This window comes from Schistocerca americana, chromosome 4 (assembly GCF_021461395.2).
Source record: "Schistocerca americana isolate TAMUIC-IGC-003095 chromosome 4, iqSchAmer2.1, whole genome shotgun sequence".
Classification (NCBI taxonomy): domain Eukaryota; kingdom Metazoa; phylum Arthropoda; class Insecta; order Orthoptera; family Acrididae; genus Schistocerca; species Schistocerca americana.
In genome coordinates this window covers 144,598,769-144,742,947 of record NC_060122.1, presented here as the reverse complement: position 1 = coordinate 144,742,947, position 144,179 = coordinate 144,598,769, and positions in this window count along the sequence as shown.

Sequence of the window (144,179 nt, the reverse complement as noted above, 5' to 3'; positions counted from 1 at the left end):
AGCACAGCTGAGTGCTACGCAACACTCGGGAAGTTTTCGCTAGTCAGGTTCACATGTTATGCGAACAGGGTCTTGAACACGTCATCACTGAGGCTTGCACGGAACATGCGACACGCACTGCGTTACGCGGCCGCAGCCACGCAAACCTCACTCATTCGTGAATCCCAGTAATTCCTTGTAAGCTGCGGTCTCGCAGCTTCCATTCTGAAGCCTGTAGTGTCCATGTCTTCTGCACCTACTCCGGAAGTCATTTTAAGATATGTGGTGCTGAGTTCATCTCGCAGGACAAAGAACGTACTCATTAATTTCCATTGTTTACTGTTTCCCGAACTGTGTAGTTTTGTACTCTCCTTAGTTGCAGTACTTAGGCAACAGTGTAGCAGTTTTTCTGTTGCACTCCACTTCTCAGATTTATTGCAAACTCGTCTTGACTATGCTGGTAAACATCAAGTCACTGTGTATACTAACACAACGGGTCTTCGGCGTTTTGGTGACACTGACAGCGCTGTTTCTACCTACAGGAAAGAGGGCTTTAGGGCTCCTCTACTTCGAGATTTTAGTCTTCGTCTGCTACTGAAGTCATTGGTCCACTTCATCAATAACTACAGACAGAAGTCCTGGAAGGGTGCTATCATCCGCAGACACTACTCCCCATTCTCCTATCACAACCTGTCTTCAAATCGGCGCTCCCATTAATTGTAAAAGGTTTACCGTTGACGACATTCTTACGCTGAATATAGTATCTAAGTCTGCAGTAATTGTGAAAACGTTCGCACTTAAAATTAATAGTGAAAAACTAAATTATGATAGGAAATAAATGATGACAAGAACACATAACGTCAAAATTAAAAGAAATAAAATACAAAGGAGTTGAGAAGTTGTATTATTTAGGAATCTTAATTACGGAGTACGGCAGATGCTGTACAGAAATCAAAAAAACGGTCATGACGGTTAAACGTGTTTTCAATAAATGACAAATCTCAGTGCACAAGTTTGTTTGGTACAAGTTCAATATGTTCTTTTCAAGACTGCTCCTATATGACTGTGAAATCAAGATACTGAAGAAGACATATCGAGACCACTTCGGTAAACCACAGAGGCTGGACAAAGACACGGTCACACCAAAATCACAAGACATTACCATACGTAATGTTACGCAGAAAACCTGTTACCCTTCAAAACAGCTTCCAGTCGTCTCGGAATGGATAAACACAGGTCCTGTATGGTTTTTAAGGAACTCTTATACTGTTCTTCCTGCAAAATAGTGGCATGTTCAAGGTAACGATGGCCGGCCGCTGTTGAAAAATGGCTCTGAGCACTATGAGACTTAACTTCTGAGGTCATCAGTTCCCTAGAACTTACAACTACTTAAACCTAACTAACCTAAGGACATCACACACACCCATGTCCGAGGCAGGATTCGAACCTGCGACCGTAGCGGTCGCGCGGTTCCAGACTGTAGCGTCTAGAACCGCTCGGCTGTGACTGAGCGGTTCTAGGCGCATCAGTCCGGAACCGTGCTGCTGCTACGGTCGCAGGTTCGAATCCTGCCTCGAGCATGGATGTGTGTGATGTCCTTAGGTTAGTTAGATTTAAGTAATTCTAAGTCTAGGGGACTGATGACCTCAGATGTTAAGTCCCATAGTGCTTAGAGGCACTTGAACCATTTTTGAACGTAACGATGATGGAGGAAAATAGCGATCACTCGTCCTCCGTCCCAAAGTAGACCGCAAAGCCTCAATTACTCAATTATATTGAGATCCAGTGATTGTGGTGGCTAGTGTAGATGCGATAAATTTATCCTCGTGCTCACAAAAAGAGTCCTGGATGACGCGAGCCGTGTGAACAGGGGCCCACTTGTCTTGAAACACAGCTTCAACATTGATGAACAAACATTGTACCATGGGGTGGACCTCATCAACCCAAAAAGTCACATAATCCTTGGCCGCAACGCGATCTTGCAGGGTAACCATGGCGCCCAGGGAATGCAACGATATGGTGCCCAAATCATCACCGAACCCACCTCAAGTTTCATTCTTGGGACGCAAACTCGGCCAGAAGTTGGAAACAGTGTCAAACAAGAGACTCATCCTACCAAATGACGTTCTTCCACTGCTCCAAAGTCCAGGTTTTATGGTTTCAGTACCATGTTTTCCTCTTATGGAAATTTGCGTTATTGACGAGTGCTTTCGGAATTCCCGCCGCTCTGCAGTTCCCCGCTTCTGGGGCTTTTTTCGTGTTATTTTGATGTTGACAGCGTTCGCGAGTACGACATTCAGTCTGCAGTATCTTTTGTAGCTTTCTTTCTCTTATGTTACGTCGCAATCTGACCGTCTGTCACTATCACTCAACTCACACTTTCGTCTGCATTGTGAGTTACCGGACGTTTATTCAGCTTTCCCTGTAACGGTATAAGTCTTCGATAAGGTGTCTCCTGAAATGCCAAAAACTTCGGTTCCTTTGGTTAAGGAAGCATCAACCATACTTGCACTAACAATTGCCCACGTGCTTATGCATTTAGCTCCGACACAACGCACTCTGAGCTACACAGAACCCTGTTCTGACTACGGCAGACACTTGCAACGTATTGAGGGCACTGCAGAGCTACCGTTCGTAGTCATGCACACAGCGCAACCTGCAGGCTTGGCTAGCACCTACATATACACTGAAGAGCCAGCGCGACGAGGCATGGACTCGACTAATGTCTGAAGTAGTGTTGGAGGGAACGGACTCCATGAAGCCTGCAGGGCTGTACATAAATCCGAGGGGGAGGAGATCTCTTCTGAACAGCACATTGCAACACATCCCAGATACAGTCAATAATGTTCATGTCTGGGGAGTTTGGTGGCCAGTGGAGATGTTTAGACTCAGAAGAGTGTTCCTGGAGCCACTCCGTAGCAATTCCGGACGTCTAGGATGACGCATTGTCCTGCTGAAATTGCCCAAGTCCGTCGGAACGCACAACGGACACGAGTGGATGCAGGTGATCGGACAGGATGCTTACCGCACGTGTCACCTGTCAGAGTCGTATCTAGACATATCAGGGGTCCCATATCACTCCAACTGCGCACGCCGCACACCATTACAGAGCCTCCACCAACTTGAACAGTCCCCTGCTGACATGCAGGGTCCATGGATTCATGACGTTGTCTCCATACCCGTAGACGTCCATACGCTTGATAAAATTTGAAACGAGACTCGTCCGACTAGGCAACATGTTTCCACTCATCAACAGTCCAATGTCGGTGTTGACGGGCCCAGACGAGGCGTAAAGCTTTGTGTCGTGCAGTCATCAAGGATACACGAGTGTCCTTCGGCTCCGAAAGCCCATATGGATAATGTTTCGATGAATGGTTCGCACGCTGACACTTGTTGATGGCCCAGCATTGAAATCAGCAGCAACTTGGGGAAGGATTCCACTTCTGCCATGCTGAACGAATGTCTTCAGTCGTTGTTGGTCCTAGTCTTGCAGGATTTTTTTCCGGCCGCAGCGGTGTCGGAGATTTGATGTTTCACCGGATTCCTAATATTCAAGGTACACTCGTCAAATGGTCAAACGGGAAAATCCCCACTTCATCGCTACCTCGGTGATGCTGTGTCCCATCGCTCGTCCGCCGACTGCAACTTCACATCCAAGCTCACTTGAATCTTAACCTGACGTCGTAGCAGCAGTAACCCATCAAACAACTGCGCCTGATACTTGTTATCTTACATAGGCGTTGCCGATCGCAGCGCCATATTCTGCCTGTTTACATATCTCTGTATTTAAATACAGTCTTTATTTAGACTTACTAACGTTGCATTAAATTTAAATGCCAAAATATGATTGGTAAAAGCACGACCGTAGATGTAGGTTCGCAAAGATATGCAAGAAACATAAAATATGTTCATGACGCTCACTGAAAACGTTAATATAACAGTTGAAAAGTACCTTATTATTAACATTTTGAAGCAAGATACGCAAATCGGAACAGATTTTACAAATACTGGGCTTATCTAGGAGCCAGGTTGAAATATATACGTTCTATAAATTCATCTCATTAAAGAAAAAAAGTAAGTGGTTTAGACTATCAGAAAGAGTTTATTTTTTTACTGAAAGATTTTTTTAAAAGACCTGAATGCGGTCTGAACTTATAATCAGTAAAGGAAAAAATCACTTTATATGTCAACTCTAGGCGCTCACATACACATATCGTTCTATAGATTTTCCATTACATAGGCCTGTCTGCTTTGTCAATGAAGTGAATAATTCCAGTTCCTCGTAATATTCTGAGAATGTGAGTAATGGTTCGCGCGCCTCTGAACTATACTTCTAGGAAGGACACCGGCGACACACCTTCACGAGGTTGCAGACCTTCATTTCGCAATCGCAAGACGATTTCCTGTACACTGTACCAGTGTGTTACAGGAAAGATTGACTTTATTCATGAAGTGGACATATTTGACACTAGTGTGCAGATGCTACAGGAAAATCACATAAAATATCTGAACGAACCATTTTGTTAGGAATAGATAAGTGGAAAAAGTATGGGTATTGTAAACCAGATTGACAAGTTTGTGCCTGGAAAGGTTGTGAGGAATGGGAAAATTTCCCCGTAGCGCAACAGATAGTGAAACGCAGCTTCTCCTCTTCTGCTTGCGAGATCGTGGAAGATTGTCTGCTGCTGTCGTAGCGATCCGCGGCGCACATGATTTTGTTATTCGCGGCACGTGCGCCTCTGCTAGTGCAGCAAACAGAACTCGCATGACGATCCCACCACTCGGCCGAGAACAACACAAGGCCGTCACAGTGCTTCCCAGCCAGTTCCTTTCAGCGTACACTGTATTTAATAAAACAAAAGTCTCAGAGTAACAGTTCGGAAAAGGGACTGAAAAAAAAAGGTCACTCAAAATCAAACACTTCAGTTCTACGAAAGGAAGAACGTATGCTTCCTCATTTTCAAATCACGACATACCATGTGCGTTTCTTCGACCATCACCTCTTCCCGCAAGCTATTGGCCCCAGAATTGAACACAAAACTGTCACCTTCGGCAGCTCGTACCTGCGATAACCACATCACTTTTGCCCCAGAAAACGGAACCACCGATACAACTCCACGCTCACGGAAAGTAACGTAAATACTGTTTCACGGTGACTACCAGCAAGTGAAAAGAAATTTTGCTGATTCTTATTGGATCAGCATTGCCATCATCAGCTTGAAAGACGGCATTAACATGATACTACTACTTGTTTTCACTTTTGCTCTCTACCATCTCTCCAGATTTGGTGCCGGAACAAAAATTTCCAGCTTGCCACGTTTTGCCACATGAGCAATAACTGAGACGTCTTATTTACTATTATCTGAAAGAACATCCCTGAAGTAGTTATCGCCATCCAACGGCATGACCACGATGAGGCGAATAGGAGTTTTATTTCTCTGGTGTTTACCATCCAGTACCTCGTTATGCTCACAACGGTTTTCATTAAAAATTTTAGTAGAATTTAAATTTTTTAATTATTAGTATCACGCTCTAGAGATAAATTGATCCCATCAGTTGTCTATAAGACAGGCGTTCTATTTTCACACCTTCCCCTGGAGATGGGCCTTTGTCATACGGACGGGAAACTTTTATTTGGCTTTGTAGTTTTCGTTTGCATACTATGAAGCGAGTCCCTGATGGCACAATATTAAGTTACTGCGGACATTCACCTGTACTTATACGGGGCCAGTGTTACTAATTTTACAGCTGTGGAATACGTGAACACTACTGCGGAGCAGCTGGGTCCCTTGCTGCCTGATGTCCTTTCCGACGGCAGTGCATTCACAGGGCCAGAAACGTGGTACAGGGGTTTAAGAAGCACGATGGCAGGTCGGTGGGGCCGTGCGTTATCATCCATGAGGAGGAAGGTGGGACCCACTTCACCCCTGAAAAGGAGGACATACTGGTGCAAAATGACGTCCCGATGCACCTGACCTGTTACAATCCCTCTGTCAAAGACATGCAGGGGTGTACGTGCACCAATCACAGTCCCACCCCACACCATCAAACCACGACCTCCATACAGGTCGCTTTCAACGACATTAAGGGGTTGGTATCTGGTTCCTGGTTCACGCCAGATGAAAACCCGGCGAGAATCACTGTTCAGACTACACATGGACTCGTCCGTGACCATAACCTGGGACCACTGTTCCAATGACCATGTACTGTGTTCTTGACGGCAGGATTTACGGACTCTCCTGTGACCAGGGGTCAGGGGAATGCACCTTGCAAGTCTCCGGGCGAAAAAACCATATCTGTTCAATCGGCTATAGACTGTGTGTCTGGAGACAAGCGTTCCAGTGGCTGCAGTAAGACGCGAGCAAGGCTACCTGCAGTACTCCGTGGTCGTCTGCGGGCGCTGATGGTGAGATATCGGTCTTCTAGTGGTGTTGTACACTGTGGACGTCCTGTACTGTAGTTCCTGGACACGTTTCCTGTCTGCTGGAATCGTTTCCATAATCTTGAGATCACCCTTTGTGGCACACGGAGGGCCTTTGCTACGACCTGCTGTGTTTGACCAGCCTCCACTCGCCCTAGTATTCTACCCCTCATAACTTCATCAATATGTGTTCGTTGAGCCTTTTTCAACAAACAGTCACCATTTGCACGTCAGAAAACGTCTGCACACTTACTCGCTGCACCGTACTCTGACATGCACCAACACACACCTCTGCATATGTGGATTGCTGCCAGCGCCACCGTGCGACGACCGCTGGTCAAATGCACCGCATGGTCATACCCCGAGGTGATTTAAACTCGCAAACCGCCCACCAGAGCGCTGTTACTCCATGTATTAGCATTATCCTTAATTTATGAGCATGAGTGTAGTTGGTCATAATGTTTTGGTTCATCAGTAAATGTTCCAAAACGAATAGGTACAGCTGCTGGATATGTGGCCACGAAAATCCGTGGTAACATTTAGATTACGTTTGTGACAGTCTAAAACTTAGTTTCCTTTATTCTTTAAATAATTATTTTTTTTCAATACCAAATCAATGCTATCTTATTTCCCATAAAGAATATGAATTTCTGCTACGAATCACATTCTGAGTGTTGTTTATGCGATATCTGAGTTAGAATCATGAATACACTTTTTCTATAAAGTGCTTGAAAGAGATTTGAAAATAATTTTGAACTTATTTCCAAATTTTCATCCAGTGCATTAGTTCCAAATTTTTCACGGGGCCAAAATTTTTCCAGTTGCTCTAAAATGTTTTATGTCTGGATGTCTGGTTAATGGATGAAGCGTATCGTGTGTGTGTGTGTGTGTGTGTGTGTTCATGTGTGTGTATTGCAGATTTTGTATGTCTTTGTGTTCCACACACCTGGTTGGAATATCTTACAGGGATGTTATGGACAGTATTATCCACGTATCATTATTTTTCAGTTGCAATTTCTTGGTTGTGCAGAAAACAGTTCTGATATTGTTTATATGTAAATTTCACCTATGTAAATATGAGCGTTTTCATGTTTTTCTTTAAATGTTTTAAGTTCAGGGACTGTGTTTTGACAAAGTGAATTACTCCAGCGCCAAACATCTGTCAGATTACTACCACAGTCTAATTGCATATTTTATAAAGTTATAAAAAAAGATATTAAATACAGCACCTCAGTCGTGAATAACGTACAACTACAGCATAATATAGAAAATAAGTAAAAACGAGCACCTGAAAACGAGAATATTTACTGTCGAAACGCATCGTTATCATCAAAATAAAACAACACTCATAAAGCAACGGGTAGCAAAAATTTAATTCCTCTGTGAGAAATAACCTTGTACACAAACATTCACAAACCAACGTATGAAGGTTAAAGTGAACACTCAGCGGTTTAATGTACACCGAAATGCAGGTATAGGTTAATCTTAATTTTAAACAGTTTAAGCTAACAGACTGAAGAGACTGATCAAGAATACTGAACACTTTTCTCGCAGGAAGTCGCACATCTGCATTACCTTAACGACCTTCAGCACCTTCTCAGTAAGTGGTTTCCAAATCAACCTCTCGATTGAGATGGATCCACTGTATATTCACATCGTTTTCCTGAATTGACATCTCTTGATTTTTGATTTTTAGGATTCCTCAAGGACATACTATTGAGATCGAACCCGACCGTCTATTTTGCCAAGGTTTCGAGCAAAAATGTACGTCACATTAGAAGTTCTACGTCTACGATAAGCTGCACTAGGCAGAACCAGAATTCATATAACTTTTAAGACCATGAAAATAACACTCATCCTTGAAACCTATCTGCTAAAAATATGACGTATTTCGTGAAGCTATAACTAGAGAAGTAATGATGCGCGTCGTCACAATACGTTTATGCACATCCAAAAAGTTGTGAAGTTTTTATTGAAGCACCGAGTAGAATAATCCCCAATTTCGCACTTAGGACCGTTGTCTTGCTGAGAATGACAAGATCAAACTCAAGCCCCGTTTTACTGAATTTGTTTCACACGGTACAAGTGAATACCCGGTCCTGATCAGTTGATTGGGAAATCCTGAGTACCCCTGGTAAGGCTTCCGTGCTGTAACGCACAGTAAAAAATTCTCTTCTATGATTTTTACCAAACTGCCGCCATGCAGCCCGTTGTCAACGCCAAAGGGAAAGACGAAAACTGTATTTTTATCGGTGATGTTGATCGGTCATCAGTCTCTCGTGTTTTTTAACGATGGCCCACCATGAGTGTCTTTCTGCTTACTCGGCTGTGAAAGTTGACGTCTCACCATGTCTTGCGAAAAATGTCGCAAGATATAGAATTTTCTCCTTCGCATGCAATGTGTGCTTGCATCAATTTTGTGGAACAGCTAGACAGTGATTTCCTGTTATCTGTAATACAGCATTCTCTGATCTTTCACATTAACATCAGGCTACGTACCCTTTGCGGTTTCTTGCACACTGACTGTTTGTACATACTTTTTTCAGCGATCTTCCACGTGGCGGAATGCATTCTCCCAACTAGCATACTTCTGAGAGAGGATTACGTAGTGTCGCTCTTTACGGCCGTGCGATACGGCGCAATAGTCAAGGCAACCCTGCAGATTTCACAGTGGTGTCGATGGTTGCTGATATTTAACCTGCCTTTCCTTTTTTCTTTTTAAAGAAAATGTAGAAAATCCAGAATATCAGACGGAAGAACACCTCGTTTATAGATAATACGACAGACTTCGATAAAATTAACCGCAGAAAATTGTAGGTAATTCTATGTTTACACCTTGGAAAAATAATAGAAATTTTGTACAAAGTTCCAGGAATATCCATCAGAAACAGGCACCAATAAAGATTTTAAAAAGGAAATAGATTTCAGTGTTCGACAATGAAAACCACTACCTTTACTGTTTATATAGATAGATTATGTTATGTCAATCAATGCAACTTACGTAATCTCGTGTTTAGAATGAAGTTCTATTTTCTCATGACCTAATAATACACTGCCTGACAAAACAAGTGAAGCACCCAAAGGACATGGTCGGATGTCAATGTAACTTTGTACACGTACGTACCACTGGCGGAAATGTAAGAGATTAGAGCTAGACTTCTCTGTGACAGGCAAAACAGCCACCACGGTGCCTCAGCGTTGTTCTTATACGAGGTGTGGCTAGAAAAAAACCGGACTAGTACTGGTGAAACAATAAAACGAATGCAATAAGGCTGAAAGTCGCGTGGCCTGTCACGTGACTCTCGCTCCGCCTACTGCTCGAGTTTCATCTGCCTCCTGCACTCAGTCTGCCCGTGGCGTCTGTTTTAAGTAGTTGACGTTTTGTCTGTCCGTCGGAAAATGTTGAGTGTACAGAAAGAACAGCGTGTTAACATCAAATTTTGTTTCAAACTAGGAAAATCTGCAAGTGAAACGTTTGTAATGTTACAACAAGTGTACGGCGATGATTGTTTATCGCGAACACAAGTGTTTGAATGGTTTAAACGATTTAAAGATGGCCGCGAAGACACCAGTGATGACACTCGCACTGGCAGACCATTGTCAGCAAAAACTGATGCAAACATTGAAAAAATCGGTAAACTTGTTCGACAAGATCGCCGTTTAACAATCAGAGCAGTGTCTGAGTTAACAGGAATTGACAAGGAAAATGTTAGGCAGATTCTTCATGAAAGTTTCAACGTGAACAAAGTGTGTTCAAAAATGGTTCCAAAGTGTCTCACAATTGAACAGAAGGAACGCCGAAGAATGATTTGTTCTGACATCCTGGAAAACATTGAAAGTGATCCCACCTTCTTACAAAATGTTATTACTTGCGATGAATCGTGGTTTTTTACTTACGATCCCGAAACTAAACGCCAATCGATGCATTGGAAAACTCCTGGTTCTCCACGACAAAAAGAAGCACGAATGTCAAAATCAAAATTCAAGGCAATGATGATTTTTTTTTTTTTTTTGACATCAAAGGGATTGTGCACGTTGGTTGGGTACCAGAGGGACAAACAGTGAATCAGCATTACTACATTAGCGTCCTGGCTACCCTACGTGAGCGAGTACGGAGAAAACGGAACGATTTGTGGAGAAAAAAGTCATGGATCCTTCACCAAGACAATGCCCCAGCTCACAGTGCGTTGTCAGTGAAGACGTTTTTGGCAAAACACAACATTCCCATCTTAGATCATCCACCCTACTCACCTGATTTGGCCCCCTGTGACTTTTTTCTTTTCCCTAAAGTCAAGTCAGCTTTGAAAGAAACTAAATTTGAGACTGTTGAAGCAGTAAAAGAAAAAGCGACGGAAGTAATGTATGGACTTACCGAAAATGATCTGCAGCATTGCTATGAACAGTGGAAAATTCGTATGGAGCGGTGTAGAGACCGAGGAGGAGAGTACATTGAAGGAGATAACATGAAATTGTAAATAATTGTAAATAAATGTTTTTTCCAGCATCAGTCCGGTTTTTTTCTAGCCGCACCTCCTATACTCGTAGTTTTGCTGCCAGGCCTAGTGCCGTACAAAACGGGCGCGAACAGCATCAGAAGTCGAGTGATCCCTGAAGGAGACGGAGTGCTGCATTCTCGTGTGGGACGACGTTGTCAACACCAAATAGTGTTTGAAAGGGGAGTCATTGTGGGTCCCCATTTGGCCGGCTGGTCGAATTGTGCAACTATCAGATTCGTGGCGCATTGGTATCTGGCAATGGCTCGATGTTAAACTGCATCGCAACGTGAGGACAGGTGTACTTGTCGACTAGCTTCCGGTAGACCACGTCCGACCACCACACGGGAGGATTCACCGCACTGTGTACCAGACATATCGTAACTCCTTCATATCTTTGCCTGCCATCCGAGAACAAGTAATGGACTGCCTGCGACGTCCTGCATCGTCCCATATCTTTGGACGGGGATTAGCAGGGAATCATCGTCCCATGCGTAGCCTGCTCTTAACACCTCAACACAAACAGCTGAGTTTGGAGTGATGTAGTGACTGGGAAGCATGGACTGCTGATGAACGGCGTCGCGCTGTGTTCAGCGATGAATTACACTCCTGCACTGTGCCGGATGAACATCGTCGACGTGTATGGTGGCGACCTGGCTGGGACTGCAAGTCTTCCAGTCTTTTAGAGAGGCACAGCGGTGTTATTCCTGGCATCGCGATATGGGGAGCCATCAGATATGACTTCAGGTGGTGGCTGGTAGTCGTTGAGTGAACTGTGATGGCTCAGTGGTACGTCTGGATCACGGGATCCCTGGTCCGATTACTGGCTGGGTTGGGGATTTTCTCTGCCCAGGGACTAGGTGTTTGCGTTGACCTCACCACTTCATCATCATCATAATTCGTGACAGTGGATAGATAGGACTGTGCAAAAGAAATGGACTATGTAAAAATTGGGACTTTGTATGGGCGCTGATGACCGCGCAGTTGAGTGCCCCACAAACCAAACATCATCATCAATCTTACGTCACAGTCATCCTACGTCCTCATATATTACATACGACAGTTCTGCGGTGCCATTTTTCATCAGGATTGCGCTGGTCCAGGTATAGGACGTCTCTCTATGAACTCCGTGTGAATCAGAGGTACTCCTGTGGCCAGCAATATCCCCACATCTGTTCCCGATAGAATGTCTCGCAGCTGTTCGGACATCAACTCCCTCTCACTGCCTGAATCCAGGATATCAAAAACCAGTTACAGCAACTGTGGACCAGTTAGGTTCAGGATACGATGGCCTTATGGGAACCTTCTCAACCGAATCACTGCTAGCATCGAGGCCAGAGGGGATGTAACGTCTTGCTGATAAGTGGCTTCATACATCCAACTTCTTTGTAAATTTGACTCAATGTTATAATTGCTGAAACAACATCCCCTATTCTCTGACCCGTAAAGTTTCTTAACTTCCTCCTCCTGGGTTCTTCACAATTGTTTTTGTCAGGCAGTGTAAGTGCTAAAATCGAAAAATTATTACAAGGGACAGCTCATGACGTACTATTACAGCTATCAGCTTTGTCTTCGTATCTCGAGAAACAATATTAAAGCCATGAAACTTGCGTATAAATTACAAACTGGAATGAAACAAAAATTAAAATAAAACAAATAAAGGCAACAAATTAATTCGAACACTCAGGGTATCCCTCATTGTTCGAAGAAACAGTCGACAACAGAAACAACCAATTAGAACTACTCACTTAACAAAAATTTAAAATGCAGTGATAATGAGAGACCGTGGTGAAAATTTATGAAACCATTGTTATTTGTGTATTTGTTCTGTACCATGCATGGAAATTAGGAACGTTTCCAACGAAAGGACGAAGCTGCCGTTCAGCAAATCAGCAGCATACACATGGCAATACGGAAGAAGAAATGTGGTGTTACAAGAACAAAGTTTAAGAAATCTCGATAAGATGTTACAGCAGGCTACTCAGCCTAATAAGCTAAGGATTGAGAGCCACGAGACATACACACATACGTATGTTTAAATTGTCCGCGATCTGATGTCATATTTTATGCTTAATATACAAATTATCCAGTTAGACAACTTCCAGGAAAAGAAGACTGTCTTGATTACGAGACGTGTCAGGGCAAAGTGAGTGATTCCCTACGCCTGCATCACACACTGTAAGCGTTGCTGTATCAGCAACAGCGCAGGCCCTACAGCCCCTGTAAGGTATACCGAGCGAGGTGGCTTATTGGTTAGCATACTGAACTCGCATTCGGGAGGACGACGGTTCAAACCCGCGTCCGGCCATCCTGATTTAGGTTTTCCGTGATTTTCAGAAATCGCTTCAGCAGATGCCGGGATAGTTCCTTTCAAAGGGCACGCCCGATTTCCTTCACCATCCTTCCTTAATCGATGGGACCGATGACCTAGCTGTTTGGTCCCCTCCCCCAAATCAACAAGCCAACCCTGGAAGGTGAAGTAACATTAAACCCAGTACGACCTTTAGATGTGCTGCACGACTCTAGTCTACGATACATATCTAGCGCTGTACCTTTAGTCGTGTCTATAGACGATTCCGTAATTGTATCAAACAGCGCAAGTCTATGATTAACCTTTCGGAATGGGAGACGAGTTGCAACGTAGCGACAGTGCGGACATTTTCGGAGAGGAGACACCAGTCTCTCTCCAGGTTCCGAGATCTTCTGTTATGCAATAGAGTATTTGTCGATTTGAATTCTTGTTAGAAGTTAATTCGAAATCTGGTCAAACTAAGGTGAGTTCATTTACATCGAAAATTCCTTCATAGTTGTTGTCTCTAGGAGACGACAAATTCAGACTACATAAATCGCTTTAAACAAAACGTTACATTCGAGTTATTGGCTACAAAGCACGCCGCGAATGGCAGAGTTGGAGAAAAAAAAGGGTACGTAATTTAAACGGTTCTTTTAACCAGGAGCAAAAAACAAAAAGGCTAACGAGCAGTACCTCCCCTGAAAAGACTTGATTGTTTGCGTATGATTATTAAACTATTAACAACTTACCGAACAATGGGTAACCGGCGTATAGGGTGTGATGGCGACAGACACAGTGGAAAAAACGTTCTTCACCTTCCAGGCAGCGCAGTGCGGCTGTCAGCGAAAGGGACGACGGGATAGTATCCATCAGTATTGTGTATTGCTTCATAAACATGTCCTCCATTATTAAAAGTGAAGTTTCAAAATCGCAATACATTTGGCAGATGAAATTCTGGAAATTCATGGAGCCTTTTAGCGTCAATTCCGTTGATAACGCGTTCCCAAATCAGCGTCCACCAACGTTTACGTTTTCGCATTCAAAATCAGCAGCAGGCATTCACTCATTCCGCACGAAACAACATCGGTCTTGATGGAAAATAAAAAAAAAATTAAAAAAACGGGAGTTTGTGCTCGGTTTATACCTGTGCTTCCCAAAATTTAGTGTAATTGCTTCCTAGGCGGGGGCATTGGGCGTACTTTCTCAGCAATAAAATCAAGAATGGTTCGACAATACTTCAGCCAAGAATCTAAACTTTTTAAACAATAACTATATTCTCAGTATTTCCTAAGAACCCAACAAGTTTCTCCCGTCCCCTATTCCGTCCTCTGAAGAATCGAGCTCCTAAGTATAAAATATCCGTTTCACGTTACTCATTGTTTATGACGGCATACCTTCTGAACTAAGTGTCGTGCAGTGTTATAATTTTACGAGTGTATTCAGGAATATACGAGGATACTGTCTGCAAACTCTATAGCTAATAGAGTTAGAAGTATAGAAATAGCAAATGAAATCTTCTTGTCTCATAGTGTTTTCTTGCATAAATAACCAAAATGTAGTGAGTGATGAACTTCTTACGTCTCATTACATTGTGCGAGGGTGGGGAGTAGGAGGCGGCGTCAGCGAGAATAAATTACATTTCGAGAAGCTTGAAATAATGTTTGAAGTTTGTAGCCTCCCCACAGATAAATAATTTAAGTAATATTCACATTTAGTGTAACCTCCCAATAGAAAAAATTCCGTAACCTCTCAACAGAAAAAATGTAATTATTTATAATTCACATTCAGTGTAACCTCCCAATAAATGAATTCCGTAACCTACCAATAATAAAATGTACAATTATATAACATTCACATTTTTAGCGTAACCTACCAGTAATAAAATGTGACTAATCTCTCAACAAAAAATTGTGGCTCACTTATAACCTTTCAATAATTGACTGTGAATTTAAACTGGTAAATTTTCGGCGTCAGCAGCGCTGCGTCAGAGCCCTGAAAGATCATTCTGAATAAATTGAAAATTCTTACCTCAATAAGGTCGCGGGATAACGCATATATATCTGCTTCTATAAGAAATTTTTCTGGCACAGCCCAGTGCAATGCTGGCCGATAGATTTGTCATGCATAAAAAGAACAACTGATTTTTCTTTTCAATAATCGAGATGACCAAGGATTTCTGCCTCGTGATGACTGGGTGTTGTGTGACGTCCTTAGGTTAGTTAGGTTTAAGTAGTTCTAAGTTCTAGGGGACTGATGACCATAGATGTTAAGTCCCATAGTGCTCAGAGCCACTTTTTTGACCAAGGATTGGAGAAATTAGTAAATTCTTTAAATTGAAATGAATGATTGTCAAAAGTTACTTTTTATGAGAAAGATTAATATTAAGAGATTTTTTTTAAAACATTTACATGGGGCTTGATATAACAATACTACATATGCGCGAGGCTGCTTTTACCTTATACTACAACGCTCAAGCTCCGCCATCGCTCCCCACGACCGGGCCAGCCAACACGATACACCAGACTGCTCGCTAGCAACTACTTACTCCTACTGCTACACAGTTCCTACTGCTGACAACACTGCTCTCTGGTCTAAGATTCTCTTATACCTTACATATCGCAGGCAGCACATGAGCAATCCATCGAAATTACATCTGCTCGAGTGCGCTAGCAACAAATTCCTTAATCGTGGACCTCTTACAAGTTTGTTGTAAGTTGGTAAATGCTCTAATTCTCAAATATGGACAGTATGGGTAATTTGCACGTCGTCAGTTATGGTGCCTCGAGACATTTTAAATCCGACCATAATTATGCGAAATGGTGAAAGTCAAATTTTTATTAGCCCCGGAAGCCATTAGATAGGCGGTCAGCAATTGGTATTGCGCGACCGCTCTCTCTGTTTTGCAACACAGACGCCTATTAGACCATCGCCGTCTCCGTCAGCACCTGCAACAGCCACTAACAATCACTCGCTGAAAAAAGGCCTCCTCTAGCATTTTCTACGTCTTGCGGTTTTCGTCTAAACACATGCATGCAACTCCTGCTAATTTTTTAATGTCATCCACCCACCTCCGTTAAGGTCACCGTCTCGTCCTTTCCTTATATCTCGGAATCCTGTCATGAACTTCCTTCTCCATCCATCATCCATTCACGGTCTACATGTCCCGCCCATCTCACTTCCATCTTTGTTACACCTTTATGTCATCTACTCCACTCTGTTTTCTGCTCCTTTTTTTTTTCTCTGTGTAATTTAATAATTCCCATCTTCCATCTCTTCACTAATCGTTGAGCAACCCTCAGTTTTTAAACAATTTCCGGACTTAAACTCCACGTTCTGCTGTTCTTAATCAAAATGGGTTATGCACTTTGACTGTAAAGTTTCAATTTCAGACGAATTGGAAGCTTCATTTTGGAAACTCTAATTAATTTACTGAAAGCATTGCAGGCCAGATTTACTTTTCTGTTTGTGCCTTTCATTGTACGTCTTGTCATGGTAAGCAGCACTTGTCGTCGTTAATATATTCTGTTACCTACTATTTTCCTTATTTGGAAAATAGAAATGTAAAATTTTGTGGGATTCCACGAAGACAACAAATTGAAAACAGATTTCGAAAAAAATACACCTGGCAATCTTTTGACGCGAGGTTGATGACTAGTACCCACCTTCATCCGAAAAAGCCTAAAGAATAACAATTCGTTCGTTTTATCTGAAATTGTAGATTTTAAGTACATTTTCAACAAGTGTTCGTTCGCCTTTTATTAGGAATAATTAATGGCAGCATGATCAGATTTATCACTCCAAGACAGAGCTTCACTGTTAATGGAACAATTATCATTCTTCCATGACCATAATATAGACCAGGAGGGGACGGTGGTGAACGCATGGCACCGGCGGCCTTTTACAACCCTTGCAGAGATCCCTGGGACTCCATCTGTTGAGTGGATCTGGGTTCATCCTGGAGGGGATAGAACGAGGAAATATTCCCGCCCCTCACCGTGACTGAACCCGGGACCTCCAGGGCTTCGACAGGCTAGACCACGTAATTTGTGTAACATTACAAAATAACATTTTTGAAATGAAAACGGTTTCATGACAAATAGGAATGTCTATCTTCAAAAACATTTTCTGTTTGTTTGAACAGATAAGCAAATTTAAAAAGAAGCAATTATATCGAGACTTACGATGTGCATTGACTGACACCAAACCGCGTATAAAAAGATTGTTAGAAAAAAGCATTATAAATCACATAACTGACCTATTATTTTTTTGAGTAAATAAAAAAGATACCGAATCAAACAAGTCTTTTTCCTGGAACATGAACCAAATGTTATACACTCACCTTAAAAATAGGAATGTTAATTAGCTTTCAGACTAAAACGTTTATTAAGATGTTAAATTTTGTGTGTAAGAGGGAGGGGGGGGGGGGGCGGAAAATAGGGAGGAGGCATTGGTTGGTAGCTGATATCGTTCAGGACTACTGGTCTCAGAAAGCTTCGGAACAACTGAACTAGCTCTTACAGTCCCAGTATCCAGTACACAGTCTGTTCTGTGTTCGAAAGGTTTGGAACAACTGACCTAGACCTTAACAGGAGACAAACTGCTCAGGTCGTCAACTGGTATGTACTAGGCCGAGTTGCTTAATACCGTCGAACCAGCGGGAAAGTCGATATTTCCGATCTGAGCTAAAATAGTAAGCGACAGGTAATCAAGGGTCTGGCCGAAACAAATGGAGCAGACAGTACGGCGGTTTGGCCGCACCAGATCCGGGCAGCGGCGATACCTAGCACTCGAGCGAGGGGACCTTCACACTATGTACTGTGCCATTCTTTATGTACCACACAGAGCACCATTTTCTCTGGGAATACTACTGTGTTTGTTCTCGTAAAACATATTATGCTTTGACACTCACAAGCCGTGTCGCTCGGTTGCTCAGTGATCACGTGCAACGCTTAAAATCCGAAGGTCTAGGTTTCGATACTGCGTCTTTTTTATATCACATATCGCTTCTTTTCACTTGTGACAGTTATTTGTTACTGTTAAGAATACCAAGTTGCACATTAGCACTGAGACCGTGTTATACTAGTAAGTCAGTTCTGTGGCCAGAGGAAGATAAGGGCGGACCAGAGGCGACAGGGCCATTCCTTGCAAAACACTGTGGTGTTCTAACCAACCTTCAGGATGGGGACAGCTTTACTTTTTTATATCAAAACAATGATACGATATGTGGCAGTATCTCGAAAAAGCAGAAAGCAAAAAGGTTTTCTCTTTTTACCACCTATTGGAATTGACGATTATTTATATTACAGCAAGCCGAAACAATATTTCTGTTAATTTAAATTCACCTGAGCTCTTTAAACTTTGCCATGCTCTTCTAACAGCTTCATACTCTTAGAAAACAAACTCTGCATGCATCCTACTGAACATATAACTAGTTTTATGCGTAATTCGCTATTTACGGTAATTCAGGTCCGCCTATTAAGCCACCAACTGTTGTTTATAAATGCCGAAACATGTTTCGGCCACTCTGAGCCATCATCTTTGAGTACTTTTATTCGGTACTTATTTTCTACATTACTGTGTTCTGTACAACCGTCTTTACATTATTGTATTCTTCTTCTTCTTTTGCTTGTGCCTTGGCCCGCAGTTTTCACGGGGTCAGCGTGGTTACAACCGGATTTGGGATGGTTAATTTGAAGGAGTGTCCGGATGCTCTTCCTGCTGCCACTCCATACCCCACATGACGGAATTAGTGTACCCCAGCTGTCTGCGTCTAGTGTAAATAATGAAACAGTGCGAACGTGTTGCAAATGTCTGCGAGGTGTGTAACTGAGGTGGGACGTGGGGACCAGAGCTTTATTCACCTAGTGGGATGTGGAAAACCGCCTAAAAATCACATCCAGGCTGGCTGCCACACTGGCCCTCGTCGTTAATCTGCCGGGCGGATGCGATCCGGGGCCAGTGCGCCTACACGAGTCTACGAAGCAGCGCATTAGCGCTCTCGGTTAACATAGCGGGTATCTTTACATTATTGTATATCGGAAGTTTATCGTCAGCACAGTTATTTTCAAAGTGCCTTTCCTTATCTGCATGCTCCTCTATTCTGGAAATGTACACAGAAACATGTAAGATGTTTTTGAGGAAGCCCTCTCGCAAGTTCTACTTTTGCATTTCAAAAAACACAATGTTTATCTTGTCGCTATGTGTTTTGTTGGGGTTCTTTTGGGGGAGGCGACCAGACAGCGAGGTCATCGGTCTTATCGGATTACGGAAGGACGGGGAATGAAGTCGGCCGTGCCCTTTGAAACGAACCACCCCGGCATTTGCCTGAAGCGATTTAGGAAAATCACGGAAAACCTAATGCAGGATCGCCGGACGCCGGATTGAACCGTCGTCCTCCCGAATGCGACTCCAGTGTGCTAACCGCAGCGCCACCTCGCTCGGTATGTGTTTGGCCTCAGTTGAGGTGCAGTAGTGCACCGTGTGAGTGGAACTCCTGAAAACCATGTTTCGAGTCTGTGTACATTCACACAACAGAGGAGCAGGCATATAAGGACGGATACGTCGAAAATAGTTTTGCATATGAGAAGCTTTCGGTATACAATAATGTAACGACAGTCCTATAGAAACCGACAATGTAGCAAACGAGAACTAAATGAAAATATCCACTGATAACGGCATAAATGAGCTGAAACTAGTTTAAGCATTTATAAACAACAGCTGTTTGATAATAAGCAGATCTAATTCCCATAACTTAGTCTGCAAACGTGGCTGCTCCTTGAGTTTCAAAACTAAGAAGACTGTAATTCACTATTATGAAGTTGAACGTTTCATTCGCGAGCACTCAGAACACAAAAGTAGATTTTTTACAAAAAATCTGATCCCTCTGAAGCACACGGAAATATAGTTATTTCCGGATTTTTTCGTATCCAAAACAGAAGACAATCAACTCAGTCCACCTGTTTGAACTTCTTGCACTTCTTATGTAACTGGAGCGAACCGGAGTCTGCAAATAAAATGGCACGAAAGCTGCGGCTATCGAAAATCAGTGTAGCCTCATCCGCTGCCGGCTACCGCTCGGCTGTTAATGCGTCACGGGGAACAACATTGCAAGCGGCCGCCGTAAGATATGACCGAAATGGAGTAAGCTCTGTCGACAGCTCATTTTAAGCGGCCAATAACTGAACTACGGCAGACAAAGCGTTTTGAAGCGCTGACTTCAAACTTAAGTCCTAACCTAACCACAACCTCGTGATGTGCAGTGTGTCCAAGAAAACGGTGATAAATAATCTGCGGCAGAACTAAAATTACGATCGCTTTGTTCACGAGGGTCTGAGGCTACCCTCAACGAGCAAACTCATCATAGAAAAATTTCATAATACGTTTGTTTGCATAGCCATCGTCCCAGCAAAATTTCGGTTTCAGCTGTAAAAGTAAACTATGATTTCTCGGTGTCACTGTTTACCTAAAACTATCCACACACTGGCTACACGGGATGCCGCGTTACCAACCGATGAATAGTCCTGGTTGGCGCTTAGTTGCAGATTATAGGCGACACAAGCACATTCCAAATGAAAAAAAAGAGAGGAAGAAAAATAAGAGCAAGAAAAAACTCTATGCGATCACGAAAGTGACATGTAAGACATTAGAAATAAAAAAAATTACATTTAAACTAATTGCATAAAAATCATAAAGTTTTTTGATTATATTTAGAAAAATGAAGAATTTCGCTGCATCTGACCAGATTCGAACCTATGACCTTTCATATGTCAGGTTTATACGCCAACCACTACGCTGTGCCTTTACACCCAGACGTAACGATAAATTGCAGCCCTCACAAATTCGGCTTCACGCAATGCCGTGCGAAGCTTACCTAATGTAAGCCGACCTCTGTGATTATTAATAACTGTCTATGTGACGCTAAATCGTGTCTTGTGCGGAAGGATCAAGCAGTTTTTGGTTAGTACTGGGTATGAAACTTGTGTATTTTGTCATCGTCGTTGTGTCTATGTGTGTGTGTGTGTGTGTGTGTGTGTGTGTGTGTGTGTGCGCGCGACTTTTTATGTTGTTATAGTGTGTGATGCAATACGAAATATAGGGGAAAAACACACGATTCGGGATCCGAACACGTCAAGAATGAAAGGTGGAAAAGAAAATGGAAGTGAATTAATTGTGACAGTTGGCGACGGCGAATGTTTCGGGCGTTACGTTGAGCGTTTTGATTGGAGGCAACCAGCTAAAAGGCGTGAAGTGTCAACTATGAAGTAATTTTAATCATACTGTAGACTTCTGTGTCTGGAAAGAGAGGCAACGGCCACTGCTGCTAGGCGCTTGTTGAATCCAGGCATAGCCCACGGAATACACTGGATGCGGGGGATGTTGGTATTGGAATGCAGTTGAACTAGAGCCTCAAGGGCAGTCACCGTTAGTTTTATCTTTTTGTCTGCTTTAGCATGCTTTTGAGAGTTGGTTGCTGAGGACATTTTTCTCTAGTAGTGCAGCGAGCATTGTATAAATTAAAAATTGTGCAGCGCTTTAACCACAGATTCTTCGTGAAGTTAAATAAGCCGGAAACGAAAGGTTTTCACACAGCACAGCTTTGGTGAAAATGCTATGTCGCGCGGGCGAGTTTTAAAATGGCACAAACGGTCTTCAGAGTGTCGGAAAGAGGTTGTAGATGATGAAGTTCCGGTCGATCTGTGAGTTCAAGAACAGAAGCAGACGTTCAGAAAATTAATGAAATTGCCAAACTGTTAATCAGAAATACTACAAATAAGTCATAATCAAGCTGAGGGAAAGATAAGGAAGAAAATATCGGGCCGCGTGGGGTAGCCGCGCGGTCTAGGGGCGTCTTACCACGGTTCGCGTGGCTGCCCCCGTCGGAGGTTCGAGTCCTCCCTCGGGCATGGGTGTGTGTGTTGTCCTTAGCGTAAGATAGATTAAGTAGTGTGTAAGCCTAGGGAGCGATGACCTCAACAGTTTGTTCCCACAGGAACTTACCACCACAAAATATCGGGTCTGTGGAAGAGCGATGCATGGATTCTGCAACAGGAGAACGCGCCAGCCCACAATGCAGTATCTGTGAAACAGTTTTTGGCGCACAAGCGCATTCCCGTGCTCGAACGTCCTCCTTATTCAACGGATCTGGCTCTCTGTGACTTTTATCTGTTACCAAAAATGAAATGTCCTTTGAAGGGAACACATTATCAGTCTGCTGAAGAGGTAAAAGGAAAACCGGCAGAGCTGCTGAAGATATGGACAGTGTTTGACCTACAGCATTGCTTTGAACTTTGGAAGACACGTAAGCGTCGGTCTATATATGGAAGAGTGGCGTCTCTTAATTCTAACTTCGTTCGCAATACATCACATTTCTGATACATCACATTTTTAACAACAGTCTCATTATTTGCAGGGCGGCATTTATCGAACTATATGAGAAAAACCTAAATTAGTTGCAAACTACTGCGTGCATACACTTTATTCAAGATATAAACGTCACTACAGATATTCGGATTTAGGTCATGAGTTGATCGATATGCCTGCCATCATTCCCAATGATGTGGCGCAGACGAAGAGCGAAATTCTGCATGACCGACTAAAGTGTCGAAACATCAGTGCTGTCGATGAACTCTTGAATGCCTGTTTTCAGCTCAGCAATGGTTTAGGGGTTATTGCTGTACACTAAGGAGTCACATGTGTTCAGATTCGGAGAATATGGCGGGCAATCGAGGCCCTTGCCAGTGGCCTCTATGTATCCCAGAGCTAGAATGCGGTCCCCGATGTGCTCCTCCAGGACATCAAGCTCTCTCCTGCTTCGATGAATCACATCTTGTCGAAATCAGGGACACTTTGGATAACGGGGATGAAATCATCTTCCAGACCCTTCACTTACAGTCCGGTAGTCACCGTGCCATCAAATATGTCACACCAATTATTCTGTGACTGAACACTGGACACCGCACAGTCAGCTGTGAGGGTGACGAGACTTCTCGATCGCGAAATGCGGATTGTCAGTCCCCCAAATGCGCCAATTTTGCTTACTGACGAACCAATCCAAACGAATGGGCTTCGTCGCTAAACCAAACCATGGTAATTCCCAACATGCCCGAGGCCAACCATGCGGATTGAACGTCCTAACGCAAACCGTTCAGAAGTTATGGTGATAACTGTCACCATGTACTTGCCACACCTCGCACAACCTGCGACAGCTGACAGGACCTGACTTCTGGGGCGCTCAGGCAACGGCTCTGCATGTTGACTGACGTCACTCATGTCACAAGAAAGACAGATTGGTCGTTTTGTACGAACCGAACCGACAGATGTCTCTGCTGTTATCTCTGTACCCTGCTCGGTTTGCTACCGTGGTCCTTTGTAGCTGTAATATTCAAAACGAAATCCGTATCGAAGTTTTTAAAGAGCTTCGCAACTTTTCGAGCACTTGCGTCGCATTATACGAAACGTTTCGTTGCCACTGGAGCATCATTTGTCGTACAAGATCCATGTTGCCTGTAATTTGAAGCGTCATGTTTCGTCGGTGCATGAGAAAGAAAATGCTTGTGAAATTATTGATACGCCCGGTTTTCGGATGCAAATCAGAAATGAAGAACACCATAACAGTGTCGATAATCTGAGATTACTATGGAGACACAGATTCTGAGATTTAGACAGTGCAACCTTCGAAAAAATGGAAGACGTAAATTGAAAAGGACACTATTCCAGTGTCGTAAAGTGGCACAGCCCAACAACTTTTTAAGACGGTGTCTTCAAAGGAGACTATTTGCAATACACTGTTTGTGTGTTATATTTGAGTATTTCTCAGGCATGTGGGACCCGCACTAACAGGTGTTTCGAAACTTACCTTAGAACTGGGTTACCCGGTTCAGAGCCCTGCTGTTGGTAGTTGTCAGTTACGAATTAACAAAAAACAATCTTTCCAAAAATTGCAATGAAAGTACTGTTTGAAAATGTAAGGTACTGCTGCTGGTTTACTTCGTCTGCCACAATGGCTACCGCCATGTAGGATTACGACACGCTTGCTTCAGAGACATTTATCGGTCCATGACCGACTAAACTGCATTTCTTGTGACGTCATGTACATTAACGAATCGACAGACCCGATACCTGTCCGCGTCGTAGTGCGTTTACTGACAGATAGCCCACATGACATCACGAAGTCGGTGCCGCGCCGCGCAAGTTCTGTGCGAAATCCAGTTGTAATCTTGGAAACAGCTTAAGTTGTGGTCAATACAATTGAACGTTCTGTCTCCTTAAGATTGATTATCGCCTTCGAGATCCACTGGATGAACCAATATACAGTTTTGATTATGTCACTATCTATTACTTGAACTATTTTGTCAATCTCCAAATTCATTGGTCAAATATGCCAGTACGTGTAGGTTCCTCTATACATGCCTGCAAACTTAAATCTGACTTGATGTTTTTCCTTTATTACAACCAACAACAACAATCGTTCATTTAACTGAATACGTTATCCGTGAGTTCAAAGAATTTTTGTTAATAGGTAAATTTCAAACAGATCCTCTAGAGAATGGGCATGCCACCATTTGTAAGTTTGGCAGGTCTTAGATTCCGAAAAAAACTGAAAATATTGAGTGTACTAAAAAGTGTTGGGGCTTTTGTGTAGAAGTCCTGGCAGAGACTTCTGTAGAAACATCTGGTTACTAATTGTCTGTTTGGCATTTAGAGCACATTCATGAACATGCGAACTACAAACCCCTCCGAATGTTCTATATCGAAGGTTATGTATCGCATCATTACTGGGTGTGATAAATGTAAAATGAGTTCACTGGAATCTGGATGAGCAGCGATTGATTTACGTTTCCTATATATGTGTGGAGGCGCCTTAAGACAAACATGTAATTCTGTATTTGAAACTGTCGTTGAAAGATTCCAATTGTTTGCAAAAAAAACCGATGACACTGAAAGTTTGATGCGAAGCAACGCAAATAATAGAGACGTGTTTGGACAGTTTCTGGAAATGACATTTGACTACATTTGTTTTTATGAGACATCTACTTATAGTAAGGTGTGAAGGAAATTAGTCTGAAAACGTGACCATTTTATGGAAATATTTGCACAAAGAGTTATTGCAAAATTAGGAACAGTGAACTTGCAAGGAACAGTGGAGGGAAGTCATTCACATATTGATGCTAAATGTAGATTTGTGTGCAGTGGCTTGTCTTTGCCTTATTGGTTTTCTCTCCTGAATGTTTGCGTTTCTGTATCACGTGATATAAAAGCTGTATTTTACACATTGGATCAATCTACGAGGCGACACATTTCACAAGAGCTCGAAACTCAAGCAAGTAATCGCCTTAAAGATCAGTTGTGCTTAGAGTGATATTGCTTCTCAGTTCCTCTACAGCGTAATGTAATCTGAGTGAAATGCACAGTAGTGTATGACGGTTTATCCGTCTGGGCTAAAGTTTCGTCCTGGAATCGGCACCGTGAGCAGACAGCGCCGTCGCGCCTGCACCTGAGCGTGCGACTGTGACGTCACTGGAGACAGTCGGAGGTATCGTTCCGAGAAGACCTCGGCAGCCGCGCCCGCTGTTGCGTCGCGTCCGAACGTCCGAGCAAGGCGCTGAGAAAGCATGAGAGCCCGGTTTTCTACCGTTTAGTAGGAATCGCCTTGTAACGAGCCACTAGCAAGTGGAGCACTTGCGAGCCCTGACCCATCTGGGTTAACCCGCCGCTTTCTCCAGTCCGGGAAGCCCTGTCGTACGATCGCAACACCCGATTGCAGCCTCTGTATTCCCAAGCTTATGAAACTATGTGTCTCTTATTTCGAGAAAACGGATTACTAGGTCTTGGATAATGCAATACTGCCTCACACTCTCTCCCACTTGCGCACGTACGCGCGCGCGCACACACACACACACACACACACACACACACACACATTATACTCTCTACGAAGAACGACGAACCACTAAAGAATCGCCCGAATGAGACGGAAATCGGTAGATGCGATTTACACGTACAGGCAAACTAATATTTACAATGTAACAGAAATTGCATGAGTTATTCAGAAAAAGACCTTCACAAACTGATCATCTCTGGCCCTTACATAAGCAGTTATTCGGCTTGGTTGACAGAGTTGTTAAATATCCTCCTGAACGGTATCGTGCCAAATTCCGTCGAACTGGCACGTTAACCACCAAAATCCCGAGCTGGTTGGAGGGCCTGACGATAATGCTCCAAGTATTCTCAATTGGAGAGAGATCCGATGACCTTCCTGGCCGAGGTAGAATTTGGCAAGTACGAAGACAAGCATTAGAAAACTCACCGTTGGCAGCGGGCATTATATTCCTGACATGTAAGCCCAGGATGGCTTGCCATGATGGGCATTACAACGGAGAGCAGAATATCATCGACGTACCGCTATGCTGTAAGGGTGCTGCGGATGACAACCAAAATGGTGCTGCTAACAAAAGAAATGGCCGCCAAGGCCATCACTCCTGTTCTCGGGTCGAATGGCGGGCGACAGTCCGGCTGGAATTCCACCGCTGTCTGGGGCGTCTCCAGACACATCTTCGGCTGGAATCTCACTGATTGGAGTAGAGTTGTCTTCAGTGATGAGTCCCGCTTCGAACTGAGTCCCGATAACCTGCGAAGACGTGTCTGGGAACTTCCCGGTTAGTGCTGTGATATCAACCCGACAACGCCCGCCATGTGGACCGACAAGCGATGATCTGGGGTGCCATTTCTTTTCATACCAGGACGCCCTTGATCTATCCGCGTTACTCTTACAGCGACGATATTCTACGCTCCGTTTTGTTGACCTTCATGACAAGCCATGCTGGGCTTACATATCAACAAGGTAATGCCGACCCGCAGAAGATGAGAGTCTGTACCGCTTGTCTTCGTGGTAGTCAAACCCTATCTTGGCCAATAAGGTTGCCGTATCTTGCCGTTTGCGGCAGTATAGGCAGGACCCTCCAACCAGCTCGGGATTTTGGCGAGATAACGTGCCCATTGGACGGAATTGCGTACTCCACCCCTCAGGAGGATATCCAACAACTCTGGTAATGAGTGCCAAGCCGAATAACTACTTGCATAAGGACCAGAGGTGGACCAACGCATTACCGACATGTTCAATTTGTGAAGCTCTTGCTCTTGAATGAATCATTCAATTTTTCTGAAATTGTAAACATTTGTTTGTCTTTAGATGTACATCACATCAACTGACTTCTGCCCCATTCGAATAACTCCTTCGCTGTGAGCCCGTTTTTTGTTTTAGCAAGTATTATTACACATTAGAAATTCTACAACGAGGTTGTGCTGGAAGTAAATCACAGAACATGTGCTTAAAGTTTTTTTATGGCTGAACACGCACTCCTTTCTGTCGCTAAGGGTGAGTGACGGGTACGGTAATGTCACTTCTCTTTCTAGTATTATATTTATGAATGTAGCTGTTGTTTTCGAATTACGATTGATTTTTGACAAATTGCATTTCGTAACGAAGTAACGGTAATGCCAGGCTGTTGTTAACAAGCCCAACTTCTCAAAGAGCTTGCTACAAACGATTCTGCCGTGGACACCACGTATTATAATCATTCAACTGTTGTGTGCGGCAAACACTTTCGTCGTCAGTGGCCAGTTACCCTAGAATATGGAGCCATAAGACCTTCTTTTTTTTTTTTTTTTTTTTTTTTTTTTTTTTTTTTTTTTTTTTTTTTTTTTTTTTTTTTTGGTCATCAGTCTGCTGACTGGTTTGAAGCGGCCCGCCACGAATTCCTTTCCTGTGCTAACCTCTTCATCTCAGAGTAGTACTTGCAACCTACGTCCTCAATTATTTGCTTGACGTATTCCAATCTCTGTCTTCCTCTACAGTTTTTGCCCTCTACAGCTCCCTCTAGTACCATGGAAGTCATTCCCTCATGTCTTAGCAGATGTCCTATCATCTATCATCCTGTCCCTTCTCCTTATCAGTGTTTTCCATATATTCCTTTCCTCTCCGATTCTGCATAGAACCTCCTCATTTCTTTCCTTATCAGTCCACCTAATTTTCAACATTCGTCTATAGCACCACATCTCAAATGCTTCGATTCTCTTCTGTTCCGGTTTTCCCACAGTCCATGTTTCACTACCATACAATGCTGTACTCCAGACGTACATCCTCAGAAATATCTTCCACAAATTAAGGCCGGTATTTGATATTAGTAGACTTCTCTTGGCCAGAAATGCCTTTTTTGCCATTGCGAGTCTGCTTTTGATGTCCTCCTTGCTCCGTCCGTCATTGGTTATTTTACTGCCTAGGTAGCAGAATTCCTTAACGTCACTGACTTCGTGACCATCAATCCTGATGTTAGGTTTCTCGCTGTTCTCATTTCTACTACTGCTCATTACCTTCGTCTTTCTCCGATTTACTCTCAAACCATACTGAGTACTCATTAGACTGTTCATTCCGTTCAGCAGATCATTTAATTCTTCTTCACTTTTACTCAGGATAGCAATGTCATCAGCGAATCGTATCATTGATATCCTTTCACCTTGTATTTTAATTCCACTCCTGAACCTTTCTTTTATTTCCATCATTGCTTCCTCGATGTACAGACTGAAGAGTAGGGGCGAAAGGCTACAGCCTTGTCTTACACCCTTCTTAATACGAGCACTTCGTTCTTGATCGTCCACTATTATTATTCCCTCTTGGTTGTTGTACATATTGTATATGACCCGTCTCTCCCTATAGCTTACCCCTACTTTTTTCAGAATCTCGAACAGCATGCACCATTTTATATTGTCGAACGCTTTTTCCAGGTCTACAAATCCTATGAAATTGTCTTGATTTTTCTTTAGCCTTGCTTCCATTATTAGCCGTAACGTCAGAATTGCCTCTCTCGTCCCTTTACTTTTCCTAAAGCCAAACTGATCGTCACCTAGCGCATTCTCAATTTTCTTTTCCATTCTTCTGTATATTATTCTTGTAAGCAGCTTCGATGCATGAGCTGTTAAGCTGATTGTGCGATAATTCTCGCACTTGTCAGCTCTTACCGTCTTCGGAATTGTGTGGATGATGCTTTTCCGAAAGTCAGATGGTATATCGCCAGACTCATATATTCTACACACCAACGTGAATAGTCGTTTTGTTGCCACTTCCCCCAATGATTTTAGAAATTCTGATAGAATGTTATCTATCCCTTCTGCCTTATTTGACCGTAATTCCTCCACAGCTCTTTTAAATTCCGATTCTAATAGTGGATCCCCTATCTCTTCTAAATCGACTCCTGTTTCTTCTTCTATCACATCAGACAAATCTTCACCCTCATAGAGGCTTTCAATGTATTCTTTCCACCTATCTGCTCTCTCGTCTGCATTTAACAGTGGAATTCCCGTTGCACTCTTAATGTTACCACCGTTGCTTTTAATGTCACCACAGGTTGTTTTGACTTTCCTGTATGCCGAGTCTGTCCTTCCGACAATCATATCTTTTTCGATGTCTTCACATTTTTCCTGCAGCCATTTCGTCTTAGCTTCCCTGCACTTCCTATTTATTTCATTCTTCAGCGACTTGTATTTCTGTATTCCTGATTTTCCCGGAACATGTTTGTACTTCCTCCTTTCATCAATCAACTGAAGTATTTCTTCTGTTACCCATGGTTTCTTCGCAGCTACCTTCTTTGTACCTATGTTTTCCTTCCCAACTTCTGTGATGGCCCTTTTTAGAGATGTCCATTCCTCTTCAACTGTACTGCCTACTGCGCTATTCCTTATCGCTGTATCTATAGCGTTAGAGAACTTCAAACGTATCTCGTCATTCCTTAGTACTTCCGTATCCCACTTCTTTGCGTATTGATTCTCCTGACTAATGTCTTGAACTTCAGCCTACTCTTCATCACTACTATATTGTGATTTGAGTCTATCTCTGCTCCTGGGTACGCCTTACAATCCAGTATCTGATTTCGGAATCTCTGTCTGACCATGATGTAATCTAATTGAAATCTTCCCGTATCTCCCGGCCTTTTCCATGTATACCTCCTCCTCTTGTGATTCTTGAACAGGGTATTCGCTATTACTAGCTGAAACTTGTTACAGAACTCAATTAGTCTTTCTCCTCTTTCATCCCTTGTCCCAAGCCCATATTATCCTGTAACCTTTTCTTCTACTCCTTCCCCTACAACTGCATTCCAGTCGCCCATGACTATTAGATTTTCGTCCCCCTTTACATACTGCATTACCCTTTCAATATCCTCTTACACTTTCTCTATCTGTTCATCATCAGCTTCTGACGTCGGCATGTATACCTGAAGTATCGTTGTTGGTGTTGGTCTGCTGTCGATTCTGATTAGAACAACCCAGTCACTGAACTGTTCACAGTAACACACCCTCTGCCCTGCCTTCCTGTTCATAACGAATCCTACACCTGTTATACCATTTTCTGCTGCTGTTGATATTACCCGATACTCATCTGACCAGAAATCCTTGTCTTCCTTCACTTCACTGGCCCCTACTATATCTAGATTGAGCCTTTGCATTTCCCTTTTCAGATTTTCTAGTTTCCCTACCACACTCAAGCTTCTGACATTCCACGCCCCGACTCGTAGAACGTTATCCTTTCGTGAGTGGAATTAAGAATTGTAAATTAAATTTTTGATACTTTCATCTCCAAAATCTGGTATGAGTCATGACGCACAAGTTACACTACTGGCCATTAACATTGCTACACCAAGAAGAAATGCAGATGATAAACGGGTATTCATTGGACAAATATATTATACTAGAACTGACATGTGATTATATTTCCACGCCATTTGGGTGGATAGATCCTGAGAAATCAGTACCCAAAACAACCACCTCTGGCCATAATAACAGCCTTGATACACCTGGGCATTGAGTTAAACAGAACTTGGATGGCGTGTGCAGGTACAGCAGCCCATGCAGCTTCAACACGATACCACAGTTCATCAAGAATAGTGACTGGCGTATTGCGACGAGCCAGTTGCTCGGCCACCATTGACCAGACGTTTTCAATTGGTGAGAGATCTGGAGAATGTGCTGGCCAGGGCAGCAGTCGAACATTTTCTGTATCCAGAAACGCCCGTACAGCGTCTCCAACATGCGGTTGTGCATTATCCTGCTGAAATGTAGGGTTTCGCAGGGATCGAATGAAGGGTAGAACCACGGGTCGTAACACATCTGAAATGTAACGTCCACTGTTCAAAGTGCCGTCAATGCGAACAAGAGGTGACCGAGACGTGTAACCAATGGCACGCCATACCATCACGCCGGCTGATACGCCAGTATGGCTATGACGAATTCACGCTTCTAATGAGCGTTCACCGCGATGTCGCCAAACACGGATGCGACCATCATGACGCTGTAAACAGAACCTGGATTCATCCGAAAAAGTGACCTTTTGCCATTCGTGCACCCAGGTTCGTCGTTTAGTACACCATCGCAGGCGCTCCTGTCTGTGACGCACTGTCAAGGGTAACCGCAGCCGTGGCCTCCGAGCTGACATTCCATGCTGCTGCAAACATCGTTGAACTGTTCGTGCAGATGGTTGTTGTCTTGCAAACGTCCCCATCTGTTGACTCAGGGATCGAGACGTGGCTGCACGATCCGTTACAGCCATGCGGATAAGATGCCTGTCATCTCGACTGCTAGTGATACGAGGCCGTTGGGATCCAGCACGGCGTTCCGTATTACCCTCCTGAACCCACCGATTCCATATTCTGCTAACAGTCATTGGCTCTCGACCAAGGCGAGCAGCAATGTCGCGATACGATAAACCGCAATTGCAATAGGCTACAATCCGACCTTTATCAAAGTCGGATATTTGATGGTACGCATTTGTCCTGCTTACACGAGGCATCACTACAACGTTTCACCAGGCAACGCCGTCAACTGCTGTTTGTGTACGAGAAATCGGTTGGAAACTTTCGTCATGTCACCACGTTGTAGGTGTCGCCACCGGCGCCAACATTGTGTGAATGCTATGAGAAGCTAATCATTTGCATATCACAGCATCTTCTTCCCGTCGGTTAAATTTCGCATCTGTAGCACGTCATCGTCGTGGTGTAGCAATTTTAATGGCCATTAGTGTACATAGCCTAGACGTATAGAAGGGTGTGTAGCACGTAATTTCTAGTTCAGACTCAAAGTAATATTAAGAACTAAAAATTTAAAATATTCTGCCTACTGTTTTAAATTACTCATGCTTTATTTCTAACGGTGCGCCCAGGCCTTCTGCACTACAGATCTGCATATCGGAACAAAAACGCGACTGGGTTCTGGTAACAGCATCCAGTAGGTCGTTCTCATCAGGCAAACGGGGGGAGGAGAGAAAGAAAAGTCGTCTGTACCTGAAGGAGTAGTGGCAGGAGAGTCACTGTGTGTACTAGCACCCTTGCAGAAAATCTTTGATAGCTGTCTGACCTGCAGGGAGACCTGCTGATGATTAGCGACTGGACAAAAAAATGACCTGTGATCCTCATATCAAATAAAGACTGGGCAAAATAAAACTGGCCTACAAAATATTTTAGGCGTCTTAAGACGGGCAACCCAACCAACAACATCCATATAAAGTAAGCTGGGTTGCCTATCTTTAGGCGCATGAAATATTTTCGGAGCCACCCTGTATAACGTACTGACCTTTAAAACGACTATAAGACCTGATATCTTCCGACTGCATGGTCGGCGATCACTGACAGGGATCAGTGCCAACGACTTGTGTGTTTTACCGAACAGCACATTTTTGGTGCGATTTGTGGTGGAAATACCTCAGGAATCTAACAGAAGGAAAGATACACACGAAACCAGAGTTTTTCGAAACACTCATAAGGAATTCTAGTTCACCAATGATGCAGGGTGGTTAGCAAACAATCGTTAGGGTATTTCTTTAATGGTGTTCGTCAGTCTTAGGCTGTTACCAGCTCCGGTTAACAGGAGACATTAAGAATGTTGAAAGAAAAGGTGAGAGATCGTTAAGGGTTTATTTCGTCAGAGCAAAAGAGCATGAGAGGAATTCTCAAGAAACTCCAGTGGGAGAGGTAAGAATGTCGTTGTGCATTACATAGAGCTCCACCCTGAAAATTAGAGAATCTGTGTTCCTCTATTAGCCTAGAACCATACAAATCAAACACTCGAAACCAGGAGACGGGGTGAAGGACTCCTACAAACTTTCTCGCGTGTTTTGGTCTTCAGCTATTCCTCTCCTCCTGCATATACCGCACACATCCATTTGCTAGGCAATCATAAGAAACTAATACATTATGACACACCAGATTTACAGCGCGGTCACAGTTGTGTCAATTGCAGACTTCCTCACCGAGTGCAAATTATAAAAACGTACCGAATAACCAGTATTTATAGTACAAATTTTTGCCCAACGGGTGACATGTCGGCAGGCGTTTACCCTTATAACTTCTAAGCCCTGTAATGTCATTGGTTGATGTATGCGGCGAGGGTAACGGTGGAGTCATCAACATAGGCTATATAGACTCAGACAACAGTTTCTAAGTTAAGCTCAGCAAAATGAACTGTTTAAACGAATCGGCGCAACGGTCGGGTCGTGACGTAATGAGACCGCTGCCTAATACCTCGACCTACGTGAACGATCTGATGCAAACAAGGCGCGAATCGCAGAGGCGCGCCGACGTGCGTTATGGAACTTGTGGTGGCGAAGAGTTGGCGCTGTTTGCTTTATTTAGCGCTAAGGCCCACATCTTCTCATTTCAGTCTTTCTTCTTTTTCGTTAAACCTGTCTCGCTTAATAGTAAGAAGACACTGCGTTTAACACGACGGGGAAGGCGCGGGAAAATCTGAAGACAGCACAGGCTCTTCGCGGGCTGCTTGTCACAGCAAGCGTCCGCAACTCGTGGTCGTGTGGTAGCGTTCTCGCTTCCCGCGCCCGGGTTCCCGGGTTCGATTCCCGGCGGGGTCAGGGATTTTCTCTGCCTCGTGATGACTGGGTGTTGTGTGATGTCGTTAGGTTAGTTAGGTTTAAGTAGTTCTAGGGGACTGATGACCATAAATGTTAAGTCCCATAGTGCTCAGAGCCAGTTGAACCATTTTTTTTTTGTTTTTTGACACAGCAGGAGTAAATAAAGTCCCTTGCTCATGCGCTCAACTTTACGTAGCAACTACAAAAGGAGGCGTTAACAGCCAGTTTAAGGGATATGAGAACAAATGTCGTCTGGGTTCAAAAACTGGCTCTTGAGCCGTTGTAAAAATTGCTGTTTTGAAGAGCGCGCCCGCAGGGCGTTGAGTGAAGCAGTCGCCCTCCGTTTCTGGCGATGGCGCCGCTGTGGCAATTGCAGCTTTGGTGTCTCCCTCTGGTGGAAAATGGGAAAGGTTACCTGTTTACGGGCATTTAAGTGGCGCTATAAGCTCGCCAAAGAGGGTCAGTTGGTCAACCGGGTCAGTGTGGAGCAGTTCGTGTCTGTCTGTCTGTCGTCCGGAGTGCTAGTATGTGACAGGCCGCCAGTCTGCTCGAGTTTGTTCAGGCAATGGTCATTGACGGTTGGATCGATCGGTTGGTCGGTCGCGCACTGAGACACAAGATGACTTGTCCGTTATGAGCGTCGGCGCATGTGAGGTCGCCACGTGAGTCCAGTGAGCCGCGCCGTGTAGCGAGGGGTAGTGGCTTCGCGGCCGACACGAGAGCAACAGGAGTCAACTCACGACTTCGGTCTGGCCGGTGCTAGATGCGACGCCGTGAGACGGGAGATCGGCGCGCCTTCCTGCGTCCGTTGAAGCGGCTGGCAGCGGACGGTTCGGGAGAGCGTTTTGGGGGTGCTGCGCCAGGTCTTCGCCAGACATCGCAGTTTAATAGAAGTTATGTGATTCTTGATATGTTGTTTCATTTACTTGTTAAATTCTACTTGTTTTCTTGGTCAGTCTCTCGTCCCCAGCTTGCTCGTCTGTCCCTCGTCCACATTTGTTAGGCAGTTAGTGTATGTCTGTCAGTCTGCCGTACGTTGATAGCTGCCTCTGTCATGTTTGTGGGATTCGATGTTAACGAATTTATTGCTTGAAGTGTAATGGCCGAATTCCTGAAACATGTTTTTATCTTGCCTATCATCTTGAGAGGCGGTATATGTGTAATGTAGAGCATGTTTGTATATTTTATGTAAGACTGCATTTCATGGGTTTTTATTTACATGGTAATTTTAGTATATAAAGTTGCCACCCTTCCACCGTAAAGAGTTTTTTTAATCAAGTTGCACCTTCGGTGGCAAGTTAAATATTTTAATATTAGTGTTTTGTACCATTTCCATCCCTCCCACGGAGTGCATAGTTTATGTGCTTGTATCAGTTGTTGAAATTTTTAGTTTAAAATAATCTAGTGTGTTGCAGATTTGCACCAATGTAGTCTTTCAGAGGTTGTTGTGAGCGGTCGTGACTATGGTCGTGTCAAAAGACAACGGCAAGGTAGTCAGCCCGAAAGCTCATACTGTCAATATTTGATCTTTCTGCCTCTGACTAAAATTGTAACTTGATATTTTGAGGGTGCTTTCTGATTATAATTTTAAATCTGCTTTTTTAAAAAAAGGGCTTTTAGGAATAAAATTTCCATTTGTTGAAAGAAATTTGTTTTCATCAGTTACCCACTAGCATTATGGCACTTAACTTCTGAGGTCATCAGTCCTCTAGAACTTAGAACTACTTAAACCTAACTAACCTAAGGACATCACACACATCCATGCCCGAGGCAGGATTCGAACCTGCGACCGTAACGGTCGCGCTGTTCCAGAATGTAGCGCCTAGAACCGCTCGGCCACTCTGGCCGGCTGTCGTCTGGGAACAGGCATAAATCGGCAGTACCAGATACTACACTGGGACCAGGGAACTACCAAATTCGGTTCTCCGTTATTATACGCACATCAAAAAAAGTTTTGCACCAGCTCGGTTCCGAGAGTTCCGGAACCTGTACAGAAAATTGGAATAGAGATCAACATAAACATCATTTCCGCCCTTTTTATTGCTCATTAAAACCACACATTGCATATTGTACCACCACAGAGCGAGACCTTCATAGGTGTTGGTCCAGATTGCCTACACAGCTGTAACTCTAATACCCAGTGGCACGTCCACGTGCACTGATGCATGCCTGTATTCGTCGTGGCATTCTATCCACAAGTTCATCAAGGCACTGTTGGTCCAGATTGTCCCACTCCTCAACGGCGATTTGGCGTAGATTCCTCAAAGTGGTTGGTGGGTCACGTCGTCCATAAACAGCCCTTTTCAATCTACTGTTGGTCCAGATTGTCCCACTCCTCAACGGCGGTTCGGCGTAGATTCCTCAAAGTGGTTGGTGGGTCACGTCGTCCATAAACAGTCCTTTTCAATCTACCTTAGGCATGTTCGATAGGGTTCCTGTCTGGAGAACATGCTGACCATTTTAGTCGAGCGATGTCGTTATCCTGAAGGAAGCCATTCACAAGATGTGCACAATGGCAGCGCGAATTGTCGTCCATGAAGACGAATGCCTCGCCAATATGCTGCCGATATGGTTGCACTAGCGGCCGGAGGATGGCATTCACGTATTGTACAGCCGTTACGTCGCCTTCCATGACCACCAGCGGCGTACGCCGGCCCCACATAATGCCACCACAAAACAGCAGGGAATCTCCACCTTGCTAGACTCGCTGGACAGTGTGTCTAAGGCGTCCATAAAAATGGTTCAAATGGCTCTGAGCACTATGGGACTTAACATCTGAGGTCATCAGTCCCCTAGAACTTAGAACTACTTAAACCCAACTAACCTAAGGAAATCACACACATCCATGCCCGAGGCAGGATTCGAACCTGCGACCGTAGCAGTCGCGCAGTTCCAGACTGAAGCGCCTAGAACCGCTCGGCCACATCGGCCGGCTAAGGCGTTCAGCCTGACCGGGTTGCCTCCAAATCCATCTGCGACGATTGTCTGGTTGAAGGCATTTGCGACACTTATCGATCAAGAGAACGTGATGCCAATACTGAGTGGTCCATTCGGCATGTTGTTGGGCCCATCTGTACCGCGCTGCATGGTGTCGTGGTTGCAAAGATGGTCCTCGTCGTGGAGGTCGGGAGTGAAGTTGCGCATGATACAGCGTACTGCGCGCAGTTTGAGTCGTAACACGACGTCCTGTGGCTGCATGAAAAGTATTATTCAACGAGGTGGCGTTGCTTTCAGGGTTCCTCCGAGCAACAATCCATAGGTAGCGGTCATCCACTGCAGTAGTAGCCCTTGGGCGGCCTGAGCGAGGCATGTCATCGACAGTTGATGTCTCTCTGTATCTCCTCCATGTCCGAACAACATCGTTTTGGTTCACTCCGAGACGCCTGGACACTTCTCTTGTTGAGAGCCCTTCCTGGCACAAGGTAACAATGAGGACGCGACCGAACCGGGGTACTGACGGTCTAGGCATGGTTTAACTACAGACAACACGAGCCGTGTACCTCCTTCCTGGTGGAATGAAGGCAACTGATTGGCTGTCAGATACCCTCCGTCTAATAGGCGCTGCTTATGCATGGTTGTTTACATCTTTGGGCAGGTTTAGTGACATATCTGAACAGTCAGAGGGACTGCGTCTGTGACACAATATCCACAGTCAACGTCTATCTTCAGGCGTTCTGGGAACCTGGGAACCGGAGAGATGCAAAACTTTTTTTGATGTGTGTAGCTGTATGAAGATCCAATCATTATTGCACTACAATGCGCAGACAGGCCAAAGAAATTCAAAAGCACAAAAAGCATGGAAAAGGAGGAGGACTGAAATTGGACCACCTGTGGGCTTTAGTGCTAAACTAAGAAAACGGCGTCAACGCTTCCCCGCTCCAAGTCCTTAACACACTTCCGCGCATCTCCACGACCTTAAGCAGCGGGCGGGTGACGTCACGACCGGACGGTTGCTCATAGGGCTATACGTACAGACAGACTTGCATGCTGAGCTTATTTAAATTTGAAACTGCTGTCTGAGTCTTTATAGACTCTGATGATGTCTCCTGCACTAGGAGCCGAAACGGTAGGCGCAAAAATACGCCTTCGAGCACGGCCTAATGTCCATAAAACAAAACTGATTAAAACCGCAATTACCAGCCTTGAAGAGCTGGAAGTCTGATTGTACTGTTTTGTTGCAGTCAGTGTCGCGGTGTCTTCCGACGCGGTCTTCTGCGCAGAGCGACCGGGAGATGCGCGGGACTCAGCTGTGCCGGATCCCGAGTACGCACACTTTCTCCGTGCGGCGCGGCGGCTGACTCAGCAGTGTGCTGCAGGCGGCTTGTTTTGATTCCCAGGGGATCCGGCCTGGGCGGGAGCACCGCCAGCTACCGAGAAACCGCCGACCCGCCTCCTGCCCTGTGGTTCCGACAACCTGCGCCGCAGCCAGCGACCAGAAGAAGAAGGCGGCGGTGAAACGTCCGCGCGCGCGCCCATCTCACGGACGTCCGGGACGCACAAACGAAAGCGACAGCTTAACATCCGCAAGCAGACCTCTTCCGCATCCGCTACTGCCTTGACCAAATCCTTGTGCAGGCGCGAAATGTCACTGTTTGGTGTAACTGTTTTGAATTCGGTTCGTATTTCGTGCGATGAACGGCACACTGCCATAATAGCTGGCCGGGGTGGCCGTCCTGTTCTAGGTGCTACAGTCTGGAACCCAGCGACCGCTACGGTCGCAGGTTCGAATCCTGCCTCGGGCATGGATGTGTGTGATGTCCTTGGGTTAGTTAGGTTTAATTAGTTCGAAGTTCTAGGCGACTGATGACCTCAGAAGTTAAGTCGCATAGTGCTCAGAGCCATTTGAACTGCCATAATACGATAAAACGTAAGTTAGCGAAGAGCATGAAAGTACGCTTCCAGAAGAGTGTTCTACCTTCGTATTACGACATATACAGGGTGTTTCAAACAGGATATGGGTATTACTAAGTACACTACTGGCCATTGAAATTGCTACAGCAAGAAGAAATGCAGATGATAAACTGGTATTCGTTGGACAAATATATTATACTAGAATTGACATGTGATTACATTTTCTCGCAGTTTGGGTGCATAGATCCTGAGAAATCAGTACCCAGAACAAACACCACTGGCCGTAATAATGGCCTTGACACACCTGGGCATTGAGTCTGTAAGTAGGCAGTTTATGTTTTCTTGTTGGCAACGTTACGTAGCGCTCTGTATGAAAATCACTGGCTGTGTTGTGTGCAGTCTGTGGCTAGTTTGCATTGTTGTGTGCCATTGTAGTGTTGGGCAGCGGCAGCTGGATGTGAACAGCGCGTAGCGTTCCGCAGTTGGAGGTGAGCCGCCAGCAGTGGTGGATGTGGGGAGAGAAATGGCGGTGTTTTGATATTTGTAAGAATGGATGTTATGAACTCCTATATATATTATGACTTTTGATGACTATTAAGGTAAATACATTGTTTGTCCTCTATCAAAATCTTTCATTTGCTAACTATGTCTATCAGTAGTTAGTGCCTTCTGTAGTTTGAATTTTTTATTTAGCTGGCAGTAGTGGCGCTCGCTGTATTGCAGCAGTTCGAGTAACGAAGATTTTTGTGAGGTAAGTGATTTGTGAAAGGTATAGGTTAATGTTATAGTCAGGGCCATTCTTTTGTAGGGATTTTTGAAAGTCAGATTGCGTTGCGTTAAAATTATTGTGTGTCAGTATAAGCACAGTCTTGTATAATTGTTCAAAGGGGACGTTTCAAGTCAAACAGAGATTGGATGGCGTATACAGGTACAGCTGCCCATGCAGCTTCAACACGATACCACAGTTCATCAAGGTGACTGGCGTATTGTGACGACCCAGTTGCTCGACCACCATTGACCAGACGTTTTCAGTTGGGGAGAGATCTGGAGAATGTGCTGGCCAGGGCAGCAGTCGAACTTTTTCTGTATCCAGAAGCGCCCGTACAGGATCTCCAACATGCGGTCGTGCATAATCATTATGAAATGTAGGGTTTCGCAGGGATCGAATGAAGGGTAGAGCCACGGGTCGTAACACATCTGAAATGTAACGTCCACATTTCAAAATGCCGTCAATGCGAACAAGAGGTGGCCGACTCGTGTAACCAATGGCACGCCATACCATCACGCCGGGCCAGTATGGCGATGACGAATACACGCTTCCAATGAGCGTTCACCGCGATGTCGCCAAACACGGATGCGACCATCATGATGTTGTAAACAGAACCTGGATTCATCCGAAAAAATGACGTTTTGCCATTCGTGCACCCAGGTTCGTCGTTGAGTGCACCATCGCAGGCGCTCCTGTCTGTGATGCACCGTCAAGGGTAACCACAGCCATGGTCTCCGAGCTGATAGTCCATGTTGCTGCAAACGTCGTCGAACTGTTCGTGCAGATGGTTGTTGTCTTGCAAACGTCCCCATCTGTTGACTCAGGGATCAAGAGGTGGCTGCACGATCCGTTACAGCCACGCGAGTAAGATGCCTGTCATCTCGACTGCTAGTGATACGAGGCCGTTGGGATCCAGCACGGCGTTCCGTATTATCCTCGTGGACCCACCGATTCCATATTCTGCTAACAGTCAATGGATCTCGACCAACGCGAGCAGCAATGTCGCGATACGATAAACCGCAATCGCGATCTTTATCAAAGTCGGAAACGTGATGGTACACATTTCTCCTCCTTACACGAGGCATCACAACAACGTTTCACGAGGCAACGCCGGTCAACTGCTGTTTGTGTATGAGACATCGGTTGGAAACTTTCCTCGTGACAACACGTTGTAGGTTGAAACTTCCCCTTTGAACAATTATACGTGACTGTGCTTAAACTGACACACAATATTTTGTTAGCGCAACGCAATCTGACTTTCAAAATTCCCTACAAAAGAATGGCCCTGACTAACATTAAACTATACCTTTCACAAATCACTTACCTCACAAAAATCTTCGCTGCTCAAGCTACTGCAATACAGCGAGCGCCACTACTGCCAGCTAAATAAAAGATTCAAACTACTGAAGGCACTAACTACTGATAGGGATAGTTAGCAAATGAAAGATATTAATAGAGAGCAAACAACGTATTTACCTTAATATCATCACAAGTCATAATATATATATCAGTTCATGACAAATTACAAACCTCCGCCATCTCTCTCCCCACATCCACCACTGCTGGCGGCTCACCTCCAACTGCGCAACGCTATGCGCTGTTCACATCCAGCTGCCGCTGCCCAACACTACAATGGCGAGTATTACAACAATGCAAAGCAGCCACAGACTGCACACAGCACAGCCAGTGATTTTCATACAGAGTTGGCGTTACCAATAAAAAAACCTAACCAGCCTACTTACATAGCCCCCATGCTCCCCACAAAAAATTTTACAAATTGGTTTGGGCAGTGGCCAATACAGATTTGAAAAAATTTTTCATAATTACAATAACAAAGAAATCAAATGCACACACTTATTGATACAATGTTGGTCAAAAGCTAAAATTTTCTCACAGTCTATAAAGACAGTCCTGATTCATCACAGTAAAATTACAGTGTTTTTCTTTTTTTTTTTTCAAAGTCTGAACAGTAAAAGAGAATGTACACAGAAGTAGTGGATTTCCATGCAGTCTTGAAGAAGTAGTGTCCTTCCATCAGAAAGACAGTGCTGACTCTTGACATGCTGACAGGTAATGGGCCACAACATAGCAAACCCACACCAGAGTCATTCGACGTTTTGAACAACATTGGTAGGTAGGTCATCACAGAGTAGACCCACTGCAGTCCTGGTAGAGATTACGGTATTGGTGGGCCACCAGAGGTGCAGACCCACTGCAGTCCTTGTAGAAATAATGGTATTGATGGATCATCAAAGATGTAGACCCACTAGTCCTTGTAGAGATAATGGTACTGGTGGGCCACCAGAGGTGCAGACCCACTGTAGTCCTTGTAGAAATAATGGTATTGGTGGATCATCAAAGATGTAGACCCACTGTAGTCCTTGTAGAGATAATGGTACTGGTGAGTCATCAAAGATGCAGACCCACTGTAGTCCTTGTAGAGATAGCCAGCAGCCAGCTGTTGTGACTGTGCAGGTGCACAATCACCATTGAAGAGTCTTGCGGATAATATAGCAAGTCCATAACCACCACTTGTGCACTCACAAAGTTTTTGGAATTGTCCTTAGAACCAGCAATGCTGTTATCCAGTCCCTTGCTGAATTATTAACACACGTGCAAACACTAACAGTCCCAACTTCTCACATATTGTCCATATACTATGACCAACAGAAACGTGTGCAGTGAAATGTAACTCACAAGTTACTTAATTTGATGAACTGGTGTCAAGTACAATTTTATAACATGAGAATACAATTACAAAGTTACAGAAAACATCATTAAAACATAATAATACAGATAACATTTGTAGATAATAGGGGCTTTACAAAAGAACAGAAATAAACATATACATCAATGTTACAGGAATTATGACATGAGTACATACATAAAAGATCAGAGTAACTTTCGAAACATCAACTTCACACATGAGCATTTAAACAGAATGAATAATGTCTAACATCTTTACAAAGTAAATAACATATTATTAATGCCAATTATATTTGAGGATAACAGTATTCCTCATCATAGTGAATGTAGCTTAATATTAAAAGAGAAAAAAATTCTATGAAACTACACAGAGACAGGAAGAAAACAAATACACAAGGGTACACAAACACATAGTGAGATAACACCAATAGGAAAGGATAGGGCTCGTTTTCAGTGTAACATTTGGTACTGCAGTCCAACCCAAAACTTCATATATCTTTCCTCTTATTTCATCCTTTGTTTCCACCAAAAAAATTCTATCTAAGCATGCTTTCTGTATTTATATGTTCACACATTTCTCACCTCAACATTTATTTCCAAGAAAATCCTACCTAAACCTGTTTTCTGTACTTTTTTTGTATAACTTCTCAATGCATTCTTTACCTATTCTCCATAGTCAGTTTCTTATATAGTCTACCCCTCTTAAGCTAACTTAAATCTACTGAGCTCAGATGCTAAACTAAGGGACGAGGCAATGCAGCAGCACATAAAACAATTAATATAAACAGCAATGAAAAAAAATGGAAAATCGCAAAGCAAGCTACAGTAAATCTAAATTACCAAGCAATTCAACATTACAACTAATATGAGGCAATGCGCAGCAAACAAAAAAATAAATCTGGCTTAGCAGAGTAACACAAATTAAAGTTCAGTAGCACTATGCCTGGCAAACAGCAGCTTATATCTAAACATGACATAGCTCAAGCAGAAAAAATATTACAGTAAAAACAACAATGCAGATAAGGGAAATGTATATTCACATCTTAGTATCTATGTAATTAAAGTGGTGCACTACAAGAAGTTATTCTCCCAAAAAGTTACCAATTACTTGAAAAGAAAATTATGAATGCAGTTCCTGTGAAGGTAAATGTCATTTTGTGCTCCCTCATTTTTTTAAAAAAATTATTATTTACTCGATCTGTAGACAGAAAATATTTATATTAGTACATCTATAAAATTTTATTTTAACCAATGCTGCAGTGCAGCTAGAAACTAGATATCAAATGAAATAAGCAACTATGTACAAAGCAAAGCATAAGAACATCGTTCAATAGTCATGTGGCATTTCATAAGTAGTAAAAAAATCTCTCATCTAGAAAGACAGTAGTCATAGTCAGGTGTGTAGACAAACTATTTCTTGTCATTTCATTAGGCATTTCAGTAAATATCAGAAAGTACGATATGTTTCCAAGTAATCAGCGTGTCGGATTTGCGATGCTTTCTCTAAAGGAATGACAATGGCGAGGATAAAGGCCTGCCTTTTTTCTTTTTTTTTTTTTCTACCTGTGCTTCCGGAAAGGCACGCGCTAATGGCTTTTTCTCCAGGCGTCTGACACAGCTGGGTGCCCACGACGCATTACGTGCAGGTGGTCACTTAATTTTCTTACGGAAATATTTATGACAACAGTGTCCGCTACAGTGGCAGTCTCATATAAAAAATTTCAGAGGTCAAGAATTTGGGTTACAAATCTGTAGAAACAAAATCCTATTGATATAACAGTGTCCAAAAAATTTTCGCCAGCATTGTGATACATTCACTCATATACACACATTTCATAACTCTTAAAGTACGATTCTTGGTTTCCAACAACCTTTTTCACAAATCCGAGTCCCTAAACACTATTCATTACTCCTTACCTTATTACACATATACATATTCGTCGTCGTAAAAATAACATCAAAACACCTCAGTCAACTCTCAAAATCGTCGTAGCTTCCTCCAATAATTTTAAAACCTAAAAAAAATTCTCTGCTCATTTCAATAGTGTCATCTACCTCAAACGTACTATAAAATCATGCTCCCTTACCAAATATATCATTCAATGCTCTCATAGTATCACAATGGTTCCGAAAATATATGAACAGATCACACAGTACAGACAAAATACAATTTCGTAAGTGTGAAGTAATCCAACTCTGTAATTGCGTAAACATATGTCACTGATGTAATAAAAAAGTTTATCTCTCAGTTACATGATCAGATAGCTGTGTAATTTGTGTGTTAGAGAAATATGGTACCGATGTGTAAAGTTGTATAAGCAAATACCATATTAGCTAGGGTTCCTTGTGGTTGCCACACACATGGTACACAAAGTAAGTGTGTACCCCCTGAGGATAAATGTAATTATACTCCCAGGTGTTACAAATTACAGCAATGGAATGAAATGTATCACGGAAAACTTTCTTTGTAATTAAAAAAAAATCTTTAAAAATAAGTGTTTTAAGTATAAGATTAATCACTCAAATGCGTGTACTGTAGCGCTAAACTGTGCATCTTGTCGCAACATAATCTCTGTGGAAGTGTCGTAGTTATCATCCTCCGAAAGCTAAGTTCTGCAGAAGTCAATGTACTTACCACATGATAAACAAAAGTGAAATGCTTTGCGTATAGATATCGTAGTTATTATGCTCATTGGCGTGATGAAGAAAGTACTGTACAGTAACGTATTGTTATGCCACGAAAAAGGCTGTCTCATTGTTGCTATACCAAAAAAGTTACTACTAAAACATGTTTTTCTTCCTAGAAGAATTCAGAAAACTGTGCAGATATAAAACAGATACACTGCAAAAGCAACATTGTGAATTGTCACTCATTAGTAGCGTCGTGATAACATCGTGTAGCTGTCACATAAACTAACCACTGTGTCCTCTGGTATCTCACAGAAAGTACTTTAAACCCAGAATGTATTTTCAAGTAAACCAAAAGTTGCATTAAAATCTCATTAGCAGTACCAGTATGTGTCCTAAGTATGTAAGCCTGATAGTCGTTACGTAATCGTGCAACTAACAAGCAAGAATGTACAATTAACAACACTGTGTCATCTGTTCATTATAACAATGCATTCGTAATTTCTGTTTAAATAAGTTCTCTTGGTTCTTGACTGGATATTTCACTTCAAACATTGTTACATGTTAACAGATTCTAAATCTGACAAAGCATATTAGAAATGTGAAGTGAAAAGTTTTATGGCAAAGACAAAGTTAAAAAGCAGATTATCTTTCAATAAACGGTTTTACATGTGAAATGTGGTGTAAACCTTTACTCTTCCTAGTACGCAGAGTTTCAACTTCAACGCAATTATCATGTGGTATACGTCGGATTCTGTAAGGTCCATTGTAAACTAGAAAGAATTTGTGACTCAAGTGTTTCTTCTTATGTGACAATGAATGAGCTTTAATGAGAACTTTCTGACCAATATACAATTTCTTTGCATTTGCTTTACCGTGTAGTTTTCTCCTTTTGTCTGCTGCAGATTTTATATTTTTAAGAGCCAAATCAATTATGTCTTTGTGTCGAAGTTTACGTGTATTTGGGAAAGGTACAAGCTCTCTGATTCTGTTCGGTGGTTCTTCATTCTTTAGTACAAGAGTAGGTGGTAAAGCAGTGGAATCATGAGGCATTTCATTCAGCACATTTTGAAATAAGTGTAAATATCTGTCCCAATGCTGATGCTTTCTGTGACAATAAAGTCTGCAAAGCTTATTGATTTCTTTCATAATCCGTTCAGACGGGTTACAATGTGGTGAGTACAATGAAATAAAAACAGGTTTGATTTTATGGTTGCGAAGCATGCGTGACCAAACAGCAGATCTGAATTGCGGTCCGTTATCTGAAATGACTTTACTAACGTGTCCAACTTCACGTAAGAAATTTTTAACAAAGGCGTTGGATACAGACCGTCCAATGGCTTTACGTAACGGTGTGAAAGAAACAAATTTTGAAGTAAGTTCAACAGCGACTAGAACGTACGAAAATCCATTAGATGTTCTGACAAGCGGACCCAAGAGATCAACAGCAGCAAATTCTTTTAATTTAGAAGGAATGATAGGAAACAGCGGAGCACTATGGGAGATAGTAGATGGTTTCGCCTTTTGACAAAGTTTACAAATAGACAAGACTCTTCGAATTCTCTTTTCCATATTGTTAAAATAACAAGTCGTTCGAAGAATATGATAACATTTTCGTGGGCCAAAATGTGCGTAGCTGAAATGAATGTACCAAATGAGCTTATTAATAAAATCGTCTGGAATGCAAAGTACCCATAGCTTGTCATCAACAGTGCAGCGTTTGAAGAGTATGTTGTTTCTAACCAGGTAATAATGCCGAATCTGAGTATGTGTCTTTTCATGCCATTTACTTTTGATGTCTTTCCAAATCGGATCTTGATCTTGTTCATGAGCAATGTCTTTTATAAAGATGTGGTGATGAAGTTTTCAAAGGCGACTTTCTGAATGTAAAGAATACTGAAATTTTTCTCGAGGTTGCCTTCTCTGTTACTTTTCTCAAGCCCAGCCGGTGAGCGTGACAATGCGTCCGCAACAATGTTCTCCTTGCCGGGAATGTAGACTACTGTGAAGCGGAATTCTTGCAGAAACAATGCCCAACGTTTTAACCTGTCATGATTTAATTTTGAAGACATAAGAAATTGTAATGCACGATGATCACTGTATACTTTTACGTGCTTACCAGAAAGAAAGAAACGGAATTTGTTAAATGCCCAAACGATAGCTAAAGCTTCTAATTCAGTAACGGAATAATTTTTTTCAGATTTTGTTAGCACTCGGCTAGCAAAAGCAATGGTTTTCTGAACGGTAGTGTCATTTTCTATGGCTTCTTGAAATAAATGGGCACCAAGACCGACTTTAGAAGAATCCGTGCTAAGGCAGAAATCTTGTGACAGATCTGGATGAGCTAGTATTGGCGCGTTAAGTAGCGATTCTTTCAAAGAATTGAATTCCAACTGTGCTTGTTCGTCCCAGTTCCAAATAGTATTTTTTCCAGTGAGAGAACAAAGTTTTGGTGTAACAAGAATTTGCATATTCAGAAAACGACGGTAAAAATTTACGAGACCTAGAAAACTGCGGACTTGTCTTTTTGTAGATGGAACTGGAATGGCTCTGATTGCTTCTAACTTTTCAGGATCCGGCTGAATGTCTTCAGAAGAAATAATATGTCCCAAAAACCTCACCTTTGACCTACCGAATTCAGACTTTTCCAAGTTAACTGTAATTCCAGATTCTGCAAAAATATGTAACACGCTGTTGAGGATGCGATTGTGTTGTTCCCATGAGGCTTCTGCTATCAGAATATCGTCTACATATAAGGTGATGTGACGTTTTAAGAATTCAGGTAATATGGAATTTAGCCCGCGAATGAATGCTGCTGAAGAAATGTTCAAACCAAAAGGAAGTTTCCGAAACTGATAACAAACGCCGAAACAAAGGAAAGCTGTGTATTTTCTACATTCTGGATGAGGTTCGATCTGATAAAAGCTGGATCTGAGATCAATGGAAGACAACACTTTTACACCATTAAAATTTTGAAGAAGTTCTTCCATCGTCTGCGGCCTGTCTGTTTCAGGAATAATGATAGTATTGATTTGTCTCGAATCTAAGACAAGCCTGATCGATCCATTTTTCTTCTCAACAACATGTAACGGATTGTTGTATGAGCTTACTGCAGGCTCAATAATGCCCTCGTCAAGCATAGATTGTATTTCTATTCTAACACGGTCCCTATAATGCGCCGGAATTACGTATGGTCTAACACAAAATTTAGTATGCTCACGAACACGAAATTGGTATTGAAATCCCTTGATTGTTCCTGTTTTGTGAGTAAAAACTGTGGAATGTGCTTGTAAAATTTCAAAAAGGTCTTGCCTATCATTGTCATTACAATTCTCAATTGTTTGAATTTTATTCTGAATTAACTCATTAGTATCAAATGCGCCATCGATATCACCCCTGTCAGTACTTGCAGAGTGATTGTTAGTGTCAAGTTCCGTCGAAAATTCCGAACTGTTGTCTAACAGGAGGTAAAGCCGATTAATTTCTTCGTCATGGTTTGAGAGCCAATCTTCAAATTTCAAAGCTACTGACTTACCTTCTTTTTCTAAAGTTATTTCAGCATCGTGAAAGTTTAAGATTGCTTTGTATTCATTCAAAAAGTCTACTCCCAGTATAATTTCCGTCGACAATAATGGAACAATAAGAAAGTTCATAGAGAAGCTGTGGCTTTGACAAAAGAATTCTAAGTTGGTTTGTTGGCGTACATCTACACTTTTTCCAAAGATTGCACCTTGTAATTTAATCTTACGTAACGGAAGTGTGGGGCAATCGTTCGATTTGTTGCATTTGCTAAAGGCTGTTTCACTGATTACTGAAATGGGACTGCCAGAGTCAAGTACTGCCGTAAATTTTACGTCATTTACAGTAATGTGAATCACAGGATATGCAATGTTGTTAAGTTTTACGTCGTGTTCCTGGAGTAAGATGTCCCTAATGTCTTCCATTTTTACATAATTACTAGCTACGGCAGCTGCGTCATCAGTTTCATAAGTACGTTTTGTTGCTGCCAGCGGTGTGAGTCATTGCCTATTGTCTCTTTGTTGGAGCGCGTTATTGGGATTTGGAGACCTAACTTCTACAACTTCACCGTGACGAGAGGGCCCTGCCCTGTTTAAATCCCGCCAGTTCTGATTCAATTCAGGTCTGTCGTTACGATCACATCGTCTGTCGTCATGTTGGTAGTTCCTGTAGTTTCTTTCTTGTCGGTTAAGTGGTGGAGAATTTCTCCCTGAATCGTAACTGCGCGCTGGACCGTTGCGTCTAAAGTTATTCTGTCTCCCGTAATAATAATTATTTTGGTTCCCATATTGTCTGTTTCTCTGATTGTCTCTGTAATAGTCATTACCGCGGAGAGGTGATCTTTCCCTGTAATTATTACTACTCTGCCAACGGTTGTCATACGGGTGGTGTCTGTTTTGGTCACGATTTGTGTTGTGAGAATAGCCTTGTCGTGTCAAGTTATTACTTCTTTCATTGCGGAATTGCGACGGATGTGACCTGTAATTGTTGTGTTCCTGGTTTCGCGTTCCGCGATTGTCAGTGTCAATTTCTAATTCTTGTAAAAGTCCCTGAAATGCTTCAATGTCGTCTTTGCAACGTCCTGCCAAAATAATATGTCGTAAATGTTCAGGCAGTTTGATTAAGCAAATGCGGATGAGTTCTGAGGGGCTGTATGGGTTTGAAAGATATTGATTCTTATGCAACATGTCTTCAAAATATTTCATAAGACTGGAAAATTCAGATTGTTCGAAACGTTTCATCATTATGATGCTATGTTTTACTCGGTCTTGTGTGGCTTGAGACCAATATGCTGAGAGGAAGGCATGGTAAAACTCTCCTTCACTGTGGCAATCGTGAATTACCGATCGCATTCTTACAGCTGGTTCATTCTCCAAGTAGCCACACATAAATTCTAATCTGTGTTCTAACGACCAGTTGGGAGGAAAACAATGCGAGAATTGATGGAGCCATGCTTGTGGATGAATGTCGGTGCCAGAATTCTTAAATGTTTTGAATTTACGTGTAGTAATAATGAACAGCTTATAGTCAAAATCATCATGTCGGCGAGTCGCATATCGGTCATTGTTAGGTCGTGTCGGCCGTTCCATATCAAAATTCGGTGCACATTGCCAATTTCTGTCATAACTTCCGAAATGCCCTGTGTTATTATTTTGTGGCTGTTCCGTATTTCTGTGTCCCTCTTCCCGTATTGGGGCGCGAGTATCCTCTGAAATACGTAATTCTTGAATTACCTGTGTCAGCTGATCTTGTACTTCCCGGATTTCTCTTTTGTACTGTGTATTGATTTGATTTTGATTCTGTTTGAATTTTCTAATTTGTTCATACTCTTCTGTGTCAGTGAAGGCTACAGGTCTTGTGTCATTCAGATCATCATCTACCTTTGTAGATAAGTTAGTGACCTGATCCGAAAGTTCGGCTACTTTCTCCGATAGTGAACACATTTCCTCAGTGTGTTTTTCTGAACCAAGTTTCAGAGTGTCCATTTGTGTTGAAATCGAATCTACTGTGTCCTTTAGGTTTTCCTGAGTTATTGCAAGTTGCGTAACCGAATCGGTAGATGCAACTGAGTCAATTTTAGCCCACAAGGTCTCATGATTTTCATTAACAATGGCTTGCAGTTCTTTTATGGCTGCTTCGTGATTCTGTAATGCATTTTCATGCCGCGAAAAAATAGGTTGAAAATGCTCACAAATTTGTGTTTTTACGTCATTACAGACTTTTTGACATTTCGATTCAATGTTATGTAACTCAGTAGTTAAATCCTCACGTGTTTGTTCAATAGTTTGCTCCAATGAGTCTAACTTTTGAAGATTTTGTTCCATTGTGTCTAACTTTTTAAGATTTTGTTCCATTGTGTCTAACTTTTGCAGCTTTTGCTGTGTTTGTCTCTGATTTTGTTCCATTTGTTGCATTAGTTGTAATAACAATGCATTAGTGTCTGGAATCTGTTCCTCTACTCTTTTCGGCAGTGCATTTGCACCGGCAACATTCACATTTTGACAAGCTGAAAATGTGTCTTGACTTATTTGAGAAAACGGTGAGGACACAAAACCTGAATCTACAGTATTTGTAAAATTGTGTCCTGTCATTTCGGATTGCTGAGGCGAGCTGTTGCCGACCGATCGATCGATAATGCTTCCCTGTTCACTACCTGTTTCACTGTCTACACCATTATTTCACGCCCGCTCCATTTCCTTATGCACAGTTACCAAATTACTACTTTGAACATTAGTTAATTCATTACACGGTGGCGATAACACACTGCTTTCGTCTTCACTGTCACTTCTCAGTTTACTTTGGAGTCTAGTATTACGTTTTCCATACACCATTATTGTCACAATATTTCACACGATAACACAGAAGAACACAATTTGAAGAGCAAAAATAGGGGAACACATTAACATAGCACTGAAAATAATATCTAGTTAATTGCAGCTGCGAAATACTTGGTGCAAATCTACATGCATGCCACAACTGTTTTACTGTACAACAATGAAAAACTACAACTACAAAGGAAATTCTCTCTATAATTACGCGCTAGCAATAAACAATAGCTACACTAATTACACAAACTACAAGAAAAAAATCAGAAGATTCCAGTGAGGTATCCTAGGCTAAGGGTCGCCATATGAAACTTCCCCTTTGAACAATTATACGTGACTGTGCTTAAACTGACACACAATATTTTGTTAGCGCAACGCAATCTGACTTTCAAAATTCCCTACAAAAGAATGGCCCTGACTAACATTAAACTATACCTTTCACAAATCACTTACCTCACAAAAATCTTCGCTGCTCAAGCTACTGCAATACAGCGAGCGCCACTACTGCCAGCTAAATAAAAGATTCAAACTACTGAAGGCACTAACTACTGATAGGGATAGTTAGCAAATGAAAGATATTAATAGAGAGCAAACAATGTATTTACCTTAATATCATCACAAGTCATAATATACACTCCTGGAAATGGAAAAAAGAACACATTGACACCGGTGTGTCAGACCCACCATACTTGCTCCGGACACTGCGAGAGGGCTGTACAAGCAATGATCACACGCACGGCACAGCGGACACACCAGGAACCGCGGTGTTGGCCGTCGAATGGCGCTAGCTGCGCAGCATTTGTGCACCGCCGCCGTCAGTGTCAGCCAGTTTGCCGTGGCATACGGAGCTCCATCGCAGTCTTTAACACTGGTAGCATGCCGCGACAGCGTGGACGTGAACCGTATGTGCAGTTGACGGACTTTGAGCGAGGGCGTATAGTGGGCATGCGGGAGGCCGGGTGGACGTACCACCGAATTGCTCAACACGTGGGGCGTGAGGTCTCCACAGTACATCGATGTTGTCGCCAGTGGTCGGCGGAAGGTGCACGTGCCCGTCGACCTGGGACCGGACCGCAGCGACGCACGGATGCACGGCAAGACCGTAGGATCCTACGCAGTGCCGTAGGGGACCGCACCGCCACTTCCCAGCAAATTAGGGACACTGTTGCTCCTGGGGTATCGGCGAGGACCATTCGCAACCGTCTCCATGAAGCTGGGCTACGGTCCCGCACACCGTTAGGCCGTCTTCCGCTCACGCCCCAACATCGTGCAGCCCGCCTCCAGTGGTGTCGCGACAGGCGTGAATGGAGGGACGAATGGAGACGTGTCGTCTTCAGCGATGAGAGTCGCTTCTGCCTTGGTGCCAATGATGGTCGTATGCGTGTTTGGCGCCGTGCAAGTGAGCGCCACAATCAGGACTGCATACGACCGAGGCACACAGGGCCAACACCCGGCATCATGGTGTGGGGAGCGATCTCCTACACTGGCCGTACACCACTGGTGATCGTCGAGGGGACACTGAATAGTGCACAGTACATCCAAACCGTCATCGAACCCATCGTTCTACCATTCCTAGACCGGCAAGGGAACTTGCTGTTCCAACAGGACAATGCACGTCCGCATGTATCCCGTGCCACCCAACGTGCTCTAGAAGGTGTAAGTCAACTACCCTGGCCAGCAAGATCTCCGGATCTGTCCCCCATTGAGCATGTTTGGGACTGGATGAAGCGTCGTCTCACGCGGTCTGCACGTCCAGCACGAACGCTGGTCCAACTGAGGCGCCAGGTGGAAATGGCATGGCAAGCCGTTCCACAGGACTACATCCAGCATCTCTACGATCGTCTCCACGGGAGAATAGCAGCCTGCATTGCTGCGAAAGGTGGATATACACTGTACTAGTGCCGACATTGTACATGCTCTGTTGCCTGTGTCTATGTGCCTGTGGTTCTGTCAGTGTGATCATGTGATGTATCTGACCCCAGGAATGTGTCAATAAAGTTTCCCCTTCCTGGGACAATGATTTCACGGTGTTCTTATTTCAATTTCCAGGAGTGTATATATCAGTTCATGACAAATTACAAACCTCCGCCATCTCTCTCCCCACATCCACCACTGCTGGCGGCTCACCTCCAACTGCGCAACGCTATGCGCTGTTCACATCCAGCTGCCGCTGCCCAACACTACAATGGCGAGTATTACAACAATGCAAAGCAGCCACAGACTGCACACAGCACAGCCAGTGATTTTCATACAGAGTTGGCGTTACCAATAAAAAAACCTAACCAGCCTACTTACAAGGTGTCGCCACCGGCGCCAACCTTGTGTGAATGATCTGAAAAGCTAATCATTTGCACATCATAGCATCTTCTTCCTGTCGTTTAAATTTCGCGTCTGTAGAACGTCATGTGGTGTAGCAACTTGAATGGCCAGTAGTGTAGTATTTTGTCGAAACTATCGATCGCTGCGCCTGGGCTCGGCTATTGGAGAAACGAATACATAGTCTAGTTTATATTAATAGCCGCTAGATGCCAGTTGTCTTCTGTTTTGCTTGGTAACCGTCATATGCTTGAAATGGATACTCCGCAACAGAAATCATTTTGTGTTCTCAAGTTTGCGAGGTGCTACAATGTACAGACAGGCCAAAGAAATTCAAAAGCACAAAAACAACAGAAAAGGAGGAGGACTGAAATTACAGTACAAAGACATTTCAGGCTGATGTACCAAATCGATTCTCCGAATGGGCGGAAAATTGGCATATGGTATCGACAGTTTCTAGATACAGGATGTGTCTGTAAAGGAAAGAGTCCTGGCCGCCTCGTGTTCCTTAAGAAAATGTTGTACGAATTCAAACTGCTTTCCAACGTAGTCCTTCAAAAGCAACTCGTCGTGCCAGTCGGGATTTACAACTGCCTACAACAACAATTCGGTGTCTTTTCAGACGACGGTTTGTTATGAAGCTGTAAAAATTACGGTGTTACAAGCTCTGCCTCCTGATAACAAGCGCAAACGCGTGGCATTTTGTCACGAGATTGTTGAGGCTATTGACAATGGTAACACTTTTGCACAACGCATCGTGTTCAGTGATGAAGCGACTTTCCATGTTAGTGGTCGGGTAAACAAACACAGTGTTCGAATTTGCGGCCTACAGAACCCACATGCAGCCAGGGAACATGTACGAGATTCGCCCAAAGTCAATGTGTTTTGTGCGATAACCCGATCATCTCTTTACAGCCCATTCTTCCTTGACGGAAACACGGTTAACGGTCAGCAGTATCTCGCTATGTTACAAAACTGGTTGTTTCCGAGGCTGCACGAAGACAACTTCATTTTTCAACAAGATGGAGCACCCCCTCACTGGAGTCGCCAAGTGCGTGAATATCTGAATGAAACTCTACCGAACCGTTGGATTTGTCGTCAAGGAGCTGGCGACTTTTTAGCATGTCTCAGCTGGGCTCCACGGTCACCGAATTTGACACCCTCTGACTTGTTCCTGTGGGGTTTCGTTAAAGACAACGTTTATGTACCACCACTCCCACAAACCTGGAAGAGTTGAAGAACCAGACGTGTACTGCCATAACATCAGTGACGAAGGAATTTGAGTATCGATGTAATATTGTTCTTGCCTCTGATGGACGACATATTGAACGTCTGTAATCTGAACTTGAGAGGTTTGTAAATATGTGTGCAAAGTTTCATATTTGTATGTCTTAAAGTTTAATAAATATGTGCATTCGAAATACATACATTCTTTTTTAAACACCCTGTACTAGTGTGACCTGGGTTGGTTGGTTGATTTGGGGGAGGGGACCAAGCAGCGAAGTCATTGGTCGTATCGAATTAGGGAAGGATGGGGACGCACGGCGGCCGTGTCCTCTCAAACGAACCATTCCGGCATTTGCCTGAAGTTATTTAGGAAAATCACGGAAACCCTAAATCAGGATGGTTGGACGCGGGTTTTGGACCGTTGACCTTCCGAATACGAATCCTGTGTGCTAACCACTGCGCCATCTCGCTATGTGAGCGTGATCTGGGAAACGAAGGAAGGAAGATTCGTGTTTAACGACCCGTTGACATAGGGGTCATCAGAGTCGGAACACAAGCTCAGAATGATTCAGGCATGGGGAAGCAAATGGAACGTGTCCGTTCAAAGTAACCATGCCGGTATTTGCCAGGAGAAATTAAGGGTAATCACGGAAAATCAAAAACAGGATGATCGGGCGCACATTTGAACTTGGACAACGGTATGTATCAGTGAACCGTTTGAGATATTCTACCGTAAGATATTAATTCCGAAAGCAAAACTAGGACAAGACGTTTGTTGAGTGATGGGAGAAGTCTGTCAAGTGGGAATGACATCTTTTTATTAATAATTTTGTGGAAATCTGTTTCATATTCTCGCCAACTTAGAACTTCTTAGTCGCTATCCAGCTTCGAGCTCCGGGAAACAAGTACTTTCATGGAGGACGCAAAATTTGTGGAGTCGAGGAACAATCGCCGAGCAGCACGGAAAACACAGCTCGCGGTTGTCGTCCCCAAGACAAGAAAAAAAATCTGCTAAAACTGGAAACGATTGATTTGGAGCGATGAACCACGCTATAGCGTGTAGCAATCAGTTGAAAGGGTTTCGGTTTGATGAACGCCTGGAAAACATTACCTCTCACAACGTCTAACGCCAACAATGGAGTACAGAGCGGGTGATGCGACAGCATACGGTAGTTTTTCGTGGTTAGGGTGTGCTCCCCCTGATGCACTTACGAAAACGCTAAATACAACGGGAAATGAACACATTTTACAGCATTGGGTACTGCATGTAGTAGAGGAGAAGTTCGGAGAGGATAATGGTCTGTGTCAGCATAACAATGCACCCTGCACTAAAGCAGCATGTGTGAGGCAGTGGTTTATGGACAACAGCATTGCTGAAATGGACTGATCTGCCCTGAGTACAGACCTGAAGCCAATGGAAAACCTTTTTGATGAGTTAGAACGTTGACTTCGCTCCAGATCTCAGCATCCTACTTAATTACCTTCTTTTGTTTCGACTCTTGAGAAAGAATGGGCTGGCACTTCTCCACAGACATTCAGACACCTCACTGAAAACGTCACCAGCAGGGCAGAGTGGACACACAGTTTATTGATATTGATGTTCACTAACTGGTGTCCGAATACCTTTATTTTAGGGTTCCACTCATGGTTGTCGTGCTGGAACATTAATATCTTCTGAGGATTCTTATGTTAGGCAACAAAGATAAAGTTTTAAAAATTTGAAGATGCGCTTGGGAATTGAAGGTTCTTTTTAATAAACTCAATCTTTCATACAGTAAAAGCACCGCCATACCGACCAATGATTTCATTTCTGAATTGTGGTACTGCACGATCACGTCAATACACGAACCACCGAATGTAGACTTCTCTATGGGGCCAACGAAATATACTGGCCCTGCAACGGACTTGTGACGTCACACTAGTCGACTTGTTCGCTACACTTCGCGAATGCTCGGCTCCCTGCAGGGCCCACGGGGAATCAATACTTAAAATGTACCCACTGAAACTGTTAATTTTGTCGTGTGCTATCGAGAACTTGCATGATTTTAAACATGCAGTAAAAAATTATGAAACTCATCAGAAATATGAGAATACAGGCTTTCTCGGCGAATCTCGATGATAAAATCTTCTCGAACTGAGAGCCGAATCACCGTGTTGTTCTCCGGCAACGTTTCATCAAGTTTCTTGCTTGAAATCTTCAGGCGAGGACTGATGTTTCAGCACGTTTCTTACCTGCCATCTTCAGGCGAGGACTGAAGATGACAAGTACGAAGAACGCATTGACTCGGCTGCCAACCCGATAAGATTTTGTCATCTCATCACAAATAGTTACTCACTCTGTGCCGGAGACGGCTCCCGGCACTCGTAAGACGTTCAGTGTCGTGTACTGCGACGTACGCGCCACGTCCTGTCATTCTCGTGGGCCTCGCTTCTCCAGTAATAATGTCAACTACTGGAGGGTGGCTGTAGTCTGCGTTATGTTCACATCTTTGCCGCTATGACGTGAGCTAGCGTCTGCACCACAACCAGCTTTGTATCTGAAGACATTCGTAGGGTAGACTTTTTTGATAAAAAGAAATTAATTTGTATTAGCTTACGTCAGTCGTCTTCCCACGCAAACTCGTGCAGGTAGAACATTCGACGAGTACACTGTGGTCACTCGTTACAGCAGCCGTTCTCAAATGCTGGGCGCGCCCCTTGGAAGAGGGGAGGGGTTGGGGCAAGGGGGGGGGGGGGGAGGGGAGCGCCGGCTTTCATCGAAATACAGTAGAGCGTCGATTATCCGAAGTAATTAGGGTACATGGGTGTTCGGAAAACTGGTTTGTTCGGATAATCGAACTGTACATGTTTATTTGCCAAAAAGAAGTACTGTACAGTAAATTTATTCATAAAAACAGGCATCTCTTTTAGTATTACAAAGTAACATAGAAAGGCAACTTCAGTACGAATATATAGTATGTGGCACAGTTTATTAAACAAAAATATATACATATTACATACGCATTTTGCATGAACAATACACACAGTATACAAAATTAACGTTTAAAAAATCCTTCATTTTGGTCTGTCTAAACAAGCCAACACGCTTACGAGCAGCTAAGTAACGAACTTTTTTCATTACAGATATCTCGTACTTGTCCCTCATAGAAAGGACAACACGTTTACGTTTAAGCATTTTGTATCGAAAGTTCACTTCTTCACGCAGCAGCACACAAGTGGTCGTAACAGAGAACAGAAGGTGACTGTTTGCACCGTGAGAAGCTCTTCTTGAGGGCGCGCAATCCTTCAAACTGCGCGGAGCGGCACGCCTCAACTCTAAGCTGGCGCAGCTGTTGCTGTGAACAGCTTTGCTACTGCCGCTACTTCTACTGCCAGTGCCAAGCCGACAGAAGTGTGCTGATTGTTGAAACACAGCGACTGGCGGCTTGGCAGGTCAGCAGCGCCTTGTGAAGGCCCCCATTAGCAGCAACGTTCCGCCAGCGGTGGCCCAGTGCGGCGACTACTGTGGGAAACTTGGTTTGGGAGTGATGGGGATGATGGACGGTAGGGTGGGAGAGTAATAGGTGCGAGCGAGTGCACAGTTCGGTTAAGCGGTCGTTCGGTTGACCGACGTTCGGATAATCGACGCTCCACTGTACCTATATTTAACATTACACAAGAAAAATATTTCCAGTGAACAAATATTGCTAGCGTCAGATTCTCTAAGTCGGGAAACTCCCTCATCGTTAATTTAACAAACACTAATGACAATAGCTCGCATGACAATGGGACTGCCACTTCCTCTGAGCACTGGCTAAGAGAATAAATTGTTATGACAACCACTGTGAGGATCCATTTGATTTCAACTAGGTTTCTGGAGTCGGTTCAGAGATAGTGAATTAGCTAGAAGTTCTAGTGGGTGTTCAGTGGAACTAGTAAACCGGATTTAAAATGAAGTGGTACAAGTTCCGTCATTCACGTTGGTAAGTGCCTAGTTTTAGTTAGCAGTGATAGCAAGATCCCATGGAAGTGATTCGCCTAGTATCTCTTCTTCTTCGAAAGTATGCAGTTCTAATAAAGAAAAATATTCGAATTTAATCAAAGCACATTCTTCTTTCGCATCTTCTTCTGTTCCTATCAGCAACGTTAGCTCTAAACGCAAAACTAAAGCTCATAATCATCAAGTTGGTAACCCGACATTAAGCTTTCTTTCGAATGAAAAACGACCCCGACATTAAGCTTTATTTCGAATGAGAAACGACTAAAACGTTTTTTTTGTTAGGTGATTTTAGCCAACGATAACTTGAAGCCTACAAAACATCCACATAGAATAAGTAAACCCATCGAATTTTTTAAGCGTCATGAGCTGCAACTAAATGGAATTGTCAGATTCTTCAAAAAACAGGTATCAGTTCCTAAGAAAGCTCTAAGAGAATCCAAAAGAGGTATTGTTTTCTATTGTAAAATCCAAATCATCCCCTATTATTGGCGAGAAATCACTTTTTCACACAGACGTTGTGCGAAATCATTTTTGGAGCAAAGTTTGGTGAGAGTCTGAGGTCTGCTGTAACTGTTGCTCGTCGTATTGATGCAACAACAACTGACATAAAAAATCAGTTGCTACCACGTCTTCATGATAGTCCATTGCTCCCTGAAACTTGATGAAAGTACTGATATCGGAGATCTTTCCCAGGTTTTTGTTTTGGTACGCACCTGTTATGAAAATGAAATGCTCGAGGACTTCCTGTTTTGTAAATCTCCAGAAGGAAGGACTGTAGGCAAAGATATTTTCTTTCTTCTGAGTTCCATTTTTCTTAACAACTATCTGTCATCGACATATTGTGCTGGTTTACGAGCTGGTGGGGCGGCAACATTTACCGGAACCGAAGAAGGGGTTCCTGGGAAGAGGATGTACTGTTTCTCCTTCAGCAAAATTCACACACGGGTGGGCATTGGCTTCTAAAGTAATACAACCGGAAGTCAATAAAACGATGAAGGATGCAGTCAATAGGCTACTATCCATTATTTGCAAGAAAATGCGTTCTACACATGATTCGCATCCATCGCAGACGAAGGTACACTGGTTGTCTCGGGGTAAATTGCTTCGTAGCGTTGTGGAGCTGAAGGATGAACTTCGTCTATTCCTATTCGACAGCCGTCCTGCTATTGCGGCTCTGTGTCTAGATGAAAAATGGATTCTAATAGTGTGCTACTTGGTCGACGGTTTTGAGAAAATGAAGATCTTAACGTGTCACTTCAAAGTGGAAATAGCGATGTCGTCTTTCTAAGTGAGAAAGTGCTTTCGTTTAAGAGAAAAAGTGATGTTTCCTTCTCTGAATGATTTCGTGAAGGAATCTTAGTCGTATGTAGGTATAATTAGTAGAATTGGCGTAGTAAACATTGAAAATTTCCAGAACCTTCTTATGAATATGACTGGATTCACAATCTTTTCGATACCATTATAACAGGTCACTTGCAAACAATAGAACAGGAGGAGCGTGTTGTGCTCTTCCAGTTACTAATCATTTTAAATTAAATAAAAGCAATATAGATGGAAACAGTTAAGTTTTAACTAACCAACTAATTTGTGGATTTGTTTTTATATAGTGCAATGCACATGTTTGCTAAGTTCCAATAATAGCACATGTCGTAGAACACTTCGAAATTAAATTAAATCGAAGTCTCTTGAAAATATTTGTGTGCAGACTCGGAATGAATATCACGATTTAGCAAGGTGGCAATGGATGTACCACTACCCTTCGCTTCAAGTTACTTTTGTGACTCAATATTTTCCTCAGCTGCAATAATCAAGACGAAATCTCGATCTCGTCTGAGCTGGACAGCTGGAAGGGGATCTGCGAGTTGCTGTTTGATAGATTCAACTAAAACTGGAACTGTTTTCTTCGCAAATTTAAGCATACACTTCTCACTAAATGTGCAATGTCAGAAAATTTCCGAATTTTGTACTGGGTACATTTTTACTCTTGTTTACTTCCCTTTTGAAGGATCAGTTTGAACGTAATAGTCTTTAAGTTGGCATTTAAATGTGGGCTATTGTCCTATCGTCATCTGCGAGCTGTGGTCTTCCAGATACTAATCATTTTAAATTAAATAAAAGCAATATAGATGCAAACAGATTTAACTCACCAACTAATTTGTGAATTAATTTGTATATAGTGGAATACACATATTTGATCAATTTCAACAGCTGCGCATGTGGTAGTGGTTATTTACAAACTAGTTGTAATTGTTAGCTTTCAACATCTTTGAATAATACTCTGATATCCTAGTAGGAATCTCTAATAATAATAATTATTATTATTATTGTAACTGACAGAATAAACGGATATTCATGGAGGCATTTCCCTCTTCAAACTAAATGAAAGGCAGTTTGTTTTTTGTCACACACGTTTCGTATCTCGTATTTATGAAGCATCTTCAGTGGCCTGGGATACAAGTTTCTTTTTATGCATGAAACAATTATGTAGTAGTAACCATATGTTACTGTTTTACATTTTCACATGTTTTTCTCTTGTTTTTGAGATCAGAAACAACTTTGTAGCACAAATTCCATGAGGTTTAATTATCGTTTGGAGTTACTTACGATTTTCAATGTTGTAAATCCATATGTGTCGCCCTGGAGATGTGTTCGTTCGGTCCACATGCTCCAGCTGGCCGATTTCCGACGTTTTCCCACCCACATTTATAAGAACATATACGTGTGCACGCAACTTACGTCCATGAAATTTGAAGCAACTAAGGAACGACGGGAAAAAATACGATAAACTGATATTATGGGCCGCTTTTGTGCCGAGTATGAGAAGTGCTTAGGGAGAAAAAGAAAAACAGGAGGCGAGTGAGAGGCAGGCGGCAAAATAATTTATGTTTCAGAAGGGGGGCGCAACGGAGAAAGTCTGAGAACACCTGGGTCAGAGGAGGCTGCCGCTGCCTGTCTGTGTATGCTGAACAGAGAGACGTGTATCAACGGATTTGCATTTGCTGCAGTCGCTGATATTCTCGTAACATGTTTAGGGCGGATTACTCATGTTGCGAACGAGATATTGTATGGAGTGTAGACTGCTTACAAGAAAATCTTTCTGGCTTGTTACCTGTTTCACGACTGCCACGCACGTATTCAGGAAGACGTCATATCATCCCTTTTCTTCTAAAATTTTAAATGCATTGTATATAGAGATTTTTTATGAATTAATTTGGTGTTTCAATATAGCTCTTTGTTCCAGGTTGGCGGTTATGCGATTGTTACGGAAAATGTTTAAAAGAGCTAAGCTCTTCCTTTCAAATATAGGGTTTTAACCGTATATGTTTTCTTTGTTACATACATCCATTACATTGGGACAGATTTTTTATTCACTTTATCCCGGACTGCAAATTTTCTTTTGACTACTGGAAACCACATCGCTCTAACCACAAGCACACTCTCTACACAGCTGCGTGTTTTATTTTCAGGTCCACATGCAGTAACGGGATTTATTTTTAAGTGCAGACACAAGCAATTATACCAGGATGAAGTTCTCACTCTGCAGCGGAGTGTGCGCTGATATGAATCCTCCCGGCAGATTAAAACTGTGTGCCGGACCGATACTCGAACTAGGGACCTTTGCCTTTCACGGGCAAGTGCTCTACCTCTGTTGTGGATTTCAGGATCAAAGAACATGTTTGGTCCTTCGTGCAAGTTACAATGTAGCACTAGTAACTGTTAACGACGACGGTCTAGTATACGACATTTGAAATTGTTAAGTCTTAACTGTTGAAAAGCAAATTGTAGATTAATGAGTTTCACATACGACAACTTCTCACCATTAAATCACGAACTATTAGAGGCAAGAAACAGTTTGTGTATTTCAGATTTAATCTCACATAATAAGCATAATAAGGTTTAGCATATAAAGAATTCACTCACTAAGTTACGCAATACTTGTTTCAGCATATGAATTTCACATGTCACAGCAAGAGAGCAGCAATCATTTAAAAGGTTTCTTACGAATAAGTTACAAGCACAGCTACTGGTTTACATTTTGAAAGTTTCACAACGTCGGTGGAGACATACTCAACTCTATCACCAAGATCTAGCACTTCTAAACAGACGTAAATCCAGGTCATCTGAATAGAAAATAGGCGAAGAACTGCAAGGCTTCGTCTCGGACAAAGCTCGGAAAGAAATAGGCGCTGCAAAACCTGGTGGACGGCCCCAAGAAGAAGAGCGGTGGGTTCAACTTCCTGAGGAAACTGTGGACAACTTTCAAACGTGTCAGGACGAGTGTTGGTGGTGTAAGCAACTGATGAGCAAATGGGGCCTACCAGACAATCCTGAATGCAAGGAAATCTAATCAATAGATTACTTACCTGTGTGTGAAGTGCGTGGCTATGAGGGCGAACTGAAGGACATACACAGATCCTAATACTCAGCCACAGATTGACTCAGTGCTACTTCTAGTGTTCTACATTATTATATTACAGGAATATGTGTAAGGAATACAGTAATCAATGTAGAGGTGTAAGAATATTTGTAATATTGCACAGTATTATAAGAACATATGTAAAGAATGTTGCTACTAAGTACAGAGGTATTAGAACGTTTCAGTGAATACATTGTGCGATGAATGCCTGTGTAAACGCCGATCGAGTATAGAAATAAATCATCGGAGACTTCACTGGTTTGTGAGGATGGATGGGAGAAAAGCGCGGCTCTCGTAAAGGAGACAGCATACAGAACACTAGGGTGCCCTGTCCTTGAGCACTTGCTATTAACACCAGGTCAGACCAAAGGGAGATTGCCAAGCAGTTCAGAAGTGTACTGCTAGACATACAACCGGCAGATTCGATCAGCACGGGACTGTTGCGGAAAAGCTCGATGAGCTTAGAAAGAAGTCCGTGAAGGGAAGAAGGCGACCGTTTCATAAAATGTTGCTGAGGAGACTCAGCATCTGTGACAGGTTCATTTCGCGAAAAGACCATAAGGACAAAAGAAGAGGGATGAAGGCTCTTAGAGGAGTACAGGCACGTTTTTTACCGCTCAGATTGGGAGAGGAACAGGAAAGGAAATGACTAGCAGTCGTTCAAAACACAGTTCGCTAATCACACTAAGGTAAATATTCAGCATAAAATCAGCGCCCTTTGTTGAACAAAACGCTGTCATTGTCGCTGCGCATTCACCACATAACTATGATATTTCTACCGTGACAAAAACAATAATTCTGAAAATAAGCAGTTAAAAATCGAGTACTTTCCCATTAGTGCCATACTACGGTTTTCTACACGGTTATTGGATGTAAGATGCCTCCTCAGGAAACCTCACGCCAACCTACTTCAAAGTGTGATAATTAGTGCAGACCATTGTCATAGAAAGTAGGATTACGTAGAACAGTATTAGTTTACTAACCAGCGTTTAGTTCTGTATTTACTGTTATCCAGAAGTATATTAAATAGGCTTACGATGATGTTAAAATTTATTTTGTCAGAGGCATTAGGATAACGAATAAGCAATTGTATTACCACAAAAACACCAATATTATTCTAGAGGTACCAATGTTAGCCATATTTAATCAAACTATGCTATAACATCTATGCCAGCGATTACAGTAGAAAATGCTTTAGAGTTCCGAAAACGGTATGGATAAATTTACAGCCTATATTGAAATCAGTTAACTGAGCATTTCTCTTTGTAGCCTTCCGCTAGTAACAATCATTATTTATACTTCGGCAAGTATATACTTAATGTGTTTAAATGCCTTTCTAAAGCAGATGCGGCTCGTGAACGTCTAGTTGTCACATTACCGTCAAGCACAAAACCTTGCCTACAGCGTCTCGTTATTTAATTTTGGTGCCGCTATTTCCCTAGCAACTCGTCTGTGTAATATCCTTGAAGAACACATCGACTTTACTATGACACGGGATTTATTGTGGTCTATCGTTCTGTCGATACAAGCAGATTGCTTGAGTGCGTTTTTCGAGTGGGTTCGTGTTGTACGATTGTTTTCGTGACTGCATATTTCAACTATTTTGCATCGTAAAATTTCAGATACGGAGAGGTTCGATTGCAGTCGTAAATTTTACATTAATCAACATGAGCTTGTTGTTGGAAAGCGTAAAAATGAGCAAACAGTTACGCCACAAGGAAGTGAGGTTAGGCCTAAAAGTTCTGCTGTATGCATGACAAAGGAGGCCAGAATAACAAACAAAAGGAAGAGAACTAAAGAAGATGTAAAGGACACACAGAATCAACAAGATTATGGAGCTGGAATGTTTCGACATGTTATCATTGAGAAGAAAATTTCAATTTCCCGTAATCAATCTTTTTGCATAATGAAGTATCATTATCTCATCCAATATTAAACCTACAAAAACAAAATTTTGCATGAATAATAATACAGTGCTTGCCTATACAGTGAACCACATTATTTAACAGTGTATTAAATATTTTAAGCTGGAGCATGTCGTATGTTCTTAAATTATTAGCTGAAAAAATTTACTTCTACAAATATTTTTTAATAAAAGACACGGACAAACAAACTGGCAAATATTCACCGTTTACTGTTTCGGAAAGTTAATAATTAAAAGAACGAAATTTGTTTGGACCTTTCATTTTTAATACTGTGGAAGTACAGTGCATCTAAAACAGAAATTACACAAATTTCTGTACGTAAGACAAAAATCATTATTCATTCCACTATGTATTCCATACTTTTTAAATTTTTTCACACAGAGGTCATAATACACTAATAATTTGGTTAAAATTTCATTCCAGTTTTTGAGTTATTAAATTTCAAAATGCTAGTAAAAACTTCAAGCCCTGACGTCCAAGTCCATTGAAAACTTATCATGGCTGGCTTTATAGTGCTCGTAGAACTCGAGACAATGCGAAAGTTATGATATTTTGTTCCTAGAACCAATTAAAGTAACGTTAGTTGATTTCGACAATTAATTACCTTGACAGCAGGATATTATATCGGCAATAAGAGTCTCTTTACTGAAAGTGGCATGTGATCGAGAGTGAGAAAACGAAACTTATTGACAAGGACAGAATCAAGAAGTACATTTACATCAATATTTTGCAATCCACTGTGAAGCTCTTGACACAGGGTACTTTCCACTGTGCCACGAACTATGCGCAGGTACTTTTTGTTGTTTGAAACCTACAGTGAAAGGTAAATGTGTAAAAAGCACTCTGCTATTTACGTTTCAGCTTCGCATTCGAAACTGTGCAATGAATAGCAAATCTCGTCTGTGACAGAAGAGTACAATTCCGTGTTGGTGACCAGCTGTCGCCATGTTTCTCACCAAAAGCAGGGGTATCTCAGGGGGCAGCTACGTATTCAATAATGTGTACAGTATATACAGCTGGCATTGCTAGAGCTCGATGGTAGAATGACGGAATAGCCTAACATGCATATAGTACAGCATATCGGCGACACGCCCCAACATGTGACAAAATTAGCTAAAAGGCCGACGACTATACAGAAACAACGTAGTCTCCTCTAAGCAAGGGAAGGATAAGAACTAACGCCACAAAAAGTCAGTTAATATAGACCCGCCACCGCACCTCACTAATTCGCAAGAACAGACAGCTTACGAAGTAAAAATTCCACTCCGGCGGCAGGAAATCCACAAGTAAAATATGTTGGAATTCACACAGACGAACTATTAAACAAACAAAAAAAAGAAAGAAAGAAAAGCAGAGAACAGATTATATCTAATACGACTTGTGAAGTACAGAATGCGTGGTGGGAACCCACAAGTAACTGTGTTCGCATCCAAAATTCTCGTTGACCGTACTCTTGAATATGGAATGAAAGCATGCACAATGTCACTCAGTCAAACTACAAAGACCATGTCTACGGACAGCGGAGTGCTACAAATTGCTGGAGGCACAGCGTACGACTTCGCTACTGCCTCGTTACAAGAAACTCAATACAAAGAAAAGACAGGACAGACTTATAGAGCAATGCGCTGGTAATGGACTCAACAGATTACAGCCCACTGCGCCCACGAAATCTCTGCTTCAGCGCGAACATAGGACTTTCAGCTATCCACACTTCACGTAATATACCGTACCTCATGCCATTCTGGGAATTACGTTAGACATATTCCATCATTCAGTCTCAAACAATGAAGAGATAATTGGTTAATGAAAATACTTGTTGAATATTTTATTTTTGACATAACCGGCTTCGGGCTACCATGCCTATTTTCAGATAGTTAATATTTTTCGTTACATAAATGCTTTGGTTAAAAGCAGTTGTCTGCTCCACATTGCACAAGAATATTTGAGGATTTAGTGCCACTTTATCAGTTGTTTCGTTAACAAAAATAAGCTAAAGTACTTGCATTTTATGCATGTATGGGGTGCAAACAGTCGTTTTCACTTACATACTTTCCAGTAGTTGGTGGTTCATTTTGTTTGTGGTCCACAACAAAACGAACCACCATCTACTGGAACATATGTAAGTGAACACGACAGTTTGCACCTCATATATACATACGTTGACGACCCAAAGAAACTGGTACACCTGCCTAATATTGTGTAGTGTCCCCACGAGCACGCGGAAGTGCCCCAACACGGCGTGGCATGGACTCGAGTAACGTTTGAAGTAGTGCTGGAGTGAACTGATACCATGAATCCTGCAGCGCTGTCCATAAATCCGTAAGAGTTCGAGGGGGTGTAAATCTCTTCTGAACAGCGCGTTGCAAGGCATCCCAGATATGCTCAATAATCTTCATGTCTAGGGAGTTGGTGGCCAGCGGAAGTGTTCAAACACACTGTAGCAATTCTGGACGTGTGGGGTGTCGCACTGTTTTGCTCGAATTGTCCAAGTCCGACGGAATGCACAATGAATGGATGCATGTGATCAGACAGGATGCTTGAGTACGTGTGACCTGTCAGAGTCGTATCTAGACGTATCAAGAGTCCCATATCACTTCAACTGCACACTCCCTACACCATTACAGAGCCTCAACCAGCTTGAACAGTCCCATGGATTCATGAGGTTGTCTCCATACCCGTACACGTCCATCCGCTTGATGCAATCTGAAACGAGACTCGTCCGACCAGGCAACATGTTTCCAGTCTATATTGCAATTTGCTGACATTTCTAAATACTACCTCACAGTCCTTTAATAGATATTGCAACGCATCACTTGCCAATGGTGATAATACAAAGACCTTGGAAGAAACAAATTCATAATTGACCATTTCAGACTTGCGTCTTTGGTAAGCATAGGAAGCCACAAGATGAGAACAATTGCCACTTAGTCGACGTACAATACATATCTATAGTAAGCTGATATGCAATATGCTGGTAGATGATGTTTCTTCTTTATGCTGTCTATAGTCAACGATTTCAGGAACATATCCCAGTACATGCAATTGTGAATAGATCGGCAGACCATAACCATTGTTGAATCAGCCTCTTAAAATGAATTTTATTTCTCCCAATGTTACAAACACCATAATCACCAATCTTCATATTCACCGCCTAGATGCTCTACACAGCACTACCATGAATTTTTAGGTTCAGTTTGATACTACCAGTAACCCCCCTCCCCCCCCCCCCCCAGCTCCCTACTCCCCCGCAATTCCCCTTCCCCCAACCCCTATTAGTTAAAGAATCGAACTCCCATGCCACAATAACACCGTTATTATTCCATAGGGACAATTGTTTGCAAGACTAAAGAAAACTATCTTGTAACATCTACAGGGTGTTTCCACAAGAGCCTGCAAAAATTTAACAGGACATAGACTGCGCTCCACTGACGAATTTGAGATAGGGAACCTGGGATCGGAGAAGCTAGCTTAAGAATACAATAAGAATAAAATCACATTATTGTGTACTTTTTTAACATTAATTATTACACATAACTGTAGATAGCCGCCCGGGGTGGTCGAGCGGTTCTAGGCGCTGCAGTCTGGAGCCGCGCGACCGCTACTGTCACAGGTTCGAATCCTGCCTTGGGCATGGATGTGTGTGATGTCCTTAGGTTAGTTAGGTTTAAGTCGTTCTAAGTTCTAGGGGACTGATGACCTCAGACGTTAAGTCCCATAATGCTCAGAGCCATTTGAACCATTTTTGAACTGTAGATATACCTTCATTGACACTATGAACGTACCATTTGTACCGTATCTTACAAACTGTGCTGAAACTGACGGCCATCAACTTCAACGCGAGCATGACACCGGTGAAGAAGATTCTGACGCACCCTGACAAATATCCCTGGTCTGCTTCGAATCACATCACAGACACTACAGTTCTGCAACTAATTCCATCTCCGTAACCACTGGGGCCTTATACACAAGTGACTTTAGATGTCCCCATAGGAAATAATCAAGGGAATTGAGGCCAGGTGACCTCGCAGGGCATGGAATAGGACCTCACCTTCCAGTCCAGCTACCAGGAAATACTACCATGTAATCAGGCTGATCCTCCTCGTTTCCTTACAGGAAATACAGAATGTACATGTCAATAAGCAACACACTTCGTGTAAACTTGTGCGCATGTTAGTTGTAAATAAGTCGAAAAACAGTAATGTTATACAAAGCGGTGGATAAGTTTACTTCCATGTCTCTTTAAGCTGTGGAGTATTCTCTATGTCCTGTTACATTTTTGCACGGTCTTACGGAAACACCCTGTATGAAAGCGCTTTTGCTTGGTGGTAGAAGTCAATTCAAGCAAGGGCGGCGCTGTCGCCAGTAGTGTACTAGTTATCCTTCGTAATGCTTCCTGTAATCTTACGGTTATTCAAATATATTAAGCTACGGAATTATCTCGTTAAACAAATGATACCATCTCAGAGTTGTACACAAGGCCTGGCAACGTCGTATGAGGGCTGAAATATCATAAATTCTACGGCCGAAAAAATATGAATGAATTGTTGTAGTATTCTATTACCTTCATAGAGACTTGATAATCTGTAAAAGTAGTTGCAGGATTACACAAAAGAGAAGATATAAAATAAATTATTTGCGTTACAAGTGTTCACTAGGGATGGCGTGCTGTTACCATGCATCGCTCATTCCATTGGACGACAAAGATGGTTTTTTTGGGGGGGGGGGGTGAGAGGGGGAACTATGTTGCTAGGTATGTACGATGCGAAAGGTATAAAATAAAACAGAACACTCAACAGTTGCACATAAAAAAAATGGAAATTTGTGGTAAGGTCTTATGGGACCGAACTGCTGAGGTCATCGAGCGCTAAGCTTACGCACAACTTAATCTAACTTACTCTAAGGACAACACATACACCCATGCCCGAGGGAGGACTCGAACCTCCGACGGGGCGAGCCACGCGGACCGTGGCATGGCGCCCAAGACCGCGCGGCTACCCCGTGCGGTTGCACATAAAAGTTGCAAAGAACACTGTCAAGTGCTTTTGTTCTCTCAAGCACCTTGTTATATGGAAGACTCCTCTGGGAGTATGAACATCAGATTAGAGGTGGAGGAAGAGTCTTGTGGCAGTCTGTATATAGGATACAGAGTTGAGGAAGATCGTCGATTATACGAGAAGCAAAGACTGACGTAGAAAGCATTACTTAACTGACAAAGACATAGAGATAGGTCACTTGTAGATGACTAAATGGTTCGCTCGAAGAAATTCTGACCGATGATACGAATTATTCAAAGAAAAATGGAAAAAACTGGTAGAAGTTGCACTCCGTCAAGATAAATTTGGGTTTTAAAGAAAACACGCGAGGCGGTGTTGATCGTACGCCTTATCTCAGAAGATAGATTAAAGACAGCCAAACCTAAGTTTTTAGCGTTTGTAGTTGTAGAGAAAACTTTTGACAGTGTTGACTGAAATACACTCTTTAAGGCTCGGAAGACAGCAACGATAAAATGCAGGGAGCGAAAGCTTATATACAGCTTCAAAGAAGAAATTACCGTCAGAACGTCAGAGAATTGAAGGAAGTGTGTGTGTGTGTGTGTGTGTGTGTGTGTGTGTGTGTGTGTGTGTGTGTGTGTGTGGAGGGGGGGGGAGGGTAAGGGGGTAATAATTGTAGAAGATGAGGGGTGAACACAATAAACAGTTTCAAATGGAAGTAAGCTGTAGTGGTTATTTGCAGATGAAGATGCTTGCACAGGATAGCCTAGCTTGGCGAGAGGCATCAAACCAGACTTCGGACTGAAGACCACAACAAGAGTACAACGGACTTATACTGAACAGTGAATATTCGACAGAATCGAAAGACACATGTCGTGCCGCAAGGAAGCTTGGTAGGACTGAAGATTTTGTCGACATAGAACAGACATTATCAGAATGGTCAAAAGCACTCTTAGGTTGTTCGGTAAGTATGGTCTTGTCTCAAGGAAACTAACGTCACTGGATGTCTGTAAGAAATTTTGAAGAACAATAAGTTTAGTGAATTCGAATGTAAAATTTTTCCTGCCGAGCTGAGGAAACCCCAAAATCTTTTGGTCCGACATACAGTTACTAAATGGGAACGAATCATCTACACAGTGATCATACTGACACCGAAACCTAGTGTGGCACAGACAAGGCTGAAATACTGAGCTAGATCTGCCCAAACGTTTACAACTGTGGACGATCGTAATACGGTTCCGCATTTGAATCGCCACACAAATGCCGCAACGATTGACATCAAGGTAAATGGCTACGGGACAGAAAACCAACCAATATTTTTCAATAGAGGATAGGCAACAGGACCTGATGAGATAGATCATGCGATTGCAGCAGATTATCATAGGTTGCTGGAGCGACGCAAAGTTCCAAGCAACTTAGGATACAGGCGTAGGTCATGCCAATTTTTAAGAAGAATCGGCAGACTGATGCACATAAATGTAGGCCTCTATCGCAGGCTCAATTAGTTGTAAAACTATGGAACACGTTAATTGTCGCGATCTATGACTTTTCGGAGAACCAAAATCCCCCTAATAGGAATAAACGTAGATTCCACAAACATAAACCTTGTGAAATTCTGCACGCTGTGTTCGTCGAAGAGAGTAAAAGGCAGCAGATAACGGCATCCAAGTTCATGCCGTATTTCTTGACTTGCGGAAGGCTTTCGATATAGTTCCGCACTGTCGCTTGATGAACACAATACGAGCTTATCGAATATCGAACCAACTTCATGCTTGGATTCTCCATTTCCTGGCGGACACAATACAATATATCGAAATCGTAATACAAGAAAATTGTAGCGAAATGGATTAAGTCCAGCAGACAATTGACGCTTAGTGCAGTGATTGATCCTCACCTTAAAGAAACGTAACGTTTTCTGCCTAGATAGACGAAAAAACCAATTATTGTTTATTTTAACTATGAGAGTTCAATTACTGTGAACAGTAACAACCGCAAAGAACTATAGGACTATGCGTCCCGAGCTGCTTAAACTGAAACAATCGCACAAATTTAACCGAAAGAGGTACAGTGAGGAATCCTACGGCAATGTAATACATTCACGGAGGAGTTTGCTCACAGAAATCTCGTTCGACCCATTCTTGAATATTCTTATTAGCCTGGGATGGTTATTAGGTAGCATTTGTAGAGGAAACAGAACAAATCCAAAGAAGAGCACGTCTCCTCACTGGTTCGCTCAGCAAGCTACAGTGCATTACGGAGATGCTCAACAAATTCCACAGTCATAGGCCACAATGAAGATACGTATTTCGCAGCAACGTACTGTTGAAATTACAAGTGTGTACACTGCAACGAGATTCGGACAACATATACTTGCTTCCCCACACAAGTCGTGAAATGATCGCGACAGGATAATCACAAAACTTAGAGCTCGTTCGTAGGCTGCTTACCAGCAGTCGCTCTTACCCATTCGCGAGCTGAACCATGAACCCTAAACCCCTCAGTCAAATACTATAACGTGGCAAGCGGAATATACAACGAGACGCATAAAATACAAAACTACACAATCAGTTTATACACACTCCGCGAAGCACCGTTACCGACTCTTAAATGAAATTCTTTTACTGCGTTTCATGGCTTCAAATTGTATCATAACCGGTTTCGACTTCTTAGCAAATCATCGTCATATGACTTGTATACGTTACAAAATAACTTGCCAAAGTGTAGCTGAAATGCCAGCAGCGGCTGCAAAATACGATAAGATAATTGAAACGGCACAGACAGAATTTCCACATGTTGCCAGAATGGAACCTATCGTTTCCTATTCAAAGATAACGTTCATCAACAAAAGAAAAAATGACGTCACATTGTTAAAACCAAGCTTTCGGAGCGTTTCGCAACGTTTAAATATCTGTGGGAAAGAGAAAGAAGTGGTGTGCAACTGAACGAACACGTGAAATCAGAAATGAGTGGAAAGTAAAAGCAGGACAACATTAAGATACAATTGGACTGGAATAAGACGTCGAAATAATTCAGAAAGATGCTCCTAGGATCTTAACAGAGGGTCCAGCAGCTGTGGCACTTACGAACTTTATTACAACAATGGAATTCAAAATAAAATAAAAGCTTCATAAATGATACTTTATTTAGAATCCGTAAAATGGTTACGTGATTGTCAGACGCTTCAGCGGTAACAAGTTTCCCGTTCCCGCCTCGAGTACCCCAGGTGACTTATGACATTTCCGTTAATTGCTGTGCGCTTCCTCCGTGTGAAGAAGTCCCTTGTTACGTAAGACACAGCAATTTATCCAGTCTTCCTCTATGACGTCAATCACGGCTTGCAAAGGTGGGCAGTTCACGTATTTTAGGTCCATACCTTCATCGGATACAGCAGAAATACGCGAGGACTTGTCTCGTTAAAAGACAGACGCAGTTTATTTTTAACCGTGTACAGTCCGACAGTTTTGGCAGGTTGCAACGCTTCCCGCAACATCCGGCAACCTCATTCCTCTGCGTCATCTGAGGATCGGGTGATAATTAACACGACGACCGTTAGAGATACAGCGGTGACGCCACAGTTTCCACACATATCGCAATTTATGCGGGCTGGAATTAAAAACATGTACTTTCGAGGCACAGGCACCTATAATTTCCAAGTTTTTCATAATAAATTTGCCCACTTCTCCTCTCTTTCAGGCTGATCAGTCTGACACTTCTGGAATGTTTAATCGCAACACGTAGGTGACTAAAGTAACCGTAAAGTGTCTTTCGTGAAGCCAGACTGATTGCTGTTCGCATTGGTAGCGTATGTTCCGCTGAAAAGTAGAAATTTAGCATCTCATAGGAAAAAAATTAGTCACTACCATTGTAACACAGACTCGCGGGCCTAGATAACTCATTTCATTTCAGTGTCAATGCCTAGGAAGTTTCTGTTTGTAGGAGGCACCAGTGCCCAATCATTTCGCCTATGACTACGTCTATGTCGGCCAGATTTTGTTGGAGTCATCTGCGACGCCAGGTGCTTGATTCCAGGCGCTCCAGTAAATATGTCTCTTTGCTTTGATATGCCAACATATGTAGGTTATTGATCCTGAAAGCTCCATTCCAATAATGGGGTGAGTATTGTTGCAGTTCTCAGCACAATGACGGCCTAAATGGAAAAGCCCTGGTTGTCCAGCAATTACTGGTATTTCAGTTTAAGATACTCGTCATCTTCAATTCCGCGTAAATGCAGCATTCTCAGATGGTCGCAGGTGTTTCTGCAGTTTCCGCTATGGCTTGTCCTCTCAGATCACGTTAATGACCTTCTAAGATATCAAACAAATCGAATGTTCGTATGTCTCTGCTAGCTACGGATATCACTAACATCGCTATCGTGATTTCTGCGCTATCGTTGGCGATAAATGTGAATTAGTCCCACCAATCGGCCACCAACAAAACTTCGGAAGGACGATATAACTGGCTGCCAAAAGCAGCTAAGGAAATTAACGTAGGGCAGCCAGCTGCCACTGGAATCCGAGGTCGCGGTGTATTTCACTTGACTTCTCCACAGCCACCTCGCCCTTTTGCTTGGTCTTCGTCCTCAGTGTTCGTCGAGGAGAGATTTATCCGGTGCACACTGCGCAGTTTTTTACGAAGTATCCTTGCCGAATATTCTTATTTCCTCATCGATTACTAATGACTGAGGATACACTTCAGAAGTCACAAGAACCTCGCATCCGAAATTGCAACTCTTCAATTATTTTATTGTTTTTCCCCTGCTCATTACGATCATGTTCACCCCGATTATTGGTTTACTTTTGCATAAAAAGAAGACGTTGACCAGCCAGCACATTATGACCTCCGACCTACTATCGATATAAACCCGTTCAGGCGATAGCAGCGTCACCTGGCGAGGAATGACTGCTAGTCAGACACACGTACGGTGCATGCAGTATTAGTGAGCGTGCTGTCCGTGTGCAGAACAGGAAAGGCAAGCGATCTGTCTGTGACCGAGGGCAGATTCTGACGGCCCGGAGGCTTGGCACGGCCATTTCGGAAACTGCACGACCTGTTGGATATTCGGTATTCGAAGAATGCTGTCGTGTATTTGAGTAAATGTCTGAATCATTCTCAAATGTGCGACTAGTGGAACAGTGGGACCATAATAAGTGATTAAGATTCCATGGAAATGGGGCCCTGCAGCGCCCTCTCTAGTGTTGACTGGCGGAGCTGCCATACGTCCTGGTTTTCCTCGATTCGTTCTGTTTTTGAGGGACTCAGGGGGATCCCGTTTTTTTTTTTTTTTTTTTTTTTACGACCATCCGGATTAGACAAAGACCATTTATGTTTCTGGAAAAATTGATTGGAAATAAACAGATTTTATGAAATCTTTGAAACGTCCCCTTAGAAAAATTTAAAAATGACTGTGCTGGTTGATCTCTTACGTTATTTGATTTTGAAACAGCTGAGCAAAACTCAACGTACTCAAACAGTTTTCTCTTTACTTATTCTGATCATCACTAAACTGACACATAATATTTTTTTAGCGCAACGCAATCTGACTTTCAATAATCCCCACAAAAGAATGGCCCTGACTAACAGTAACCTATACCTTTCATGAATCAATTACCTCACAAAAATCTTCGTTACTCGAACTATTGCAATACAGTGAGCGCCAATAATGCCAGCTAAATAAAATATTCTAACTACTGAAGGCACTAACTACTGATAGGAATAGTTAGCAAATGAAAGATTTTGATAGAGAACAAACAATGTATTTACCTTAATAGTGTTCAAAAGCCATCATATATATATATATATATATATATATATATATATATATATCCTCAGTTCATGACATCCATCTTTACAAATTTCCTTTTTCTGGCGGACACACTTCCAGATCGTCCGTTCTCAAAACTCTGGCATCTCTGTCCCCACATCCACCACTGCTGGCTTCTCACCTCCAACTGCCCAACGCTACGTGCTGTTCACATCTAACTGCCCAACACCACAGAAACGAATATTCCAACAATAAGTCCAACCAGCCACAGACTGCACACAGCACAGTCAGTGATTTTCATACAGAACGCTACGTGGCGTTACCAACATAAAAACCTAAACAGCCTACTTACATCTTAATTAAAAGTCACTAAATGACGAATGGCACGTAGGTTGTCCAACACTGATAAAGAAGCGGCAAGCAAACCGTTACGGCGTTCAGTACCTTCTACATGATACCCATCGCTCTGTAACAACAGGAACAAAAACAACTATTTTCAAGGCGGACCTCCACCAATACAAATTTGAGAAAATTAAGACACCAGTGGAGCACGGTGCTAGTGAATCGAAACTAGCAGGACCTAAAGAGAAATCTTTCAGCAGTGAATTAGCAGCACTGCAGACAGATAGCGCACACGTGCGCGAAACAGCGTACTCTCAGTTGTGAGTATAAAAAGCCAGCGTTACTCCTACGGCGAAAAGATGTCGTCCTCTGTGGAGGCTACGACGCACGGGTCACTTTTACGAAATTACAGTGTATACATCAACTAAATACCATTCAAAGAAAAGGGATTTCTAAGAGCCGAGAAAAAAAAAAACAATAGTGGAAGTGATTGAAGCTTTTCTTTCTGTGGGCTCAGTTAGTAACGAGACGAAAATCAGTAGCTTCCGAAATATAGAAACAGGAGCCATTAATGCCGTAGCTAAAATGCACGAAACATCTAATTCTTAATCAAAAAATGATTCAAATGGTTCTGAGCACTATGGGACGTAACTTCTGAGGTTACCAGTCCCCTAGAACTTAGAACTACTTAAACCTAACTAACCTAAGGACATCACACACATCCACGTCCGAGGCAAAATTCGAACATGCGACCGTAGCGGTCGCGCGGTTTCAGGCTGTAGCGCCTAGAACCGCTCGGCCACTCCGGCCGGTCATTCTTAATCAAAACTGTTCCCGTTTTACAAGAATTAAAACGTAAAAATGTATTCTATGTGCAAAAAGTTGAAAGGCTGGTAGCTATTGGTGATTCATCGATAAAGCGAAACACATCTGGTGAAAAGTACGGTTAAGAGAGGAAAACCAAACAATAGTTGCTGCAGGCCTCAAGCTGTTTTTCACCGATACTGCCGTAGCACACCGGTCAGCCGTGCGCCACTAATCGATCCCAGGCCTCGGCTTACCCAAGTGTTTTGAATGATCGAGTTAACACAGTCGATGCTAATCCGCAATTCCTCCGGCATGGGGCAGCGGCCGATCTTGTGTCGGCATCGGCCGCATTTCATGTTATTGAGCCCGTTGACGGCCGAAACTACAATTGTTCTTAATCGGTGATGAACTCCCTGTCCTCGAAGCGTCAGAACTACAACTAAACACTTTTCCTGTCCACAGCCAGTGTTCCGTGCATTGGCAGCAATACCTCGAGTTCCACTCCCGCGCCGGCCGGTGTGGCCCTGCGGTTCTAAGCGCTTCAGTCTGGAACCGCGTGCCCGCTACGGTCGCAGGTTCGAATCCTGCCTCGGGCATGGATGTGTGTGATGTCCTTAGGTTAGTTGGGTTTAATTAGTTCTAAGTTCTACGCGACTGATGACCTCAGAAGTTAAGTCGCATAGTGCTCAGAGCCATTTGAAACATTTTTTTTTTTTTTTTAAGTAGTTCTAAGTCTACGGGACTGATGACCTTAGATGTTAAGTCCCATAGTGCTTAGAGCCATTTGAACCATTTTGAATACTGACAGGATTAGATTACTCATTAGCAGACTGAAAGTAATAGACTAGTTTTGCTGTTTAGGTAGTAAAATAAGACAAAGGCTGATGTCAAGACCAAAGACTGGAAAGTTGCGCAGGTCACACCAATATTCAAGAAAGGTAGTAGGAGTAATCCACTAAATTACAGGCCCATATCGTTGACGTCGATATGCAGCAGGATTTTAGAACACAAAATGTTTTCGAACATTATGAACTACCTAGAAGGAAACGGTCTATTGTCACACAGACAACATGGATTTAGAAAATATCGTTCCTGTGAAACACAACTAGCTCTTTGTTCATATGAAGTGTTGAGTGCTATTAATAAGGGTCTTCAGATCGATTCCGTATTTCTGGATTTCCGGAAGGCTTTTGACACTGTTCTACACAGGCGGCTTGTAGTGAAATTGCTTGCTTATGGAATATCGTCTCAGTTATGTGGTTGGATTTGTTATATCCTGTCAGAGAGGTTACAGTTCGCAGTAATTGAAGGAAAGTCATCGAGTAAAACAAAAGTGATTTCTGGCGTTCCTCAAGGTAGTGTTATAGGCCCTTTGCTGTTCCTTATCTATACAAACGATTTTGGAGACAATCTGAGCCGCCGCCTTCGGTTGTTTGCAGATAACACTGTCGTTTATAGACTAATAACGTCATCAGAAGATCAAAACAAATTGCAAAACGATTTAGAAAAGATATCTGAATGGTGCGAAAATTTTCAGTTGACCCTAAATAACGAAAAGTGTGAGGTCATCGACATGAGTGTTAAAAGGAACTCGTTCACCTTCGGTTACACGAAAAATCAGTCTAATCTAAAAGCCGTAAATTCAACTAAATACCTAGGTATTAAAATTACGAACAACTTAAATTGGAAGGAACACATAGAAAATGTCGTGGGGAAGGCTAACCAAAGACTGCGTTTTATTGGGAGGACACTTAGAAAATGTAACAGGTCTACTAAGGAGACGCTACGCTTGTCCAACCTCTTTTAAAATACTGCATTGCGGTGTGGGATCCTTACCAGATAGGACAGACAGCGTACATCGAAAAAGTTCAAAGAAAGGCAGCACGTTTTGTATTATCGCGAAGTATGGGAGAGAGTTTCACAGAAATGACACATGATTTGGGCTGGACATCATTAAAAGAAAGGCGTTTTTCGTTGCGACGGAATCTTCTCACGACAGTGCAGGTGGAGGAGTTCTTGAAACTAGAGGATACTCAGCCAATGTACTGGCCTGCTCGTTCCCTCCGAATTATATCCAATTGCGCACTGTCGGATGCGTTGCGGAGACATATTGCCGCACATCCACATGCACCAAAAACCATCGAGCAGCTGTCAACCCCGCTGGCGGAGGAATCCAACGCCCTGCCAGAACACATCCTTACCAACCTTCTGGCCAGCATGTAAGCATGTTGCAGAACGTGCATTTGAAGTCCGTGGTGGTCACACACGGTATTGAGTGCCATATTTCACTTTCTGTAATGTCCAGAACACCAACTTGCTCCTCCGAATGCGAAAATATTTTGTTGGCAACGACCTACATAGGGAGGAACGATCACCAAGATAAAATAAGGGAAATCAGAGCTCGTACGGAAAGATATAGGTGTTCATTCTTTCCGCGCGCTACACGACACTGGAGTAATAGAGAATTGTGAAGGTGGTTCGATGAACCTTCTGCCAGGCACTTGAATGTGATTTGCAGAGTATCCATGTAGATACAGATAACATCTGCAGATTGGCAACAGCAAGAGAAGCATTTCTGGAAAAAATATATTAATATCCGATTCAATTTTAATTGTGACACAATCTTTTCTTAATGTAGAGTGTGTTAGACTATATGTACGCTGCTCTGCAAAACTTAAGGACGACATGAATAGAATAACATATTAACTTCTCGGTGTAAGTGAATGTAAGTGCCGGAACATGTCACCATCTCCTAGTCGCGCACAGAAAGCTGGCCGTCAATGGGGTGAGGTCAGCGTGGCTATGGTGCCCCTCAACACGAGGCAGCTGAACGGACAGTGTGTGTGTGTGTGTGTGTGTGTGTGCGTGTGTGTGTGTGTGTGTGTGTGTGTGTGTGTGTGTGCGTGTGTGTGTGTGTGTGTGTGTGTGTGTGCGTGAGCGCGCGCCTTTCAGTTACGGTGTGGTGTTCCTCACTACAGCATGACCTGGAGACAACATGTGGATGTCTTCAGACGGGGAAGAATCATCGGGAGACTGGAAGCAGCACGAAGTGTGACTAGTGTAGCTCAGGAGTTTTGGTACTGCTCACAGCATTGTTCCACGTGAATGGAGAGCGTTCCGAACCACACACAGTGCTGCCCAAAGGAGACAAGGTGGTCCATCACCGTCCACATTGTGCAGGAGGAATGCAGGGACCCACGTCTAACAGCGGGTGCAACTGGAACCACATGTAACAGAAATGCAAGGCATGCTCCATAGGAGCACGACGACTGTGTGGATGTGATCATTTCACCCGGCGTCAGTACGCTGTGTTCCATTCTCATCCGCGCATAGGCAGCATCGTTCGCGTTGGTACCAAGAGCGTAGGTACTGGGCCAACTAGGAGTGGGATCCCATGCTCTTCTTGGACGCTATGGTTTGAGGAAGCATAATATTGCATGGGCGTATTGATCCCCAGTTCTTTGGACTCTGTAAACTGACCGGTCAACGATATTGTGACGCTGTACTCCTTCCCCATCTGCGTCTTTTCAGGGGTGCATTCGGCCTTGAGTCCCAATTTTATGGATGACAATGCGCGACCGCATCGAACAGTGCAGGTGGAGGAGTTCTTGAAACTAGAGGATACTCAGCTAATGTACTGGCCTGCTCGTTCCCTCTGAATTATATCCAATTGCGCACTGTCGGATGCGTTGCGGAGACATATTGCCGCACATCCACATGCACCAAAAACCATCGAGCAGCTGTCAACCCCGCTGGCGGAGGAATCCAACGCCCTGCCAGAACACATCCTTACCAACCTTCTGGCCAGCATGTAAGCATGTTGCAGAACGTGCATTTGAAGTCCGTGGTGGTCACACACGGTACTGAGTGCCATATTTCACTTTCTGTAATGTCCAGAACACCACCATGAATAGCGGTGACTTCAGTGTAATTACTGTCATTTATTAACAGTGTCATTTCTGCTTGCCTTGTTGAATGCTTCTTTCTATTAGCTTCTGTACTTCACTGTAGCAGTTCTTTCTACGTACAGTCCAAGTTTCATCGAGCATTGTTACTTGGTAGTGACACATCATCACGCGAAAGTTACCATCCTCCTTAAGTTTTGCACACGAGTGCAACATATATATACATATACGAGGGGCGTTTACAAAGTCCGTGCAAAGTCCGAGAGATGGCACCACCGGCGCGTATAGAGGTCATGTTTAGTTAGTAACATCTTTGGAAAGAACGCACACTATGTTTCAGCTATACTGGTCTATTTCTTTGTGTTTGGCATCCGTGTGAATCAAGGAAGTCGAGTGATTGTCAAAAAATGGACGAAAAAGAATTTGGTGTGGTGATTAATCATTACCTTATGAAAGGCGAAACGCCTCAGGAGGCTAAAGAGAAGCTTGATAAACATTATGGTGACTCTTCACCTTCGATTAGAACAGTTTATAAGTGATTTCAAAATTTTCGGAGTTTCCATACGGGCACAAGTAATGCTGAACGTTCTGGACGCCCTGTGAAGGTTACGACTCCAGAAATCATTGATAAAATCCATGAGGATGACAGAAGAGTTAAGGCGCGTGAGATTGCTACTGTTGTGGGTATCTCGAATGAACAGGTACATAATATTTTGCATAAACATTTGGACATGCGAAAGCTATCCGCAAAATGGGCTCCGCGACTCCTCACGCTTGACCAAAAACGGAATCGTGTGAAGTGTTGCAAGGATGGTTTGCAGCTGTTCAGGAAGAATCCTCAGGACTTTATGCGTCGTTTCGTCACTGTGGATGAAACATGGATACATTACTGTACTCCTGAGACCAAACAACAATCTAAATAACGGGTTATCAAGGGAGAATCTGCACCAAAAAACGCGAAGACCATTCCTACGGCCGGAAAGGTTACGGCGACTGTCTTTTGGGATTCGCAAGGGATAATCCTAATCGATTATCTGGAAAAGGGTAAAACTATTACAGGTGCATATTATTCATCGTTATTGGACCGTTTGAAAATCGAGCTGCAAGAAAAACGCCGGCGATTGGACAGCAAAATATTAGTTTTTCATCAGAACAATGCACCAGCACACACCTCAGCAGTTGCGGTCGCAAAATTAATGGAAATAGGATTCCAACTCATTTCACATCCCCCCTGTTCTCCAGACTTGGCTTCCTTGGACTACTATTTGTTCCCCAATTTGAAGAAATGGCTGACGGAGCAAAGATTTTATTCAAACGAGGAGGTGATTGCAGCAACTAATAGCTATTTTGCAGACTTGGACAGTTCCTATTATTCGGAAGGCATCAACAAAATTAGAACAGCGTTGGACGAAGTGTATAAGTCCAAGAGGAGACTATGTCGAAAAATAAAAATGGTTTTACCCCAAACACGTAAGTAGGTTTTATTTTTGCACGGACTTTTCAAACGTCCCTCGTAACTCGTGTGCAAAACTTAAGAATGTCCTCCATTTGCCCAGCGTATAGCAACAATTCGACGAGTCATGACTGAACAAGTCGTTGGGAGTCTATTGCAGAAATATCGAGCCGTGCTACCTCTACAGCCTTCCATAATTGACAAAGCGTTGTTGGTACAGGATATTGTGCACGAACTGACCTCTCGGTCGTGTCCCACAGACGTTTGACCGGATTCACGTTGGGCGATCTGGGCGGCCAAATTGTTTACTCGAATAGTTCAGAATGTTCTTCAAACGCGTGACATGCTGCATTATCATCCATACAAATTCCATTTTCCACTCAGTGATCGTTTCAGTTGGACTAGAGGACCCAGTCCATTGCATGTAAACACAGCCCATACTACTATGGAGGCACCATCAGCTTGCTCACTGCCTTATTGAAAATTAAGGTCCATGGCTTCGTGGGGCTGCGTCACACTCGAAACGTACCATGAGCTCTTATCAACTGAAATCTGGACTCATCTTACCAGGCCACGGTGTTTCAGTCGTCCGCTGCAGGCGATCTCGTGCTGTTACCGAAAGAACTCGCGTCGGTCGTCTGCTGTCATAGCCCATTAAGCCAGATCTCGCCCCACTGTCGCAACACATACGCTCAGCGTCCCTAAGTGCCACATTGATTTCTGCGGTTATTTCACGCAGTGTTGCTTCTCTGTTAGCACAAACAACTCTACGCAAACGTCGCTGCTCTCGGTCGTTAAGTGAAGGCCGTTGACCACTGCGTTGTCCCTGGTGACAGATGATGCCTGCAATTTGGTATTCTTAGCACACTCTTGACACTGTGGATCGCGCAATACTGAATTCCCTAACGATTTACGAAATGGAATGTCCCATGTGTCTACCTCCAACTACCAGTCCGCGCTGAAAGTCTGTTTCCGTCATGCGACGACAATCACGTTAGAAACCTTTTCACCGAATCACCTGAGTGCAAATCACAGCTCCGTCAATGCACTGCCCTATGATACCTCATGTACACGACACTACCGCTATCAGCATATGTGCCTATCGCTATCACATGACTTTTGTCACCTCAGTGTATTGTATAGAAGCGAAACGCGGACGACTATCAGTCCAGATAAGAAAAGCACAGGAGCTTTTGATTTGTGATGATTAGATGAGTATATTGAATAATTAATGAAGAACTACTGAATAAAATGGGGGAGTGAAGAAATATTTTGGAAAACTTGACTCTGATTGACAGCACACAAATGAGGTATCAAGGAATAGTTAACTGTTTAAGGGGATGTAGGACGTCAAACGGGCCGACTTGGAGCAGGAGAGGCATCACAGGACATTTTAATTTCCAGTGTCTACACTTTTACAAATAAATTCATAAAACTTTGTCAGCATCACCAGGAAGGATTCAGGATTCACACTCATTGCAATGGAAGTTCGAAAACATAACAAAATAATTTTTTTTACATGTGAAATTTCATCATTTTTTCACTTACTAATTGCTGCATTTGTTGTTATAGGTACACTTTTCTTCATAAGTTAGAGAGATTCTTCGATGAATTTTGCACAGCATACATACCATACTTACAGGTGTATGAAACTCTAGAATTTATTTAATTTATGAAAAAACGAATGATCTGTTGTATTTTAAACTTCATATTTTGAAAAAACACAAATTTTGTAGTTAATTACCTCAATTTTTACCACAGTTTTTGATAGATTTGGAAAATTCTAGAGTTTCATACACCTTTAAGTATGGTTTGTATTCTGTGTAACATTCGTCGAGCCATCTCTCTTACTTATGAAGAAAAGTTTACCTATAGCAACAAATGCTGCCATTAGTAAGTGAAAAAAAATGATGAACTTTCACATGTAAAAAAAATTACTTCGCTGTGTTTTCGAATTTCCACTGCTATGAGTGTGAATTCTGAATCCTTCCTGGTCATGCTGACAAAGTTTTACGAATTTATTTGTAAAAGTATAGACCGTGGAAATTAAAATGTCCTGTGGTACCTCTCCTGCTCCAAGTCGGCCCACTTGACGTCCTACCCCCCCTTAAGGGAACGAAGTGCAGGAACTAAAAATTACAGAGACGTACCCAGGCTCGAATACGGAAAGACGTTTGTTCTGTATTTAGCGTGTAGTAGTTATGCAGAGATGAAGTGATTTAAACAGGATACAACAACTTGGAGAGCTGTATCGAACCTGTCATCGGACTACATACCACGACACTGGCAACGACCGAATATTTTACACGCTCACTGTACATACATTGTTACCCCTAACGCGACAGTTCCGGGTCCCTGACAGGTCTCCGTTGTCTCTCCTGGGCCTGCGCCGGTCGCTCCGATGCACAATTTGCTCGCCGCCCACTGCGGCGTTGCACACGACGAATCAGCAGCAGGGCGAGGTTAGCTGAGACAGCGGTGGGCGTCTCCCGGCGCGGCGCGACTCGTGTGTCAGTGGATGCGAACCCGCTGATTCACGCCACAGTGCGGGACACAATGCGTCGTCTGGCGTCGCGTGCCGGCGACGGAATGAGTTCAGTCAGGTTACGAGCCCTAGAAGGTCGCTGCCATCACTCAGCGCACTCAGCTCTCCCTCGTATGAGTAAAAATCATCAACTTTGGCGCCCGAAGACTTCCGGAATAAGAAGTCTCCCTCATTCTGCCAACGGCCTTGTCTAAAGAGGGAGCAGGAGTGGATGGAGGTTCAGGGCACTCACTTGCCCTAGAGGTGGGAAACTGGCCCCAAACACGGAAGAATCAGCAATGATCAACGGGACGAGGGTGCAGAAGGCAATGGAAACAACTGCATTAAAGACACACGAAGTGTATCCACAGGATACACGGCCTGTAATTGAAGAAGTGTCATAATGATCTATCCATTCCGCACCAGTTCCCCATTCGGATTGTGGTTCTAGGCGCTTCAGTCTGGAACCGCGCGACCGCTACGGTCGCAGGTTCGAATCCTGCCTCGGGCATGGACGTGTGTGGTGTCCTTAGGTTAGTTAGGTTTAAGTAGTTCTAAGATCTAGGGGACTGATGACCTCAGATGTTAAGTCGCATAGTGCTCAGAGCCATTTTGAACCCATTCGGATCTCCGAAAGTGGACCGCCAAGGAGGAGATGACAATGAGAAAAAGATTGAATAACCAACGAGAGATAACGTTCCACGTGTCGGGAATTGCAATCTCAGAAGTCTGAATGTGGTAGGGAAGGTAGAAGGTATGAAAAGGGAAACGCAAAGGTTCAGTCTAGATACAGCGGGTGTCAGTGAAGTGAAATGGCCGGCCACTGTGGCCGAAAGGTTCTAGGCGCTTAAGTTCGGAACCGCGCTGCTGCTACGGTCGCAGTTCGAATCCTGCCTCGGGCATGGATGTGTGTGATGTCCTTAGGTTAGTTAGGTTTAAGTAGTTCTAGGTCTAGGGGACTGATGACCTCAGATGTTGAGTCCCATAGTGCTTAGAGCCATTTGAACCATTTGAAGTGAAATGGAAAGAAGACAATGCCCGATGGAAACCCAGCTGCATGGCCCAACCGCGCGGATACAGTAGCGAATCATAGCGTAACTCAAGGTCGATTGTCAACGCCGATTTTTCACGCGATGTTATCGTTTGCATTTTGGGCATCACAATTAATCCCCTAAAATTAACTATGTTTACATGCAAATCAATTCTGTTTACTGCCGAATCTAGAGAAGGAAACTAGCAGTTGGGCGAAGGTTGTTGATGTGTTGGCAGAAGAGCCAACACCGTGTAGCTAGAGGAGGCCGAAATGCACGCGTTTAAGCTCACGCAAACTGGCGTGAGGTCTGGAACAGGACAATGTAATTAATATAGCCAATAAGGTACGTTGCTGCTGGAATACTTAACTTTAATCCATAACTGGTGTACATCGCTTTTGACGGTACATGTTTTGCAATCTCAATGTTAACTGGTAATGGCGCCTTGCTAGGTCGTAGCAAATGACGTAGCTGAAGGCTATGCTAACTATCGTCTCGGCAAATGAGAGCGTATTTGTCAGTGAACCTTTCCTAGCAAAGTCGGCTGTACAACTGGGGCGAGTGCTAGGACGTCTCTCTAGACCTGCCGTGTGTCGGCGCTCGGTCTGCAATCACTGACAGTGGCGACACGCGGGTCCGACGTATACTAACGGACCGCGGCCGATTTAAAGGCTACCACCTAGCAAGTGTGGTGTCTGGCGGTGACACCACAGTTGTAATCATTAGATGTTCCTGACGCCGCGAATAAATTGGCTTCTAATGTTTATACAAGTGCTATCCCCAAGCTGCTCGAAGGAAAATGAGGACATGTAACACATTGAATGAAAGAGCGGTTGCAAGGTGAACAGGATTAAACTATCGTTCTTTATCAATCAAAGTCGTTTGAGAAATTTATTCGCCTATCCTGTTATTATTCCTTATTGTTTTACTTACCTTATTATGCCTCCTATTCCTAGTAAATTCGATTTGGAAAAAATACAAATAAAAAACCTACAGAATGCGTTTGGAAAGACAACTTCTCTCTTCCCCAGCCAAATGCCTTGGTCGTTACGCCAGTGGTGCTTTCCTTGGACACAATTTACGTTATGGGTACACAAGAAGCGTCGCAAAACTTTCTTTCTTCGATATCTAGGAAAACATGCGTTTGCCGCCCCCATGATGATGAAAAATGCTCGGTTTTCAGTTGTCTGTGGATTCCATCAATTCTGAGTCGATTCCGCCTCATGAGACTTGAAAACGGTTTTCCCAAACCGGGTATAGGGGTCGCGGTGCGGGGGGGGGGGGGGGGGGGGGGCAGGCAAATATCGTGATGTCTCTCACTTTAGGTTGTGCACACTCGACCTGTCAAATATGAGCCGCATCGACTGGCTGTGTCGGAGACTTTCGCATTCTCATTTGAGCAATGTGGTACTCTCCATAAATTCTGCAACAGAGCCTCTCACTTACTGGATTTACGGAAATCATCTTCCAGACACATTATCCTACGTTCCCTTGTTACTCTTTGTAGGTGTAACGTGGGGCGCCAAAATGGTATACTTATCATACATACACAAGGTGACTTGGGGTGTTGTGGGATCACTACAATTGTTCACAGGAGAAGCTGAAACAATTTTTTTGTAGATGTGAGCGTAATCATTGCATTGGCGCCCCACCAAAAGGGTCAGTGCGGTATCCTGTCGCCTTTCTCTATCACACCACACCGTCTTCCACAGCTGTTGCATTCCCTGGTGGCGCGAAGGAAAGGAGCTTGCACCATTTTGATGGAGTGGTAAATACGAGGGGCCTCCAATATGTAATGCAACACTTTTTTTTAGGAAAGCAGTTTGGTTTATTCTGGATTCCAGTACACTATTTTATACCCCACTCTTTTGGGTACAATACCCTATTTTTCAACATAATCTCCGTTTAGGGCGACGGCTTTGCGCCACCTTCCTGTGAGAGCCTGCACTAATCAACTGGTCGAGGTCGAAGCCAATGTCTTTCTGCATCAATAACGTTCCCATGATCCACGTACTGCCTTCTGCGTAGTGCGTTCTTCTTTGGGCTAAACAGATGGAAGTCGGAATGTGCGATATCCGGGTTGTTGGGTAGATGAGGAAGAACAGTACACTGAAATTTTGTGAGCTCATCTCGCGTGCGCAAACTTGGGTGAAGCTTTGCGTTATCCTGGAGAACGAGAATGTCGTTTGCATTTTTGTGGCGACGAACACACTGAAGTCGCTTCTTCAGTTTTGTGAGGGTACCATAATGCACTTCAGAGTTTATCTTTGCACCACGAGGGAGGACACCAAGGAGAATAACCGCTTCAGAGTCCCAGAAGATCGTCACTACGACTTTACCGGTTGACGGTACGGCTTGGAACGTTTTCTTCGGAGGAGAGGTGGCGTAGTGGCCCTCCATGGATTGCCGTACTGTTTCCGGTTCGAACTGATGAACCCACGTTTCACTGCGTGTGACGATGTTGGATAAAAGATTGTCACGTTCAGCAACATAACGTGCAAGCAATTCCGCACGGATGGTCCCTCATTGCTCTTTGTGGTCTTCTGTTAGGCGGAGAGGAACCCCGAGGGCTCACATTCCAGCTTGGAACGCATTGCCCTTACAGACGCCATCTTGCTGGCTACGTAGAGCGTCACCACCCATCGGAACTTCATGAAACTATAGGGCCTGCAGTAGGAATATTCCACGATGTCCCACAACAAATTCCGTGTTTTTCAACCGAAATTGGACGAGGAAATATGTGTTTGTATTAATTATTGAATGTCCCTTGTATTAACGGGGCGCTGGGGTTTTAAGTTAATTACCTATCCAGTCTTCGACAGTGTGAGGCATCGATAACGTTCCTACTTACAGGGGTCCCTGATTTTTGGGTACTGGAAAAGGTGGGAGGATATCATAATTGTGCTACAAAATAAACAAGGAGTAACACAATGATAAACGACATAGAGAACATGTACAGAAACCATAGCTAAGTACACAGTACTAGGATCACGCAGGAGACAATACTGAAACACGAGAGCAGATCATGGTGACGAAAGGAGAGGTTCCGTTGTATCTTGAACACGGCTGACGCCACTGATTTGTGACCGCAGCGCGAGATACATCCATCGGCCTAGCGAAGGGAACAGCGAACGTCTGCCAGCGACATTGCTGCTTTCTGCTCCGAACTGCAAGGCGGTGAAAGCCTAAAGCAAGAGCCGTTCGGTACAGTGACGAAGCTGCGGCTGCCGGTCCATATAGAGTCTCAAATTAAATGGACCAGATCTTCTATGGCTCGCGCCACGCTGCTCTAAGCTTCTGAATTAAAGAAAGTGAGCCGTCGTCAACCGCGTGGGAGGGCAGGGGCCTGAGCTTACCTGCTGAGACGGCTTTTTTGCCGACAAAGGTTTCCTATTCTGGTTCATTTCCAACGGCTGGAAACGCGGTTCTCACTGTATTCCAACATCTCTGCGAGGAGGAAGAACGACCATTTGAAGCTTGAGTACTACTTTCAGTCGTGTTGATCTGTATTACTGTACATACTCACAACTCCGCGAATGTAATCTACGCACAGAGACGACTTTGCTTTTGTGTTTACTGTTAACGTGCTGTTTGAACGCACCAGTGGGCCAGTAATTTTCCTTCCGCCGTTTTTTAGCAACAGAAGATGACTACACCACAATTTACATACGAAGAGCTCCGAGTCCAAAACTGAAGGCCCAAGGGATGTCGACCAGCTGCCGTGTCACCCTCTGAATTAGACGTCACTGTCTGCGGTTTGGAGGGGCATGTGTCAGCTCTCTACTCTTCACGCCGTTTTTCCGACTTGCTAGACCTTGGCACCGCTACTTCTCATTTCAGTAGCTCCTCAGTTGGCATCACAAGGCTCAGTGCAACCGCAACAGTCCTCCCATCAAGGAAAAATTATTTGCAGTACTGGGAAACGAATCCACATCCTCCGCGTGGTAGCCATCTGCACTAACCACTCAGCTATGGAGGCGGACACAAGTGATACAGCGGGTATGTTTCAACAATCGGAACTAATCCACGAGTCGACAGCCTCTAGGCTCAAAACTATCCATGTGGCGAACTACCTCCTGATGAACTTTCAGTCGTCTTTTCAGCGTATTAGGGACATAGCTTCTCTAGCTCCTCAAAAGTTAAACAGTTCGCCCGTGCACTACATATACAGACGAAAATCCAGCAAGCACTGTGTGGCGATTAGTATACGTGGAATGTGTCAGTCATCCCCTTGTCTCTGCGGTACTTCATCAACAATTTCTATTGTATGAGTGATACCTCACGACAGAGGGCAAGCCTCTGCCCAGTAATGGATGGACGTCACGTTAACCCCATCCTATGAGTAAGTGTTCAAATCTTATAAAGTATGTTTCCGAATTAATGGATTTGTTTTTCTTGTTTCGCTGAGTACTACTACCTCTCAAAATATTTGGCACTTTTTTCATATCCTTGTACACTGATCAGCCAGAAAGTGAGGGCATGATAGGTCGCTGGCGGGAGTTGGCACCACATCTGCACAGATAAGTCACCTAATTCCCGTAAATGCCGGGGAGGGCGGCAATGAGCTCTGACGCCACGTTCAATCGTATCCCAGATGTGTTCGATCAAGCTCAGATCCGGCGCGTTGGGGGCCAGCACATCAAGTGGAACTCGCCACTGTATTCCTCGAACCACTACATCACGCTCCTGGCCTTGTCACATGGCGCATTATCCTGTAGAAAAATGGTACTGCCGCCAGGAAACATGGTCGTCTTGAAGGGGTGTGCGTGATTTGAAACCGGTATACGATACTCCTTGGCCGTCATGATGCCTTCATGAGCTCCACTGGACCCGTGGATGGCCACGTGAATGTTCACAGAGCATAATGGAGTCACTGCCAGCCTGTCTCCGTCCCATACTGCAGGTGTCAAGGAGCTGTTACCCTGGAAGACACCCCCTCCCCTCGGCATGAAGAAGAAGGTATTGGGATTCATCAGACCATGCAAGGCTCTGCCAGTGCGCCGACGTCAAGTGGCCATGGTCACGTGTCCATTGCGCTCATAGTTGGCACATGCATGTGTTGAAGACACTCAGCACAGCACTTGTCGAACACCCGACAAGTCTTGCAGTTTCCGAGACGCCCTTGCCGAGCCTCCGGACCATCACAATTTTCCATCGGTCAAAATCAGATAGATCGGGCGCCTTCTCTATTCTATACACGGACATCACGCTCACTGATAACACATTCACCGTGAATGTTTCTGATTAGCAGTCATTCCTCGCCGCGTGACGCTGCTATCGAGTGTCGGGCTTATATCGACAGTAGGTCGGCGATCATAATATTCTGGCTAATCAGTGGATACAAAATTGTTAAGGCTTTCGTGGCCACTTGTTGACAAACTGCCTATTGGCTTCTGTCTCGGGTTCTTCGGCCGACGTTCATCTAATGATTTTTCTGACGTTTCGCCAGCACGAGTGGCTGGCATTGTCAAAGCTTCACCCTCCATTGCCGTTGGTGAACTGGAGCCGAGCTGAGGCCGCAGACTATATGTACCTGGCGCGCCAACGTCCGAGGGCTTCTCCGCGGTCATTTCCGGTGCGGTTCTCCTCTTGCTACCTGCGACGGTCGTTCGCTGCAGTACGGGAAGCCAGGATCCGTTTACCTTAAGGCTTTCCTCTTTCTTGTTGAAACTGTTCGCGTGTTTTTGTATTTCTACAGCTTCTCTGAACAAGCGCGTGTGATAGTGCTTCTCTACAGCCAGAACTTCCGTGACGGCGAATTTTATTACGTGGTCGGTCTCATTCAGTGCGTGCTCTGCCACGGCCGATTTCTCCACCTGCCCCAACCTACAATGTCGCTTAAGCTCTTTGATCCTGGAGTTAATGGATCGTCCAGTCATTCCAACATAAACTTTTCCGCATGTGCATGGTATACGGTATATTCCCGACATTGCAAGTGGGTCGCTTTTCTCCTTCGCCGATCTAAGACACTCTTTGATCTTCCTTGTCGGTTTGAAAATCGTCTTTACGCCATGTTTGCGCAATATACGGCCGATTCTGTCCGTCACTCTGGGAATGTAGGGCAGAAAGGCCGTACCCGACATTTCTTTTTCTGGTTCCTTACTTCGCCGAGTGTTTGGCTCTGTTACACTTCTAATATAATTTGTGGAGTACCCATTGCTCCTCAGGACAGTTTCCAGGTGTTGCATTTCTCGTTTGAGGTGTTGCGGCTCACATATTCGTCCTGCTCTCGTTACGAGCGTACTAATCATGCCTCTTTTCTGGCTCGGGTGGTGGTTTGACAGTTTTTGCAGGATCGGCCCGTGTGTGTCGGTTTTCGATACACGCTGTGTCGCAGGTTTTCGCCGTCCCTTGTGACCAGCACATCTAGAAATGGCAGTTTCTGGTCCTTTTCTACTTCCATGGTAAATGTTATGCAGCGAACGACCGTCGCAGGTAGCAAGAGGAGAACCGCACCGGAAATGACGGCGGAGAAGCCCTCGGACGTTGGCGCGCCAGGTACATATAGTCTGCGGCCGCGAGCTCGGCTCCAGTTCACCGCCGGCAATGGAGGGTGAAGCTTTGACAATGCCAGCCACTCGTGTTGGCGAAACGTCAGAAAAATCATTAGATGAACATCGGCCGAAAAACCCGAGACAGAAGCCAATAGGCGGTAATCAGTGGATATTGTGAATTAATAAAATCCACGTTGAATCTAGAATTTTTAAAATAATTAGTTAATATGGGTTTAGTTTAAGCTTAAAAAGTTTACATAATTCACTGAGCTTGGCATCAGACTGGTATACAAGTTAAACATGCTACAATGTGCACGCAGTCGTAGAAGAGAACATGCTAGGGATGTCATTCGAAAATAGGGGATACTCTGAGGTAATGGCATTTAATCGCTGGAAATAAACAGACGCAACAATACAAAAACTTTATATCGAGCTACTGACTGAGAGAACTAAAGTCTCGTGTTCTCGTAGCATGTTTTGACTCGGTGACTGTGAACATAAATGAGTTCACAAGTTTACCAATGTAGGTTGGTGGAGCGCTTAGCAGAATAGGCAGTGTTTATCCACTTCGGTAGCTGCTGGGTGAGCGCGGTAGATTGCTAACGGAGGGGGCGCGAGTTCAATTCCTGGACGGATCGAGATGTTCTCCGTCGGGGACTGGGTGTTGCGTCGTCCTTAACTTCGTAGCGCCATAGGTGACACAAAAATCGCCTGCACAGCATCGTATGAAAAGTCTAAGTTTCTGTAACTTTGTACCAGGGTAAGGATTGGCCCTAATGAATTTTCTGAATTGTCGAAACATATTGCCGTGTCTTCTACTCTTGAGATGGGCACGTCCCGAAAGCTAATTTTATAAAATAATAATAATAGTGGGTTCGCCGCCTCAGCAGGGCAGATCACTTCCTAGGTTCGTTGTTATCTCGGACCGTTGCTTTGCCCCTGACATTGTCAGTAACAGAGTGTCAGGAAGTTGGCAGGGGAAAATATTTTGAATGGTACCACTCTAAGCAGTCCTGGCAAGTGAATCATTGAGACTCCAAGTGTCCCGTAAACAAACAGCACTGACTCATTAAATGTGTTTCATTCCACATGGCTTCCTGTCTCTGGTTTATGCTTTGTACCTCTTCCGGTCAACACGGCATTACGGAAGGGTCGGCTGCAATCGGACGAATAAGCTTTTTCAAAATTATAGTATTGACTGAAGGTTGTGTTGGAACATTTTTCGTGGCGAACAATATTATGATACGTCTCTTAATACAATTATAAAACTCGTTTTCATAAGAATATACATTATTTGATTTTGTTAAATTTTTTCACTCTTTTCATTTTGGTCGTTGAAGTGTTTGGAAGGTTATATAGGACATGAAATTTTAAAATCTAAAGCTGTAATTTTTGGCACAAATTTAATTGGATCGTAACTCTTCGTGAACTCGAATTTTTCCATCAACTCATCTAGTTTGTCCAAAAATCTATCAACTTGCTCCCTGCTGAAACCTGCTGCTCGCTGAAAACTTGTGAACTCATCTGTCCTCAGTCATAAATCTCCACGTCTTTTCACAAAATCGTGGTAAAAGTCGTTACTCACTGTTATTTACATCTTATTGAACCGACGCTTTATTTTCAGTTGCTCTGTACACAGTAGATTTAAGGACTCATCTTTACTTAAAGGCATAAGTTGGGCTCTACAAAATTATAGTATGACCATACAATACTGTTTCCTGTCCATTATTGAATGTTCTAAAAAAAATTATTATTTCCTAAAACATGTTTCATGACCACCTCTTCGTTTTCCCCTAATGCTTTAAGTCTGTCACCTGATTTTCTTCTTGGAAATAAGTATTTCTGTTGTGACTTGGCAAGACAGCCAAGCCACTATGATGTAGCCGAAAGGCACGCGTTTAAGCTCACGCAGGCTGGCGTGAGGTCTGGAACAGTTAAAGTAATAGAGACTAGCAAAAAAGGTACGTAGCTTCTGGAATACTTTAATCCATAATTGGTGACCATCGATCTGACGGTACATGCATCACAAGATAAGTAGCAAATGATAATGGCGCCTTGCTAGGTCGTAGCAAATGACGTAGCTGAAGGCTATGTTAACTATCGTCTCGGCAAATGAGAGCGTAATTTGTCAGTGAACCATCGCTATCAAAGTCGGCTGTACAACTGGGGCGAGTGCTAGGAAGTCTCTCTAGACCTGCCGTGTGGCGGCGCTCGGTCTGCACTCACTGGCAGTGGCGACACGCGGGTCCGACGTATACTAACGGACCGCGGCCGATTTAAAGGCTACCACCTAGCAAGTGTGGTGCCTGGCGGTGACACCACAATTTCTCACTCGCTTCCCTGACTCGAGAAGTATGAGTTTTTCGACGGCTCCCTTCATGTTATTTTCATCCCATATATGGTAAGACTTCCTTGTATTTGCCTGTTGAAGAAAAAAGTTGTAAATATTTAAGTTTTACACGGCATTGCCTTGCCCAATACAGCCCGAACATACCATTGTGGTAGTTTGATACGGCCATTGTTTTTATTTGCGAAAGACATCTTCAGAGCCTACAATGAAGATAATAATGTCGGTTGTATCTAAATCTGCGATAAAAAATGTAATTTTACTTAATTGAAAACAAAACACAACACTTCAGCGTTAAGTTCGTACATAGAAAAACTCACCAGTATAAGGTAGCTTCTTACCACTTCGAAATGAACTGTTATTTTGATTCAAAATCACGAGAGGACTTGTTCCTCCATACTTCACTCCGCAGTGACGTTACAGATACTGTCACTAGCGCTACAATTCAGGAACAGCTCTTATCCTGTAGAATCCGCTATCCGATACTATCTAACCTTCCCCTATAAACTAAGTGGCTTGCAGTAAAGCTTCTTGTTATCACTTTCTTCATTACGAAACATATTCCCCAGAAACACTTTGAGGTCGAAGTTTTCGTATCTGGCTTGAGGAAACTTCCTTCTACAATGGTCAGATTCTCATCGATTCCCAATTTTTTGGCAGATTCTTTCGTGCAATTGACTATCGCTGTCCCGGTCATTCCCTACTGACTTAAGTTTCCGGTGTCCAAGTAAATGGCTTCAGCTAAAGCGAGGTAAACGCTTTATGTTTCGGTGTAGGCTGCTTATGTGAAGTAGAAAATTCAGTTCTTAGTAAAACATGTTTGGTTATGTTGACTGGAGTACGCGCTTCGAGATTCACAAGTTGTCAAGGATGAAATACAGGGAACGAAATATTATCTACATAACTTGTACAGAAATCAGGCTGCAGCTGTAAGAGTCGATGCAACGAAAGTGAAGCAGCAGTTCAGGAGGGAGTGACAAGTTTGCACGTATCCCTCATAACATTTAGGCAGTAAAGAAATTTAAGGAGAAACTTGGAAACGGAAATAAAATTCGACGACGAGAAACAAAAGCTTTAGCGCCTGTTTGTAGCATTGTAATAGTGTCTTGGAAAGAAGTTAGCCGTGTAAGATGAATATTAACAAAAGTAAAACAAGGATAATGGACAGCACTCGAACCACGTCAGGAGATGCTGAGGGAATTAGATTAGGAATTGAAAAATTTAAACTTGTTAAACGTTTTCTACGTTTTAGTAGAAAACTAACTGACGACGGGCTATGTAAAGAGGATATGAAGTGTAGACTGGCAGTAGTAAGAACACTGTAAATGCAGTATTGTAATTTTGTTAGTATCGAATGTAAATTTAAGTACTAGGAAATATTTTATGAGAGAATATTTTGGAAGTAGCCTTCTATTGAAGTGAACGAGGTCAACAAGCAGAACAGACAAAAAGTGAACAGAAACTTTTGAAATGTGCTGTTTCAGGTGGATGCTGAAGATTAGATATCGGTAACGGGTAGCGGATTCTGACGTAAAACTCGGCAACTAGCGGAAACCTGCAGCAAAACAAATTAGTTCTGCTCAGAGTGACGCCTTCGTCGGCCTTCCAGCTCTCCCGGCGCCTTTCAGGACTTCTACAGGACGTCCCGGTTAGTCATACGACAGCGCAAAACAGTGCCACAGCGTGGTAGCACATGTGGCCGGTTGCTGGCGCAGAGCACTTGACTATCAACAATTTTCCACTTGTCAGAAGGGCCCGCCCCACTTGCTCACTTGCAGCGCGAGCGCCGTTTGTGTGTGTGTGTGTGTGTGTGTGTGTGTGTGTGTGTGTGTGTGTGTCACGTGCCCAGCACTGCCAACACTCTCCTCCCACCACCCACCTCCCATTACCACTTTAACGCAACAATAATGAAGTCCATTGCCACAATTCACAGCGTTACGCATCTATTCTTGAATGATTCTTGAATCAAGTGTTAGCTATGGGAGAGCCAGACCCAATAAAACTCTACCATCTAGTGAGCAAGATGTATGAGACAGGCGAAATACCTTCAGACTTCAAGAAGAATATAATAATTCCTATCCCAAAGAAAGCAGGTGTTGACAGATGTGAAAATTACCGAACTATCAGTTTAATAAGTCACGGCTGCAAAATACTAACACGAATTCTTTACAGACGAATGGAAAAACTGGTGGAAACCAACCTTGGGGAAGATCAGTTTGGATTCCGTAGAAATGTTAGAACACGTGAGGCAATACTGACCCTACGACTTATCTTAGAAAATAGATTAAGGAAAGGCAAATCTACGTTTCTAGCATTTGTAGACTTCTAGAAAGCTTTTGTCAATGTTGAGCGGAATACTCCTTTTCAAATTATGAAGGTGGCAGGGGTAAAATACAGGGAGCGAAAAGCTATTTACAATTTGTACGGAAACCAGAAGGCAGTTACAAGAGTCGAGCGGCATGAAAGGGAAGCAGTGGTTGGGAAGGGAGTGAGACAGGGTTGTAGCCTCTCCCCGATGTTATTCAGTCTGTATACTGAGCAAGCAGTAAAGGAAACAAAAGAAAAATTCGGAGTAGGAATTAAAATCCATGGAGAAGAAATAAAAGCTTTGAGGTTTGCCGATGACATTGTAATTCTGTCAGAGACAGCAAAGGACTTGGAAGAGCAGTTGAACGGAATGGACAGTGTCTAGAAAGCAGGATATAAAATGAACATCAACAAAAGCAAAACGAGGATAATGGAATGTACTCTAACTAAATCGGGTGATGCTGCAGGAATTAGATTAGGAAATGAGACGCTTAAAGTAGAAAATGTGTTTTGCTATTTGGGGAGCAAAATAACTGATGATGGTCGAAGTAGAGAGGATATAAAACGTAGACTGGCAATGGCAAGGAAAGCGTTTCTGAAGAAGAGAAATTTGTTCACATCGTGTATAGATTTAAGTGTCAGGAAGTCGTTTCTGAAAGTATTTGTGTGGAGTGTAGCCATGTATGGAAGTGAAAAGTGGGCGATAATTAGTTTATACAAGAAGAGAATAGAAGCTTTCGAAATGTGCTACAGAAGAATGATGAAGATTAGATGGGTAGATCACATAACTAATGAGGGGGTATTGAGAAGAACTGGGGAGAAGAGGAGTTTGTGGCACAACTTGACTAGAAGAAGAGATCGGTTGGTAGGACATGTTGTAAGGCATCAAGGGATCACCAATTTAGTATTGGAGGGTAGCGTGGAGGGTAAAAATCGTAGAGGGACACCAAGAGATGAATACACTAAACAGATTCAGAAGGATGTAGGTTGCAGTTGGTACTGGGAGATGAAGAAGCTTGTACAGGATAGAGTAGCATGGAGAGCTGCATCAAACTAGTCTCTGGACTGAAGACCACAACAACAACAACAACAACGCGTCTATTGGTGTATGCACTCTGCCTTGATCGCTTCTGTAGGCTGTGCTAGAAGCGGAGGGAGAAAGTTAACTGTCGTGTCATTGGGGCAAGTAGACAATTTCTTGGTCAGGTAGAGAGGCATCTGTAGCAGAGCCGTCTGTTGAGATCCTATCCCGTGACCACGTACTACGCTAAAGATACATTCGTGCAATTTATAATTTAAGGAGCAAACTCACCTGATAGTCGAGTGTCAAGATTCCGCCCCGGATTGATGACGAGCCCGGTGCGCCGAACAGCCTGGGTGTAGCTTTTATGCGGTTTACCACATCCTAGTAGGTGAATGCCAGGCTGGTACCGAAGTCAATAACACGATTCGCAAAGATTTAGAAAACGTTTGCATAGTTTCACATGGGTCACACAGTAAGCAGACAGTTGAGGTACACAAATCCTGTCCCAGGGGATAAAGGGATGGGGATAGGATGGCCACCCTGTAACACTAACAGTGCCAAATCCCATAATAAACAAGCCGACTGCGTGTGCAAATACGGGATAAGGGCAAATAAAAAGAAGATAATGTAAACAGCAACCAGACACAAGACTGGTATGAAAATCTTGTTTTTACATCAAACCATTACCGATTTTAGATTTATTAATCCACCTTCAGATGGCTCTTACAGATTGACTTGCTTGCTTACTGGGGTCTCGCTTTGCGCACGTTGTTGGTTTCGTGCGGTAAGACACTCAAAAAGATTTTCGTTCAGAATTCGGCAAACTTGGTGAGGTACTTTATTGTTAACCTTAACAGGAACATTCATGAGACGATTTTACAGTTAAAAAAACATGAAATGCGACGGAAAGGTACGTCGTGTACCTTTCAGTGCAACGAACTCGTCCTCTATTTGTGGTACGCATTTTAAAGTTAACGTAATTCGTCATGTTTTTGTTGTTGTGGCCTTCAGTCCGAAGATGCCTTCAGGACCTGTCGTATCAACGGATCCCATCTTCTAGTCAAGTTGTGTCACAAATTCTTTTTTTCTGAATTTGATTCAGTATGTCTTACAAGCTATTCGATGTGCCCATCTAATTTTCAGCATTCTTCTGTAACACCACGTTGCAAAAGTTTCTAATCTGTTCTTGTCTGAACCGTTTACGTCCGTGTTTCATTTACGAAAAAGGCTACACACCATACAAATTCCTTCAAAAAAGAATACTTAACACTTAAATTTTCATTAAATGTTATCAAATTTCTTTTTTATTCTGAAACAATGTTCATGCTCTTGTTAGTATGCATTTTATAGCCTCTCTACTTCGGCCAACGGCATTATTTTGCTGTCAAACTAACAAAACTCGTCTACTTAATACATTTACTGATGCAATTTTGTCATGAACGCCTGATTTAACTCAATTATATTCAATTGGTCTTGTTTTACATTTCTTGATATTCATTTTAAAGTTTTTCAAGACATAACTACTGCTCTTGCAAGTCTTCCGCGGTTTTTGACAGCATTACAAAGTCATCAACAAACCACAAAATTTATATACAGGGTGGTCCTTTGATCATGACCGGGCCAAATATCTCACGAAATAAGCGTCAAACGAAAAAATTACAAAGAACGAAACTTGTCTAGCTTGAAGGGGGAACCAGATGGCGCTATGGTTGGCCAGCTAGATGGCGCTGCCATATGTCAAACGGATATCAACTGCGTTTTTTTAGATAGGAACCCCCATTTTTTATTACTTATTCGTGTAGTACTTAAAGAAATATGAATGTTTTAGATGGACCACTTTTTTCGCTTTGTGACAGATGGCGCTGTAATAGTCACAAACATGTGGCTCACAATTTTAGACAAGCAGCTGGTAACAGGTAGGTCTTTTAAATTAAAATACAGAACGTAGGTACATTTGAACATTTTATTTCGGTTGATCCAATGTGATACATGTACCTTTGTGAACTTTTCATTTCTGACAACGCACGCTGTTACAGCGTGATTACCTGTAAATACCACATTAATGCAATAAATGCTCAAAATGATATTCGTCAACGTCCCTGCATTTGGCAATATGTGTAACAACATTACTCTCAACAGCGAGTAGTTCGCCTTCCGTAATGTTCGCACATGCATTGACAATGCGCTGACGTATGTTGTCAGGCGTTGTCGGTGGATCACGATAGCAAATATCCTTCAACTTTCCCCATAGAAAGAAATCCGGGGACGTCAGATGCGGTGAACGTGCGGGCCATGATATGGTGCTTCGACGACCAATCCACCTGTCATGAAATATGCTATTCAATATCGCTTCAAACGCACGCGAGCTATTATCGCTTCAAACGCACGCGAGCTATGTACCGGACATCCATCATGTTGGAAGTACATCGCCATTCTGTCGTGCAGTGAAACATATTGTAGTAACATCGGTAGAACATTACGTAGGAAATCAGCATACATTGCACCATTTAGCTTGCCATCGATAAAATGGGAGCTAATTATCATTCCTCTCATAATGCCGTACCATACATTAACACGCCAAGGTCGCTGATGTTCCACTTGTCGTAGCCATCGTGGATTTTCCGTTGCCCAATAGTGCATATTATGCCGGTTTACGTTACCGCTGTTGGTGAGTGACGCTTCGTCGCTAAATAGAACGCTTGCAAAAAATCTGTCATCGCCCCGTAATTTCTCTTGTGCCCAGTGGCAGAACTGTACACGACGTTCAAAGTCGTCTCCATGCAACTCCTGGTGCATAGAAATATTGTACGGGTGCAATCGATGTTGATGTAGCATTTTCAACACCGACGTTTTTCAGATTGCCGATTCTCGCACAATTTGTCTGCTACTGATGTGCGGATTAGCCGCGACAGCATCTAAAACACCTACTTGGGCATCATCATTTGCTGCAGGTCGTGGTTGACGTTTCACATGTGGCTGGACACTTCGCGTTTCCTTATATAACGTAACTATCCGGCGAACGGTCCGGACACTTGGATGATGCCGTCCAGGATACCGAGCAGCATACATAGCACACGCCCGTTGGCCATCTTGATCACAATAGCCACACATCAACACGATATCGACCTTTTCCGCAATTGGTAAACGGTCAATTTTAACATGGGTAATGTATCACGAAGCAAATACCGTCCGCACTGGCGGAATGTTGCCTGATACCACGTACTTAAACGTTTGTGACTATTACAGTGCCATCCATCACAAAGCGAAAAAAGTGGCCCAACGAAAACATTCATATTTCTTTACGTACTGCACGAATATGTAATAAAAATAGGGATTACTATTTTAAAAAAACGTAGTTGATATCCATTTGACCTAGGGCAGCGCCATCTGGTTTCCTCCTTCAAGCTAGACGAGTTTCGTTCTTTGTAGTTTTTTCGTTTGATGCTTATTTCGTGAGATATTTGGCCCAGTCACTATCAATGGACCACCCTGTATATTTGTGAAATGATTTGTCTAAGAGTTTTTTTTTTTCATTTATTAAATTTCAGTTCCCCCCGAAGGGGGCGGGCTGGCAGCAGCTTAGTATGCCGCTCTTCAGCCGACAGATTTTGTGACAAAGATCAAGAGAACAAATAATAAAAAACAGGCGATAAAATCGGAGACTTAGAGAGTAACAAGGCGAAAAGAAATCGTGGAACTTAAAACTACAACACAGGGATGATGACGCTAATAAAAATACATACGAAGCAGACAGGGAAAACAATAGACAATTAAAAAAACACGGCGACAGTCTGGATTCTGTTCGCAAAGGACATAAAATTCACACCTAGCGACAGCATGGTTTCTGTTCGCAACACGAGAAAGACAAACAACACTGAATAGTCACTGGAACACTGCACTAAAAAGTTGGCAAATGTGACACCACAGTCGAGAGCAGGTGGGGGGATACTGGACAGAAGATGGGAAAACAAAAATGGGGGGAAAGGAGAGTAAAAGCGAAGGGGGGAGCCGGGAAGGGAGCTGAAGGAGGATGAGGACCCATAAGAGGGGTGGGGGGCAGACGCGACAGGGAGTGGGGTAGGCAGAGGAGGGGAATACAAAAGGACTGGGGGGTGTCTAAGAGTAATAAATAAGCCTTTTAATGATGCTTCAATTCATGTACAGCAAATGAGAGTGCGCGGCCTATATAATCCACCACTCAAATATCCTCTAGTACTGCTTATAATTGGAATATCCGAAATTTTTCCCAAATTTTTTTATTGAGATTTAAATATGAAAGGAGCAAAACTTTTTTTGTGCAGAATATCTAGGCCCTCCTGAAGAGATGAACTTTTTGACACTTCATTTACATAGCGCCATCTGGTTTCCTTCTTCAAGCTAGACGATTTCGTTGTTTGTAGTTTTTTCGTTTGATGCTTATTTCGTGAGATATTTGGCCCGCTGTACGTCAACTAATGCATTTTCCCCTCAAATCACTAAGATTTTATAAATCACCATGATTACCGTCAAGTAATTAAAAAGTTTTTAGAAAGCTAGACCACACGTTGGTCAAGCTGACACCCATTTTCCCACTTCTTACTCTTCGTTTGGCTATGAAAATTCGGACATAAATCCCTGCTGTAACTTCTACGGAGTGTTGTTTCCGCTCTGTTCAAACATTTGATCAAGAACGAATAATGAAAAACACAAATTGTAGATAATATGAAATACCCTCACATTTTTATTACTGATTTAACCTGTCTATTCATTGGTAACTATTCTTTGATCTGAATTTGAGGATAAAGATTAAAAAAAGAAAATATTAGTATTATTCTGTAAGATATTTGAAATTATTAATTGTTCGCTGTCAAAAAAACACTGGGTTAGTGAAATTACTTCGACCACTACGAAATATTTTAATTGTTATTAAGAAAAAAGGAAACAACACTCTTATCAGATCAGCGACTGTAGATCTACGGCTTAGTCGCTAAGATATAAACCCCACAAATTTCAGTCAATATTGATGCAAAATTGTATTCAGCGACTACTTACGGTGGCATTTAATGTGACACTTCAGCGTACAGACTGGGAGAGACGTAGAGAAATAAAAGGAAACGTGACACTTCCACACGGTATTCCGATCGAGGTGACGCAGTGGCTAGCATACTGGAACCACATTCGGGATTTCCCTAAATCGCTTCAGGCAAATGCCGGTATGGTTCCTTTGAAGGGACACGGCCGATTTCCTTACACATAGTTCCCTAATCCGGTGGGACCGATGACCTCGCTGTCTGGTCCCCTCCAACAAATCAACCAACGAACCAACAAATCCCTCTACTGTGCCAACCTCTTCATCTCAGAGCAGAGAGCAGCACCCCACACGGTATTGAAAATCGCCTTTTGTGTTGGTACGTGTTTCCAAATAAGTTGAGAGCCTCTTTCTGCATCTACATCCGCATTCTGCAAGCAACTGTGAAGTGCACGAGAACGGATAATTCGCGCTCTATCCGTCCCACTCGCGAATGCAGCTCGAGAAAAATGACTGCTTACAGGCCTCTTTCGACGCAGTCATCAGTTAATCTTGTCTTCTCAGTCCCCACCGGAGCGATACGCAGCAGGCTGGCTGTAGTATATTCATACATTGCTCACTTAATACCGCTTCTAGGAATTTTCTAGATACGAGGGGGTGTTAGGCAATGGCGACGAGCAAATTTCTCCAATCGAGAGACCAGCATCTTGATTCCGTCATTGAAGAATGTTTGACTTTGTTGACGGAGCCACAACCTCTCACCTGTTTGCGCCACTTCATCACTATCAAAGCGAAGTTTTGGAAACAGATGAAAGACGGGTGGGGCCAAGTGGCGACTGTATGGAGGATTATCAGTGACACTGAACCAAAGGCGTCGAATTGTTACAGACGTGGTAGCGCTCGTGTGTGTTCTAAAAGAGAAGATGCTCCATATGTGGACGGTCTCTTCGAATTCATTTGAATTCGTGGTTTCCATTTTCTAACGGTCCCGCGGTACAATGCCGAGTGTATGATAGTCCGTTTGAGGCATGGATTCCAAATGCACCACACTCTGAACATCCTAGATCATTGTGGGCGTGACTTTCGCATGACTTGACCTTTTCTGGCGTTCTTTGTGGCGGAACTATATCGATGCTCTCGTGTTTCGCACATGTGGAAGTTAGCACCGCCGTTTCCTTCATTATGAGCAAGAACAACTAAACGTCGCACATTGCTGATGTCGATACAATCATCACCTCAGGACACAGTCTTCTTTTTATACGGATTTCAGTTGCAGGCACGTTTTCTGCGATTAGAAACTCGATTACAGCACGCCATTTCCACGCAGTGACGTAGTTACATTACACACAGCCATGTTATACGGTACAATTCTGAGCCCTCTACCGGCAGCGGCTTGCAAGTTACGTCGGCGAAGATGGAAATTCGACCGAGTGATTTGCATGCCTTGTAATACTTCAGCCGATAAAGGGAACAGAATAAAAAAAATCGGAGTCATTCCTTTTCACCATGCCCTCCCAAGATACGTCAATACGGAGTATCTTCGCATGTAAGCCTGAGCCTCGGAGAATATTTAACTAATGGGACCCGTTACGTTATACGGTACGGTGGATGTTCAGCAGAAACGAAAGTGACATGGAGTGTGCCCAAGTAAACGTGGTGGGATCTTTTACGTTGCCAACATATACAAAAGTTTTACAAGACAGCGTCAGCAGTACTTCCAGGTGATCGATAAATGTCGCCTACAGCAATGCATCGTCGCTGAACGATCGTAAAAAAATGAGGAAACGTTTAGACCAAATTTACACTTTACGCAGTGCATGGTAGCTCTCTTTAAATGTGGAGAAACGCCACAAAATGCCTATAACAAGGTGAAACCACCGATTCTAGCCGACTACTACACTCACGCTCATAAATTAAGGATAACTGCTGAATGTGGTGCCACACAGCGTGGCACTACACAAAACTGGCGTTAATAGGATACACACCATAGGGAACACACACACGACACAGATCTGTAAGTCCAGGGTATTGGTGATAAGTTGAAAAAACCGTCCCGAAACACATGTGCTACAAAATGCCACTGTTTGCTGCACATGTACCCCGACATCAACATGGAATACGATCACTATGCAACGTAAACAGGCCGCACAACGGGTTCGCATACTCTGGATCAGGTGGTCGATCAGCTGCTGGGGTATAGCCTCCCATTCTTGCACCAGTACCTGTCGGAGCTCCTGAAGTGTCGTAGGCGTTTGAAGACGTGCAGCGGCACGTCAACCGAGAGCACCCCAGACTTGCTCGATGGGATTTACGTCTGGAGAACAGGCAGACCACTCCATTCACCTGATATCTTCTGTTTAATGGTACTCCTCCATGATGGCAACTCGGTGGGGCCTTGCGTTATCATCCATCAGGAGGAAGGTGGGACCGGCTGCACTCGTGAAAAGGTGGTGCAAAACGACATACCGGTGCACCTGACCTGTTACAGTTCCTCTGTCAAAGGCATGCAGGGTTGTACGTGCACCAATCATAATCCCACCCCACACCATCAAACCACGACCTACATACAGGTCCCTTTCAAGGACATTAAGGAGTTGGTACCTGGTTCCTGGTTCACGCCAGGTGAAAACCCGTCGAGAATCACTGTTCAGACTATACCTGGACACGTCCGTCAACACCACTGTTCCAATGACCATGTACTGTGTTGTGGACACCAGGCTTTACGGGCTCTCCTGCGACCAGGGGTCAGTGGAATGCATCTTGAAGGTCTCCGGGCGAATAAACCATGAGACTGTGTGTCTGGAGACAACTGTTCCAGTGGCTGCGGTAAGGTACCGAGCAAGGTTACCTGCAGTACTCCGTGGCCGTCTGAGGGCACTGATGGTGAGGCATCGGTCTTCTTGTGGTGTCGTACACTGTGGACGTCCCGTACTGTAGCGCCTGGACACGTTTGCTGTCTGCTGGAATCGTTGCCATAATCTTGAGATCACACTTTGTGGCACACGGAGGGCCCGTGCTATGACCTGCTGTGTTTGACCAGCCTCCAGTCGCCCTAGTATTCTACCCCTCATAACGTCATCAATATGTGTTCTTTGAGCCATTTTCAACATACACGCATCATTAGCACGTCTCAAAACGTCTGCACACTTACTCGCTGCACCGTACTCTGACATGCGCCGACACACCTGTGCGTATGTGGACTGCTGCCAGCGTCACCGTGCGACGAACGCAGGTCAAATGCACCGCATGGTCATACCCCGAGGTGATTTAAGCCCGCAAAACGCCCACCAGAGTGTTGTTTCACCATGTATCAAAATTACCCTTAATTTATGAGCATGAGTGTAGATTAATTGCGAATATCCACAACGTCACGTTGTAAGTAGGCTGTTTAGGTTTTTTTATTGGTAACGCCACCTCTGTATAAAAATCACTGGCTGTGCTGTGTGCAGTCTGTGTCTAGTTTGCATTGTTGTCTGCCATTGTAGTGTTGGGCAGCGGCAGCTGGATGTGAACAGCGTGTAGCGTTGCGCAGTTGGAGGTGAGCCGCCAGCAGTGGTGGATGTGGGGAGAGAAATGGCGGAGTTTTGATATTTGTAAGAATGGATGTTATGAACTCCTATATATATTATGACCTTTGATGACTATTAAGGTAAATACAGTGTTTGTTCTGTATTAAATTCTTTCATTTGCTAACTATGCCTATCAGTAGTTAGTGCCTTCTGTAGTTTGAATCTTTTATTTAGCTGGCAGTAGTGGCGCTCGCTTTATTGCAGTAGCTCGAGTAACCAAGATTTTTGTGAGGTAAGTGATTTGTGAAACGTATAGGTTAATGTTAGTCAGGGCCATTCTTTTGTATGGATTTTTGAAAGTCAGATTGCGTTGCGCTGAAAATATTGTGTGTATTGTAAGTATTAAGGGCTAATATCGAAAACACGTAAAAACCATTTTAGGGAATATTGGTGGAAAACATAGATTTGTTGGAACAATTCTAGGAAAACAAAATCTGTAACAAGACGATAATTCTACCATTTCCAGAGCATTGATACATTGGTCTACACTCCTCAACACGTAAGCATGATGTCAGATATCAGAGGAAATCACAGACGCGCTGCTAGTGTAGTAACAGGACGCTATAGAAATGGTCACAGAGCATAAAAAGGGATATTTTCAAGAAGGGCGATTTACTCTTGGCAAAACTCTGCTGCTTGAATTTCAGAAGTAAGTTCGCCGCTTTACCTCCGAGGATGTCTCCCGCAGTCGGAGACGAAACGTCAGGAGAGAGTTTTATACTTCGACCACAGCCTATCAGCCCGGAAGTTTTAAGTGAAGAAGTAAGTCTATTGCTATAGTCAGTGAATGAGCGTAAGGCATCCGACACACGAACCCTGCTTGGACGCTCTTGCCAAGGTCCTAGTGGAGGGGTTCTGTCACTGTCTTCCACTGACCTGTTAGGAAGTACGAAGTGTCAAGTGTTTATCTCTACCGTGTTGATAACAGTGATGAGTGCTTCTACTGTGTAGTGTTGAGTGTGTGTCGTTGTGAACGAAGGGAAGAGGAAGGATGAAACCCGGTGCCGGGACTTAACCTATTCGTCTCGAATAGCAGACAGGGGGCGTCTGAGCTTGAGGTCCTTATCCGACGCACGGATCACCATCAACAGCGTCCCATGCGATCGCTTCATGAGGCACTGTAGAGAAGTTTAAAATTTAACCCAGGAGACTGTCGCAAAGACTAGTGCTCAGGAACTTTGCCGACTTAATACAGGCAGTGAAAATTTTGTACCAGCAGTGTTCGACCCTGCTTACCTTCCAGTCGAGCGCCGACACACAGACGTGAGTTAGCGACCTCGGCTATGAAGGCGGATTTGCGTTAGTTTGCAGAAACATTATGCCAGGAAGACTTTGCTGTCACCATTGTAAATATCCTGTAGCGATCTAGAGAATAAGATAAGAGAGATTGGGGTGGGGGGTGGGGGGTCTACAGTGACACATCGATAGCCATTTTTGCCTCCTCAACACGTGAATAGAGTGCAACGTAAACACTCTGCCAACGTAAACACTCTGCCAACGTAAACACTCTGCCGTGCGTTGTACATTCTCTAGTGAAATATACTTGTAAATGTACACCGCTTTAAGAAGAACCGAACTCATTACGTGCATACCCCCTCCCCCATGCCTCTTCGCAGAAGCTAGCGACGAAAGTGCAGTAAAACCAGTGGGTGGAAGCCACCAGCAGAAACGGCGATGTCGGTTTCATCTGACGCACAGTCTATGGGGAATGTTTTCTGGGATCCAGAGTAGTTTGATAACACCAGGAAGCGTAAAACAATAGTTGGTAGAAACAACCAAAGTCTTCCGGACCAAGATGATAACAAAAAAAGAAGAAAAAAAAACGCGGGATGAGGCCTAAGTTGCCTCAGAAGCAAATTCTGGTTCATCGAAGCAGTACGTTTGCCCAGAAAGGTGACGCAGCAATGAGCAAACTGAAGGGCATCAAGTATTGACAGATGAAACGTACATTTTATTCAATATATTTACATTGTCATATCCACGAGTTCCGACATCGAACAAAATTTGTGGTAGCGAAACATTAAAGAGGACACAGGGGCCGTACATTCTTTTTTTTTTTTTCAATTTTTCCAGGTTCGCTTCACGGTGCGATTCACATCCAAGTCAAGCCGATGGACTGACCAAGGTGTGACGATTACCTGGTACGTTTCCATTCGTCTTGATGATCTGTCTTTCTTTCTTTCTCTTTCTCTTTCTCTCTCTCTCTCTCTCTCTCTCTCTCTCTCTCTCTCACACACACACACACACACACACACACACACACACACGCACGCACTGAGACACATACACAGAGAGACATGCACGCTCGCTCGCTACCTCTCGAACACATAAGGTATCTCTAATCAAATTGCTCATACGTGTGGAATTCACTTACTGAAAAAGCTTTGGTCGAAATATACTGACCTAAATGGAACCTCTGCAAAAAAGTGACTGAATGTCGCGCCTTAACGTGCAGTTTATCCTCTGAAGACAATAAATGTTGTATTTTCTCTCTTATCTCAGCTTCGCGCTGAAATGGATACATGTTGATCGACACTCATTTTCAAAAAATTCCTGGCTAAATTTAACAGTCTGCTTGCAGGTACCAGCAGCATCGAAATACAAAAATTAGCTTGCACGAGCAAACGTCAAGAATGGAAATACTTCTATCATCGGAACAGTTGGCTTTTCTGCTACTTTAATTACGTCTAGTCGGAGCCACGACTAAATGGCAGTTTCTATTTTTATTACAGTTAACACGTCTACAATCGTATTGGATTTTGTGAATACACACACTTTACGAATATTCGAAGAAAACTGAAGTTGAATTTAAAATGAAATAATGTTTCAATAATTTGGAAACATTGATAAAATATCTCATTATAACTCTGCCCCTATAAATTAATTTCTCTGCTGCTTCGAGACATACTTTTGGAAAGTAACAGGATGGCGTAACTGCGCCTGTGAGCTCGGTGCACAGTTGAGTCAGAGATAACTGATGTCTTAGAGAGAGAGAGAAAGAGAGAGAGAGAGAGAGAGAGAGAGAGAGAGAGAGAGAGAGGGGGGGGACGGAGAGGGAGATCGCGACCATGAATGGAATCGTTGCAAGTGGCGCGTGACTGGGAAATCGATAGACCTTATACCGGCCAGCTACGTGACTTGAATGTGATGATGAGTCACACTCTGAGGCGAATCTGTGATGCGCTGCAACCAAATTTACAACGTTAATTCGTGTGTATGGAAGTGTGCTCCACTAGGGAGAACTTGAAGACTCAAACACCAGCGTGTAGCATCCAGCATAAGCAATGGATGGGTAATTGTAGCCACCACCTAAATCACTGAAAACATAAATTTCTGACAGATAGTAATTCCTCATCCTTTATCGGTAAGGCAACACACGGTCCACGGGTACAGTAGAGAAACTGCAGTAACAACTAACAGAATGTTACACGTCTGACGACACCGAATTTGGGTCAAACTTGGAAAGGCAACGAAACATTTATTCTGAACAAATGCCTGGAAGCATGTAAACAACACTTTTACGCTTACAATTAAGCATAGCGCAAAGGAATGCTCTTTTCCGACTGGGATCGTCACTGAAAATAAAATAATATTCATCTTGTGTATGTCAACAAACAAAATGTTATGGAAATGAATTGAGCTAATCCTTGTTAATTTGACGCCAATGAATTCCAAAGTGGCATTAAAATTCGCATATTACCTCTGTAAGTTGCAGCAATTTTTCACTAAATATCGAGCCCTATATATAAGCAGTTGGTACCATTAACTGACAGTCTCATAATTTTCACAGCATGGTGTCATCACGGGATCAGGTTCATGCTTCAAACCTTTTTATTACGCGAACGTTAGATTTGTGTCCATTTAAGAATCTTCAGTTATTAAGAATTGTTGTAATAAAGTGGTTGTAATTTGAAGCTTATTGAAATGATATCAAAGGAAATCGACACGTCCACATACGAAAGACATTGTGACCGGCTACGCGTGATGCCAGTAGGAAGTTTATAGAGATTTAAAGTTATTTTCATATTATTAGAACTGTAGTCCGCGAACCAGTAGCGTTGTTTCCTGTGCAAGGATAACAGCCCTGCTAAGGACAAATGCTATTCACAGAATAGATAGTCATTAACTCGTGGGATAAAAAATGTTGTGCACAATCCATTGATAGAGCCAAGCGAAGTTTTGCTTCCGCGACTACTACAACTCCCGGGTTCGATACCCGGCGGGGTCAGGGATTTTCTCTGCCTCGTGATGACTGGACGTTGTGTGATGTCCTTAGGTTAGTTAGGTTTAAGTAGTTCTAAGTTCTAGGGGACTGATGACCACAGATGTTAAGTCCCATAGTGCTCAGAGCCAGAGCCACTACTACAACACCGGGGCTTATAAAAAACTGTATAACAACTTTAAATGTAAATGACTCAGCTCCTTCTTACTTACATCAGAGGTTCCTTAGGCTGAGTTCCGAAAAATCAGATCAGTGTTTAGCCATTCACTGAAACTCAGTTTTAATTATCACTAAAGGTAAAGCGAAAACAATATGATCGTATCTTAAGAAATGTCTCAGATAGTTTTCTGGGAAACGTAAAAGCAGAGAATTTCAAAGACCTAATAGACGATGTTATGCATTAGTATAAATAGTTGTTATGTTCCATGTCATTAAAAATGCACCTTTGGCAGTAACATCAGGTTTTTTTTTCAGCAAAAATTGCAGTGGTACAAGCGATAAACGTAGCGAACGCAGCATGTTTCACCAGTGGAGACAGGTACCAAGGGAAATCCCTTATCGCTACGTTATGTGATTTTATCGTCGCGTGATGAAACGGATGCTCCTACAAAACTTCCCTACAGGCAGGCCAGAAAGAGGCGCTCTTTATGGATATTTTATGCTTTTTATATGTTTATCTTTTTTGAAAGACACATGAAATAAACACCATTACTTCAAAATCAGGAACAAACTATAAATTTAAGCTCCATTTTATGTTTCTGTGAAACGAAAAAAACATAAATAAAACATATTCTGTTCACCGTAACATTGAACGTTTCTCAATTTTGTAGAACAATGTTGTTACTGTAATCTTTGTTGACTTACGCTTTACAATCTTTCATGGCATTTGTTTGAGGCTGAGGATTTTTTCCAATAGAAAATTGCGAGAGAGGAAGACTAGGAGTTCTGAGTAATGAAGTTTATCCCAGCCAGACTCCGGGAAACACTTTGATTTTTAACATCCACTTCAGAGACTATATGATCTACAGTGATGGTACAGTCGTTAATAAATCTACATCATTTAAAAGACAAGATCAGAATGATGCGGACAAGTGCTTTGATTGGTTTTGTCGCATGCTTCATCTTCAACAGTGGGTCCTTGTTATCAAAGCAGCAAAGCTACACAGTTTCGTGCTACTGTTGTGCAGGCCAGAGAAAGAACGCGAAATGTAATATCAACGGTTCTTTGTAGATCCAGAGAGTTAACCGTTCATCAACTTTGAGTCGGTCGCCGACATCACATTCGACTTTTGCAGCAGAAGAACTGTAGAATACATCGTGGCGTTGGTTATCGAAAGTAAATGGTCGAGCTTGCATTACATTTAATGACAGTGGCGTAAGTAGATAATTAATTATGCTGATGCGAACCTTGAAGAGAAATCTTGTATCTACTCTCATTCGCGCTTCAACATTTCATTTACAAATTGTAATGCTAACCGTTGTCCGTACACTTTAGAGCTGTCAACAACACAAACTTAACCGCGAACGAGTTTTCAAAACTCTCCACAATGGCGTTACTTGAATGCTAGATCAAGACTAGCTCTACTTACGGCGTTCTTAGGGCTACATGACGACTTCTTACACGTTTAACATATTCGCACATCCTCGGTTGTACCTCACGATCCCGTTTACAAAGGCAGAAATTTCCAGATGTTATTACCCGTCGGGAAATTAACATGGGACACACTTCGAACCATTTTTACATATTCACTATGTGAAAACAGCTGAAGGAAGAATTTGTATCAGGGAGTCGTCCTATTTACCGCTAGTATCAGGTTTAAGCAAGAAGTGACGTTTCCATTAGAAACAATAGACGGCGTTCAAGTCATTTTTATTAATAGCAAGCAAACGAGTCATTTACAAATCGCGCACAGGCCGTGCTACTCTTGGGTGTAGCGGTAGATAGCAGCGGCTGGGGTAACAAATGGACCACGTGGGAATATATGATGAGAGTAGCAAGCGCTGATCGTGAAATATGGAGTAGCCTCACCTCCAAAAAGCTGACGACATGAATATAATCATGTTTAAAAACATACACTACTTAGACACGTAATGTCTCACTGATCATAAAAATGCCCACAGTGATACATAAATTGATATTAAATACAATTTAGTAATATTTAGTGTGAATTGTACTGTGAAACCGATTACGCGCGACAGTTAACGAAGATGCACGAAGGTGAGTTAAAAATTATGAAAATATCAGGTCAGTGGAGTGGTGGTCTCCAGTAGTACTGGAAGTCAGACAATGTAGTGGAATTAGGACATCTACAAGTTGAGAAAGTATTAATTCAACTGTTCAACATTAGAAAATTCGGTGTATTACACAGGTACAAGTAAAGTAAGTTGAAGAATATTGTGTGTTACTTTTGGTGATGCAGTGATGCCGATTCTGTGTATCTTGCGATTGTTCGTTGATAATGAACTGTTGTTTGGATGGTTGGTTTGCAGATTAAAAGGACCAAACTGGAAGGTTATCAGTCCCTAATGAACTGCTTTCACCACTGCACGCAAAGCTAGATAAAGGTGTGCTACAGAAAAAAAAAGTATTCTGAGTAAAGCAAAATATCCGCTCATGCAACGAAAGTTATTCTTAATGAAAGAAATGGTTGGAACACTGTCGCAAGTTGCATTATTAGTCTCCTTTATTTATTGATGGCTACTACTTTCGGCCTTGCGTCTGTTCTCAATAAAAAGCCCGAGCAACTCACGATCAATAAATAAAGGAGACTCTCTTAATGCAACTTACGCCAGTATTCCAACCATTTTTTAAAATTAGAGTTGGCGACCCACTTCACATCCGCTGTGCTGGAGATCTGTAAGTGGCTCATTCTCGTACATAGATTTAAAGTCGCAACAGGTCAGGGAACCGCAAGACACGCCACACGGCGGCTGTTGAGAAGCAGTGGAACGCCGCAGTTACAGCTGAAACTGTTGGTAAGTATGTGAAGTAATATGCAGACTGCCTTACTGTTCCATATTTCGGTCGCTGGAGGATAAGTAAATATCATTGGCGGAGAGTGTATTAGGGAATGACAGAAGCAGCATGTGATCTTGGTAGTTTATAGTAACTTAAGGTACGGAATCCAGTAAACAGGGATCGTAACGAAGAGTCTACAAAAATACACAACGCTAAACTTGTTGCTTGATTCTTTCATCCTAACATTGAATCATTACTGCACATCAGATATGAGACGTGCAGTAAACCACTACAGCTGTGACATTTTTTGCAGACCCCCTCTACACTGTGAGACTGGCTCCTCGTGGGGCTGCTGAAGCATAGCGTTAACTAGCGAGCCTCATGCCGGCGGAGTTTCATATAGTGCGGTTTCAACCTGCCGGAAGTTCTTAAAGTTCAGTTTTATCGGCGGCACTTGCTCTGGCAGTAGTTGATAAAGTACAAGTTGTTTGGCGTGCCTTACCTGGCTGGAGCTCGATGGCAGAGAAGGCCTCAGGATCTCCTGCGGTTGTGCTCCGCGGTGAGCTGCGACCCCAGGCTCGGCTTCGGACTTGTGCGATGAGTTCCTATTAGTCACCGATTACAAATAAGCGTACAATTGTCTTATTATTTAGAGTTTTAACTGTTTCATTTTGCAGTGGACCTCTTAAGCAGATTCGTTCCTACGCAATTATGTCGCACGAATCTGAAGCAGAAGTCAAGAAATCATAGGTGACTGAGGAAATATTCGAGTTTACGGACGGAAGAATAAGGTTCTTTAGGAATGGATTTAATAGTAAATGTAACACGCCAAATCCTAATAAATGTGCGGGTCATGTAAAGATAATGAAAAAGATGTGACTGTGGAAAAAATCGACACATAATGTAGCACCTTCCTGATGTTGGTAGACACTCAAAGACCGCATTATCTACAGAGCACGACCTGGCCTACAGGACAGGTGAAATAAACGCGGCGCACATTGTGGCAACTAGCTTCAAAACGTGGCCGGAATAGAGACAGAAAAAGGCACACCTTCAGACTTTACTACCGCGATACCTTGGGTAGATAGCACAGGTGCATACTTATCTCTTGCAGTGCAGGCATTCCAGTAACAATTCGATGAGATGCGAGCCGTTACGATTGCCGGTGTACAGTGACTCGGACAAGAAGAGATGTTTCAGATATTGCTTGTGTGGTCTGTCTAACATATGACAGCGATCCTGCCCAGTTGCCAAATTCAGAAGAACGCAAAATCCCCAAGACTGGCTAAGTTGCACGGAAGCTCGAAATTTAGTGCGGACGTCAATGCGAGATGCTTTTAATGGTTTCCACAAAGAAACATTGTCTCAAAATATGGTAGAAAACCCAAAGAGATTCTGACCGTATGTAACGTACGCCAGTGGCAAAAAACAGTCAATACCGTCACTGCGCGGTAGCGATGGAAATGTTACCGATGATGGTGCCACTAAAGCGGAGTTACTAAATATAGTTTTCTGTAATTCCCTCACGAAAGAAGACGGAGTAAATATTCCAGAATTCGAAACCAGAACAGCTGCTAGCATGAGTGACATAAAAGTAGATATCTTAGGTGTTGCGAAACAACTCAAATCACTTAAGAAAGGCAAGTCTTCCGTTCCCGATGGTATACCAACCAGGTTCCTTTCACAGTATGCCGACACTTTAGCGCCTTTCTTAGCAATCATATACAGCCGCTCACACGACGAAAGGTCTGTTCCTAAAGACTGGAAAGTAGCACAGTTCACACTAATATTCAAGAAAGGTAATACGAGTAACCCATTGAATTACAGACCCATATCAATTACCTCAATTTCCAGTAGGATTTTGGAGCATATACAGTACTCGAACATTATGAATCACCTCGAAGGAAATAACTTATTGTTACATAACCAACACGGATTCAGAAAATATCGTTCTTGTGCAACGCAGCTAGCTCTTTATTCCCATGAAGTAATTAGAATTTATGTATGGTGCGAAAAGTTGCAATTGGTACTAAACGCCGGACGTTGTGGCCGAGCGGTTCTAGGCGCTTCAGTCTGGAACCACGCGACCGCTATGGTCGCAGGTTCGAATCCTGTCTCGGGCATGGATGTGTGTGATGTCCTTAGGTTAGTTAGGTTTAAGTAGTCCTAAGTTCTAGGGGACTGATGACCTCCGATGTTAAGTCCCATACAGCTCAGAGCCATTGGAGCCATTTGGCACTAACCAAATGAAAAGTGCGAGGTCATCCACATGGGTACTAAAAGAAATCCGATAAATTTTGGGTGTGCGATATATCGTAAGTCTAAGGGCTGCCAGTTCGACTAAATACCTAGGAACTACAATTACGAGCAACTTAAATTGGAAAGAACACATTGATAATATTGTGGGGAAGGCGAAACAAAGACTGCGCTTTGTTGGCAGAACACTTAGAAGATGCGACAAACCCACTAAAGAGACAGCCTACATTACACTTGTCCGTCCTCTGCTGGAATATTTCTGCGCGGTGTGGTATCCTTACCAAGTAGGATTGACGGAGGACATCGAAAAAGTGCAGAGAAGGGCAGCTCGTTTCGTGTTATCGTGCAACAGGGGTGAGAGTGTCACTGATATGATACGCGAGTTGGGGTGGCAGTCACTGAAACAAAGGCGGTCTTCTTTACCTATTTACGAAATTTCAATCACCAACTTCCTCTTCCGAATGCGAAAATATTTTGTTGACACCAACCTACGTAGGGAGAAATGATCATCATAATAAAATAAAAGAAATCAGAGCTCGAACGGAAAGATTTAGGTGTTCCTTTTTCCCACGCGCCATTCGAGAGTGGAATGGGAGAGGGAATGGTAGAGAAGTAGTATGAAAATGGTTCGATGAAACCTCTGCCAGGTACTTGATTATGAATTGCAGAGTAACCATGTAGATGTAGGTGTAGATAAAACAGGGTGGGTAGCACTCCAGAAGGTGTGTTAATGAAATTTTTAACCGGTGAATTGATGTACATCGACTGAAAACTAAACTGCTACCGAAGTGATCCGAAGTCGCCGCCTACAAAATTTTCTCTGCGCGGCGCCACTTTTGTAAATGACTCTCCTAGTATCTTAACAGAATAGTTAACGAGTTCAAATTTATTTGCATGTGCATATTTGATAGTTTATAGATGACGGCTAATTTTTTACTGTGCGGCTGTGCTTCACGGTACACACCTGTAATGCAAAAAAGCACAATATTCTGCAATAACGCACAACATTCTGCAGTAATGTACAATAATTAATAAATATATTAACGATCAACTAAACAATTGCTTAATTAATGAATTGAAGATTAATCAGCAAACAATGTATCTTAAATGACTCTGTCATGAAAGCTTTGAATGATTTCTTTTTCAGCATGTGCTTCTCATTCGAAAACCTACACTCGTAGGCGATTATGTGGCTTTGTGGGAGATGTGTGGGCTGCAGGTACTGATGGCCAAGTCGCGGCTGGACAGTCGGAATTGTCTGAGGACGCAAACAGTGTTTCAGCTGACTGCTACGGGTTAAAAGTAACTGCGATCAATTTTGTCGAAATTGGAGGTGATGTGGAACCAGGCTCACCAGAAACGCTACCGATTTGCCGTTGTCAGAACAGTGATTGGACAGATTAATTATACTCTTGTAGTGAGTACCATCCATGTCCGTATCATCGTCCATTTAAACACTTCGTGCTTTGTATTATTAGTGTGTTAATATTAATTTTGCATTATATAACAGTGATAATGACGCCAATGACGAATCGACTACGATTTCGATTGAAATATGTAAAACATCGATTAAAACGTTTGAATACGACAATTCCTATCTCCAATTCGTTCCAGTGACCTCAAAATATCTTGTACTCGAAGTTTTACTCGAATCCGCTAAATTTTTAAATTATTTATAATTTTATAATATTGATCCGGCATGTTGGATCAGCCAATTTGAATTTTATAATTCCGACATCCGACACATTATCAGCGACCCCAAAAATGTAAAAAGGACGGAGTTTTGTAGGATTTTATATCCTATTATGTCCACGTTTTGAAACGAGTTGGCCCACTGTGTGCCTCCGGGATTTAAAGTAACATTCCGCTCAGTGGTGACCGTGGAAAGTATCGGCTACTTGCAGGAAGCCCTGGTTAAGTTGCTCACTCAAGGAGACGGATACGTATTACAACTCGACTTTAAAAACAGTTTACTGGTTAACATCTGGAGACATTCCGAGAAAAAGTTACAAACATAAGCCGAGAGGATGAATCATTGAAAATAAATCCATATCACGAAGAACAGCAAACGTTGGTAGAGATCTGAAGAATATCTATACAAAGAACACACATGGCAAGTCTAAATCAAACGTACGCTTGTAACAGGCCTGGGTGAGAGTGCACGAACAGTTTGCGTCATGCCAGAGAGAGAATGGTGCACTCATGAGACGGTGATCGAAGTGACAAAGGGCCTGGTGTCACTAACGTCTTGGCGCGGGGTGAGCGACATTATGACGGCCTGCTCAAAGTAAGGAGGAGGCAAGCGGCGGCTGGCTGCCAGGTGGCAAATGCTTGAGCAAAGCGTGTCGTGCCGGCGTCGGCCTACGTTGGGGGATGTGCACGCAGGCTAGCGAAAGAGAGAATGCGGGTGGCGGCGATTGCGCTCCACACTTCCGTGGCCTCGAGATGCTACACTTTAGTGAGCTTTAGAGCATAGAAAATAGGGCCGTTGTCAGTCACAGGGAATAGCAGAGACCAAGGACCACCTGTTGTGTCATGGAGAAATGACCACGTCTTTTGCAAGACAGCGCTTTCTCATCATGCCTCAGTTTCAACCGACGTAAGCGGTTGTCCCTGTGCTCCCACGAGGCAGAGAAGCATTTGAAACTTTAGGCACTTCGTAAGAGTTGCCGTCATTATCAACTTTCCTCTGAAAGACTGCTGCTGGAATCTGTTTATTCCAGTCTCCTTTTTCTTGGGAATTTCATTAAGTTGTTCATCTTAAATTTAAATATAAGCGAACTCGAAATAGAATTACTACGCCAAAACGAATTCACCCATGGGTTTGTCAGTCGGAAAGGGTTCATAGTCTGTAACTATGAAGACGTGCTGAAAAGTAATGCCTCCGAATTTTTTATGTGGAAGCTCTTAAAGCATCTAAATAGAACATTTCTCCCAACGATAGACCAGTTTGTTGATACGGTAACTATAAATTTGCTTGGTTTTGTTTTCGGAGCCACAACAATGCTTCTACTTGCACCGCATCACTGTCAAAGTGAAGTCCTCGGAATTGATCTTTAAGTCTTGGGAACATAAGAGAATTGGATGGGGCGATGTCGGGACTATATGGTGTATGATCTATGAACCCAAAACGTCGGACTGTTGCAGATGTAGCAACTCTCGTGTGAGGTCTGGTACTGCCAAACTGAATGAGAGGGTGTTCCATGTGCGGACGAACTTTCCGAATTCGCAACTCGATTACGACACGCTGTTTCTCATGCACAGACTTGGATAAGTTACCACCGTATTACATGCTACAGTTCGGAGCCCTCTAGAGGCAGCGGCTGCAAATAAATATGCATGAAGTATAAAGATGTAGGATGTTAACAACGTTTGTTTCATTTCAAAAGCTTTGAGAGTTTTCACATTAAAAAAATTCAGAGACATTCCTTTCCGGCATGCCCTAGGAGGTGGAACGATTATGAATGAACGATTATGAATTAGAACGCTTGCACGAGCGCACACGTACGCATCCCTACGTGTGACCACCCTGGGGACTGTAGTTTGTTACAACGGCGGCGAGGCTGGCAGGCCCTTGGTTCACCTGGGGTGGGCGCTCAGTTGCACATTTGCACGTCTGTTCACCCGTGCACACCTCCACAGCCACCGTTCAGCCCTGTCATGTGCGACCAATTGTGCACCACAAGCACCTCGGCGCCGGCTTTTGTCAGCCTCATTTTCCTTTCCACGGTATACTTTACCCACGAAAACACACGAACTGTTTAGAAACTTAACCTTTCGGAAATGCTTCCACTCCTGGGCACGAAGCCTGTGACCGCACCCTTCTGGATGTCAGATAAATCGCTCTGTTTTCGCATTACGCCAACGACTGCACTGTTTCCCGTATCCACGAGAGACACTTTATGTACCCTCCACTGCTAGTGCTGCCACTTACCGTCTGAGAGTGGTTACTGCTCGCTGACCTCGAACATAGGCAGTTGTCACATTAACGCGACTGGACAGTGTAAAATTACTTGTGAATTTCTCGCATTTAGTTTAAATCGTACATTATGCGTCCATCTAACCACTATAGACGGATCATCGTTCATGTGGACGATCGTAATATTAGTGTCTTAGGTCAAGCTCGAGATCGTCGGCATGGAAACGGTAAATTACTTGCAGGATAAAACCGAAGAGATAACAATGACAGACAAGAAAAATAATAGTGGGCCCCTGACTGGCCCCTGTGGCACTACTGTGGCAACAAGGATGTCTTTTCATACCCAAAGGCAACACGTTGCTGTCCGTTTTTCAAGTAGCTTTCAAACCATTTGAGTGTGCTACCTGAACATTTCAGCTGTCGCGTTCTTATGAGCGGTGGTTCAAAGGTGACGGTATCAACACGAAGAACCATGCGACACACTTTGTAACTTGGCTTGTGGAGTATATACTACTGGCCATTAAAATTACTACACCACGAAGATGACGTGCTACAGACGCGAAATTTAGCCGACAGGAAGAAGATGCTGTGATATGCAAATGATTAGCTTTTCAGAGCATTCACACAAGGCTGGCGACAGTGACGACACCTACAACATGCTGGCATGAGGAAAATTTCCAACCGATTTCTCATACACAAACAGCAGTTGACCGGCGTTGCCTGGTGAAACGTTGTTGTGATGCCTCGTGTAAGGAGGAGAAATGCGTACCATCACGTTTCCGAATTTGATAAAGATCGCATTGTAGCATATCGCGATTACGGTTTATCGTGTCGCGACATTGCTGCTCGCGTTGGTCGAGATCCCATGACTGTTAGCAGAATATGGAATCGGTGGTTCAGGAGAGTAATACGGAACGCCGTGCTGATCCCAACGGCCTCGTATCACTAGCAGTCGATATGACAGGCGTCTTATCCGCATGGCTGTAACGAATCGTGCAGCCACGTCTCGATCCCTGAGTGAACGGATGGGGAGGTTTGCAAGACAACAACCATCTGCACGAACAGTTCGACGACGTTTGCAGCAGCATGGACTATCAGCTCGGAGACCATGGTTGCGGTTACCCTTGACGCTGCATCACAGACAGGAGCGCCTGCGTTGGTGTACACCACGACGAACCTGGGTGCACGAATGGCAAAACGTAATTTTTTTGGATGAATCCAGGTTCTGTTTACAGCATCATGATGGTCGCATCCGTGTTTGGCGACATCGCGGTGAACGCACATTGGAAACGTGTATTCGTCATCGCCATGCTGGCGTATCACCCGGCGTGGCGGTATGGGGTACCATTGGTTACACGTCTCAGTCACCTCTAGTTCGCACTGACGACACTTGGAACAGTGCACGTTACATTTCAGATGTGTTACGACCCGTGGTTCTACCCTTCATTCGATCCCTGCGAAACCCTACATTTCAGCAGGGTAAAGCACGACCGCATGTTGCAGATCCTGTACGGCCCTTTCTGGATACAGAAAATGTTAAACTGCTGCCCTGGGCAGCACACTCTCCAGATCTCTCACCAACTGAAAACGTCTGGTCAATGGTGGCCGAGCAACTGGCTCGTCACAATACGGCAGTCACTACTCTTGATGAACGGTGGTATCGTGATGAAGCTGCATGGGCAGCTGTATCTGTACACGCCATCCAAGCTCTGTTTGACTCAATGCCCAGGCGTATCAAGGCTGTTATTACAGCCTGAGGCGATTGTTCTGGGTACTGATTTCTGAGGATCTATGTACCCAAATTGCGTGAAAATGTAATCACATGTCAGTTCTAGTATAATACATTCCTGGAAATTGAAATAAGAACACCGTGAATTCATTGTCCCAGGAAGGGGAAACTTTATTGACACATTCCTGGGGTCAGATACATCACATGATCACACTTACAGAACCACAGGCACATAGACACAGGCAACAGAGCATGCACAATGTCGGCACTAGTACAGTGTGCACGCCATAATCTCTCTTACCCTGCACGAAACACGACACGTGGAGTTTAGGTACGACATAAAATGTTTACCCTTGAATATGTCATAAAATAAACTATTCACAAGCTCACACTCTCACAAAATGCTCTACACTGTAGTCGCTCCTCGTCAACGACACGAGAACCGATCAAACGCTTGAATTTCTTCATTTTGGTACAAATTTGATCAGAACCGTTTAACATACACTCCTGGAAATTGAAATAAGAACACCGTGAATTCATTGTCCCAGGAAGGGGAAACTTTATTGACACATTCCTGGGGTCAGATACATCACATGATCACACTAACAGAACCACAGGCACATAGACACAGGCAACAGAGCAAGCACAACGTCGGCACTAGTACAGTGTATATCCACCTTTCGCAGCAATGCAGGCTGCTATTCTCCCATGGAGACGATCGTAGAGATGCTGGATGTAGTCCTGTGGAACGGCTTGCCATGCCTTTTCCACCTGGCGCCTCAGTTGGACCAGCGTTCGTGCTGGACGTGCAGACCGCGTGAGACGACGCTTCATCCAGTCCCAAACATGCTCAATGGGGGACAGATCCGGAGATCTTGCTGGCCAGGGTAGTTGACTTACACCTTCTAGAGCACGTTGGGTGGCACGGGATACATGCGGACGTGCATTGTCCTGTTGGAACAGCAAGTTCCCTTGCCGGTCTAGGAATGGTAGAACGATGGGTTCGATGACGGTTTGGATGTACCGTGCACTATTCAGTGTCCCCTCGACGATCACCAGTGGTGTACGGCCAGTGTAGGAGATCGCTCCCCACACCATGATGCCGGGTGTTGGCCCTGTGTGCCTCGGTCGTATGCAGTCCTGATTGTGGCGCTCACCTGCACGGCGCCAAACACGCATACGACCATCATTGGCACCAAGGCAGAAGCGACTCTCATCGCTGAAGACGACACGTCTCCATTCGTCCCTCCATTCACGCCTGTCGCGACACCACTGGAGGCGGGCTGCACGATGTTGGGGCGTGAGCGGAAGACGGCCTAACGGTGTGCGGGACCGTAGCCCAGCTTCATGGAGACGGTTGCGAATGGTCCTCGCCGATACCCCAGGAGCAACAGTGTCCCTAATTTGCTGGGAAGTGGCGGTGCGGTCCCCTACGGCACTGCGTAGGATCCAACGGTCTTGGCGTGCATCCGTGCGTCGCTGCGGTCCGGTCCCAGGTCCACGGGCACGTGCACCTTCCGCCGACCACTGGCGACAACATCGATGTACTGTGGAGACCTCACGTCCCACGTGTTGAGCAATTCGGCGGTACGTCCACCCGGCCTCCCGCATGCTCACTATACGCCCTCGCTCAAAGTCCGTCAGCTGCACATACGGTTCACGTCCACGCTGTCGCGGCATGCTACCAGTGTTAAAGACTGCGATGGAGCTCCGTATGCCACGGCAAACTGGCTGACACTGACGGCGGCGGTGCACAAATGCTGCGCAGCTAGCGCCATTCGACGGTCAACACCGCGGTTCCTGGTGTGTCCGCTGTGCCGTGCGTGTGATCATCGCTTGTACAGCCCTCTCGCAGTGTCCGGAGCAAGTATGGTGGGTCTGACACACCGGTGTCAATGTGTTCTTTTTTCCATTTCCAGGAGTGTATATTTGTCCAATGAATACCCGATTATCATCTGCATTTCTTCTTGCTGTAGCAATTTTAGTGGGCGATTTATGAGTTGAGTATTGATAAGCTCCATCGATATGAGATTCTCCTGAGACTTTCAGTCGCAGCCCGGAGCACAGCTCTGGTCCACCAGCAAGTTTCAAAGGCCGCTACAGGGTGAATGATTCATCCTGAATATACCTGCCAAGCATAGCAGGACCTGCTGCAGTTACACGCGACATGCAGCCGCAGATTACGCCACGGCGCGTCACATGAGCGGCCGGCCTGTCGCACAGAAGCGGAAAATCACGAAGGTCCAGGCGGCGGGCGGCCGGCGCAAGGCCAGCTGACTTCACAGCGCGAGCCGCTGATCGGCTGACTTCACCCGATAAAAACTAGCCGCGCAGGGGCGTCGTTGGTTTCTGGGAACCCAACGAGGCGTGGTTGAGGGAGGTGGGGGCAGCGCCGGTTGCCTCTGCATCCTGTCCCAGCCGCACACATACTAACAACACGACAGGTTCGGTGCGTAACGCGTAGTTTCGTAGAACGGCCGAAACGCCGCTTTTTGCTTACATCCCGGTGGGGATTAAAGCGTGCGCAATGTGATTTCTTCACATGCGATGCCACTTTATACGAGGTGCATTCAAGTTCTAAGGCCTCCGATTTTTTTTCTAATTAACTACTCACCCGAAATCGATGAAACTGGCGTTACTTCTCGACGTAATCACCCTGCAGATGTACACATTTTACACAACGCTGACGCCATGATTCCATGGCAGCGGCGAAGGCTTCTTTAGGAGTCTGTTTTGACCACTGGAAAATCGCTGAGGCAATAGCAGCACGGCTGGTGAATGTACGGCCACGGTAAGTGTCTTTCATTGTTGGAAAAAGCCAAAAGTCACTAGGAGCCAGGTCAGGTGAGTAGGGAGCATGAGGAATCACTTCAAAGTTGTTATCACGAAGAAACTGTTGCGTAACGTTGGCTCGATGTGCGGGTGCGTTGTCTTGGTGAAACAGCACACGCGCAGCCCTTCCCGGACGTTTTTGTTGCAGTGCAGGAAGGAATTTGTTCTTCAAAACATTTTCGTAGGATGCACCTGTTACTGTAGTGCCCTTTGGAACGCAATGGGTAAGGATTACGCCCTCGCTGTCCCAGAACATGGACACCATCATTTTTTCAGCACTGGCGGTTACCCGAAATTTTTTTGGTGGCGGTGAATCTGTGTGCTTCCATTGAGCTGACTGGCGCTTTGTTTCTGGATTGAAAAATGGGATCCACGTCTCATCCATTGTCACAACCGACGAAAATAAAGTCCCATTCATGCTGTCGTTGCGCGTCAACATTGCTTGGCAACATGCCACACGGGCAGCCATGTGGTCGTCCGTCAGCATTCGTGGCACCCACCTGGATGACACTTTTCACATTTTCAGGTCATCATGCAGGACTGTGTGCACAGAACCCACAGAAATGCCAACTCTTGAGGCGATCTGTTCAACAGTCATTCGGCGATCCCCCAAAACAATTCTCTCCACTTTCTCGATCATGTCGTCAGACCGGTTTGTGCGAGCCCGAGGTTGTTTCGGTTTGTTGTCACACGATGTTCTGCCTTCATTAAACTGTCGCACCCATGAACGCACTTTCGACACATCCATAACTCCATCACCACATGTCTCCTTCAACTGTTGATGAATTTAAATTGGTTTCACACCACGCAAATTCAGAAAACGGATGATTGCACGCTGTTCAAGTACGGAAAACGTCGCCATTTTAAGTATTTAAAACAGTACTCATTCTCGCCGCTGGCGGTAAAATTCCATCTGCCGTACAGTGCTGCCATCTCTGGGACGTATTGACAATGAACGCGGCCTCATTTTAAAACAATGCGCATGTTTCTATCTCTTTCCAGTCCGGAGAAAAAAAATCGGAGGCCTTAGAACTTGAATGCACCTCGTATTTCAAATTTGAGCGTCAATGTAATCTTTTTAGTCATCGTTCAGTTTTCTGATCATGCGTAGTTGGGACCGGTTCGAGAACATTTTTCCACGCGGGTAACGTGTTATTTGCGCCTCTTCTCCCCACCTTCCCTCGCATGTAATAGTCGCTTTTCCTTGGGCTTTTGTAAAGAGCTTTAAAAATAAAGGCAAATCTAGTGATGGTTCTTTTCGCTAGTAATTATGGTACACTCTTTGCACAAAATTTCCACTAGGGGAGCCACTGGCATCCCTCTTAGCTTCGCGCCCCATCGGAGCACACTTCTTCTCTTCAACAAGTTGTTCCTCCGTTTTCTTCCTTCGAAATATCCAGTAACTGCCTCCCACAATGAAGCTTTAGCTCCTTATACCTATGGTAGATGGGAGTACGTAGTGCAGTAACTGTTCGTGCCTTAGCTACAGTGTCAGGGGCTTCTGTTTTAGTATGGGTAGTTTCAGGTTCAGGGTTCAGTTTCTGAATGATTGGTTTCACCGCGAATGTCTTGTCCGTTGCCATTTATGTTGCCTTTTTTGCGACGCTGCGCTATCAATTGTGATAAAAAAGGGAGGTTCTCTTCTTGTCCTAACTGTATATGTGAATTTCAAAATGTTCCCGGAGAATTGAAAGTTCAAACAAATATCAGGCTTGCAGTCGGTCGTCGATTAATTGATCCCACGACATTTCGACTGGGAACTTGCCAGCCATCTTCAGGTGAGCCATCGATGAAATCTTCCATGTCTCACCAGAAGATGACGTGTAGATACCCAGTAGAAATATCGTGGGATGAATCTTCGGTGGTTCACCTGACGATGACTTGCAGCCACGCAGTCGACATGTCGTGGGATGAATTACACGACGACTGGCGGCAAGCCCGAAATTTGTTTGAACACTAATTGTACTTGTTTTTGTATGACGGACTCTGAAGGAAGTCTTATCATCAGATTTTTCCAACTGTTCTGCAGTTCTTTGCCTGAAATAAATGGAACAAGTACATGTTATGCTGTACAACTATTATAAACTGATGAGCCAAAACATTATGAGCACCTGGTTAATGGTTTGGGACGAAATACATCACTGATTCTGCTAATCAGGGATCCGACAGTTTGTCGGTCGGTTTGTGGAGGTATGTGACAGTAGATGTCTACGCACAGGTCTTGCAATTCGAGTAACTAATGAGCCGCTGGTTTTCGTACGCGTTTATGGTGCCCGATGGCGACCCAGATGAGTTTCTTAGCATTTACTTCAAGCGAATTTCGTCGCCGAGACATCGACGTAAATTCGCTATTATGCTCCTCAAACCACTATAGCGCGTTTGTGGCTCCGATACACGGAGACTGGTGAAAGAGGACATAATCGTCGGGAAAGACATCAAGCATGAAGGGATGCAGGTGGTTCGCAGCTGTCGGCGTGTCTTCGATTACCACCACAGGTCCCACGCACGGGAAAGAGAATGTCTCCCGTAGCATAACGCCAGTGCCACCATCCCGTGTCCGTGGCGCATTGCACGTTTCGAGTCGTCATTCACCTCGATGACGGTGTTTGTTGAGATGACCATCGACCTCCTGTAGCAAAACTGTGATTCACCCGAAGATCTCACAAGTTTCCACTGATCGACGGTCGAATCCCGTCGGTCCCGTGCCCACTGCAGTCGTAATGGGCGATGTCGCTAGGTCCACATGTGAACGCGTAGGGGTGGTCTGCTACAGAGCTCCACGATGAACGGTGTGCTCCGAAACACTTGCGCGTGAAGCACCATTGAGCTTTTTCGGTAGAGATGCCACAGATCACCATCTATCCTACTTTACAGAGCAGACAAGCATCCGAAGCCCACGTTCTGTAAAGAGTCGTGGACGTCCGACCATTTAGCGTCTAGTGGTAGTCCCACTGTCCTTCTGTGTCTTTCCGAAGATGCACACGAAAGTAGCACGTGCACATTCGACCAGTTTCTCAGTTTTAGAGAGACTCGTTCACAGGATCCACGTAATAGTAACCTGCCCTTTGTCAATGTCGCTTATCTCAATGGATTTCCCCATTTGCAGCCATATCTTCGGTAGGGTGGTCTCCCGTACGTCTGTTGGTCCAAATGGTTCAAATGGCTCTGAGCACTATGCGACTTAACTTCTGAGGTCATCAGACGCCTAGAACTTAGAACTAATTAAACCGAACTAACCTAAGGACATCACACACATCCATGCCCGAGGCAGGATTCGTACCTGCGACCGTAGCGGCGGCTCGGCTCCGGACTGTAGCGCCTAGAACCGCACGGCCACTCCGGCCGGCGTACGTCTGTTCCGCTTTCATATTTTTGTCACCGTGTCACATGCCCGCAACGCCATTAGGCGACATCCAACGTCGCGGCGGGCAGTGGTCATAATGTTTTGGCTTTTCAGGTATCACGCATGTGAAACAGTGTCTAATCGTTGCGTTTCGAATATACGTTAGATCATATTACACTGATAGCCGAAACATTGTGCTCGGTGCCCACTGCGAGAACGAATGCCGTCTGGTGACGTTGCGGGCTTTTGACTCGTTAAGTAAAGTATGTAAGAGGAACAGAAACAAATGAGAAGTCATTCTGGCGACGATACATACACAGATGGAAAAATCCACTGAAACAGCGACTCTGACACAGGGCAGGTTGTTATGAACCGGTGCCTGGGAACGAGCATCATGATAATGGCCAAGCTGGTCTGCTGTTCACGTTCTACTATCGGCAGCATCTGTGGAAAGTGGTTGAAGGACGGTGAAACCAGGAGAAGGTGACAGGTTGTTGGAGGTCCACGAGTCATCGCCGTCGTGGATGTGGGCGGTTTGTCCTCTCTGTAAAGCAGAGGCGGCGTTCTTTGGCAGATACGACAGAGTGCAGTGCTGGTGAACGTACAAGGTTTTCGGAACACACCGTTCAGCGCACATTCAAATGGTTCAAAAGGCTCTGAGCACTGTGGGACTTAACATCTGATGTCATCAGTCCCCTAGACCTAGAACTACTTAAACCTAACGAACCTAAGGACATCACACACATCCGTGCCTGAGGCAGGATTCGAACCTGCGACCGTAGCAGCAGCGCGGTTCCGGACTGAAGCGCCTAGAACCACTCGGATACAGCGGCCGGGCTCGGCGCACATTGCTGAAAATGGGGCAGATTACCCTTACGTGTTCCTCTGTTGACCAAACGACATGGTCAAGACCCTGCTAGGATAAATCGCGTTTGATATTATAGCAGGTCGATGGGTGCGTCCTGATTCGTTGTTACCCAGGCCACTGGCTGCTCGAAACATGCACCGCACTACGGACGCAGGTCTGTGGGAGCAGCATTAAGCTATGGGGGACATTCATGTGAGCTTCCATAGCATCTGTGCTAGTAGTCGAACGCACCAAGACAGTTTTGGACCGCGTGAACATTGTTGGGAACCACGTGCATCCCTTTCTTCTTGGTTTACTCCCCGACGACGATGGCATCTTCTTGTAGGATAACTGTATCTGTTACAAGGCCAATATCGTGCAACGGTCTTTTGAGGAGCATTATAGTGAACCCACGTTGATGTCTCGGAAATGAAAGTCACTTGATCACAACCCAATGGAACACATCTGGGACGTTATCGAGTGGCTGCTTCGAGCCTAAACCATGGGGCCGTCACTTACTCTAACTGCCTGACCTGTCTGTAGACAGCTGATGTCACATACTTCGGGAAACGTACCAAGGACTTGTCGATTCCATGACAAGTGTATTCGTGGCGTTCCAGTGGTGTAATAATGCGCTGTCAAATAGGTAGTCATGACGTTTTGGTTGATCAGTTTGTGATTTTCAGATATCACGTTTGTGGCAGCAGTTTACATTCAGATTAAACGTTGGGACATATGCAGAGAAATCATAATTGACATACATTCAACCGTCTGCACACCTGCTTACATGTCCGCCCCCGGTAGCTGAGTGGTCAGCGCGACAGATTGTCAATCCTAAGGGCCCGGGTTCGATTCCCGGCTGGGTCGGAGATCTTCTCCGCTCAGGGACTGGGTGTTGTGTTGTCCTAATCATCATCATTTCATCCCCATCGACGCGTAAGTCGCCGAAGTGGCGTCAAATCAAAAGACTTGCACCCGGCGAACGGTCTACCCGACGGGAGGCCCTAGTCACACGACCTGCTTACATGTCAATGGTCTGAAACGAAGTAGTATGGTGGTTAACAGAAAGAAAGTAAATTTGCTGTCTGAGCTGCTGCAATATATGAGAATTAGCATGAATGACGAATCGTAACGGTGTCGATTTCTGATAATTTTAGTACTAACATTGCTCGCGATAGCTCTCTCTCTCTCTCTCTCTCTCTCTCTCTCTCTCTCTCTCTCTCTCTCTCTCTAGGTGAGTGGTCACTGCGGCATATTTCCATGCGATGGGTTGAGGTTCGATTCCCAGGGCGATCGGAGATTTTCTCTGCTCGGGCCGGCCACTGTGGCCGAGCGATTCTAGGCGCTTCAGTCCGGAATCGCGCTGCTGTTACGGTCGCAGGTTCGAATCTTGCCTCAGGCATGGATGTGTGTGATGTCCTTACGTTAGTTAGGTTTAAGTAATTCTAAGTCTAGGGGACTGATGACCTCAGATGTTAAGTCCCACAGCGCTCAGAGCCATTTGAACCATTCGAGTATTGCCTCGGGCATAGGTGTGTGTGACGTCCTTATGTTAGTTAGGTTTAAGTAGTTCTAAGTTCTAGGGGACTGATGTCCTCAGACGTTAAGTCCCATAGTGCTTAGAGCCATTTGAACCATTTTTTCTCTGCTCGCGGACTGTGTGTTATCTTCGTCATCATTTCATCCTCATCGAGATGCAAGTCGTAGAGGTGGTGTCGTCTAAAACGACTTGCACCAAGCCACAAGCACACTTCATTTCACCCTATAAATGTATCCGAAGATTTGTCACTGTCGCTGTCACCCTTCTCATTTAGCAACTTACTATACCAAGTTGCTCTTCTTTCCGTTTTCATGATTACTGCTTCAAGATTGTCGCTAGATCGGAATTAGTTTGACAGACATAATTCACAGACATTCTGCTCGTCTGCGCAGCGGAATGGAACAGTACCCGCAGACTTCTGCGAACACTTACGGCCTCAGGGGCTCGCCACGCCGCGCCACGAGAAAAGGAGCAACCGGTTGTGCGTTCTTTTTTTCGCAGTAGCGACACACTAGCCGCAGATGAGTGTGACTCAACGAGCAACAATGTGATCCAAAATTGCGGGGCGTCAAAACAACGCGCGCCTAGACTCAAACTGCTGCCTTGTGCGACCACAGTGAGTAGCATCCTTGCCGTCTTGCGTTGAGGGGTTAGATATTTGCCTGTTCGCTCTGCATAAATGTTAGGCCTACCGTGGTTGCCCTGGTCAGTCTATCACTCCTTATTTTCGGATTATATGAGGATCACTCCAAAAGAAATGCACAATGTTTCCTTTAATCATTCAATTTATCTCCCACACCTTTGACATTTTTGCAGTGTGTTGACATATTCTTGATAGACCAAATGTCATTTTCCACATAATCCCCGGCCCTTTCAACTGCCTTTGCGCCGCCGTGGAACTACGGCCTGTACACGTGCACGGTAGAAATCAAGACCAGGACGTCTGAGCCACTGATTAGCAGCCTTCAAGATGGACTCATTATCTTCAAATCTCGTTCCGCGAAATGATTCCCTAAGGTGATGGTCGAGATGGTAATCACTCGGTGCCACATCACGCCTGTAGGGTGGGCAACGTTCTCGAAACTCGCCTGGCACAAAACTTTTTCAACTTCAATTGCTTCAACATACGCACAAACTCACTTCTCCTACTCCCACGCGGACTGACAGTGCGTTCTCTATTATGCGTTTGTCAGAGAAAATCAGACTGTGAATACGCTGCAGGTTGAGAGGAGTCTGTGCAGTTCTCGGTCTGTCGCCGAGCGGGAGGTTCCGAGTATTGGCGTTCCCACTTTCACCAGACAATTTGTTTGCCCAACGACTAACTGTACTGCGATCACCAGGTCCTTCAGTCTCTTCTGAATGTCTCTGTCTCTTGCTTGCAGCACAAGAACTGTATAAAAACACGCTGCTTCAGACGAACATCAAGTGCAGCTGCCCTCTTGGCGCAGTGTCATGGCAGTGCGACTTGCGGAAACCTGTAACGTAGTAAATTATTACGAGTTGTCATCTTGCGTGGAAAGCATAGCTTGCCGTGGAGCCAGGAGGAGACGGGTTACTGGGTAGAGCGAGCCGTGTACTTGCTTAAAGCTGCGCGCAATACGTTACACATACTCTCTATGAATCTAAAGAAGTACTATTAAATATTAATCGATCTTTTTCATACTTATTATACCAAATTCTACTGATAACACAACCATACTGTTGCAGTTTCAAAACAATAACTTCAATAGTTTCGGAGATATAAATTTTTAACTAAAACATATAATAACCTTGCTGGCATTGTCAAACTGAGGTAGGGGCTCTAAGGTATTCATCTACAGTATCAGTTGAAGCTACAACCAGGGGGATAGGTTCGTATAATCCATTTTCTGGAATTTTCTTTAGTTTCGTTATCATAGGTTCCTGACGTAATTATAAGTACTTTAGAAAATTATTGTTTCATCGTGTTTTGGTTGTGTGAGTGTTTTGGAGAGACATAGAGTGAGAGGAGGGCATATGTAAAGTAAGAATGTGATAAATTATTAAAACTATGTAAATGGCTCTAAGCAGTATGGGACTTACCATCTGAGGTCAACAGTCCCCCTAGACTTAGAACTACTTAAACCTAACTAACCTAACACATATCCAAACCCGAGACAGGATTCGAACCTGCGACCGTAGCAGCAGCGCAGTTCCGGACTGAAGCACATAGAACTGCTCAGCCAAATATATGGGTGAGAAAGTTGTCGTGCAATTCGGGAATTTGTGACTTATATCCGAGTGAGCTTGATTTTGTGAAAGCCAGCCAGAAGGGGCTTTGAGTATTAAATTTATTAGTAATTTATTTTGTGGAAAAGAATCGTATTTTGTTTTCATTAAATTTTGTTTAGTTTCGGGATTACGAAGCTTCTAATCTAAATTATTTGTGGTAATCTGATTGACGGCCATTAGAAATACCGCAAGTGTAGAAGTGTTCGAGATTATCTGATTGGTTGCTTAACATTCTAGCCAATGGGAATTCAGCATTTCCCGCGCGTCTGAGTAGGGCTTTGTGCCTCAGCTCATGAGTCTATACAGTCGCTCGGGAGCCGTCTTCTGGTAAACATCTCTGTTAAACCGTTCTGATCAAATTTGTACCAAAATGAAGAAATTCAAGCGTTTGATCGGTTCTCGTGTCGTTGACGAGGAGCGACTACAGTGTTGAGCATTTTGTGAGAGTGTGAGCTTGTGAATAGTTTATTTTATGACATATTCAAGGGTAAACATTTTATGTCGTACCTAAACTCCACGTGTCGTGTTTCGTGCAGGGTAAGAGAGATTATGGCGTGCACATCTTAAGAAGAAGCCTACTGAACGGCTGACTGTGTTAACTCGCAAATAGTCGTGGGTCAGTGAATATTTAGGACGTTCGAAATGTTGGGTCGGACTAAATATCTTCTGGCAGCTTTCGGTCGCGAACTTGTAACAAAGACAATCAGTAACATTGCTTAATTGAAGTCGGGATAACAAATGCGGACTTGATAGTCATTTTGTGTGTTTTAAAGACAATAAACCAAGTTAAAGGAAATTTTAGACATTTTTAAACGATTCTCTCAGGAATTTCGAACGAAAGTTCGAGCTACTGCCCATGGAGTTGAGTTATGTGAACTTTGCGTGGTAGGTATTTAATCGAATTTTCATCAACGCTGCTTTTGTCTGCTAAACCAGTATCTACCATCGCTGAGTGAAGGGGTAGACAAGCTGAAGCCTATCCAGGTAGGTGCACTGATTGTTTAATGAATAGTAAGATATCAACCCGTCACATCGCAAAGAGGTTGAAGTAAATTTGAATGCAAGTGGGAAGAATGTTTCCATGGTTTCCGTGAATAGAGAAGTTGTAAAACAAAATATGGATTTTTGGACAAAATGTGCATACTTTCTGTACCGACCCTCTTAGGTCATGATTGCACCACTCATTAACAAGGAAATCTTTATCGGCGGCCGACCGGTGTGGCCGAGCGGCTCTAGTCGCTTCAGTCTGGTACCGCGCGACCTCTACGGCCGCAGGTTCGAATCCTGCCCCGGGCACGGATGTGTGTGGTGTCCTTAGGTTAGTTAGGTTTAAGTAGTTCTAAGTTCTAGGGGACTGATGATCTCAGATGTCAAGTCCCATAGTGCTCAGAGCCATTTGAACCATCTTTATCGGCAAACCAGGATCAAATATCACCACACTTGTAAAACTGTCATAAGGGTCGGCGGTCCCACTTTGACCAGAGGAACAGAACTCATACGGCCACTGGCCCAACACTGACACTCAGCAGCAGTCTAGCTGTATTCAGAAAGAGTCCGAGTTCCGGCTGCCGTACTGGCCCAAATCCCGTCGAACACAAGTTTCCCCCCCCATCGAACACAAGTTTCCCCAGATCATATGGCGCCGGGTATGGAAAGTGGTGCAAGCAGGTTTTCTTGACGCCAGCACCCAATCCGCCTGATGACCCCCCCCCCCCCCGACGTGTTCACTACGGTGTGGATGACACAAACTTCCACAGATTCTCACGTTGTCTGACGTCGGGAGACCCACGCAGCGTATCTTAGTTTTCCTTACCCGACAACACCTACTCAGATCGCTTTCGAGACGCTTTTATTCCCAGACTTGATTCATTACCCTCCAACTAAAACTAACACTGTGAACTGGATATGCGGCCATACGGTCCGCTACCTTTTTGGTCCAGACGAGAAATCGGAACTGGGTTATTGGACGTACCTTAGTGAGCGAAACTGTGCACTTTTTTGCAACCCTATGTACACGTAGTTCTTCCCAAATTTTCTATGGAGCGCCTCTCATGAAGTGCCTTTCAGCTCGAAGCCATGAGATGCTGACACTTCTTTTGCCGACGTGATGCTCTTAAAGCCCTAAAAACGGAATCTTCATTAAAATTTCGAGACGACACATTTCGATAGTCCACTATCCAAAGGCGAGAGAGACTCCCAGAATTCTGGTAAGAAGAAGCCCCTACACAACTCCTTCAATTTTCATCGCTCCCCTGTGAGTTCTCTGCTGCTACATTCTTCCTTCCTTGTCCCCCTTATAGTAACAAGTTAATTTTTATTTTATTATTATTTTTTTTTGGGATCGGCACAGATTGGCACCAACGCCTGAAAAAATGTGGAAAAAATGTGATCATGAGCACCAACTGGCAGTTTATCGATTCCTACTAATACCATCATTTTTTTCATTTTATTTTGTCTCGCGGTGTTAAACTATTGATTATAAAATTTAAATATATTTCAATAGTTCAGTTTACACACGTAAGATTAATATATTGAATTTGGTTATGATTACTACTCTTGTATGGCAGAAGGCAGTAAGTGGTTGTAAAAAAAGCGAACATATGAGGAAAATTTGTAGGAAAGTGTATGAAAAAGTGTTGGATGTGTTGATGTGAATTCACACTGCACTATTTTGCTTTCCATGTTTGTTATTCGTGAATAGTGATGAGTGGGGTACAGGGCGAGTTACAGATCTAGGACATATTAAATCATTAATACAAAAACATAGCGGAGATCATAAACATTTAAACAATATATTTCATCTTAGTGCATTGGTAACTGAGTGGTCAGCGCGACGGAATGTCATACCTAACGACTCGGGTTCGATTCCCAGCTGGGTCGGGATTTCCTCCGCTCAGGGACTGGGTGTTGTGTTGTCCTTATCATCATCATTTCATCCCCAGCGACACGCAAGTCGCCGAAATGGCGTCAACTCGAAAGATTGGCACCAGGTGCACGGTGTACCCGACGGGAGGCCCTAGCCACACGGCATTTCCATTACTATTTGGTAAAGCTAACATCGCAACAATATTACGTTTGCGCTTATCATGGTGACATAGTGAAACACAATCCGTTTATTTTTGTAACACTGTCTCACATTGGTAAAATTTTCGTGAACCACCACTGCTAAAGTTGCAAGTACGAGGGCAGTTCAATAAGTAATGCAACACATTTTTTTTCTCGGCCAATTTTGGTTGAAAAAACCGGAAATTTCTTGTGGAATATTTTCAAACATTCCCGCTTCGTCTCGTATAGTTTCATTGACTTCCGACAGGCGCTGTACGGAGCTGTTAAAATGGCGTCTGTAACGGATGTGCGTTGCAAACAACGGGCAGTGATCGAGTTTCTTTTGGCGGAAAACCAGGGCATCTCAGATATTCATAGGCGCTTGCAGAATGTCTACGGTGATCTGGCAGTGGACAAAAGCACGGTGAGTCGTTGGGCAAAGCGTGTGTCATCATCGCCGCAAGGTCAAGCAAGACTGTCTGATCTCCCGCGTGCGGGCCGGCCGTGCACAGCTGTGACTCCTGCAATGGCGGAGCGCGCGAACACACTCGTTCGAGATGATCGACGGATCACCATCAAACAACTCAGTGCTCAACTTGACATCTCTGTTGGTAGTGCTGTCACAATTGTTCACCAGTTGGGATATTCAAAGGTTTGTTCCCGCTGGGTCCCTCGTTGTCTAACCGAACACCATAAAGAGCAAAGGAGAACCATCTGTGCGGAATTGCTTGCTCGTCATGTGGCTGAGGGTGACAATTTCTTGTCAAAGATTGTTACAGCCGATGAAACATGGGTTCATCACTTCGAACGTGAAACAAAACGGCAATCAATGGAGTGGCGCCACACCCACTCCCCTACCAAGAAAAAGTTTAAAGCCATACCCTCAGCCGGTAAAGTCATGGTTACAGTCTTCTGGGACGCTGAAGGGGTTATTCTGTTCGATGTCCTTCCCCATGGTCAAACGATCAACTCTGAAGTGTATTGTGCTACTCTTCAGAAATTGAAGAAACGACTTCAGCGTGTTCGTAGGCACAAAAATCTGAACGAACTTCTCCTTCTTCATGACAACGCAAGACCTCACACAAGTCTTCGCACCCGAGAGGAGCTCACAAAACTTCAGTGGACTGTTCTTCCTCATGCACCCTACAGCCCCTATCTCGCACCGTCGGATTTCCGTATGTTTGGCCCAATGAAGGACGCAATCCGTGGGAGGCACTACGCGGATGATGAAGAAGTTATTGATGCAGTACGACGTTGGCTCCGTCATCGACCAGTGGAATGGTACCGTGCAGGCATACAGGCCCTCATTTCAAGGTGGCGTAAGGCCGTAGCATTGAATGGAGATTACGTTGAAAAATAGTGTTGTGTAGCTAAAAGATTGGGGAATAACCTGGTGTATTTCAATGCTGAATAAAACAACCCCTGTTTCAGAAAAAAAATGTGTTGTATTACTTATTGAACTGCCCTCGTAATTGGCACAGTGAGCGATCTGGTTTATTATGAAAATGAAAAAAAAAGGAAAGATAAGAACACGTATTAAAGCGAGATGTACGTCTCTATCTAAAAATAAGAAAATGTTATTGTCTTGCAAGAAGAGGAAGAGGCTGGGCTTATGGTGCGTGATTTGCCAATCGCCTACCGGCTCAGTTCCAAATCGAGCAGTCGACTGCAATACGGACGCCATCCCGCTAAAATGCAGATACCTTGGGGTAGGACTTCACACTTGGCTGCGACTTTGTAGACAACGGACGTGACCCATGGGCTACGCAATATTAACTGAGTAAAGTGGTCCATGAAAGTGCGGTAGCACACATGGGTGAGTAAGTAGACTTTGACACACTGCACTGCAAAGAAAATGAAGCACGCAGGCGACATGGTCGGATGTCAATATAACCTCATAGATGTACACACCATCTATGGTTATCAAAATTATTAGAGTTGCAGTTCAGTGACGGGCAGATTGTCACCAGAGTGCATTAGTGCTGTTCGTGCTTAGTGTTGATGCCGCCAGGCCTGGTAGGGTCTATAAGGGGCGAGAACAGCGTCAGATGTTGAGTGAACACGGAGACGCGGAGTACTCGTGTGAGAAAACATCATCACCTGAGAAGAGTTCGAAAGGGGGCTCATCGTTGGGTCTCCATTAGCCCAGCTGCTCTATTTGCACGATATCCAAATTTGTGGGGCATTAGCAGGTGACAATGGTCCGATGTTGAACTGCGTAGGAATGTTACGAAAGTCATACGCCCTCAAGGTTCCAGTCATTCTCGTCTGAGCGCCGTAAGGCAGGATGACCGAGTCGTGCAGCAAGCACATCGTAACCCATGCACATCTGCCCCTTCCGTCCGAACACAAGTAACCAACTGCTTGCAACAATCTGTGTCATCCCCCACCAATGGTCGGAGGCGAGCAACAACCAGTCTAGAGAATTACCGCACCATACGTAGCCTGCCGCTAACACTACAGCACAAAAGGGTGAGTTCGGAGTGTGTGACCGGGAAGCATGGACTGCTGATGAAAGGCGTCGCATTGTGTTCGACGAAGAATCGCGGTTCTGAACGACCCTGGACGATCACTGTCGGCGCGTATGGCGCCCACCTGGGAAGATGTTCCATTTTTCCAATGTTCTGGAGACCATCAGCGTGTTACTCTTGGCGTCACGCTGTGGGGAGCCATCGGGTGTGACTTGAGGCCACGGCTGGTTGTGATTGAGGGAACTCTTGCGGCATGACTGTACGCCAAGGGCGTCTTCGGGTGTTACTTCTTGTGCGACAATATCGTGGTGACGTTTTTCGTCAGGACAATGTTCTTCCACACATTCCACATGTCTCAGTGAACTGTCTGCGTGGTTTTGAGGGTCTCCCGGTGGCCACCAAAATCCCTAGATTTGTTCCCGATAGAGTATTTGCGGGACCACCTCCGACGTCAACTGCTCTCAGAGCCAGTATCCAGAATATAAAGGACCAGTTACAACAGTTGTCGGTCAGTTTGGTTAAGGAGAGGGTACAACGGCTTTATGACACCCTTCCCAGACAATATATTGATAATATTGATGTGATAACTGGGTCATACTGCCAAGTTCTTTGTGAATTTTACTTGATACTGTAATCGCTGCAATAACGCCACATAGTCTCAATACCCCTTAAGTTTTATTTTGTATCCTCCTGCCCTTCTGTGCGCTTCGCTATTTTTGCGAGGCAGTATATTCGAGTATAAGGGGCAGTCAAATGAAGAACGAGACAGCTGGGAAAAAAGTAAGTCATCTGTTCGTTATTCCGACGGTAATCGCCATAACTGTTAATACATTTATCCCACTGTGGGACAAGGTAGTCAGCTCCTTCATGGAAAAATGTTCGCGGGATGCTACGGAACCACGATTGTACGCACGTGTGCGCATCTTCGTCCGAAGCAAATCGACGACCACGAAGGTCTTTCATCAGGGCTCCACAATTACGGAAACCGCATGGGGCCGAGATCGGGACTGTATGGACGTTGTCTAAGGGCTTTCCAGGGAAACTTCCGCAACCTGCCCAAAACAACCTTGGCAACATGTAGGTCCGCCTGGGTACAATCGTAGTGGCAACCGCATTTTTCTATGAAGGCGTCTTGTCTTAAAATAGGGTAAATGTATCAACATTTATGGCGATTGCTTTTGAAATAACTAACAGTTTCCTTATTTTTTCCATCCGTCTCGGTTTAGTTTGACTGTCCCTTATGTAACCTACCGACGCTCCTTAGCACGTGAATTATTTATAGGCTGCTTTTGCCAGTACAGATATTAAGTTACAAGAGTAGTATGTGATGTGTGACTGTGCTAGGATAATCGTAGGAGGTAGCTTTCGTCGCTGATATGTGCGCGTAATGCAATAAAATGCATTTTGTTCACTTTAACAAACTTTTTGCTCTGCCTTACTGGAAGGCCATCATCAGAACACTTAGTAGATGTGAATCGTCGCTGTTCGGGCTTTGACATGAAGATCAGCCGAACTTCCTTTCATTCTTTTCTAGGCCACTCTCATATTCAAAAGTTAATCCGTTTGTGCTCTACAATTACGGCAAATGAAGGTGCTCAGCCAAACACGCCTTGGCACTGAGAAGAAAGAGCTTACTCCACCGTACACGTCAACAGGTACCTTACAGCATGTTTTAAAAAAAACGTACACTTTCTCAGAAGGCATTCTGTCCAACATCAGCTGTAACATTACGATTCTACACTGCCAGAAACTGAATTAGAGATAGCCATTTGGTTGCACGCAGCGCGCTTCACTCGTCACTGCATACGGAATAGTTCTGTGTGCCACATGAATCGTAAGTCGTCAGACCCTGTGGGCGGAGGACAAATTTCCTCCATGTCTTCTGTTTAAAGCGTATCTTTTCTTGTAACAATCTTACGCGTTCAGCAGTGAGAGGACGGCTTGACAAATGGGTGACGTGGGCGGAAAGCGCGCTGTCGGTACTTTGATCGCGCGACGGCACCGCGGCTGCCGGGCGAGTGACACACTCCATCTCCGAGGCCGTACAGACACGGTGCTTTCCTCCTGCCGCCGTGTCAAGGGCGTACCTCAATTTAGGAAATACCCACCACCTACGGAGTGGCCTTGAGTAGCAGCGTTTTGATGACAGGGATCGCCGTCGGTTACACAGGCCAACGAAAAACTGTTTTTCCTATTCCTTTTTCTTAGGTAATGGCTAAGAGTTATCGTCCTGGGCAGTGAGTGAGTACAAATAGTATCTCTTTTTTTCCTATGGTACCTCGTTTTTTTCTATCACGTCCAGTTGCAATGTGACTTCTTTATAAATCAGAAAATTAGTAGGACACATCGTAAGTGGGCTGTTTCTGTGTTGGCAGCCCTGTGTAGCGCTTTGCATTGGATCTCTGACTGCGGTTTCTTTGTAAGAGACTCTGTGGCTGGTTGGACTCATCACTCATTGTTGGAAGTTAATCGCCAGCAGTGTTGGGCAGCTGGAAGTTATTCGCCAGCAGTGATGGAAGTACTGTTGGGCAGTTGGAAGTAAACAGCCAGCAGTGATGGATGTTAAATGTGAGAAGTTAGCATTGGTGGAGGGTAGAGGTCTGAAGTGTTAGCGTAGGCTAACGATCTGGAAGTGTCCGACTTGGAGACTGAAGATTATTTATGATTATATATATGTGTACTGGATATCACATTATTAAAGTAAAAAATACATTATTTGGTTTGCAACAAAATCTTTCCTTTGCTAACCACATTCCTATTAGTTGTTAGTGGCTTTAGTAGTTAGAATTTTTTATTTTGCTGGCAGTATTGACGTTCGCTGTATTGCAGTAGTTCGCGTAATGAAGATTTTTGTGAGGTAAGTTCTTAATGAAATGTAGGTCTATAGGTTATCGTCAGGACTGCTTCTTATTCAGGGCCATTCTTCTGTATTTGAAGTAAGGTTGTAATCTTTTTTGAGCAGTCAGATTGCGTTGCGCTAGAATGTTGTGGATCAGTGTTGACACGATAAGAAAAAGTAAAGATAAAGTAGGTTCAGTACGTTCAGTTTCACTCAGCTATTGAAGAAGCAAATAACGTAGAAGTTTCATCTTCTCAGTCACAGACACACTCATTTAAATAAAGAAGCTTCAACATGTAACTGGAATGAGAAATAATTTAATTTTTCAACACGAGCAAAGCTTTAATTGAAGTACAAACGCAAGAAAACCTCTTTATACATGTGAAAGATGTTCCACTGACTTGTACAGTAGTCAAAATAAATGTTTCATACTGCCGAAAGTCTAATATGGACCGGTGTTCCAGTATTAGTATTTTTGTTTGTTTGTAAAGTAATTCTAGCGGAAACAACACATGTTTCTATTTTGAGGGGGCAGTATGTGTAGTCTGTGGCAACCATGTCACTTGTAAACAACGCAGTACATGTGCTGTGGGTTGTTATGAGAGTTGTGTTGCTTCAGGATGGTTCAATTACGCAAATATCTCGAAGCGCGTTGCGCGGCGTGAGTGAGACGAGGAAGCTTATTTAGTTAGCAGGGGTGCCTTCCAGCACGACACTGTCATCTCCCGCATAGTTCATACGCTGCTCGGCCGAGTGCAGGACCTCCGCCGGACAACAGGAACTACACTCCTGGAAATGGAAAAAAGAACACATTGACACCGGTGTGTCAGACCCACCATACTTGCTCCGGACACTGCGAGAGGGCTGTACAAGCAATGATCACACGCACGGCACAGCGGTCACACCAGGAACCGCGGTGTTGGCCGTCGAATGGCGCTAGCTGCGCAGCATTTGTGCACCGCCGCCGTCAGTGTCAGCCAGTTTGCCGTGGCGTACGGAGCTCCATCGCAGTCTTTAACACTGGTAGCATGCCGCGACAGCGTGGACGTGAACCGCATGTGCAGTTGACGGACTTTGAGCGAGGGCGTATAGTGGGCATGCGGGAGGCCGGGTGGACGTACCGCCGAATTGCTCAACACGTGGGGCGTGAGGTCTCCACAGTACATCGATGTTGTCGCCAGTGGTCGGCGGAAGGTGCACGTGCCCGTCGACCTGGGACCGGACCGCAGCGCCGCACGGATGCACGCCAAGACCGTAGGATCCTACGCAGTGCCGTAGGGGACCGCACCGCCACTTCCCAGCAAATTAGGGACACTGTTGCTCCTGGGGTATCGGCGAGGACCATTCGCAAACGTCTCCACGAAGCTGGGCTACGGTCCCGCACACCGTTAGGCCGTCTTCCGCTCACGCCCCAACATCGTGCAGCCCGCCTCCAGTGGTGTCGCGACAGGCGTGAATGGAGGGACGAATGGAGACGTGTCGTCTTCAGCGATGAGAGTCGCTTCTGCCTTGGTGCCAATGATGGTCGTATGCGTGTTTGGCGCCGTGCAGGTGAGCGCCACAATCAGGACTGCATACGACCGAGGCACACAGGGCCAACACCCGGCATCATGGTGTGGGGAGCGATCTCCTACACTGGCCGTACACCACTGGTGATCGTCGAGGGGACACTGAATAGTGCACGGTACATCCAAACCCTCATCGAACCCATCGTTCTACCATTCCTAGACCGGCAAGGGAACTTGCTGTTCCAACAGGACAATGCACGTCCGCATGTATCCCGTGCCACCCAACGTGCTCTAGAAGGTGTAAGTCAACTACCCTGGCCAGCAAGATCTCCGGATCTGTCCCCCATTGAGCATGTTTGGGACTGGATGAAGCGTCGTCTCACGCGGTCTGCACGTCCAGCACGAACGCTGGTCCAACTGAGGCGCCAGGTGGAAATGGCATGGCAAGCCGTTCCACAGGACTACATCCAGCATCTCTACGATCGTCTCCATGGGAGAATAGCAGCCTGCATTGCTGCGAAAGATGGATATACACTGTACTAGTGCCGACATTGTGCATGCTCTGTTGCCTGTGTCTATGTGCCTGTGGTTCTGTCAGTGTAATCATGTGATGTATCTGACCCCAGGAATGTGTCAATAAAGTTTCCCCTTCCTGGGACAATGAATTCACGGTGTTCTTATTTCAATTTCCAGGAGTGTAGTACTCCTGGAAGAAAGGGCACTGCGGAGACATGGCTTAGCCACAACCTGAGGCATATTTCCAGAATGAAATATTCACTCTGCTGCGGAGTGTGCGCTGATATGAAGCTTGATGGCAGATTAAAACAGTGTGCCGGACAGCGACTCCAACTCGAGAGCTTCTGTGAAGTTTGGAAAGTAGGAGAAGAGATATTGGTGGAATTAAAGCTGTGAGGAAGGGTCGTGAGTCGTGCTTGCGTAGCTCAGATTGTAGAGCACTTGCCCGCGTAAGGCAAAGGTCCCGAGTTCGAGTCTCGGTCCGGCACACACTTTTAATCTGCCAGGAAGTTTCATATCAACGCACACTCCACTGCAGAGTGAAAATTTCATTCTAGAAACATCCCTCAGGCTGTGGATAAGCCATGTCTCCGCAGTACCATTTCTTCCAGGAGTGCTAGTTATGCAAGGTCTGCAGGAGAGCTTCCATGAAGTCATGAAGGTAGGAGACGAGATCTGGCGGAATTAAGGCTGTGAGGATGGATCGTGAGTCGAGTTTGGGTAGCTCACATGGTAGAGCACTTGCCCGCGAAGGCCAAAGGTCCCGAGTTCTTGTCTCGGTCCAGCAAATCAATTTTGTTTCCCAATACGTCCAGTATTGACAATAAAGCAATGTGCAACAGTTATTCTGACGACTGTATTACCTATTCTATTCTCAGTTTTGTCCGCTGCATTGCCTGTCGTTCGACCTTGCCGTAACGGCGGGCGAAGTCCCACTGATGACTATGCGCCCTTGGCGGTGTGCGGCGCGCGACAGACGTTACGCGACCTGCTCCTCTGCTGGTTTGTTCCGTAACGCCACGGACACCCTCATTCCGTAGTACTTTGGTGCCTTTTCTCATCACTGCATTGCTCATCCACACGTGGT